This window comes from Gigantopelta aegis, chromosome 14, assembly GCF_016097555.1.
Source record: "Gigantopelta aegis isolate Gae_Host chromosome 14, Gae_host_genome, whole genome shotgun sequence".
Classification (NCBI taxonomy): Eukaryota; Metazoa; Mollusca; class Gastropoda; order Neomphalida; family Peltospiridae; genus Gigantopelta; species Gigantopelta aegis.
Genome location: NC_054712.1, coordinates 720637 through 848052, shown reverse-complemented (window position 1 = coordinate 848052; position 127416 = coordinate 720637). Strand labels below are relative to the sequence as shown.

At 42.2% G+C, this 127416-nt stretch overlaps 3 protein-coding genes and 2 long non-coding RNA genes across 7 annotated transcripts; 3 read left to right on the top strand and 2 right to left on the bottom strand.

Moving 5' to 3' along the window:
• The first annotated feature begins 26917 nt into the window (after positions 1-26917).
• On the top strand, positions 26918-29242 carry LOC121388349. Its single transcript, XM_041519646.1, has 3 exons — positions 26918-26938; positions 27975-28015; positions 28567-29242. Exons 1-3 carry the CDS (start codon positions 26918-26920, stop codon positions 29240-29242), a joined length of 738 nt encoding a protein of 245 aa, XP_041375580.1.
• Positions 29243-31450: 2208 nt separating this feature from the next.
• On the top strand, positions 31451-33640 carry LOC121388871. 2 transcript variants are annotated; one of them, XR_005960017.1, is made up of 3 exons: positions 31451-31602; positions 31916-33195; positions 33336-33640. It is a non-coding gene; the product is annotated as an uncharacterized LOC121388871 (long non-coding RNA). The 2 variants fall into 2 exon arrangements; XR_005960016.1 differs by having other exon boundaries at positions 31451-31762; positions 32156-33195.
• Positions 33641-51591: 17951 nt separating this feature from the next.
• Positions 51592-67447, top strand: LOC121388870 (probable glycosyltransferase STELLO1). 2 transcript variants are annotated; one of them, XM_041520395.1, is made up of 3 exons: positions 51593-51843; positions 64463-64615; positions 65181-67447. In XM_041520395.1, the coding sequence occupies exons 1-3, from the start codon at positions 51710-51712 to the stop codon at positions 67132-67134; spliced, it is 2241 nt and encodes a 746-aa protein (XP_041376329.1). In that variant the 5' UTR covers positions 51593-51709; the 3' UTR covers positions 67135-67447. The 2 variants fall into 2 exon arrangements, with proteins under 2 accessions (XP_041376330.1, XP_041376329.1); XM_041520396.1 differs by lacking the exon at positions 64463-64615 and having other exon boundaries at positions 51592-51843.
• Positions 67448-69239: 1792 nt separating this feature from the next.
• Positions 69240-72465, bottom strand: LOC121388348 (tigger transposable element-derived protein 6-like). Its single transcript, XM_041519644.1, has one exon. It carries the CDS (start codon positions 71415-71417, stop codon positions 69240-69242), a length of 2178 nt encoding a protein of 725 aa, XP_041375578.1. The 5' UTR covers positions 71418-72465.
• A 26712-nt stretch (positions 72466-99177) lies between these two features.
• LOC121388000 lies at positions 99178-113796 on the bottom strand. Its single transcript, XR_005959916.1, has 2 exons — positions 113717-113796; positions 99178-103995 (listed from the first exon to the last, which is right to left on the bottom strand). It is a non-coding gene; the product is annotated as an uncharacterized LOC121388000 (long non-coding RNA).
• Positions 113797-127416: the final 13620 nt, after the last annotated feature.

The window sequence follows — 127416 nt, the reverse complement described above, 5'->3', positions numbered from 1 at the left end:
AGAGTAAAACTGTGTATGTGGCCCTACTACTCACCATTTGGGGTTGTACACAAGACATGCTTGGAGAGTAAAACTGTGTATGTGGCCCTACTACTCACCATTTGGGGTTGTACACAAGACATGCTTGGAGAGTAAAACTGTGTATGTGGCCCTACTACTCACCATTTGGGGTTGTACACAAGACATGCTTGGAGAGTAAAACTGTGTATGTGGCCCTACTACTCACCATTTGGGGTTGTACACAAGACATGCTTGGAGAGTAAAACTGTGTATGTGGCCCTACTACTCACCATTTGGGGTTGTACACAAGACATGCTTGGAGAGTAAAACTGTGTATGTGGCCCTACTACTCACCATTTGGGGTTGTACACAAGACATGCTTGGAGAGTAAAACTGTGTATGTGGCCCTACTACTCACCATTTGGGGTTGTACACAAGACATGCTTGGAGAGTAAAACTGTGTTGTGGCCCTACTACTCACCATTTGGGGTTGTACACAAGACATGCTTGGAGAGTAAAACTGTGTATGTGGCCCTACTACTCACCATTTGGGGTTGTACACAAGACATGCTTGGAGAGTAAAACTGTGTATGTGGCCCTACTACTCACCATTTGGGGTTGTACACAAGACATGCTTGGAGAGTAAAACTGTGTATGTGGCCCTACTACTCACCATTTGGGGTTGTACACAAGACATGCTTGGAGAGTAAAACTGTGTATGTGGCCCTACTACTCACCATTTGGGGTTGTACACAAGACATGCTTGGAGAGTAAAACTGTGTATGTGGCCCTACTACTCACCATTTGGGGTTGTACACAAGACATGCTTGGAGAGTAAAACTGTGTATGTGGCCCTACTACTCACCATTTGGGGTTGTACACAAGACATGCTTGGAGAGTAAAACTGTGTATGTGGCCCTACTACTCACCATTTGGGGTTGTACACAAGACATGCTTGGAGAGTAAAACCATTTGGGGTTGTACACAAGACATGCTTGGAGAGTAAAACTGTGTATGTGGCCCTACTACTCACCATTTGGGGTTGTACACAAGACATGCTTGGAGAGTAAAACTGTGTATGTGGCCCTACTACTCACCATTTGGGGTTGTACACAAGACATGCTTGGAGAGTAAAAACTGTGTATGTGGCCCTACTACTCACCATTTGGGGTTGTACACAAGACATGCTTGGAGAGTAAAACTGTGTATGTGGCCCTACTACTCACCATTTGGGGTTGTACACAAGACATGCTTGGAGAGTAAAACTGTGTATGTGGCCCTACTACTCACCATTTGGGGTTGTACACAAGACATGCTTGGAGAGTAAAACTGTGTATGTGGCCCTACTACTCACCATTTGGGGTTGTACACAAGACATGCTTGGAGAGTAAAACTGTGTATGTGGCCCTACTACTCACCATTTGGGGTTGTACACAAGACATGCTTGGAGAGTAAAACTGTGTATGTGGCCCTACTACTCACCATTTGGGGTTGTACACATTTGGGGTTGTACACGAGACATGCTTGCTTGGAGAGTACACAAGACATGCTTGGAGAGTAAAACTGTGTATGTGGCCCTACTACTCACCATTTGGGGTTGTACACAAGACATGCTTGGAGAGTAAAACTGTGTATGTGGCCCTACTACTCACCATTTGGGGTTGTACACAAGACATGCTTGGAGAGTAAAACTGTGTATGTGGCCCTACTACTCACCATTTGGGGTTGTACACAAGACATGCTTGGAGAGTAAAACTGTGTATGTGGCCCTACTACTCACCATTTGGGGTTGTACACAAGACATGCTTGGAGAGTAAAACTGTGTATGTGGCCCTACTACTCACCATTTGGGGTTGTACACAAGACATGCTTGGAGAGTAAAACTGTGTATGTGGCCCTACTACTCACCATTTGGGGTTGTACACAAGACATGCTTGGAGAGTAAAACTGTGTATGTGGCCCTACTACTCACCATTTGGGGTTGTACACAAGACATGCTTGGAGAGTAAAACTGTGTATGTGGCCCTACTACTCACCATTTGGGGTTGTACACAAGACATGCTTGGAGAGTAAAACTGTGTATGTGGCCCTACTACTCACCATTTGGGGTTGTACACAAGACATGCTTGGAGAGTAAAACTGTGTATGTGGCCCTACTACTCACCATTTGGGGTTGTACACAAGACATGCTTGGAGAGTAAAACTGTGTATGTGGCCCTACTACTCACCATTTGGGGTTGTACACAAGACATGCTTGGAGAGTAAAACTGTGTATGTGGCCCTACTACTCACCATTTGGGGTTGTACACAAGACATGCTTGGAGAGTAAAACTGTGTATGTGGCCCTACTACTCACCATTTGGGGTTGTACACAAGACATGCTTGGAGAGTAAAACTGTGTATGTGGCCCTACTACTCACCATTTGGGGTTGTACACAAGACATGCTTGGAGAGTAAAACTGTGTATGTGGCCCTACTACTCACCATTTGGGGTTGTACACAAGACATGCTTGGAGAGTAAAACTGTGTATGTGGCCCTACTACTCACCATTTGGGGTTGTACACAAGACATGCTTGGAGAGTAAAACTGTGTATGTGGCCCTACTACTCACCATTTGGGGTTGTACACAAGACATGCTTGGAGAGTAAAACTGTGTATGTGGCCCTACTACTCACCATTTGGGGTTGTACACAAGACATGCTTGGAGAGTAAAACTGTGTATGTGGCCCTACTACTCACCATTTGGGGTTGTACACAAGTACACAAGACATGCTTGGAGAGTAAAACTGTGTATGTGGCCCTACTACTCACCATTTGGGGTTGTACACAAGACATGCTTGGAGAGTAAAACTGTGTATGTGGCCCTACTACTCACCATTTGGGGTTGTACACAAGACATGCTTGGAGAGTAAAACTGTGTATGTGGCCCTACTACTCACCATTTGGGGTTGTACACAAGACATGCTTGGAGAGTAAAACTGTGTATGTGGCCCTACTACTCACCATTTGGGGTTGTACACAAGACATGCTTGGAGAGTAAAACTGTGTATGTGGCCCTACTACTCACCATTTGGGGTTGTACACAAGACATGCTTGGAGAGTAAAACTGTGTATGTGGCCCTACTACTCACCATTTGGGGTTGTACACAAGACATGCTTGGAGAGTAAAACTGTGTATGTGGCCCTACTACTCACCATTTGGGGTTGTACACAAGACATGCTTGGAGAGTAAAACTGTGTATGTGGCCCTACTACTCACCATTTGGGGTTGTACACAAGACATGCTTGGAGAGTAAAACACAAGACATGTGTATGTGGCCCTACTACTCACCATTTGGGGTTGTACACAAGACATGCTTGGAGAGTAAAACTGTGTATGTGGCCCTACTACTCACCATTTGGGGTTGTACACAAGACATGCTTGGAGAGTAAAACTGTGTATGTGGCCCTACTACTCACCATTTGGGGTTGTACACAAGACATGCTTGGAGAGTAAAACTGTGTATGTGGCCCTACTACTCACCATTTGGGGTTGTACACAAGACATGCTTGGAGAGTAAAACTGTGTATGTGGCCCTACTACTCACCATTTGGGGTTGTACACAAGACATGCTTGGAGAGTAAAACTGTGTATGTGGCCCTACTACTCACCATTTGGGGTTGTACACAAGACATGCTTGGAGAGTAAAACTGTGTATGTGGCCCTACTACTCACCATTTGGGGTTGTACACAAGACATGCTTGGAGAGTAAAACTGTGTATGTGGCCCTACTACTCACCATTTGGGGTTGTACACAAGACATGCTTGGAGAGTAAAACTGTGTATGTGGCCCTACTACTCACCATTTGGGGTTGTACACAAGACATGCTTGGAGAGTAAAACTGTGTATGTGGCCCTACTACTCACCATTTGGGGTTGTACACAAGACATGCTTGGAGAGTAAAACTGTGTATGTGGCCCTACTACTCACCATTTGGGGTTGTACACAAGACATGCTTGGAGAGTAAAACTGTGTATGTGGCCCTACTACTCACCATTTGGGGTTGTACACAAGACATGCTTGGAGAGTAAAACTGTGTATGTGGCCCTACTACTCACCATTTGGGGTTGTACACAAGACATGCTTGGAGAGTAAAACTGTGTATGTGGCCCTACTACTCACCATTTGGGGTTGTACACAAGACATGCTTGGAGAGTAAAACTGTGTATGTGGCCCTACTACTCACCATTTGGGGTTGTACACAAGACATGCTTGGAGAGTAAAACTGTGTATGTGGCCCTACTACTCACCATTTGGGGTTGTACACAAGACATGCTTGGAGAGTAAAACTGTGTATGTGGCCCTACTACTCACCATTTGGGGTTGTACACAAGACATGCTTGGAGAGTAAAACTGTGTATGTGGCCCTACTACTCACCATTTGGGGTTGTACACAAGACATGCTTGGAGAGTAAAACTGTGTATGTGGCCCTACTACTCACCATTTGGGGTTGTACACAAGACATGCTTGGAGAGTAAAACTGTGTATGTGGCCCTACTACTCACCATTTGGGGTTGTACACAAGACATGCTTGGAGAGTAAAACTGTGTATGTGGCCCTACTACTCACCATTTGGGGTTGTACACAAGACATGCTTGGAGAGTAAAACTGTGTATGTGGCCCTACTACTCACCATTTGGGGTTGTACACAAGACATGCTTGGAGAGTAAAACTGTGTATGTGGCCCTACTACTCACCATTTGGGGTTGTACACAAGACATGCTTGGAGAGTAAAACTGTGTATGTGGCCCTACTACTACTACTCACCATTTGGGGTTGTACACAAGACATGCTTGGAGAGTAAAACTGTGTATGTGGCCCTACTACTCACCATTTGGGGTTGTACACAAGACATGCTTGGAGAGTAAAACTGTGTATGTGGCCCTACTACTCACCATTTGGGGTTGTACACAAGACATGCTTGGAGAGTAAAACTGTGTATGTGGCCCTACTACTCACCATTTGGGGTTGTACACAAGACATGCTTGGAGAGTAAAACTGTGTATGTGGCCCTACTACTCACCATTTGGGGTTGTACACAAGACATGCTTGGAGAGTAAAACTGTGTATGTGGCCCTACTACTCACCATTTGGGGTTGTACACAAGACATGCTTGGAGAGTAAAACTGTGTATGTGGCCCTACTACTCACCATTTGGGGTTGTACACAAGACATGCTTGGAGAGTAAAACTGTGTATGTGGCCCTACTACTCACCATTTGGGGTTGTACACAAGACATGCTTGGAGAGTAAAACTGTGTATGTGGCCCTACTACTCACCATTTGGGGTTGTACACAAGACATGCTTGGAGAGTAAAACTGTGTATGTGGCCCTACTACTCACCATTTGGGGTTGTACACAAGACATGCTTGGAGAGTAAAACTGTGTATGTGGCCCTACTACTCACCATTTGGGGTTGTACACAAGACATGCTTGGAGAGTAAAACTGTGTATGTGGCCCTACTACTCACCATTTGGGGTTGTACACAAGACATGCTTGGAGAGTAAAACTGTGTATGTGGCCCTACTACTCACCATTTGGGGTTGTACACAAGACATGCTTGGAGAGTAAAACTGTGTATGTGGCCCTACTACTCACCATTTGGGGTTGTACACAAGACATGCTTGGAGAGTAAAACTGTGTATGTGGCCCTACTACTCACCATTTGGGGTTGTACACAAGACATGCTTGGAGAGTAAAACTGTGTATGTGGCCCTACTACTCACCATTTGGGGTTGTACACAAGACATGCTTGGAGAGTAAAACTGTGTATGTGGCCCTACTACTCACCATTTGGGTATGTGGCCCTACTACTCACCATTTGGGGTTGTACACAAGACATGCTTGGAGAGTAAAACTGTGTATGTGGCCCTACTACTCACCATTTGGGGTTGTACACAAGACATGCTTGGAGAGTAAAACTGTGTGTATGTGGCCCTACTACTCACCATTTGGGGTTGTACACAAGACATGCTTGGAGAGTAAAACTGTGTATGTGGCCCTACTACTCACCATTTGGGGTTGTACACAAGACATGCTTGGAGAGTAAAACTGTGTATGTGGCCCTACTACTCACCATTTGGGGTTGTACACAAGACATGCTTGGAGAGTAAAACTGTGTATGTGGCCCTACTACTCACCATTTGGGGTTGTACACAAGACATGCTTGGAGAGTAAAACTGTGTATGTGGCCCTACTACTCACCATTTGGGGTTGTACACAAGACATGCTTGGAGAGTAAAACTGTGTATGTGGCCCTACTACTCACCATTTGGGGTTGTACACAAGACATGCTTGGAGAGTAAAACTGTGTATGTGGCCCTACTACTCACCATTTGGGGTTGTACACAAGACATGCTTGGAGAGTAAAACTGTGTATGTGGCCCTACTACTCACCATTTGGGGTTGTACACAAGACATGCTTGGAGAGTAAAACTGTGTATGTGGCCCTACTACTCACCATTTGGGGTTGTACACAAGACATGCTTGGAGAGTAAAACTGTGTATGTGGCCCTACTACTCACCATTTGGGGTTGTACACAAGACATGCTTGGAGAGTAAAACTGTGTATGTGGCCCTACTACTCACCATTTGGGGTTGTACACAAGACATGCTTGGAGAGTAAAACTGTGTATGTGGCCCTACTACTCACCATTTGGGGTTGTACACAAGACATGCTTGGAGAGTAAAACTGTGTATGTGGCCCTACTACTCACCATTTGGGGTTGTACACAAGACATGCTTGGAGAGTAAAACTGTGTATGTGGCCCTACTACTCACCATTTGGGGTTGTACACAAGACATGCTTGGAGAGTAAAACTGTGTATGTGGCCCTACTACTCACCATTTGGGGTTGTACACAAGACATGCTTGGAGAGTAAAAAACTGTGTATGTGGCCCTACTACTCACCATTTGGGGTTGCCCACACTCACCATTTGGACATGCTTGGAGAGTAAAACTGTGTATGTGGCCCTACTACTCACCATTTGGGGTTGTACACAAGACATGCTTGGAGAGTAAAACTGTGTATGTGGCCCTACTACTCACCATTTGGGGTTGTACACAAGACATGCTTGGAGAGTAAAACTGTGTATGTGGCCCTACTACTCACCATTTGGGGTTGTACACAAGACATGCTTGGAGAGTAAAACTGTGTATGTGGCCCTACTACTCACCATTTGGGGTTGTACACAAGACATGCTTGGAGAGTAAAACTGTGTATGTGGCCCTACTACTCACCATTTGGGGTTGTACACAAGACATGCTTGGAGAGTAAAACTGTGTATGTGGCCCTACTACTCACCATTTGGGGTTGTACACAAGACATGCTTGGAGAGTAAAACTGTGTATGTGGCCCTACTACTCACCATTTGGGGTTGTACACAAGACATGCTTGGAGAGTAAAACTGTGTATGTGGCCCTACTACTCACCATTTGGGGTTGTACACAAGACATGCTTGGAGAGTAAAACTGTGTATGTGGCCCTACTACTCACCATTTGGGGTTGTACACAAGACATGCTTGGAGAGTAAAACTGTGTATGTGGCCCTACTACTCACCATTTGGGGTTGTACACAAGACATGCTTGGAGAGTAAAACTGTGTATGTGGCCCTACTACTCACCATTTGGGGTTGTACACAAGACATGCTTGGAGAGTAAAACTGTGTATGTGGCCCTACTACTCACCATTTGGGGTTGTACACAAGACATGCTTGGAGAGTAAAACTGTGTATGTGGCCCTACTACTCACCATTTGGGGTTGTACACAAGACATGCTTGGAGAGTAAAACTGTGTATGTGGCCCTACTACTCACCATTTGGGGTTGTACACAAGACATGCTTGGAGAGTAAAACTGTGTATGTGGCCCTACTACTCACCATTTGGGGTTGTACACAAGACATGCTTGGAGAGTAAAACTGTGTATGTGGCCCTACTACTCACCATTTGGGGTTGTACACAAGACATGCTTGGAGAGTAAAACTGTGTATGTGGCCCTACTACTCACCATTTGGGGTTGTACACAAGACATGCTTGGAGAGTAAAACTGTGTATGTGGCCCTACTACTCACCATTTGGGGTTGTACACAAGACATGCTTGGAGAGTAAAACTGTGTATGTGGCCCTACTACTCACCATTTGGGGTTGTACACAAGACATGCTTGGAGAGTAAAACTGTGTATGTGGCCCTACTACTCACCATTTGGGGTTGTACACAAGACATGCTTGGAGAGTAAAACTGTGTATGTGGCCCTACTACTCACCATTTGGGGTTGTACACAAGACATGCTTGGAGAGTAAAACTGTGTATGTGGCCCTACTACTCACCATTTGGGGTTGTACACAAGACATGCTTGGAGAGTAAAACTGTGTATGTGGCCCTACTACTCACCATTTGGGGTTGTACACAAGACATGCTTGGAGAGTAAAACTGTGTATGTGGCCCTACTACTCACCATTTGGGGTTGTACACAAGACATGCTTGGAGAGTAAAACTGTGTATGTGGCCCTACTACTCACCATTTGGGGTTGTACACAAGACATGCTTGGAGAGTAAAACTGTGTATGTGGCCCTACTACTCACCATTTGGGGTTGTACACAAGACATGCTTGGAGAGTAAAACTGTGTATGTGGCCCTACTACTCACCATTTGGGGTTGTACACAAGACATGCTTGGAGAGTAAAACTGTGTATGTGGCCCTACTACTCACCATTTGGGGTTGTACACAAGACATGCTTGGAGAGTAAAACTGTGTATGTGGCCCTACTACTCACCATTTGGGGTTGTACACAAGACATGCTTGGAGAGTAAAACTGTGTATGTGGCCCTACTACTCACCATTTGGGGTATGTGGCCCTACTACTCACCATTTGGGGTTTGTACACAAGACATGCTTGGAGAGTAAAACTGTGTATGTGGCCCTACTACTCACCATTTGGGGTTGTACACAAGACATGCTTGGAGAGTAAAACTGTGTATGTGGCCCTACTACTCACCATTTGGGGTTGTACACAAGACATGCTTGGAGAGTAAAACTGTGTATGTGGCCCTACTACTCACCATTTGGGGTTGTACACAAGACATGCTTGGAGAGTAAAACTGTGTATGTGGCCCTACTACTCACCATTTGGGGTTGTACACAAGACATGCTTGGAGAGTAAAACTGTGTATGTGGCCCTACTACTCACCATTTGGGGTTGTACACAAGACATGCTTGGAGAGTAAAACTGTGTATGTGGCCCTACTACTCACCATTTGGGGTTGTACACAAGACATGCTTGGAGAGTAAAACTGTGTATGTGGCCCTACTACTCACCATTTGGGGTTGTACACAAGACATGCTTGGAGAGTAAAACTGTGTATGTGGCCCTACTACTCACTGTGTATGTGGCCCTACTACTCACACATTTGGGGTTGTACACAAGACATGCTTGGAGAGTAAAACTGTGTATGTGGCCCTACTACTCACCATTTGGGGTTGTACACAAGACATGCTTGGAGAGTAAAACTGTGTATGTGGCCCTACTACTCACCATTTGGGGTTGTACACAAGACATGCTTGGAGAGTAAAACTGTGTATGTGGCCCTACTACTCACCATTTGGGGTTGTACACAAGACATGCTTGGAGAGTAAAACTGTGTATGTGGCCCTACTACTCACCATTTGGGGTTGTACACAAGACATGCTTGGAGAGTAAAACTGTGTATGTGGCCCTACTACTCACCATTTGGGGTTGTACACAAGACATGCTTGGAGAGTAAAACTGTGTATGTGGCCCTACTACTCACCATTTGGGGTTGTACACAAGACATGCTTGGAGAGTAAAACTGTGTATGTGGCCCTACTACTCACCATTTGGGGTTGTACACAAGACATGCTTGGAGAGTAAAACTGTGTGTATGTGGCCTACTACTCACCATTTGGGGTTGTACACAAGACATGCTTGGAGAGTAAAACTGTGTATGTGGCCCTACTACTCACCATTTGGGGTTGTACACAAGACATGCTTGGAGAGTAAAACTGTGTATGTGGCCCTACTACTCACCATTTGGGGTTGTACACAAGACATGCTTGGAGAGTAAAACTGTGTATGTGGCCCTACTACTCACCATTTGGGGTTGTACACAAGACATGCTTGGAGAGTAAAACTGTGTATGTGGCCCTACTACTCACCATTTGGGGTTGTACACAAGACATGCTTGGAGAGTAAAACTGTGTATGTGGCCCTACTACTCACCATTTGGGGTTGTACACAAGACATGCTTGGAGAGTAAAACTGTGTATGTGGCCCTACTACTCACCATTTGGGGTTGTACACAAGACATGCTTGGAGAGTAAAACTGTGTATGTGGCCCTACTACTCACCATTTGGGGTTGTACACAAGACATGCTTGGAGAGTAAAACTGTGTATGTGGTACACAAGACATGCTTGGAGAGTAAAACTGTGTATGTGGCCCTACTACTCACCATTTGGGGTTGTACACAAGACATGCTTGGAGAGTAAAACTGTGTGTATGTGGCCCTACTACTCACCATTTGGGGTTGTACACAAGACATGCTTGGAGAGTAAAACTGTGTATGTGGCCCTACTACTCACCATTTGGGGTTGTACACAAGACATGCTTGGAGAGTAAAACTGTGTATGTGGCCCTACTACTCACCATTTGGGGTTGTACACAAGACATGCTTGGAGAGTAAAACTGTGTATGTGGCCCTACTACTCACCATTTGGGGTTGTACACAAGACATGCTTGGAGAGTAAAACTGTGTATGTGGCCCTACTACTCACCATTTGGGGTTGTACACAAGACATGCTTGGAGAGTAAAACTGTGTATGTGGCCCTACTACTCACCATTTGGGGTTGTACACAAGACATGCTTGGAGAGTAAAACTGTGTATGTGGCCCTACTACTCACCATTTGGGGTTGTACACAAGACATGCTTGGAGAGTAAAACTGTGTATGTGGCCCTACTACTCACCATTTGGGGTTGTACACAAGACATGCTTGGAGAGTAAAACTGTGTATGTGGCCCTACTACTCACCATTTGGGGTTGTACACAAGACATGCTTGGAGAGTAAAACTGTGTATGTGGCCCTACTACTCACCATTTGGGGTTGTACACAAGACATGCTTGGAGAGTAAAACTGTGTATGTGGCCCTACTACTCACCATTTGGGGTTGTACACAAGACATGCTTGGAGAGTAAAACTGTGTATGTGGCCCTACTACTCACCATTTGGGGTTGTACACAAGACATGCTTGGAGAGTAAAACTGTGTATGTGGCCCTACTACTCACCATTTGGGGTTGTACACAAGACATGCTTGGAGAGTAAAACTGTGTATGTATGTGGCCCTACTACTCACCATTTGGGGTTGTACACAAGACATGCTTGGAGAGTAAAACTGTGTATGTGGCCCTACTACTCACCATTTGGGGTTGTACACAAGACATGCTTGGAGAGTAAAACTGTGTATGTATGTGGCCCTACTACTCACCATTTGGGGTTGTACACAAGACATGCTTGGAGAGTAAAACTGTGTATGTGGCCCTACTACTCACCATTTGGGGTTGTACACAAGACATGCTTGGAGAGTAAAACTGTGTGTATGTGGCCCTACTACTCACCATTTGGGGTTGTACACAAGACATGCTTGGAGAGTAAAACTGTGTATGTGGCCCTACTACTCACCATTTGGGGTTGTACACAAGACATGCTTGGAGAGTAAAACTGTGTGTATGTGGCCCTACTACTCACCATTTGGGGTTGTACACAAGACATGCTTGGAGAGTAAAACTGTGTGTATGTGGCCCTACTACTCACCATTTGGGGTTGTACACAAGACATGCTTGGAGAGTAAAACTGTGTATGTGGCCCTACTACTCACCATTTGGGGTTGTACACAAGACATGCTTGGAGAGTAAAACTGTGTGTATGTGGTAAAACTGTGTATGTGGCCCTACTACTCACCATTTGGGGTTGTACACACACACAAGACATGCTTGGAGAGTAAAACTGTGTATGTGGCCCTACTACTCACCATTTGGGGTTGTACACAAGACATGCTTGGAGAGTAAAACTGTGTGTATGTGGCCCTACTACTCACCATTTGGGGTTGTACACAAGACATGCTTGGAGAGTAAAACTGTGTATGTGGTCCTACTACTCACCATTTGGGGTTGTACACAATGACATGCTTGGAGAGTAAAACTGTGTGTATGTGGTCCTACTACTCACCATTTGGGGTTGTACACAAGACATGCTTGGAGAGTAAAACTGTGTGTATGTGGCCCTACTACTCACCATTTGGGGTTGTACACAAGACATGCTTGGAGAGTAAAACTGTGTATGTGGTCCTACTACTCACCATTTGGGGTTGTACACAAGACATGCTTGGAGAGTAAAACTGTGTGTATGTGGCCCTACTACTCACCATTTGGGGTTGTACACAAGACATGCTTGGAGAGTAAAACTGTGTATGTATGTGGTCCTACTACTCACCATTTGGGGTTGTACACAAGACATGCTTGGAGAGTAAAACTGTGTATGTATGTGGCCCTACTACTGACCATTTGGGGTTGTACACAAGACATGCTTGGAGAGTAAAACTGTGTATGTATGTGGACCCTACTACTCACCATTTGGGGTTGTACACAAGACATGCTTGGAGAGTAAAACTGTGTGTATGTGGTCCTACTACTCACCATTTGGGGTTGTACACAAGACATGCTTGGAGAGTAAAACTGTGTATGTATGTGGCCCTACTACTCACCATTTGGGGTTGTACACAAGACATGCTTGGAGAGTAAAACTGTGTATGTATGTGGCCCTACTACTCACCATTTGGGGTTGTACACAAGACATGCTTGGAGAGTAAAACTGTGTATGTATGGCCCTACTACTCACCATTTGGGGTTGTACACAAGACATGCTTGGAGAGTAAAACTGTGTGTATGTGGCCCTACTACTCGCCATTTGGGGTTGTACACAAGACATGCTTGGAGAGTAAAACTGTGTATGTATGTGGTCCTACTACTCACCATATGGGGATGTACACATGACATGCTTGGAGAGTAAAACTGTGTATGTGGCCCTACTACTCACCATTTGGGGATGTACACATGACATGCTTGGAGAGTAAAACTGTGTATGTGGTCCTACTACTCCCCATTTGGGGTTGTACACAAGACATGCTTGGAGAGTAAAACTGTGTATGTGGTCCTACTACTGACCATTTGGGGTTGTACACAAGACATGCTTGGAGAGTAAAACTGTGTGTGTGGCCCTACTACTCACCATTTGGGGTTGTACACAAGACATGCTTGGAGAGTAAAACTGTGTATGTGGCCCTACTACTCACCATTTGGGGTTGTACACAAGACATGCTTGGAGAGTAAAACTGTGTGTGTGGCCCTACTACTCACCATTTGGGGTTGTACACAAGACATGCTTGGAGAGTAAAACTGTGTATGTGGCCCTACTACTCACCATTTGGGGTTGTACACAAGACATGCTTGGAGAAGGGGAAACTCGGTGTATGTGGCCCTGCACCTTCCCACTGAGTCTAGCAGAGCACTCCCTCTTGGCTGTAGCCCGTACTGGATTGAAAATATCACCATACCTCATGTGCGACACATATTCAGTACCTACTATCCTCAAGTCTGATAATTGAACCATAATGCTTCATGTATACATGTAGTTCAAAGAACGTGTAAGTAAAATGAATAAAGATATGGCTTCAATGGCAGTGAAATGCTGGCATGGAGCCATACCCACATTTTTTGCTAGATTTTTTTTTTTTTCAGTTGACCTTTTGACAAAATTAATTACTCGTATTACTGTATGATTTTTTACTCTTCTTTTCTCATTCGAAACACGTTGACAGATTACGAATTGCCCGGTATGATTCGTGGTGCTGTTCGTTATGTACATTCTCCTAACCATTACAGCCTGGAAAGTGGATTAAGACCTACCTAACCATTACAGCCAGGCAAGTGGATCAATATTTACCTAACCATTACAGCCAGTCGACTTCATCAAGATCTACCTAACCATTACAGCCACACGACTGCATCAAGATCGACTAACCATTACAGCCACACGACTGCATCAAGATCTACCTAACCATTACAGCCACACGACTGCATCAAGATCTACCTAACCATTACAACCAGCCGACTGCATCAAGATCTACCTAACCATTACATCCACGCGAGTGCATCAAGATCTACCTAACCAGTAAAGCCACGCGAGAGCATCAAGATCTACCTAACTATTACAGCCACGCGAGAACATCAAGATCTACCTAACCATTACAGCCAGGCGAGTGGATTAAGATCTACCTAACTATTACAGCCACGCGAGAACATCAAGATCTATCAAACTATTACAGCCACACGAGAACATCTAGATCTACCTAACCATTACAGCCAGGCGAGTGGATTAAGATCTACCTAACCATTACAGCCAAGCGAGAGCATCTAGATCTACCTAACCAATAAAGCCAGGCGAGTGCACCAAGGTCGACTTCGACCTGGAGCCAAGCTAGTACAATGAAAATCTACCCGACTACAGCGAAGTGACTACAACACAATCTACCTGACTTTACAGCGAAGCGACTACAACACAATCTACCTGACTTTACAGCGAAGCGACTACAACACAATCTACCCGATTACAGCGAAGCGACTACAACACAATCTACCTGACTTTACAGCGAAGCGACTACAACACAATCTACCCGACTACAACGAAGCAACTACAACACAATCTACCTGACTTTACAGCGAAGCGACTACAACACAATCTACCTGACTTTACAGCGAAGTGACTACAACATAATCTACCTGACTTTACAGCGAAGCGACTACAACACAATCTACCTGCCTTTACAGCGAAGCGACTACAACACAATCTACCCGACTACAACGAAGCGACTACAACACAATCTACCTGACTTTACAGCGAAGCGACTACAACACAATCTACCTGACTTTACAGCGAAGCGACTACAACATAATCTACCTGACTTTACATCGAAGCGACTACAACACAATCTACCTGACTTTACAGCGAAGCGACTACAACACAATCTACCTGACTTTACAGCGAAGCGACTACAACACAATCTACCCGACTACAACGAAGCGACTACAACACAATCTACCTGACTTTACAGCGAAGCGACTACAACACAATCTACCTGACTACAGCGAAGCGACTACAACACAATCTGCCTGACTTTACAGCGAAGCGACTACAGCACAATCTACCCGACTACAGCGAAGTGACTATAACACAATCTACCTGACTTTACAGCGAAGCAACTACAACACAATCTACCCGACTACAACGAAGCGACTACAACACAATCTACCCGACTACAGCGAAGCGACTACAACACAATCTACCCGACTACAGCGAAGCGACTACACCACAATCTACCTGACTTTACCTCGAAGCCACTACAACACAATCTGCCCGACTACAGCGAAGGGACTACAACACAATCTACCTGACTTGACATCGAAGCGACTACAACACAGTCTACCTGATTCTACATCGAAGCGACTACAACACAATCTACCCGACTACAGTGAAGCGACTACAACACAATCTACCCGACTACAGCGAAGCGACTACAACCCAATCTACCTGAATTTACGGCGAAGCGACTACAACACAATCTACCTGACTTTACAACGATGCGACTACAACACAATCTATCCGACTACAGCGAAGTGACTACAACACAATCTACCGGATTACAGTGAAGCGACTACAACACAATCTACCTGAATTTACAGCGAAGCATTCTCCCCGCGGTAGACAAGATAGTAACAGGTTGGTTCGCCGTTGTACGCACATAAAACATACGTAGAGTACCCGGCGTCTTCACACCTGCATTGAGTACACAGATCTGGATACGGGCCGTCGTCTCCAATCATGTAGATTACCCCGTCACGCTCACAGTGTGGGGGAAGCGGTGGAGTGGTGTTCGGGGGAAGCGGTTGACTGGTGTTCGAGGGAATCGGTGGAGTGGTGGGCACCCCCGAGCCACAGGCCCAGGTGAGAGCGAACAGTAGATACGATAACATGGCTGTTAGTGAGACAACTGAACTTCACGAGTGCAGACCGTTAGTCTCACTGTCACAATAAATAGATCGACGTCTCATCGATTTCATCCCAACAGGTGGCGCCCTGTATTGTCTCGTTTTACAATTGCAGCCAACCGGCACACCGCTATTGCAGCCAACCGGCACACCGCTATTGCAGCCAACCGGCACACCGCTATTGCGGCCCACCTGCACACCGCTATTGCAGCCCACCGGCACACCGCTATTACAGCCGACCGACACACAGTTATTGCAGCCAACCGGCACACCGCTATTGCAGCCAACCGGCACACAGCTATTGCAGCCAACCGACACACCGCTATTACATCCAACTGACACACCGCTATTACATCCAACTGACACAGCGCTATTACAGCCAACCGACACACCGCTATTACAGCCAACTGACACACCGCTATTACATCCATCTGACACACCACTATTACAGTCAACCGACACACCACTATTACAGCCAACTGACACACCCCTATTACAGGCAACCGGCACACCGCTATTACAGCCAACCGACACACCGCTATTACAGCCAACCGGCACACCGCTATTACAGCCAACCGGCACACCGCTATTACAGTCAACCGGCTATTACAGCCAACCAACACACCGCTATTACAGTCAACCGGCACACCGCTATTACAGCCAACCGACACACCGCTATTACAGGCAACCGGCACACCGCTATTACAGCCAACCGGCACACCGCTATTACAGCCAACCAACACACCGCTATTACAGTCAACCGGCACACCGCTATTACAGCCAACCGGCACACCGCTATTACTGCCAACCGGCACACCGCTATTATAGCCAATCGGCACACAGCTATAGCAGCCAACCGGCACACCACTATTACAGCCAACCGGCACACCGCTATTACAGCCAATAGGCACACCGCTATTACAGCCAATCGGCACACCACTATTACATCCAATCGGCACACCGCTATTACAGCCAACTGACACACCGTTATTACAGACAACTGGCACACCGCTATTACAGCCAATCGGCACACCGCTATTACAGCCAACTGACACACCGCTATTACATCCATCTGACACACCACTATTACAGTCAACCGACACACCACTATTACAGCCAACTGACCACTATTACAGCCAACTACAGCCAACCGACACACCACACCACCGCTATTACAGTCAACCGACACACCGCTATTACAGCCAACCGCTATTACAGCCAACACACCGCTATTACAGCCAACCGACACACCGCTATTACAGGCAACCGGCACACCGCTATTACAGCCAACCGGCACACCGCTATTACAGCCAACCGGCACACCGCTATTACAGCCAACCGGCACACCGCTATTACAGCCAACCGGCACACCGCTATTACAGCCAACCGGCACACCGCTATTGCAGCCAACCGGCACACAGCTATTGCAGCCAACCGACACACCGCTATTACATCCAACTGACACAGCGCTATTACAGCCAACCGACACACCGCTATTACAGCCAACCGACACACCGCTATTACATCCATCTGACACACCACTATTACAGTCAACCGACACACCACTATTACAGCCAACTGACACCACGCTATTACAGTCAACCGGCACACCGCTATTACAGCCAACCGACACACCACTATTACAGGCAACCGGTACACCGCTATTACAGCCAACCGACACACCGCTATTACAGCCAACCAACACACCGCTATTACAGTCAACCGGCACACCGCTATTACAGCCAACCGGCACACCGCTATTACTGCCAACCGGCACACCGCTATTATAGCCAATCGGCACACAGCTATAGCAGCCAACCGGCACACCACTATTACAGCCAACCGGCACACCGCTATTACAGCCAATAGGCACACCGCTATTACAGCCAATCGACACACCACTATTACATCCAATCGGCACACCGCTATTACAGCCAACTGACACACCGTTATTACAGACAACTGACACGCCGCTATTACAGCCAATCGGCACACCGCTATTACAGCCAATCGGTGCACAGCTATAGCAGCCAATAAGCGGCATGTAATCCTACTGAAAATGGTTACCCTTTGCTCAGTTTTGTTGGAATCAGACGGTTAGGTTATGTAATGTTAAAATACTGGTGGGGGAAATTCCCATAATTCTGGTGTAAAAACAGGGTTGATTCCTCCATCTAGAATTGAATGTCACTGTCTACTTAACATCATTGAGAGTTGCGTCCCTTTTGAAATTCCATCAAATTAGATGGCGAACTTGTAATATATTTTGTTTTTATTACATACCTATTCAATCTTACTATAGTCATACAAGCCTTTTGAAACCGTGTAATAAATTTGTCCTGACCGGAAGTTTTAAATGGGGAATTCCTTTTTTTTCTTTTTACTGCAGTTAGTGCCTCTTCTTTACTTACGTCATATATGATTTACAAATGACGTCATATTGTATTTGAAACATTACACAAGGCTGCTGCAGAGTATGCTCCTTTATTACCCTCCTGGTGTGAAGATATAGCGGTGTCGTACAAATTTCGTACGCACCACCAGGTGCGTATTACAAACTGTATTTTGATTTGTCAACAGGGAACAGAGTTAATTTCGATTGGTTGGACAGCGACCTTATTAGCATAACGGGACTATTTTTTTCATTCATAATTAATGTCAAGGTCAGTAACATCCACAACTTTTACTACAAATGTCATTCATTAAAAGTTGATGTAAACTGGACCGCGCGAGAAATATTTTTAAATAAAAAATAAAAATAAAAGAATGAATAGAACAATAATTAAACATATTCATTTTATTTATTATGTGGATTTTTGGTCTACAAATTGTTATTGTCAGTTGTGATTTGTGAATTCATCATTATTAAGGTCTACGACAGTCATTTTTTGGACCCTTGTTTTGGCTTCGTACACAATAAATGAAACATATCCAACGTTAATTTTTTTTCATATGATATGGTAGATTTTTATTTTTTTAAACTTAATATTTTTTGTAGAATTATGAAAAAGTAAAATATACCGACCTGTAAACAGCGTTGTTTGCTTGTTGTAGAAATTTAACAGGGGTCAAGGTTAGTAGACCAGTTTTTATTTTAATGTGGCGATGCATTGTAATAATATAGCTAATTTTGAATTTGAATGACGTCAGAATTCCAATGACGTCACTTTGCACCTCCTTACAATAACCACAAACTGGGTACATGACGTTTCCGTTTTAAGAATGCTGGAAAAAATCCAATGCAAAAGTCCTATTGATTTTTTTTTTTCGAACATTACTGAAGCACCTGAATGTTTTTGAAGAAAATTCTGTGATTGAAAATTTTTACATTTTACGAAATATGGATTTCAAGTGAAATTACGGTAAGATATGCTATATTTATTGTGTACAAAGAAAGCCAAAACAAGGGAGCGAAAAGTGACTGTCGTCGACCTTAAAGTTATAATTTTAGTTTTCCCGTGAACTCAGCTGCTTTTGCAAGCTACATGTTTTTAACTGCAAAAAGACTTGTTATTCTCTTATTGGTTGGATTTTTGGTCAACAAATTGTTATTGCCAGTTGTGATTTGTGAATTCATCATTATTAGCATAACCAGTGCCAGTGGGGTAACAGGAACATTTGTTTCTTGGGGGCGTTTTGTTAAAATATGGAATTATGCATTAGTTTTACCCATTTTTCACCCAATATGAAAATAAACATATATTGATGCATGTACCTTACAGCTTTCTTTAAATTAAAAAATGAAACCCGATGGAAATTTATGGGGAAGTACGTCTACACCACTCCCCTGAAAACATCACTGAGAAGTAGCGAAAGTACAACGAACTATTTCGCAATGCGGCGGTACGTAGTCGTGCACCGGCTAGTTATGCAAATCAACATCCGGTCTTGAAATAGGCTACAAAATTGATTGATTGATTGATTTATTTTTCATAATTTGCGTGATTTAAAGGAGGGTAATAAATAAAATAGCACACTCGTTTTCGCTAGATATCATTTTTACGAAACTCGTGAACTTCCCAAACGTATCTGACCTCACTTTCGTTCGGTCAGATACGTTTGAGAAGTTCACTCGTTTCGTAAAAATGATATCTAGCGAAAACTCGTATAGTATTCTATATTAACGTTAAAAAGAAAGAAAGAAAGAAATGTTTTATTTAACGATTCATTCAACACATTTTATTTACGGTTATATGGCGTCAGACATATGGTTAAGGACCACACAGATTTTGAGAGGAAACCCGCTGTCGCCACTACATGAGCTACTCTTTCCGATTAGCAGCAAGGGATCTTTTATTTGCGCTTTCCACAGGCAGGGTAGCACAAACCATGGCCTTTTTTTAACCAGTTATGGATCACTGGTTGGTGCACGTGATTTACACCTACCCATTGAGCCTTGCGGAGCACTCACTCAGGGTTTGGAGTCGGCATCTGGATTAAAAATCCCATGCCTCGACTGGGATCCGAACCCAGTACCTACCAGCCTGGCCTAACCACGACGCCACCGAGTCCCGTTCCTTAACGTTAAATGAATCCATGAAAGGAGTTTTGATCATAGATTTAACAAAGTGTTGTTACGACGTTAAATTAAAAACCGTTTTTGTAAAACATAACAGAAGGTACGCGGTCTCGTGGTATATATTCTTGCGCAAAATAAACTCGTGCAATAAATAGGAAGCGAAAACATCGTATGTGAAGTTCTGTATATTTATCATATATTATATTATCATATATCAGGAATACAAGTTGTATTCGTGGTGCACTGGCTGGAACGAGAAATAGCCCAATGGGCCCACCGACGGGGATCGATCCCAGACGGACCGCGCGTCGAGCGAGCGCGTTACCACTGGACATAAAAGAAGCAAACAATGTAAGTAACGCGTGTCATATAGAGTGAAGATCTAGAAACACCAATTCAAAGTGAGAAACACCAAGTCAAAGTGAGAAACACCAAGTCAAGTCAAAGTGAGAAACATGAAGTCAAAGTGAGAAACACCAAGTCAAAGTAACACCAAGTCAAAGTGAGAAACACCAAGTCACCTGCAATAACCTTTTAACCGCAGTGGCAACGTTTACAAGTTGCCTGCAGCCTTTCGATCATACATCCTAATGGTGGTGTTTTAGTTTTTCACCAGTAAACATATACCAAACACGGTTTAAAGTCGCAAACCCCAGTCTGAACCCACTGAAAATGAACATTAAGTTTGGTCAATCTACACACTTGAACACTATTGTATTAATTTGCAATAGAGTGAAACAAGAGTCTGTCATATTGGAAGGGGAAAATATACTCACAAAAGTAGATTAGAGATTCTCTCCACAATTGTTACTTCTTAGAGGAGCGTGCGTTTTGGGTTTTTTTTTTAAAATATGATAAAATGCATTCTGTAGTATTAGAAACACCAGGATGACCAGACACACTTCGGTTCTACGGATATGAATAATCAAAACAATCAAATCTAAGTAACGTCACATTTCAATGATCAATGCCTGAACTTCTTTTCGATATATGCACGTTAAAAAAGTAACAGTAATTATAAAAATGGGTCGAATGGTGAAAATGACGCCGTAGTGTTTTAAAACAAGAGTATGTTGCTTTAAAGGAGATGTTACCATCGTTACAATGTCGCCGACTAACAGAGACGTTGTACACTGATTAAAATTACATATTAAATGCATGCCCCTGCATAAAACATCAGTGGCTGTATACTAAATGTGTTTCTCGTCATTCTAGTGTATGTAATTAATTAACCTTCACTTTATTTCCTAATGGAATCGAAGATGAATTCCATTTTATACTGCAATGTCAACGATTTAATGATCCAAGACCAAACACCACTAAAGCGTATTATTACAGACGACCTAGTGGTTTAAGCTAATCCAATTACTAACTACTGGAAATATTAAAGAGATCAATAACCTTGGAAACTATTTAATTCAAACAAATAATTTAAGAAATAACTTGATTTAATCTAGTTTTATATTGTATAGTTATATTTGTGTTGTGTTTTTGTTATTTACCATAAAAATCACAGTACATATTGTATATATATATATTTATCCTATAATTTACCCATGATATCCATGTCATAAACCCATGTGATAATTTAGTGTAATTAACCCAGTTAATAATGGTATGCTAATATGCAAGGTCTCTAGGTAATGTGTTGCTATGAATGGGTCATTTGCTTACAAACCAACAAGACCTGTGTACCTGAGCGTAACGTTTTCAAATAGTTAGTTACAATTCGTGATGTCAAACTAAATTGTGCTAATTGTGATAACGTCATATTACCGATGGCATCGACTTTAGTACTGTGATTTACTAAACATTTAATTAAATTGTTGTTCTATAAGACTAGTGTTATAGGATAAATAGAATTCGCTACTCGTGTTGTTTAATATGTAAATTATCAACATCGTCAAGTTAATCGGTATTTGTCGACTCAGTTGATATTTTCCATATTAAAAAAACCTACTCGTGACGAATCCTCTGTGTATTTGTCACGTATGCTTATGACTTGTCACGTATGCTTATGCAATGAATAAACTTGCAACTTGACCAAATCCTGTTTGGGTTACTAACAAAATTAGAACGACAACAACTTGGACAATCACATTGAATGTACAGACACTGTAATCTAAACATTAAACTTTGTTCAGTATCATTTCAGTGGCTAAACAAATGTGTTTCGTTTAACGACACCACCAGAGCACATTGATTTATTAACCATCGGCTTTTACATGATAAACATTTCGTAATTTTGACACATAATCTTAGAGAGAAAACCCGCTACATTTGTTTCAGTAGTAGCAAGAGATCCTTTTTTGCAGCATCCCGCAGGCAGGACAGCACATAAAACGGCCTTTGATTATCGAATGAGAAATGGCCCAATGGGCCCACCGACGAGGATCGGTGTTCAGTAGTGCACATCCAACCGATATATAACAGAGGGTGGTTCAAGGGCAAAAAAAAAAAAGGAGAAAGAAATGTTTTATTTAATGATGCACTCAACACATTTTATTTACGGTTATATGGCGTCAGACATAATTATGGTTAAGGACCACACAAATTTTGAGAGGAAACCCGCTGTCGCCACTACATGGGCTACTCTTTCCGATTAGCAGCAAGGGATCTTTTATTTGCGCTTCCCACAGGCAGAATAGCACAAACCATGGCCTTTGTTGAACCAGTTATGGATCACTGGTCGGTGCAAGTGGTTTACACCTACCTATTGAGCCTTAAGGAGCACTCACTCAGGGTTTGGAGTTGGTATCTGAATTAAAAATCCCATGCCTCGACTGGGATCCAAACCCAGTACCTACCAGCCTGTAGACTGATAGCCTAACCACGACGCCACCGAGGCCGGTCGTTCAAGGGCAAGTTCCAACGTAACGTCCTGTCAATATATATGGTACACAGTTTAACTAAACCACACCCGTTTACAGGCACATAATTCTGGAACTACCTATAAAAGGTGTGTGGAATTCTACAGATGACAGATCCATCACCTAATGTATGTTCAATGGAAATGTCAAGAACCTACGTTGGCTCGAGACTATACGCATGTGTTAACGTCACACCCCGTGAAATGTCGAAATTCTCAGTTCAGCTCAATTTTGAGATTGGACCCACAATTGTGAAACTAAACATAATATAGGGGAACCCTGCAGTACATATTGTAGACTAAAGTTGATTGAATAAAAAGGCATACGCGTACGATACAGGGGGAGGAGGGGGGATACTATAGCAAAACTTCACATTCGAGCCAAAAACATGGACATTCGGGCAAACTGTGTTAACCTGAGACCTTTTTTACCAGGTATTTATATCGTTCTACCCTCAAAATTAGTTTTAATACATGTATGTAAACATTCTTAGTGATTCGTTAGCAGCCCTATATAGCTGTTTGGTAGTAATACTAATATAAATATATGTTGTTATCCGGAATCGGGCAATTTTGTTTAATTCGGGCAAAAAACAGCATGCTTACCCCCACCCCCACCCCCCACCCCCACCCCCGTAGGAAATGGTTTATTTAACAACGCACTCAACACATTTTATTTACGGTTATATGGCGGACATATGGTTAGTGACTATACATATGGAGAGAGGAAACCCGCTGTCGCCACTTTATGGGCTACTCTTTTCGATTAGCAGCAAGGGATCTTTTATATGCACAATCCCATAGACAAGATAGCACATACCACGGCCTTTGATGTACCAGTCGTGGTGCACTGGCTGGAGCGAGAAATAGCATAATGGGCCCACTGATTAGAAACACGAGAGCCCGTACGCCTATGAATAAAAGTGTATTTATTTATTGGCAATGGATAACCGTATTAAAAAATAAAAAAAACGAAAAAAACAAAGATAACCGTATTTGAAGCAATACTAACTGTTATATAGTACGACTAGCTGCATTTACTCCGTACTCTCTGCTTTGGTACGACTGAACCTATATAGGTAGCACTAAACTAAATAACTTCCGGCTGAGTCAAAGTTCGAGGCGCACCGAAATTTTGATAGAGAATTGAACACCACAAGTCCTGTGATTGGTGATAAATATGAGTGTGTTGGTTATAAAAAAAAACCAGTTTCATGTGGGCAAAAACGAGCTACTCTCGATTCACTAATATCAAAACCTATATTAATTCGGCCATTTACCTTTCGACCGACCGTTCAAAATTGCGCCAAATTCCTTCGATCAAAATTGCGCACCCTTTTCTCTTTAGCATTTAACTGCTCCATTCAAATTCCATAGCACCACCACCACCCCCACCCGCCTGCTACCGATTTGATTGGGTTGCTGGTGCTCCCTTGCACCTGCTAGTGCAGGCGGTCCCTCCTCCCCCCCCCCCCCCCTCCCCACCCCCCACACCTTTCCTGTCATGGACAAGCGTGCGCTACAACAGCTTGTTCTGAATGTGCACGTAAAACCCTATGACATGACATGACATGACATGACATGTGGGCAAAAAAAAAAAGTCAAGTAGCCTTGTGCTTGAAACATGTACTGGATACCTGTAAACAAACAAGTACTCGAATTTTGCGTGGAACTAGAGTAGTTATATACGCTACCCGTTATCTCAGAAATGAGCAGTTTGACCCCCAATTTTTCTGATTCACTTTAAGGGTGAGGGGTGGTAGTAATTATATCCGTGGCGTTTATGTCGATTGATACCATGCAGGTAGGAGTTTTACCCACATATGTTACTATTGTCGTCTATGGGATTTGATTTGGTAGTATACACCCTATAAATATGCACCGTCTGATGTATTATTTATTATAATGATGCCATTCATTGTCAGAGCATTTACAATAGTATTGTCAACGTAGTGTCATTCGCCAATTTGCCATATCCATTATTTACCAAATTAACTTCGACATTAAAAGGCTGAACAATCGTACATTATTTTTATTTCACGTATAATGTTCAGTGTGAAAGTAGGGCAGGGCGCCCATTTAGTCAATATTTTTCTTAATTGACAGGGCGAGTTGTTTTCCTCTAGATAGCAAATTTAAAATGGCAGGCAGATTGTTTATGTTGTTGGAAGATTTGTTGTGTCAATAATGATGCAAGTACTTCCACCGGGATTTAGTGAGTATGGTAGGTTATACATTTTTTATTTGTATGTCCATGTGTTGCACTATTTCGGTTGAGAAACTGTTGAAAAATGGTGCCACTAGTTCTGAATACCAGCTATACATAGGGTATGTAACAATATCCGGACGTATTTGTATGTCCATGTGTTGCACTATTTCGGTTGAGAAATTATTGAAACATGGTGCCACTAGTTCTGAATACCAGCTATACATAGGGTATGTAACAATATCCGGACGTAGAAAGAAAGAACCACACTTTCTACGACTCTTCGGACTATGTGCAAAGCAATTGACACTAGCACCAGAGAAATTCGCCGAAATGAACGCTCACTTGATTAAATGTTAATGTTAAAGTTAATATTTGTTTTAGTTAACGACACCACTAGAGCACATTGATTTATTAATCATCGGCTATTGGATGTTAAACATTTGGTAATTTTGACAGTTTTAGAGAGGAAACTGGCTACATTTCTTTTCATCAGTAGCAAGAGATTATTTTATGCTCCATCCCACAGACAGGGTAGCATATACCACGGCCTTTGATATACCAGCCGTGATGCACTGAGTGAAACGTAGAAATAACCCAATGGGCACATGGAGATCGCATCAAGCGAGTGCCTTACCACTGCACTACGTCCCGCCCTGATTAAATGTATGCATATATATGCGTATAGATTAAAAAAATATATATAACCCCTGATTAAATGTATGCATATATATGCGTATAGATTTTTTACTCTTAACTTAATGTGGTTTGGCATATATACCCCTAGGTTCGTCACATTGTCATAGAAAATACACTGGATTATTGATCTCTAGAATGTCATAAACATGTCTCTTTTGTTCCATAACTGTGCATCTGTGCCTTATTTGAGGACCACCCCATATTATCTTATAGTGTTAAGCCACCCTAGATTCACCATATTACCATAGGACATACGCTTTAGTTTCAATTGTTGATTTTTTTTTTAAATGTTGCATATTTCTGAACAATATGCTAAAATGAATGTTGAATGAGGCGGGTTTCTTCTCTAAGATCATATGTCAGAATTATCAAATGTTTGATATTCAATAGCCAATGATTAATAAATCAATGTGCTCTAGTGGTGTCGTCAAACAAAGGAAACTAAAAGAAAAGAGAAGAGATGTCGATTCTGCCGTTACACGTGAGTACTTTACAAAATATGCCGAGTGACAGACATTCATTATGTTCAATAATATTTGTGTGTGATACTATAGGCTGCACTGTACCAAATAAAATTCCATAGTTGACCAAGTTAACTTTTGTGTTTAAAAATACTATATGAAATATATCAGCCAAACTATGACCCATAAATATTAGTACTACAACCCCTACCTCAAAGTATTAACTGAAAACAGTCGAACCTTTCATGGCTCAGTTTCGATATAACCTATACTTGACACAGTGGTAATAGATTAATTAAAATTACATACATACTTTACCCAGAATTTTTTTTGTTTTGTTTTACAACAAACACTCTCAAATTTATCACCAATGTCAGGACTTGTGGTATTAACTGCTCTATTAAACGTTCGGTGCACCTCGAACTTTGACCCAGCCAGATGTTATTTGCTTTAATACTAACTATAGTCTGTCTCACAGGGAACATCTTTTTTCACACTATGGAATTTACTACAAATTATGTGTTTCTCAACTGTCTGTTTTCTAAATTGCGCACACAAAATAGTTGTGTTGTTTTTGTGGGGTTTTATGTTCTTTGTTGTGTTGTTGTTGTTTTTTGTTGTTTTTTCTTATTTTAAAAACACTTTGACTTTTCTTTCTATGTCAGGGACGGGACATAGCTCAGTGGTAAAGCGTTCGATTGATCCCCGTCGGTGGACCCATTGGGCTATTTCTCGTTCCAGCCAGTGCTCCACAACTGGTGTAACAAAGGCCGTGGTATGTACTATTCTGTCTGTGGGATGGTGCATATAAAAGATCCCTTGCTGCTAATCGAAAAAGAGTAGCCCAGGAAGTGGCGACAGCGGGTTTCCTCTCACTATGTATGTGTGGACCGTAACCATATGGCTGACGCCATATAAACGTAAATAAAATGTGTTGAGTGCGTCGTTAAATAAAACATTTCCTTCCTTCCTTTTTATGTCAAACCAAACTGCAACTATTCACAATAAAACTTTTGGTGTTTTTTGTTTTTCTAATTTTGTTGTTGTTTTTTGTAGGATGATGGGACGGATTATAAATGTAACTCGTGCTTATCACAGTAAAGTTTACATGGGCGATGGGCCCATTGGGCTATTTCTCGTTCTAGCTAGCGCACCACGACTGGAATATCAAAAGCATTTTACTAATAGACAAAATGTAACGGGTTTCCTCTCTAAGACTATATGTAAAAATTACTATATTATTGACATCCAATAGCCGATGATTAATAAATCAATGTACTCTAGTGGTGTCATTAAAACAAAACATGCTACATTGGGCTTTCCACCCAAGATAGCCAGCCCCCATTAGCCGAGGCTATACACGCGGCCGCCGAGTACATAGCCACTTCTGTGTTAAGTAACAAAGATAGCCAGCCCCCATTAGCCGAGGCTATACACGCGGCCGCCGAGTACATAGCCACTTCTGTGTTAAGTAACAAAGATAGCCAGCCCCCATTAGCCGAGGCTATACACGCGGCCGCCGAGTACATAGCCACTTCTGTGTTAAGTAACAAAGATAGCCAGCCCCCATTAGCCGAGGCTATATACGCGGCCGCCGAGTACATAGCCACTTCTGTGTTAAGTAACAAAGATAGCCAGCCCCCATTAGCCGAGGATATAGCCACGCGGCCGCCGAGTACATAGCCACTTCTGTGTTAAGTAACAAAGATAGCCAGCCCCCATTAGCCGAGGCTATACACGCGGCCGCCGAGTACATAGCCACTTCTGTGTTAAGTAACAAAGATAGCCAGCCCCCATTAGCCGAGGCTATACACGCGGCCGCCGAGTACATAGCCACTTCTGTGTTAAGTAACAAAGATAGCCAGCCCCCATTAGCCGAGGCTATACACGCGGCCGCCGAGTACATAGCCACTTCTGTGTTAAGTAGCAAAGATAGCCAGCCCCCATTAGCCGAGGCTATACACGCGGCCGCCGAGTACATAGCCACTTCTGTGTTAAGTAACAAAGATAGCCAGCCCCCATTAGCCGAGGCTATACACGCGGCCGCCGAGTACATAGCCACTTCTGTGTTAAGTAACAAAGATAGCCAGCCCCCATTAGCCGAGGATATGTACGCGGCCGCCGAGTACATAGCCACTTCTGTGTTAAGTAACAAAGATAGCCAGCCCCCATTAGCCGAGGCTATATACGCGGCCGCCGAGTACATAGCCACTTCTGTGTTAAGTAACAAAGATAGCCAGCCCCCATTAGCCGAGGCTATACACGCGGCCGCCGAGTACTATACACGCGGCCGCCGAGTACATAGCCACTTCTGTTTTAAGTAACAACGATAGCCAGCCCCCATTAGACGAGGATATGTACGCGGCCGCCGAGTATATAGCCACTTCTGTGTTTCATAACAAAGATGGCGGCTTCCATTACAGTTGTATTAATGGAATTCATCTGTGTACGCAATATGCAGCTCAATCTGTGTACGAGAGTCGACTGGACCTGAGCGCAGAAATAACCTTGACAAATGCTGCATCGTGTAAGTAGAAAGACTGTCGGAATCGTTCAGAACGATCGGCAACTGTTATAATGGCCTTGCGTGCTATATCACAGATCTGACTCGTTCAGAACGATCGGCAACTGTTATAATGGCCTGGCGTGCTATATCACAGATCTGACTCATTTACAATAGATCATTCGTAGTATTTTTCTACTCGTGACACGCCATCCTTCGATACTCTGTAGATACACCCGTTAATCAAAGTAACTTTAAATGTATGAACTCCTCTCGAGCGGCAAAAAGGTGGCTTACGTTCTCTACCAATATCTATACCTACTATAGTAACAATATATTATAAACACCTGACACCTTGTCAAGGTAGTTGACCGTACAAGCACCGTTTTGGGGTGCGGTGTTTGGAGTTGTTGCTGTTATTTGTTTTGTTTGTTGTTGTTGAGGGGTTTTTTCGGCGGGGGGGGGGGGGGGGGGGGGTGAGATTTTCTTTTTTGGGGGGGGTGAGATTGGGGTATCGATGGGGGGGGTATTTTGTTTGTTTTTTTGGTATTTGTTTGTGTTTTTGGGGGGTTTTTTTTGGGGGGGGGATTTGCCTAACAATAAATCCACTGAGTTTGTGTTGTGTACTTCAGCAGTGACGGGACAAGCGACTGGGGATTGCAGATGTAATCCCTTATCAAGCTACTGCAAGTTATGTGTGTTGTGTACCCAGCAGTGACGGGTCCAGCGACTGGAGGTTGCAGATGTAATCCGTTATCAAGCTACTGCATGTTATGTGAGTTGTGTACTTCAGCAGTGACGGGTCCAGCGACTGGAGGTTGCAGATGTAATCCCTTCCCAAGCTACTGCAAGTTATGTGAGTTGTGTACCCAGCAGTGACGGGTCCAGCGACTGGAGGTTGCACATGTAATCCCTTCCCAAGCTACTGCAAGTTATGTGAGTTGTGTACCCAGCAGTGACGGGTCCAGCGACTGGAGGTTGCACATGTAATCCCTTCCCAAGCTACTGCAAGTTATGTGAGTTGTGTACCCAGCAGTGACGTGTCCAGCGACTGGAGGTTGCACATGTAATCCCTTCCCAAGCTACTGCAAGTTATGTGAGTTGTGTACCCAGCAGTGACGGGTCCAGCGGCTGGGGGTTGCAGATGTAATCCCTTATCAAGCTACTGCAAGTTATGTGTGTTGTGTACCCAGCAGTGACGGGTCCAGCGACTGGAGATTGCAGATGTAATCCCTTATCAAGCTACTGCATGTTATGTGAGTTGTGTACTTCAGCAGTGACGGGTCCAGCGACTGGAGGTTGCAGATGTAATCCCTTCCCAAGCTACTGCAAGTTATGTGAGTTGTGTACCCAGCAGTGACGGGTCCAGCGACTGGAGGTTGCACATGTAATCCATGTGAGTTGTGTCCCAAGCTACTGCAAGTTATGTGAGTTGTGTACCCAGCAGTGACGGGTCCAACGACTGGAGGTTGCAGATGTAATCCCTTCCCAAGCTACTGCAAGTTATGTGAGTTGTGTACCCAGCAGTGACGGGTCCAGCGACTGGAGGTTGCACATGTAATCCCTTCCCAAGCTACTGCAAGTTATGTGAGTTGTGTACCCAGCAGTGACGGTCCAGCGACTGGAGGTTGCAGATGTAATCCCTTCCCAAGCTACTGCAAGTTATGTGAGTTGTTACCCAGCAGTGACGGGTCCAACGACTGGAGGTTGCAGATGTAATCCCTTCCCAAGTGCAAGTTATGTGAGTTGTGTACCCAGCAGTGACGGGTCCAGCGACTGGAGGTTGCAGATGTAATCCCTTCCCAAGCTACTGCAAGTTATGTGAGTTGTGTACCCAGCAGTGACGGGTCCAGCGACTGGAGGTTGCAGATGTAATCCCTTCCCAAGCTACTGCAAGTTATGTGAGTTGTGTACCCAGCAGTGACGGGTCCAGCGACTGGAGGTTGCAGATGTAATCCCTTCCCAAGCTACTGCAAGTTATGTGAGTTGTGTACCCAGCAGTGACGGGTCCAGCGACTGGGGTTGCAGATGTAATCCCTTCCCAAGCTACTGCAAGTTATGTGAGTTGTGTACCCAGCAGTGACGGGTCCAGCGACTGGGGGTTGCAGATGTAATCCCTTCCCAAGCTACTGCAAGTTATGTGAGTTGTGTACCCAGCAGTGACGGGTCCAGCGACTGGAGGTTGCAGATGTAATCCCTTCCCAAGCTACTGCAAGTTATGTGAGTTGTGTACCCAGCAGTGACGGGTCCAGCGACTGGAGGTTGCAGATGTAATCCCTTCCCAAGCTACTGCAAGTTATGTGAGTTGTGTACCCAGCAGTGACGGGTCCAGCGACTGGAGGTTGCAGATGTAATCCCTTCCCAAGCTACTGCAAGTTATGTGAGTTGTGTACCCAGCAGTGACGGGCCAGCGACTGGAGGTTATGTAATCCCTTCCCAAGCTACTGCAAGTTATGTGTTGTGTACCCAGCAGTGACGGGTCCAGCGACTGGAGGTTGCAGATGTAATCCCTTCCCAAGCTACTGCAAGTTATGTGAGTTGTGTACCCAGCAGTGACGGGTCCAGCGACTGGAGGTTGCAGATGTAATCCCTTCCCAAGCTACTGCAAGTTATGTGAGTTGTGTACCCAGCAGTGACGGGTCCAGCGACTGGAGGTTGCAGATGTAATCCCTTCCCAAGCTACTGCAAGTTATGTGAGTTGTGTACCCAGCAGTGACGGGTCCAGCGACTGGAGGTTGCAGATGTAATCCCTTATCAAGCTACTGCAAGTTATGTGAGTTGTGTACCCAGCAGTGACGGGTCCAGCGACTGGAGGTTGCAGATGTAATCCCTTCCCAAGCTACTGCAAGTTATGTGAGTTGTGTACCCAGCAGTGACGGGTCCAGCGACTGGAGGTTGCAGATGTAATCCCTTCCCAAGCTACTGCAAGTTATGTGAGTTGTGTACCCAGCAGTGACGGGTCCAGCGACTGGAGGTTGCAGATGTAATCCCTTCCCAAGCTACTGCAAGTTATGTGAGTTGTGTACCCAGCAGTGACGGGTCCAGCGACTGGAGGTTGCAGATGTAATCCCTTCCCAAGCTACTGCAAGTTATGTGAGTTGTGTACCCAGCAGTGACGGGTCCAGCGACTGGAGGTTGCAGATGTAATCCCTTCCCAAGCTACTGCAAGTTATGTGAGTTGTGTACCCAGCAGTGACGGGTCCAGCGACTGGAGGTTGCAGATGTAATCCCTTCCCAAGCTACTGCAAGTTATGTGAGTTGTGTACCCAGCAGTGACGGGTCCAGCGACTGGAGGTTGCAGATGTAATCCCTTCCCAAGCTACTGCAAGTTATGTGAGTTGTGTACCCAGCAGTGACGGGTCCAGCGACTGGAGGTTGCAGATGTAATCCCTTCCCAAGCTACTGCAAGTTATGTGAGTTGTGTACCCAGCAGTGACGGGTCCAGCGACTGGAGGTTGCAGATGTAATCCCTTCCCAAGCTACTGCAAGTTATGTGAGTTGTGTACCCAGCAGTGACGGGTCCAGCGACTGGAGGTTGCAGATGTAATCCCTTCCCAAGCTACTGCAAGTTATGTGAGTTGTGTACCCAGCAGTGACGGGTCCAGCGACTGGAGGTTGCAGATGTAATCCCTTCCCAAGCTACTGCAAGTTATGTGAGTTGTGTACCCAGCAGTGACGGGTCCAGCGACTGGAGGTTGCAGATGTAATCCCTTCCCAAGCTACTGCAAGTTATGTGAGTTGTGTACCCAGCAGTGACGGGTCCAGCGACTGGAGGTTGCAGATGTAATCCCTTCCCAAGCTACTGCAAGTTATGTGAGTTGTGTACCCAGCAACGGGTCCAGCGACTGGAGGTTGCTAGCTACTGCAAGTTATGTGAGTTGTGTACCCAGCAGTGACGGGTCCAGCGACTGGAGGTTGCAGATGTAATCCCTTCCCAAGCTACTGCAAGTTATGTGAGTTGTGTACCCAGCAGTGACGGGTCCAGCGACTGGAGGTTGCAGATGTAATCCCTTCCCAAGCTACTGCAAGTTATGTGAGTTGTGTACCCAGCAGTGACGGGTCCAGCGACTGGAGGTTGCAGATGTAATCCCTTCCCAAGCTACTGCAAGTTATGTGAGTTGTGTACCCAGCAGTGACGGGTCCAGCGACTGGAGGTTGCAGATGTAATCCCTTCCCAAGCTACTGCAAGTTATGTGAGTTGTGTACCCAGCAGTGACGGGTCCAGCGACTGCAGATGTAATCCCTTCCCAAGGAGTTATGTGGTTGTGCAGATGTAATGCCCTAATCCCCCAAGCTACTGCAAGTTATGTGAGTTGTGTACCCAGCAGTGACGGGTCCAGCGACTGGAGGTTGCAGATGTAATCCCTTCCCAAGCTACTGCAAGTTATGTGAGTTGTGTACCCAGCAGTGACGGGTCCAGCGACTGGAGGTTGCAGATGTAATCCCTTCCCAAGCTACTGCAAGTTATGTGAGTTGTGTACCCAGCAGTGACGGGTCCAGCGACTGGAGGTTGCAGATGTAATCCCTTCCCAAGCTACTGCAAGTTATGTGAGTTGTGTACCCAGCAGTGACGGGTCCAGCGACTGGAGGTTGCAGATGTAATCCCTTCCCAAGCTACTGCAAGTTATGTGAGTTGTGTACCCAGCAGTGACGGGTCCAGCGACTGGAGGTTGCAGATGTAATCCCTTCCCAAGCTACTGCAAGTTATGTGAGTTGTGTACCCAGCAGTGACGGGTCCAGCGACTGGAGGTTGCAGATGTAATCCCTTCCCAAGCTACTGCAAGTTATGTGAGTTGTGTACCCAGCAGTGACGGGTCCAGCGACTGGAGGTTGCAGATGTAATCCCTTCCCAAGCTACTGCAAGTTATGTGAGTTGTGTACCCAGCAGTGACGGGTCCAGCGACTGGAGGTTGCAGATGTAATCCCTTCCCAAGCTACTGCAAGTTATGTGAGTTGTGTACCCAGCAGTGACGGGTCCAGCGACTGGAGGTTGCAGATGTAATCCCTTCCCAAGCTACTGCAAGTTATGTGAGTTGTGTACCCAGCAGTGACGGGTCCAGCGACTGGAGGTTGCAGATGTAATCCCTTCCCAAGCTACTGCAAGTTATGTGAGTTGTGTACCCAGCAGTGACGGGTCCAGCGACTGGAGGTTGCAGATGTAATCCCTTCCCAAGCTACTGCAAGTTATGTGAGTTGTGTACCCAGCAGTGACGGGTCCAGCGACTGGAGGTTGCAGATGTAATCCCTTCCCAAGCTACTGCAAGTTATGTGAGTTGTGTACCCAGCAGTGACGGGTCCAGCGACTGGAGGTTGCAGATGTAATCCCTTCCCAAGCTACTGCAAGTTATGTGAGTTGTGTACCCAGCAGTGACGGGTCCAGCGACTGGAGGTTGCAGATGTAATCCCTTCCCAAGCTACTGCAAGTTATGTGAGTTGTGTACCCAGCAGTGACGGGTCCAGCGACTGGAGGTTGCAGATGTAATCCCTTCCCAAGCTACTGCAAGTTATGTGAGTTGTGTACCCAGCAGTGACGGGTCCAGCGACTGGAGGTTGCAGATGTAATCCCTTCCCAAGCTACTGCAAGTTATGTGAGTTGTGTACCCAGCAGTGACGGGTCCAGCGACTGGAGGTTGCAGATGTAATCCCTTCCCAAGCTACTGCAAGTTATGTGAGTTGTGTACCCAGCAGTGACGGGTCCAGCGACTGGAGGTTGCAGATGTAATCCCTTCCCAAGCTACTGCAAGTTATGTGAGTTGTGTACCCAGCAGTGACGGGTCCAGCGACTGGAGGTTGCAGATGTAATCCCTTCCCAAGCTACTGCAAGTTATGTGAGTTGTGTACCCAGCAGTGACGGGTCCAGCGACTGGAGGTTGCAGATGTAATCCCTTCCCAAGCTACTGCAAGTTATGTGAGTTGTGTACCCAGCAGTGACGGGTCCAGCGACTGGAGGTTGCAGATGTAATCCCTTCCCAAGCTACTGCAAGTTATGTGAGTTGTGTACCCAGCAGTGACGGGTCCAGCGACTGGAGGTTGCAGATGTAATCCCTTCCCAAGCTACTGCAAGTTATGTGAGTTGTGTACCCAGCAGTGACGGGTCCAGCGACTGGAGGTTGCAGATGTAATCCCTTCCCAAGCTACTGCAAGTTATGTGAGTTGTGTACCCAGCAGTGACGGGTCCAGCGACTGGAGGTTGCAGATGTAATCCCTTCCCAAGCTACTGCAAGTTATGTGAGTTGTGTACCCAGCAGTGACGGGTCCAGCGACTGGAGGTTGCAGATGTAATCCCTTCCCAAGCTACTGCAAGTTATGTGAGTTGTGTACCCAGCAGTGACGGGTCCAGCGACTGGAGGTTGCAGATGTAATCCCTTCCCAAGCTACTGCAAGTTATGTGAGTTGTGTACCCAGCAGTGACGGGTCCAGCGACTGGAGGTTGCAGATGTAATCCCTTCCCAAGCTACTGCAAGTTATGTGAGTTGTGTACCCAGCAGTGACGGGTCCAGCGACTGGAGGTTGCAGATGTAATCCCTTCCCAAGCTACTGCAAGTTATGTGAGTTGTGTACCCAGCAGTGACGGGTCCAGCGACTGGAGGTTGCAGATGTAATCCCTTCCCAAGCTACTGCAAGTTATGTGAGTTGTGTACCCAGCAGTGACGGGTCCAGCGACTGGAGGTTGCAGATGTAATCCCTTCCCAAGCTACTGCAAGTTATGTGAGTTGTGTACCCAGCAGTGACGGGTCCAGCGACTGGAGGTTGCAGATGTAATCCCTTCCCAAGCTACTGCAAGTTATGTGAGTTGTGTACCCAGCAGTGACGGGTCCAGCGACTGGAGGTTGCAGATGTAATCCCTTCCCAAGCTACTGCAAGTTATGTGAGTTGTGTACCCAGCAGTGACGGGTCCAGCGACTGGAGGTTGCAGATGTAATCCCTTCCCAAGCTACTGCAAGTTATGTGAGTTGTGTACCCAGCAGTGACGGGTCCAGCGACTGGAGGTTGCAGATGTAATCCCTTCCCAAGCTACTGCAAGTTATGTGAGTTGTGTACCCAGCAGTGACGGGTCCAGCGACTGGAGGTTGCAGATGTAATCCCTTCCCAAGCTACTGCAAGTTATGTGAGTTGTGTACCCAGCAGTGACGGGTCCAGCGACTGGAGGTTGCAGATGTAATCCCTTCCCAAGCTACTGCAAGTTATGTGAGTTGTGTACCCAGCAGTGACGGGTCCAGCGACTGGAGGTTGCAGATGTAATCCCTTCCCAAGCTACTGCAAGTTATGTGAGTTGTGTACCCAGCAGTGACGGGTCCAGCGACTGGAGGTTGCAGATGTAATCCCTTCCCAAGCTACTGCAAGTTATGTGAGTTGTGTACCCAGCAGTGACGGGTCCAGCGACTGGAGGTTGCAGATGTAATCCCTTCCCAAGCTACTGCAAGTTATGTGAGTTGTGTACCCAGCAGTGACGGGTCCAGCGACTGGAGGTTGCAGATGTAATCCCTTCCCAAGCTACTGCAAGTTATGTGAGTTGTGTACCCAGCAGTGACGGGTCCAGCGACTGGAGGTTGCAGATGTAATCCCTTCCCAAGCTACTGCAAGTTATGTGAGTTGTGTACCCAGCAGTGACGGGTCCAGCGACTGGAGGTTGCAGATGTAATCCCTTCCCAAGCTACTGCAAGTTATGTGAGTTGTGTACCCAGCAGTGACGGGTCCAGCGACTGGAGGTTGCAGATGTAATCCCTTCCCAAGCTACTGCAAGTTATGTGAGTTGTGTACCCAGCAGTGACGGGTCCAGCGACTGGAGGTTGCAGATGTAATCCCTTCCCAAGCTACTGCAAGTTATGTGAGTTGTGTACCCAGCAGTGACGGGTCCAGCGACTGGAGGTTGCAGATGTAATCCCTTCCCAAGCTACTGCAAGTTATGTGAGTTGTGTACCCAGCAGTGACGGGTCCAGCGACTGGAGGTTGCAGATGTAATCCCTTCCCAAGCTACTGCAAGTTATGTGAGTTGTGTACCCAGCAGTGACGGGTCCAGCGACTGGAGGTTGCAGATGTAATCCCTTCCCAAGCTACTGCAAGTTATGTGAGTTGTGTACCCAGCAGTGACGGGTCCAGCGACTGGAGGTTGCAGATGTAATCCCTTCCCAAGCTACTGCAAGTTATGTGAGTTGTGTACCCAGCAGTGACGGGTCCAGCGACTGGAGGTTGCAGATGTAATCCCTTCCCAAGCTACTGCAAGTTATGTGAGTTGTGTACCCAGCAGTGACGGGTCCAGCGACTGGAGGTTGCAGATGTAATCCCTTCCCAAGCTACTGCAAGTTATGTGAGTTGTGTACCCAGCAGTGACGGGTCCAGCGACTGGAGGTTGCAGATGTAATCCCTTCCCAAGCTACTGCAAGTTATGTGAGTTGTGTACCCAGCAGTGACGGGTCCAGCGACTGGAGGTTGCAGATGTAATCCCTTCCCAAGCTACTGCAAGTTATGTGAGTTGTGTACCCAGCAGTGACGGGTCCAGCGACTGGAGGTTGCAGATGTAATCCCTTCCCAAGCTACTGCAAGTTATGTGAGTTGTGTACCCAGCAGTGACGGGTCCAGCGACTGGAGGTTGCAGATGTAATCCCTTCCCAAGCTACTGCAAGTTATGTGAGTTGTGTACCCAGCAGTGACGGGTCCAGCGACTGGAGGTTGCAGATGTAATCCCTTCCCAAGCTACTGCAAGTTATGTGAGTTGTGTACCCAGCAGTGACGGGTCCAGCGACTGGAGGTTGCAGATGTAATCCCTTCCCAAGCTACTGCAAGTTATGTGAGTTGTGTACCCAGCAGTGACGGGTCCAGCGACTGGAGGTTGCAGATGTAATCCCTTCCCAAGCTACTGCAAGTTATGTGAGTTGTGTACCCAGCAGTGACGGGTCCAGCGACTGGAGGTTGCAGATGTAATCCCTTCCCAAGCTACTGCAAGTTATGTGAGTTGTGTACCCAGCAGTGACGGGTCCAGCGACTGGAGGTTGCAGATGTAATCCCTTCCCAAGCTACTGCAAGTTATGTGAGTTGTGTACCCAGCAGTGACGGGTCCAGCGACTGGAGGTTGCAGATGTAATCCCTTCCCAAGCTACTGCAAGTTATGTGAGTTGTGTACCCAGCAGTGACGGGTCCAGCGACTGGAGGTTGCAGATGTAATCCCTTCCCAAGCTACTGCAAGTTATGTGAGTTGTGTACCCAGCAGTGACGGGTCCAGCGACTGGAGGTTGCAGATGTAATCCCTTCCCAAGCTACTGCAAGTTATGTGAGTTGTGTACCCAGCAGTGACGGGTCCAGCGACTGGAGGTTGCAGATGTAATCCCTTCCCAAGCTACTGCAAGTTATGTGAGTTGTGTACCCAGCAGTGACGGGTCCAGCGACTGGAGGTTGCAGATGTAATCCCTTCCCAAGCTACTGCAAGTTATGTGAGTTGTGTACCCAGCAGTGACGGGTCCAGCGACTGGGGGTTGCAGATGTAATCCCTTCCCAAGCTACTGCAAGTTATGTGAGTTGTGTACCCAGCAGTGACGGGTCCAGCGACTGGAGGTTGCAGATGTAATCCCTTCCCAAGCTACTGCAAGTTATGTGAGTTGTGTACCCAGCAGTGACGGGTCCAGCGACTGGGGGTTGCAGATGTAATCCCTTCCCAAGCTACTGCAAGTTATGTGAGTTGTGTACCCAGCAGTGACGGGTCCAGCGACTGGAGGTTGCAGATGTAATCCCTTCCCAAGCTACTGCAAGTTATGTGAGTTGTGTACCCAGCAGTGACGGGTCCAGCGACTGGAGGTTGCAGATGTAATCCCTTCCCAAGCTACTGCAAGTTATGTGAGTTGTGTACCCAGCAGTGACGGGTCCAGCGACTGGGGGTTGCAGATGTAATCCCTTCCCAAGCTACTGCAAGTTATGTGAGTTGTGTACCCAGCAGTGACGGGTCCAGCGACTGGGGGTTGCAGATGTAATCCCTTCCCAAGCTACTGCAAGTTATGTGAGTTGTGTACCCAGCAGTGACGGGTCCAGCGACTGGGGTTGCAGATGTAATCCCTTCCCAAGCTACTGCAAGTTATGTGAGTTGTGTACCCAGCAGTGACGGGTCCAGCGACTGGAGGTTGCAGATGTAATCCCTTCCCAAGCTACTGCAAGTTATGTGAGTTGTGTACCCAGCAGTGACGGGTCCAGCGACTGGGGGTTGCAGATGTAATCCCTTCCCAAGCTACTGCAAGTTATGTGAGTTGTGTACCCAGCAGTGACGGGTCCAGCGACTGGAGGTTGCAGATGTAATCCCTTCCCAAGCTACTGCAAGTTATGTGAGTTGTGTACCCAGCAGTGACGGGTCCAGCGACTGGGGGTGCAGATGTAATCCCCAAGCTACTGCAAGTTATGTGAGTTGTGTACCCAGCAGTGACGGGTCCAGCGACTGGAGGTTGCAGATGTAATCCCTTCCCAAGCTACTGCAAGTTATGTGAGTTGTGTACCCAGCAGTGACGGGTCCAGCGACTGGGGGTTGCAGATGTAATCCCTTCCCAAGCTACTGCAAGTTATGTGAGTTGTGTACCCAGCAGTGACGGGTCCAGCGACTGGAGGTTGCAGATGTAATCCCTTCCCAAGCTACTGCAAGTTATGTGAGTTGTGTACCCAGCAGTTGTGACAGTGGGTCCAGCGACTGGGGGTTGCAGATGTAATCCCTTCCCAAGCTACTGCAAGTTATGTGAGTTGTGTACCCAGCAGTGACGGATGTAATCCCTTCCAGCGACTGTGGGGTTGCAGATGTAATCCCTTCCCAAGCTACTGCAAGTTATGTGAGTTGTGTACCCAGCAGTGACGGGTCCAGCGACTGGAGGTTGCAGATGTAATCCCTTCCCAAGCTACTGCAAGTTATGTGAGTTGTGTACCCAGCAGTGACGGGTCCAGCGACTGGGGGTTGCAGATGTAATCCCTTCCCAAGCTACTGCAAGTTATGTGAGTTGTGTACCCAGCAGTGACGGGTCCAGCGACTGGAGGTTGCAGATGTAATCCCTTCCCAAGCTACTGCAAGTTATGTGAGTTGTGTACCCAGCAGTGACGGGTCCAGCGACTGGAGGTTGCAGATGTAATCCCTTCCCAAGCTACTGCAAGTTATGTGAGTTGTGTACCCAGCAGTGACGGGTCCAGCGACTGGGGGTTGCAGATGTAATCCCTTATCAAGCTACTGCAAGTTATGTGAGTTGTGTACCCAGCAGTGACGGGTCCAGCGACTGGGGGTTGCAGATGTAATCCCTTCCCAAGCTACTGCAAGTTATGTGAGTTGTGTACCCAGCAGTGACGGGTCCAGCGACTGGGGGTTGCAGATGTAATCCCTTCCCAAGCTACTGCAAGTTATGTGAGTTGTGTACCCAGCAGTGACGGGTCCAGCGACTGGGGGTTGCAGATGTAATCCCTTCCCAAGCTACTGCAAGTTATGTGAGTTGTGTACCCAGCAGTGACGGGTCCAGCGACTGGGGGTTGCAGATGTAATCCCTTCCCAAGCTACTGCAAGTTATGTGAGTTGTGTACCCAGCAGTGACGGGTCCAGCGACTGGAGGTTGCAGATGTAATCCCTTCCCAAGCTACTGCAAGTTATGTGAGTTGTGTACCCAGCAGTGACGGGTCCAGCGACTGGGGGTGTGCAGATGTAATCCCTTCCCAAGCTACTGCAAGTTATGTGAGTTGTGTACCCAGCAGTGACGGGTCCAGCGACTGGAGGTTGCAGATGTAATCCCTTATCAAGCTACTGCAAGTTATGTGAGTTGTGTACCCAGCAGTGACGGGTCAAGCGACTGGAGGTTGCAGATGTAATCCCTTCCCAAGCTACTGCAAGTTATGTGAGTTGTGTACCCAGCAGTGACGGGTCCAGCGACTGGGGGTTGCAGATGTAATCCCTTCCCAAGCTACTGCAAGTTATGTGAGTTGTGTACCCAGCAGTGACGGATCCATCGACTGGGGAGAGGGGTGTGCAGATGTAATCCCTTCTCAAGCTACTGCAAGTTATGTGAGTTGTGTACCCAGCAGTGACGGATCCAGCGACTGGGGATTGCTGATGTAATCCCTTCCCAAGCTACTGCAAGTTATGTGAGTTGTGTACCCAGCAGTGACGGATCCAGCGCCTGGGGGGAGGGGTGTGCAGATGTAATCCCTTCCCAAGCTACTGCAAGTTATGTGAGTTGTGTACCCAGCAGTGACGGATCCAGCGACTGGGGGGAGGGGTGTGCAGATGTAATCCCTTCCCAGGCTACTGCAAGTTATGCGAGTTTTGTACCCAGCAGTGACGGATCCAGCGACTGGGGGGAGGGGTGTGCAGATGTAATCCTTCCCAAGCTACTGCAAGTTATGTGAGTTGTGTACCCAGCAGTGACGGATCCAGCGACTGTGGATTGCAGATGTAATCCCTTCCCAAGCTACTGCAAGTTATGTGAGTTGTGTACCCAGCAGTGACGGGTCCAGCGACTGGGGGTTGCAGATGTAATCCCTTCCCAAGCTACTGCAAGTTATGTGAGTTGTGTACCCAGCAGTGAAGGCCCCCGGGGGGGGGGGGGGGGGTGGGGGGAGGGGTCTGGGGGTGTTCCTGAACTGGAAGGGCCTTAATCATCCTGGTAAACATATTCCAAAAATTGCAGCCCGGATTTCAGGAACCCTAGTTTAAGTTGCACCCGCCACCCACACACCGCAAGAAACATCTTCGATCCGACAAGACAGACAGACATACAGAGAAACAAATGTTTTATTAAAATTTCACCTCGGTTAAAATCTAAAACATCACTAAACACCATAAAATCTAAAATAGCACTGAGCCACTCTCATATGGAGCTATGAGAGACTATAGAATATTAATAATCGACACATAACATATATAAATATTACATTAAAACACATTTAAAACATTTAACATGGAATAAAACATATAAAAGATATATCTAACTAAACCTCAAAATGCACTTAATAATACAGTATCCGTATCTGTTAAGGAATGCGTGCTTGAACCTAAGTTGGTTATAAGCATGAAAATAAATAAAGTTAACTGGCTGACTGTTTTCTATACATATGGAGCACAATGTAACATTACCTGTTTCACACTAGGGCGATATAATCATAGTACTAGGGAACTAGTCTGATATGGTTTTTGCTCTGGCTGAAATATCGTTTTTGTTTTGATATTATGTATCGGATATATTAATAGAAACTTATTAGAAAGAAAACAACAGATCAAGTTTGTAAGCATTGTTGTGTTCAGTGAATGTGGTTAGTACTGGTAGTAATGATTTTACAGACAATTACCAATATCTGCCTCTTAGACTGACGTCACTCTTCTTTATTAATAATCTATTAATATATTTCACGTCATCTTGTTTCACAGTAGTGAACACCCGTGAACAGAAACACAGAAATACAATAAACAATATGTCAGTCAGTTTTGTTGAAAACAATCGAAACAAAAAATAATTGAAAAAAGGGACTGACTCCTTTGTTTTGCTTTTCTTTCTTTCTTTTTGTCTGTCTTTCTTTTCTTTCTTTCTTTCTTTCTTTCTTTCTTCTTTCTTTCTTTCTTTCTTTTTTTCTGCCTTTATTAATTTTTTTTTTTTTTTTGTTTTGTTTTTACGGGGGTTTGTTTGTTGTTTGTTGTTGTTATTGGGGTTTTTTAGGGGAGCGTGGTCTGTTTTTTCGTTTTCTGAATTATTTTTAGGTTTGATCGTTTTTCCCGGAAACTCACACACAGGCAACTAGTAAATGATTTCCGTACAATAATAGGGGCCTACTTATTATATATATGCAAACACACTTCACTGTATTTGAAGAGCAGTACTAGAAGTTTACGACTAACACAAACGAAGACTTTCCTCCATCGATTTGTTATAGCCGATTGGAAATGGACACGTCATCACCTCCACGCGCCACCATTGACCTGCTAAACACCACGTGGTGTTGTTTACATGCCCCATGCAACGTGCGATATAAATAGATTAAAGGTAACGTATTTTCTGTAGCGTATATTTCGACACGCTGGAATACAAAAAAATATATATATTTATTAGTGAACTTGTAAATTATTGTATCATTAATAATACTGAAACCTTGCGGAACAGGCGAAGCAACGCAAAAAATATAAAATAGAGAAAAGGAAGGGATTTAAAAAAAAAAATTGTATTTAACTTCTAGTCCTGAGTATTGTTATAGTTTTCGAAATGGGGTTGGTGTTAACGAGAATTGCTGAGTTATTTTCTGGATTTGCAAAAGACCCTGTACGAATCCTAATGGTCGGCTTGGACAATGCAGGTAGGAGTTATTGTTTGTTGTTGTAGCAACCGTTGTTTTATTTTAGTTCATTTCATTTTATTTTATTTTATTTGGGAGGTGTGGCTTTTGCGGGGGTTGGTGGATAGGTTTTTGGTGATTTACCGTTTAATATTTTTTAATTATTCATTTATTTTAATTTATTCGTTTCTTTCTTTCTTTTGTTTGTTTTGTTTGTTTATTTCATTATCCATTCATTCATTCATGTATATAACATTATTTATTCTGCAATCACTATGGTAACTAGATCAATTTATATATTTTCGGTCATGTTATGATTAGCAAAGGAACGTTGTAATGTTCAAAGTTACTTGTTCTTTGATTTCCATTTGATTGTTTTGATTCGGAAAAAGAAATTCTAAGACAATTTTCAATTTTAAAATGAGAAAGAAATTGTTGATATTTAAGAACTATTTTATGTTGGTGTATAGATACTGTAGGCGATACGGCTTTTAACACGTGTGGATATAGTGCTCTGGTAACCGGCAAGGTGGTAAGATACAACAGTTCATTTCATTAAGTGTTTGTCTTGTGTAGACTGCAGAATCATTAATACAACTGTTTACTGTATTGAAGGGAGATAACCTAGTTTCAACCCGTGAAAATTAACACGAACTTTAGTTAATCTACAAACCTGTAACACATTTAGATAAAGTTACAGTTGAGTGAAACATGAGTCTGTGAAAATAAAATCTAAGTAAAGTATGATTTCAGTTATCCAAAACGGCTCTAATAGTAAAAAAGATGCCTTAGTGTTTAAAAACTAGGGTATGCCTCTTTAAGATATCGGATTTATCCTGAGAAGGTTAGAAAGGCAGTAACCAGTTATTCTCTACACATGGTATGTTTTATCGCTTCATGGTCATAAAACAATTATACAGAAAAGTGTAGCCTCTGTGGTGGTGAGTGCTTCTCTCGATGCCGTTTTAAATAGTGCGTGTGTGATACATGTTGTGGGTTTGTTAAAGCGTCGATGTAAACACTTGCTGTGTTTGTTTACTCGTCTGCAGGCAAGACGACGATCCTGTACAAGGTGAAGCTGAACGAACAGGTGACCACGATCCCCACGATCGGCTTCAACGTCGAGACCGTCACACCATGCTTCGTCTACTTCACCATGTGGGACGTCGGGGGGGGGGGGGGGGCAGGACAAAATCAGACCGCTGTGGAGACACTACTTCCAAAACTCAGCAGGTAACTCACTCACTCACTCTCTCTCTCTCTCTCTCTCTCTCTCTCTCTCTCTCTCTCTCTCTCTCTCTCTCTCTCTCACGTCTTTGTAACAGTATTTGTACTTATTATATAGCCGATTATTAATAAATCAGTCTGCTCTAGTAGTGTCGTTAAACAACACCAACTTTATCTATGTTTGTGTAGGCGTGGTCTACGTGGTTGACAGCAACGACCCCGGTCGGCTGGACGAGTCGCGGAGAGAACTCCTGCAGGTGATTGACAGCGATGAAATGAGGGGCGTGCCTGTGGTTGTCATGGCAAACAAGCAAGACATGCCTGGTAAGCAATGCCAATGACTTTATCCTCATAAACTACGATTACAGTGTAGAGAAGAATGAACTAATTTATATCCTAGTGGAAATGTAACTTGGAGGACATGCTCTCTTACACATAGGTCTTATTAACATGCCATATATAAGAAAATTAATAATTTATTTCCATAACACCCGCATATGGGCAGAGCAAAAACAACAACATAATATACATTTATCTGCAGTAACAATAACATGAATATACATTCATTACATGAACAAACATCTGCATCAACAAATACATATGTAATTTAAGCCTTATAACCTTATAAACCTGATACTAGTGATAGTAATATATTCAAGCGGAACACAGCGAAGATTGTCGGAAACTATATATTTATGTATTTATTTATTTATTTATTTGTTGCTACAATGCCACAATTCAGTTATATGCCAAAATATCTATTTGACAAATTAGACCGCATACTGGCTGGGGTACTTTACTAGTGGAACTCTTGTTCAGTAGTGTGTGTGTGTGTGTGTGTGTGTGTGTGTGTGTGTGTGTTTGTGTGTGTGTGTGTGTGCGTGTGTGTGTGTGTACCTGTGTGTGTGTGTGTCTGCGAGGCTAGGGTAGATGGGTGGATAGTTCAGTAGTGTGTGTGTGTGCCTGTGTGTGTGTGTGTGCCTGTGTGTGTGCGTGTGTGTGTGTGTGTGTGTGTGTGTGTGTGCGGGGCTAGGGTAGGTGGGTGGATAGTTCAGTAGTGTGTGTGTGTGTGTGTGTGCCTGTGTGTGTGTGTGTTTGTGTGTGTGTGTGTGTGCGGGGCTGGGGGGCTAGGGCAGGTGGGTGGATAGTTCAGTAGTGGAGTCGTAAGATGACTGGCTCTAGTTTCATCCAGTGTTCCACTTCTGTTACATCAAAGCTCGCTTCATGTTTTCTCGAATCTCCTAATAGGTTCATATAAACACCCCTTGCTGCTATTCGTAACAAGTAGCCATTGTATTAGCAGCTGGTTTCCTCTCTGTAGACCTAGAGTCAAGATAACCTCGAGTTAAGCTCTATCCTAACCGGCCGCGAGCGACATGAGTGATGCGAGCGATTATTTTAGAAATCATTGATTTCCATTGCCGCATCCTAACTGCACGCCTGTGACGCGACAGATTTATATGTCGCGTCGAACGCGTGCGGTTAAGATATAGCAATTGAAATTAATGATTGAAATTAATGAGCAATTGAAATAATCGCTTGCATCACTGGCACCGCTCGCGTGGGTCGTGGCCAGTTAAGATAGAGTTTTAGTAGTCTTGATAACCGTAATGTAAACTGTGTTCAGATGTCGTAAAGTAACCTTCCTGTCCTCTAACTCGATTGTGTGTTTTGCGCAGGCGCTGTTTCTGCATCAGAAATCATGGAAGCTCTTCAACTGCGGAAGTTGGCTGGCCGGAAGTGGCACGTACAAGGGACATGCGCCGTAACTGGAGAGGGACTTTATGAGGCATTGCACGAAATGTCGAGATTAATCAAAGAACGAAGGCAACAACGGCAGTGAAACAGACAGTCTGGGTGTGTTATATAAAAAACAAGGTTGTACATAGCCTGTTAATTCAGCGGCGGCGGGGGGGGGGGGGGGGGGGGGGGGGGGGGGAGGAGACCGTACAAACAATCGGTACATAACCATATAGGGCATTTACCCATCGAACCAGCCACCCACCCAGCCATTTAATTATATACGTGGCAACAATTATGTTAAACTTCGGGATATTTGGGGAGAGAGAGAGAGAGAGAGAGAGAGAGAGAGAGAGAGAGAGAGAGAGAGAGAGAGAGAGAGAGAGAGAGAGAGAGAGAGAAAACACTCGCCGCCGTAACAGGCACAAGAGACTACTACGGAACAAGTAGCTAGATAACGTTTGTATGCACTTTCCCTTCCCTATACCATAGCCCAGGTCGCCAGTGTGATACCGGTACCATCCAATGATAAAAATCACGATCGAAATCGATCACACTTTGACGTATAGGTTAACCTGAAATTGATTTGTTTTAGTTTTAGTTGGAAAAAAAGTTTAAAGTTATTTTAAACCTGTTGTTGAGAATATTAGTATGTAAGAAATAGAATATTACATTCCTGTCCGTTAGATACTATTTATCTTACAACTCTTTGTTTAAAAAAAAGTATCCAACTCATTTTTGTTCATTAGATAAGTTTTTAAACAACTCGTTGTAAGACAACTGGTATCTAACGACCGCTCATATAGTATTCTCTATATAACAACTCGTTGTACGATAACTGGTATCTATCAACCGCTCGTGTAGTATTCTCTATATTACAACTCGTTGTAAGATAACTGGTCTCTAACGACCGCTCTTGTAGTATTCTCTATATAACAACCCGTTGTAAGATAACTGGTCTCTAACGACCGCTCGTGTAGTATTCTCTATATAACAACTCGTTGTAAGATAACTGGTATCTAACGACCGCTCTTGTAGTATTCTCTATTTATCCATATACTAAGCACTGGCGTATCGAGTGTCTTCTGTATGACATTAACTCCACGTTGTAATATTTAGTATTACCTCGATAAGAAGTGCGACACTGAAAGGAATTCTCCCGCTCAAGCTTAGCTATATATTATTGATATCCCACCTTATAACACGCTTCATTCTCCATGTGTTGTCGCTGTTTGTGTTGTTCTTTGTGTTTTGTCCTTTCTAAAAAGCAGTTGTTTTTGTAGTTTTTAATTTGTATGTGTGTATTTGTGTTTTTGATATACGTATATTTATATATACAGTGATGTAAATAAAAACTAAAATCAATTATTGTTGTACTTTGTAAGAGGTCTTGAAGTGGGTTGTTAAACATGTACGAAAAGCTATACTTTACATTGCGTGTGTTTATGGGTTGTATTGATATCAATATCGAGTACATCTTTAATACTCCAAAACACAGAATCTATAATCCTCTCTCTCTCTCTCTCTTGTTTCTGTTTGTTCGCATTCATACATTATATACAAATGACGTCTTCAACTATCAGTGACCGCTAAAAATCGATCTCGGAAATTAAAATAGTTTAGGTAATTCTGACATGTACTATTTAAAGGAAACCCGCTACATTTGGGTGTTTTTTATTAGCCGAAAGGTAGTTTTAATACGCACTTTTCCACAGACAAGACAGCACCTACCACGGTCTTGGATATACTAGTCGTAGGGCACTGGTTGGGGAGACAAAACCGCAATGGGTCTGTCCACGATGTTCGATCGTACGATCCGTGCACCTCAAGCGACCGCTCTACCCACTGAGTTGTTTTCCCTATTATGAGCAGGATACAGCCGATATCTGAAGACAATCTGTATTATTTATCCACATCCACATAATACCCCATAATTAACATAATTAAATGAATGGTTTTATTTCACAACGTTTCCGTTTGTCAGAGTAGTATGTACACACATATTGAGTGTCTTCGCACCTACAATATCTATGCATCAAAACAAAATAGTTCGCAAATAAAAACAATTTATTTCTTATTTAAAAAAAAATAAAAAAATGGGTAACTTTGAACAAAACAGCATTCATTTGCTGATCATAACTATCATACAAGTAGTTGGTCCCTAAAAACTATATCTTTTGCCACTGACGTTTGTCTAGTCCTCACATCTTTATAATACATAATGCAGGATATATATATATATATATATATATATATATATATATATATATATATATATATATAATGTGCGTTAATGTTCCCACTCAAAGAGCATAAAATTACGCACTGATTGTTTTTGATCGCGAAGCACGTGGCGTGACGTTGCACATGCGAAGGGTATGATTTGAAATTGAACACCTTGTTTGTGTGTACGTTGTGTGCACTCTGTGGCAATATTCTTTCTTGTTTGTTACTGGAACACTAAATCATAACCTTGCTGTCACATTCTTTACAGCATTGTGTAACTTTACAACAATGCGACGTCTCCAACGTCAGAAACGTCTCATGGCTGTAGGCATGCTCCAAAGCACCACCCAGCGAATTGTGGCCCATACACTTAATGTGTCACAATCAGTCATTAGTCGATTGTGGGCCCGATATTGACAAACTAGAAATGTGGATGATCGTCCCCGTTCAGGACGGCCAAAAAAAAGGGCCGCAACTCCGGTTCAGGACCGCTTCACAAGGACTTACACGCTGAGGAATCGAGGTCAGTCAGCCAATCAAATCGCAAGAGAACTTTGTGTTACAACTGGCGATGCAGTGCCTGGTCAGACTATTCGTAACAGACTGCATAGAAGTACTTCGGGCCCAGGACAGATTTCTGGCTATCCAGAGACCGGTCCCGTGACAGATATGCTAGAAGCATTAGTGGTATGTGAGCATGTTAAAACATTACCTGACCTGCATAGATGTAACATCCAGGCATGTCGACCCTACTTTACCCCACATTTGACTGCGAGACACATCGCTGCCAAACGTCAATGGTGTACACATCGTAGACATTGGGCTAACTGGTGTTGGGCTCGGGTAATGTTTTTAGACGAGTCCAGATTCAGACTGGACTTCCATGATCGACGACAGCGTGTCTGGCGACGTCCCAATGAACGCTACGTCAACGTCAACGTTCGTCCTCACGACCGATTTGGAGGAGGGTCCGTTATGGTGTGAGGTGGCATCACCATGACAGCCAGAACCCAGCTACATATTGTTCATGGGAGGGTCACTGGGCAGTAGTACCGTGACAACATCCTTGCATCGATCGTCGTGTCCTTCGCACGTTAGGATCGACGCCATTTTGTTTTTCACGACAACGCCCGTGCTCACCCGAGTCTACTGGTCACTGCATACCTGCAGCAACCGAACATCACCACACTTTCATGGCAGCCGTAAGCCGAGACCTTTCACCCACTGAGCACATGTGGGACATCATAGGACGACATCTCAGAGAACCTCAACGTCAGTCAACCAACTTGGTTGAATTAGGCACCGCTGTCGAAGATAATCTTTAAAATGCCAATCATTTGTCACATGAGTGCTTGTGTTTTACCATTAATTAATATTGCAATAAAAATTAACACCTGTCTGTTATATTGTGTTTTATTTGAATATTCCTAGGCTTATTTTGAACATTACACATATTATCTGAATAGACCAGGCGAGCGATCTACCACTTTTGACAAATACGCTATTCGTAAAGAAAGAAATGTTTTATTTAATGACGCACTCAACACATTTTATTTAGTGCCATATCCAAACATTTCTTTCTGGAGGGTACTCCCCATATTCCCTGTTGACTGCAGTTGTATTCATGTCTCTAGTGCCATACCCAAACATTTCTTTATGAAGGGTGCTCCCCATATTCCCTGTTCTTTGCAGTTGTATTCATGTCTCTAGTGCCATACCCAAACATTTCTTTCTGGAGGGTACTCGCCATATTCACTGTTGACTGCAATTGTATTCCTTTCTGTAGTGCCATACCCAAACATTTCTTTCTGGAGGGTACTCCCCATATTCCCTGTTGACTGCAGTTGTATTCATGTCTCTAGTGCCATACCCAAACATTTCTTTATGAAGGGTGCTCCCCATATTCCCTGTTCTTTGCAGTTGTATTCATGTCTCTAGTGCCATACCCAAACATTTCTTTCTGGAGGGTACTCGCCATATTCACTGTTGACTGCAATTGTATTCCTTTCTGTAGTGCCATACCCAAACATTTCTTTCTGGAGGGTGCTCCCCATATTCCCTGTTGACTGCAGTTGTATTCATGTCTCTAGTACCATACCCAAACATTTCTTTATGAAGGGTGCTCCCCATATTCCCTGTTCTTTGCAGTTGTATTCATGTCTCTAGTGCCATACCCAAACATTTCTTTCTGGAGGGTACTCGCCATATTCACTGTTGACTGCAATTGTATTCCTTTCTGTAGTGCCATACCCAAACATTTCTTTCTGGAGGGTGCTCCCCATATTCCCTGTTGACTGCAGTTGTATTCATGTCTCTAGTACCATACCGAAACATTTCTTTCTGGAGTGTACTCCCCATATTCTCTGTCGACTGCGGTTGTATTCCTTTCTGTAGTGCCATACCGAAACATTTCGTTCTGGAGTGTGCTCCCCATATTCCCTGTTGACTGCAATTGTTTTCATGTCTCTAGTGCCATACCCAAACATTTCGCTCTCTCTCTCTCTCTCTCACACGTGCAAGTGCAAGTGCATCAACTGTGTAGCTAAGTCGATAGAGGGCTTGCCTGAAATGTCTGAGTCGCAGGATATAGGCTAATATCTGGTAATTATCGATCGATTGTATACCTGCCCGCACACCAAGCGAGCGTTTTACCATTGGACTACGTCGTTCCCTTTTTCTTTAGTATGCGAGCAGCTTTAAAAAACAATATACTCGTTCTTAAATACCCTTCCGTGTGGGAATTAAGCTTTGTTCTCAACGTTGCATTACAAGGAGGTTTAGTGTCGCGTGGTTTTACAACGGGTGCTGTTGCCACCGCAGTAGACGTGCAATGGCAAAGTTTCCCGTGGTCTACATTTGCGTTGTCGTCGGCGCGGTGTTATCGTTTGCATACGTCAATCTGATGTCCAATATGAACAACGCCAGTAAATGGCATTCATTCTTCGAGAAGAAACCTGCTATACGGTAGAGTGCATTTATTATTGAAATATTGTCAAAACATACACTTAGTCTTCGAGAAGAAACCTGCTATAAGGTAGAGCGCACTTATTATTGAAATATTGTCAAAACATACACTTGGTCTTCGACAAGAAACCTGTTATAAGCTTAGATGTATTTATTGTTGAAATATTGTTAAAACATACACTTAGTCTTCGAGAAGAAACCTGTTATAAGCTAAGATGTATTTATTATTGAAATATTGTCAAAACATACACTTGGTCTTCGACAAGAAACCTGTTATAAGCTAAGATGTATTTATTATTGAAATATTGTTAAAACATACACTTAGTCTTCGAGAAGAAACCTGTTATAAGCTAAGATGTATTTATTATTGAAATATTGTTGAAACATACACTTAGTCTTCGAGAAGATATCTGTTATAAAGTAAGATGTATTTATTATTGAAATATTGTTAAAACATACACTTAGTCTTCGAGAAGAAACCTGTTATAACCTAAGATGTATTTATTATTGAAATATTGTTAAAACATACACTTAGTCTTCGAGAAGAAACCTGCTATAAGGTAGAGTGCATTTATTATTAAAATACTGCCAAAACATAAACGGTGTCTTCGAGAAGAAATACACTATAAGGTAGAGGTGTAAAACCATAAATTTAATATTCTATATTTCTTCTAGAAAATCCAATTAAGGGGATAACCTTTCTGTGCTATATCGTGCTTTTACTGTCGCAAAATATTAGTTTCATGGACGGAGTCGGAACGTATATCGGTTGTTTTACTGGACGACATCGCAAATTTAGTGTTGATGGCCACGCGTTAACAGTGGCAGTCATCATGGACGGAGTCGGAACGTATATCGGTTGTTTTACTGGACGACATCGCACATTTAGTTTTAATGGCCACGCGTTAACAGTGACAGTCATCATGACGGAGTCGGAACGTATATCGGTTGTTTTACTGGACGACATCGCACATTTAGTTTTGATGGCCACGCGTTAACAGTGGCAGTCATCATGGACGGAGTCGGAACGTATATCGGTTGTTTTACTGGACGACATCGCACATTTAGTTTTAATAGCCACGCGTTAACAGTGACAGTCATCATGACGGAGTCGGAACGTATATCGGTTGTTTTGCTGGACGACATCGCACATTTAGTGTTAATGGCCACGCGTTAACAGTGGCAGTCATCATGGACGGAGTCGGAACGTATATCTGTTGTTTTACTGGACGACATCGCACATTTAGTTTTAATGGCCACGCGTTAACAGTGACAGTCATCATGGACGGAGTCGGAACGTATATCGGTTGTTTTACTGGACAACATCGCACATTTAGTTTTAATGGCCACGCGTTAACAGTGACAGTCATCATGGACGGAGTCGGAACGTATATCGGTTGTTTTGCTGGACGACATCGCACATTTAGTGTTAATGGCCACGCGTTAACAGTGGCAGTCATCATGGACGGAGTCGGAACGTATATCGGTTGTTTTACTGGACGACATCGCACATTTAGTTTTAATAGCCACGCGTTAACAGTGACAGTCATCATGACGGAGTCGGAACGTATATCGGTTGTTTTGCTGGACGACATCGCACATTTAGTGTTAATGGCCACGCGTTAACAGTGGCAGTCATCATGGACGGAGTCGGAACGTATATCTGTTGTTTTACTGGACGACATCGCACATTTAGTTTTAATGGCCACGCGTTAACAGTGACAGTCATCATGGACGGAGTCGGAACGTATATCGGTTGTTTTACTGGACGACATCGCACATTTAGTTTTAATGGTCACGCGTTAACAGTGACAGTCATCATGGACGGAGTCGGAACGTATATCTGTTGTTTTACTGGACGACATCGCACATTTAGTTTTAATGGCCACGCGTTAACAGTGACAGTCATCATGGACGGAGTCGGAACGTATATCGGTTGTTTTGCTGGACGACATCGCACATTTAGTGTTAATGGCCACGCGTTAACAGTGGCAGTCATCATGACGGAGTCGGAACGTATATCGGTTGTTTTGCTGGACGACATCGCACATTTAGTGTTAATGGCCACGCGTTAACAGTGGCAGTCATCATGGACGGAGTCGGAACGTATATCTGTTGTTTTACTGGACGACATCGCACATTTAGTTTTAATGGCCACGCGTTAACAGTGACAGTCATCATGGACGGAGTCGGAACGTATATCGGTTGTTTTACTGGACGACATCGCACATTTAGTTTTAATGGTCACGCGTTAACAGTGACAGTCATCATGGACGGAGTCGGAACGTATATCTGTTGTTTTACTGGACGACATCGCACATTTAGTTTTAATGGCCACGCGTTAACAGTGACAGTCATCATGGACGGAGTCGGAACGTATATCGGTTGTTTTGCTGGACGACATCGCACATTTAGTGTTAATGGCCACGCGTTAACAGTGGCAGTCATCATGGACGGAGTCGGAACGTATATGGGTTGTTTTACTGGACGACATCGCACATTTAGGTTTAATGGCCACGCGTTAACAGTGGCAGTCATCATGACGGAGTCGGAACGTATATCGGTTGTTTTGCTGGACGACATCGCAAATTTGGGGAGGGACGTAGCAAGAACAAACAAACTTATAAAAAGTGCATTCTAGTCCACTGAGTAAATTTGCTGTCAGGTTGTTTGTTTGTTTATATTATTTTATGACCAAATAACAGCGAATATACTGAAATAAAATAATAAATAGCAGGCGCATGTGCAGGGTTCTAGGTTGAGGCGAGCAAAGTTTACAGGGGGAGGGGGTCGAGACATAATAATAATAATAATAATAATAATAATAATAATAATGTTATTATTATTATTTGATTATTGCAGAGGCAGTATTCATATACGGTTGTTGTCTATGAAAAACGTACACAAAAGGGTCCGCTATATTCATATTTACCCTCCCCCACCTCCCCTGTAAAGACGACGCAATGTCTGTACATAGTATGTATTCCTTCTGTTTCATGTGGTTCGGTAATATGGATCAATCAAATACTTATTTACCGCCTATATACATTTTTGCTGTGTATATAGCCATCCCTCGTTAGTGGGGGCTATATACACGGCCGTCGTATATATAGCCACTTCGTATATAAACACTGTCTAGTTCACAGTATTCTTTAAAAATGTAACAAGTCCTATCCTAAGCCGGCTATAATTCCCCATGGGGTTATGGCATATTTTGCAAAAAAATTGTCCGCGTACAACTAACGATAAATTTACCTGTACATGCAAAGGTCTAACTGTTCGGGTTTGTCGGCGTTTAAAATGCTTCTGTTGCTAAAATATCAACAATAAGTGGTTTGTGGTAGTTATGTAGACGGTTAAATAAAGTACTTTTAGCGACAAATCAAATGTATATATTTTCATATAATACTTTGTTAGGTCATTAATTAGGTCAACCATCTGTAGCTGAGTGAGTGCCTTTAAGTCTCTATACACGGCGGTCGTGTATATAAAATTCAAGGGTACAATACACGGCTGTCGTATATATAGCCTCATCACTACTCGGTTCTGTCGTACGTTTTAAACTCCTTATAAAAGATTTCCAATTTTTTTTTTAATCAAGCTGCTCACTGGTTGGCATGGGATTCTCTCAATCATGGTTCAATTAAACTATTTTGCTTGATACAACAGAGAGGTTTGGTATTCCAAATGAATGTAATTCCATTTATAATCCATATTTAGAGAAATAAGGCCCAATAAATCTGTGACCGAGTGCCTTTAAGAAGCGATCTTAGCGCTATGATCACCTTAAGTGCATAACTACTGTCTGCCCGTATGGCGATTTAGCACTAAAATCCAGGCTCTACCCCCCCCCCCCCCCCCCCCCGCAATATTTCCGAATTAAAAATATTATTGATAGTAAATCTTAAGGCAGAGATGGATAATGCAGGGAATTGCATTCCAGGACATCTAGTTTTCAAAATTGTACAGGGGAGCGAATCTATAGCCTAAATGACAAAAAAACGAGGACAGCCACTCTCAAAGAGATCCTTTACTGGGCAATTCTAAATACATCCTTCCTGCACCAATCAAACGAGGTCTACCTCTCCCAGACTAGTTTTACTAAATCAAAACTAACATAGGACATAGCTCATTGGAATAAATATAGTTATGATGTCATGCATTTGTGAATCACTGTCGTACCAGTGATGATATCAGGTGGTCGCGAAAGGTTAGCATATCCTTCCCCACCGGTGGCACGCGTCATGAGTACTGCTGCCACCACAGGTGCCAAGTATGTCACTTTATTTAAGTCATCTTAAGGTTCTCCTATACCAAATAAAACCCCTATGCGACCTTGTTAACGTTTGTGGGGTGTTTTTATTAAAAAACCCATTATATGCAATATATCAATTCTACAACCCCTACCTCAAAGAATTAACTAAAACAAATGGAACCTTATTTTCAATATAACCAGATGTTTTTACAACACCCCTGGATTCGCATGACATTTTATTACTTTGTTTTTACAAATTCACACCACATGTTTCAAGCACAATGCTCATTAACACAGTGGTATTAGATGAAATAGAATTTCATACGTCAAATTTCTTTTTGGCTCCACCCAGTTCAATTTTAAGCCGAATTTCTTTTTGTCTCCAACCCATTCAATTTTTAATGGAATGTCTTTTGGTCTCCACCTCGTTCAATTTGTATTGGAATTTCTTTTGGTCTCCACCCCGTTCTCGGTTAATCTAGACTGCAGTCTGTCCCACAGAGAACACCTTTTTTCATGCCATGTAATTTACTACAATTTATTTATATATGAGCCAATTGATTTGTAAATTGCACACAAAGATAGTACTTTTATGTTATTTTCAAAACACGTTTACTTTTCGTCTTACGTCAAACCTAACTGAAATTATTTACCAAAAAATCATTTTCATAGAATGATGGGACGGACTATAGATGATCGAAATTAGATGAGGGGTGGAACGTAGCCCAGTGGTAAAGCACTCGCTTGATGTGCGGTCGGTTTGGGGTCGATCCCCGTCGATGGCCCCATTTGGCTATTTCTCATTCCAGCCAGTGCACCACGACAGGTATATCAAAAGCCGTGGTATGTGTTATCCTGTCTGTGGGATGGTGCGTATAAAAGATTCTCTGCTGCATTAGAAGACATGTAGAAGGTTTCCTCTGATGACTACGTGCCGATGATTAATGAATCAAGGTGCTCCAGTGGTGTCGTTAAACAAAACAAATTTCTAAACGAGACGACACCAAGGCTGAACATTGTTGTACACAGCGGAGAGCTTTGATTAAATTTGCACAGCACAGCGTCGTTTACTTCATTATGCGAACAGCTGTCACAGAAATAGAATCGTCGTAAAACATTCCTTAATGTCCTTTTGAGTCAGTCTTACCAAGGTGTTGTTGTCGGGTCACCACACTGAGCGATTAGTTTGACAATATGGTGTCACCGCAGTCGTTGTACACTGACAAAGATTCGCAAAGTCGTCGCTGTTGTTCCCTCAATTGTGTACGTCAGTTAGACGTCCAATATATACAACGCCAGTAAAAGGCGTCCACTTCTCAAGAAGAAACCTGCAATAAGGTAGAGTTGGATCGCCAAAACATGAATTGTGTGTTCGGGGACCAATCTGCTATAATATAGAGTATTATTTATTGTTAAGATATTGTCAAAACATATTCAACAATTGTATTTATGGTTAAATATTAGTCGGGCAATGAATCAAGTGAATGTTAAAATGGGATATAACAAGCTACTGGTTTTATTTCATAGATTTATATTAAAATATATATCATCACATTATTTTGCACTTACCATAGTTTGACACCTAATATCCGATATATTTACCATAGTTTGACACCCAATAGTCGATATATTTACCATAGTTTGACACCCAATTGCCGATGTATTTACCATAGTTTGACACCCAATAGCCGATATATTTACCATAGTTTCACACCCAATAGCCGATGTATTTACCATAATTTAACACCCAATAGCCGATGTATTTAACATAGTTTGACACCCAATAGCCGATATATTTACCATAGTTTGACAGCCAATAGCCAATGTATTTACCTTAGTTTGACAGCCAATAGCCGATGTATTTACCTTAGGTTTTTGTCCACCCAATAGCCGATGTATTTACCATAGTTTGACACCCAATAGCCGATGTATTTACCACAGTTTGACACCCAATAGCCGATATATTTTTCGTGCTGAGGTGTCGCTAAACAATTATTCATTCATATTATATTAAATAATGAACATTGCTCAATATATATATATTTTAATAGGACTTATTGCAAAACCACAAGGGGTTGTTAGACAACACATACGCGTGAAATGTTCTTATCTGGTTAGTTTGACATGGCCAGGTGAAAGACAAACTGATGCCAAGGCTACAGAAGGTGAATATCGTGTTTTGTCTTCAGGGGTTAGTAACAGGTGAACCCCAGCGAGTCGCCAAACGTGCACGGACCAGGCGAGGCATTGTCCTTACCAAGATTGTCGGAAATCCTGGCCCAGTCTGCTTAGAGCGCAACACCCAACTCTGTCAACGTGGTCAGCTGGCGTTCACGTTGTCCGAGACGTCGCCCCATGATGTTCTAATTCTTGTTCCAGCCAGTGCACCACGACTAGTATATCAAAGGCCGTGGTATGTGCTATCTTGTCTGTGGGATTTAGCGTGTTTCCTCTCATGAATACATGTATATGTAAAAATTACCAAATGTTTGACATCCAATAACCGATGATTAATACATAAATATGCGCTAGTGGTGTCGTTATACAAAATAAACTTTTAACGTGCATTTGTATATTAATCGTGTATGTTAATGAGAAACCAGCCGTGACCGGTTTTTCAAGTCCCACGATTAGTGATCGTCAGCTTTGTACATTTTGATGAGTACACGTCACGTGTTTTGAGACAGGCGATTGGTAGCCACACTTATAATCGGGCTGGCGATTCGGGGTCTACCTCTTATGGCTGTATACCGGCCTCGGTGGCGTCGTGGTTAAGCCATCGGTCTACAGGCTGGTAGGTACTGGGTTCGGATCCCAATCCAGGCATGGGATTTTTAATCCTGATACCGACTCCAAATCCTGAGTGAGTGCTACGCAAGGCTCAATGGGTAGGTGTAAACCACTTGCACCGACCAGTGGTCCATAACTGCCTGTGGGAAGCGCAAATAAAAGATCCCTTGCTGCCTGTCGTAAAAGAGTAGCCTATGTGGCGACAGCGGGTTTCCTCTAAAAAACAGTGTCAGAATGACTATATGTTTGACGTCCAATAGCCGATGATAAAAAAATAAAATAAATGTGCTCTAGTGGCGTCGTTAAATAAAACAAACTTTCATTTTTTTTACTTATCGCTGTCTCAAATGGCTTAAATGTGAACTGGCCTTTAGTGGCATATACATGTGTATCTAGTGTATTGTTTTATGGTTGTCAGATATGGGGATTTCTGAAAGCAGAAGTAGTTGAGAAGATACATCTTGGTACATCAATATTATGTACTTTAGGTAGAATGTATAATTGTGCTTTAAACATTTAAATACCTCCTCGGTAATTTCGTGATCATTGCGCATTTGATGTATCATTTTGCAATGATTTTTTTGTTACACGAGCCTCGGTTAAGTCCGTTTCTGGTTTTGTTTTTGTAAAAACGTTTGTTTGTTGATTCCTACGATGTAATTTTCTTTGTTCATAATTACAATGGTGGAACTTTTGTCAGCTTTTCTTATAACTATTGATCTATTATTAATTTTACTTAGATCCTTTTGGAGATGCAACGATTCACTCAAGTATTCGGTGAACCGAATACAAGCTATCCGCGAGACGTATTCGTTATTCGGTACCCAAAGAACCGAATATATTCGGCTTTTTTTCTCTCTTTTTTTGTTGAGGTTTTTAAAATCTGTATCATTATTATTTCTATTATTATTATTATTATTATTATTATTATTATATACATTTAGAAAGATCACATTTTGCAACACAGAAGTACATAAGCTCCCATTTTTGTAGGGGGCAGGCTGATTTTTGCCCGAATTAAACAAAAGTGCCCGAATCTGGATTGCAAAGTTTATTCATATTAGCATTACTGCCAAACTGCTATATAGGGTTGGACAAGAATCGCAATGCATTTTTACATGGGTTATAAGCAATATTGGGGTAGAATAATGAAATTACATGATGAAAAGTGGTCAGCTCATTTTGTCCGAATTACTCTATTGCTTTTGCCCGAATTTAAGGATTTTCTCCAGGACTGGCGTAGGGGTTTGGGGGTGGCAGTTCTTCAACAACAGTAACAGCCGGCATTATTGTAGGGCTGAATAACGACATCCAAAATCTATTTTGGCAAAACCGTCTGCGATGCCCAATGAAATAAGAGTTAATTGTCTAACGCGACCTTTAAAGGCACTCAGTCACAGATGATTGACCTAATTAATGACCTAAAAAGTATTATCTGAAAATGTGATTTGTTGCTAAAAAGTACTTTATTTGTCCATCTACATAACTACCACAACCCACTTATTGTTGATATTTTGTCAACATAATTGAATTATGTCGACGGTCCATAATTCAGGGAAAAAAAATAACGGCTGTTTGGGGCGAAGAGGTGTGACGTATTATGTTTTAATCACGTGGCGGGCATCCCCCAAATAACAGCAGTGTCAAAAAGACATGCCAAGCTTTTGTAACGAGAACGCTTTACCATTCTCTGCGAAGTAGGGTAAATCGAAACAAACACAATGGAAATAAGTTATTAAAAATAACAAAAACATGTACTGAATGATAATAAGGTTATATATTAATTTATTTTAGCAACAGATCCAAACAAAACAAAAATATATAATTATTATTACGATGACATAATGTATATCTAGATTATATCTATATTTATATGAATACCAACCTGTGGTATGTATGTAACGATGTTCTTAGATATGTACATGCATCTAATGTATTTATAATTTTTGTTATACATCTTGTTCTTATATAATTTCATTTATTGATCTTTGTATATGTCTATTATTAACCGTCTTGTCGCGTGAATGTTATAAGTTGTATATGTATTACTATTTATTCCCATATTTATATTTATTCACTTTCGTTCGGTCAGATACGTTTGGGAAGTCCACTCGTTTCGTAAAAATGATATCTAGCAAAAACTCGTATAGTATTCTATATATTCGCATTAGTACCAAGACGCTATATAGGATTCCAAACAAATCAGTCTGCATTTTTACATTTCAGACCAGCTCATTTTGCCCTAAAGAATGAATGAATGTTTAACGACACCCCTGCACGAAAAATACATCGGCTATTGGGTGTCAAACTATGGTAATCAATATAAAAAGATTTAAACAAAAACACAGTGTAAAGAACTGTGCAAAAATACAAACATCACAGATAGATACTGACATTTACCCAACATCTTAATTGTATCCCGAAGAAAACAAGGGGATTTGTGCTGTATTGGCCATTCTCAAAGAGAATGTTACACCCCTGCACCATATATATATATATATATATATATATATATATATATATATATATATATATATATATATATATATATATATATATATGTGTGTGTGTGTGTGTGTGTGTGTGTGTGTGTGTGTGATAAGCTAAATATCGAAAATAAATTCCAGAAGACTAGGAATACTAGGATTAAAAGTCCTGTGGACTAGGAGTACCAGGAATAAAAGTCCCACGGACTTACATTCCTCGGAATGCACGTCCCACAGACTTAAATTCCTAGGAATACAAGTCCCACAGACTAGGATTCCGAGGAATGGAAGTCTGATCCGACAAAGATTAAAAAAATCACAAATAATCAGATTGTGACTTACCGTCAAAATCTAAAGTTATAAAACATATTATTAAAAATTATGTTGGTGTATACAGAAATTGTCTTTTGCTGTTCGCCAAATATTAAGTTTTTTGGAGTTACCATTTTTCATATATATATATTTTTAAAACAATTTTGGGCTACATATAATTTTTTTTAATTTCTTAGTGTTGAACACATGAACACATAGCCTACTTTATATCTGTAGTTGCATTAAATACTTTGGAAAAAGCAAGATATTCGTCGTACTTCAATATGCTAACAAAAATGTAAGACGATTACAAAAATTCATTCGCGTATCTGATCCACAAATCTATGACGTAGAGATTTGAACCCACAATAACATTAAGAGATTCGCACACGTATCCATCACACTATGAGGGAAGGCTGCCAAAACCTCACTTTTTGTCGTGTATTTCTGGCAGCTCGTGCAAATTGCAGAATATAACAAACGGATATCTAATTTGTCGGACTAGTATTTCTGTCACTGCTGTAGAAGGAATTCAAGTCCGGTAGGAATACAAGTTATAGGATAAAAACAACTTAAAAATAAACCAGGTATGAAAGTCCGCGTAGGACTATGGTTCCTAAGCTATGGATGTCCGATAGGACTACTGTTCCTAGGAACACCGGCGGCTTAACCGCCAGGGGCAGTCCCACCTGCTTCCATTAAGACTCAGGGAGGGAGGGATGGGGGGGGGGGGGTTGCAAAACCGGCGATCCAACTGCCGGGGGCGGTCCCTTCTGCTTCGACACCCCCACTACTCGACAACAGACCACGCCAGGGGTGGGGGGGGGGGGGGAATCAAAGTTGTCAGCACCGCGGCAGATGGAAATATACCGGTGTAAAAGGAACGCAGGTCCGTAGGAACAGAAGTCCTATCGGACCTCCATAGCTTAGGAACCATAGTCCTACTCGGACTTTCATACCCAGTGCTGGGGCGCCAATGGACACTTTCGGGCAAAATGAGCTGGCCTGAAATCTTCACTATGTATTTCCATCATTCTACTCACAATATTAGTTGTAATCCATGTACAAATGCAGACTGATTTGTTTGGAATCCTATTTAGCGTCTTGGTAGTATAATATAAATATACGTTGTGTTCCAGATTCGGACATTTTCGTTTCATTCGGGCAATAAAAATCAGCCTGCCCCCACCCCATCCCTACTCCCAAAAAGGGAGCCTGAATGCCTATTGTGGCCAAAACTGTCAGGTGTAAAAGTGTCATGAATAGTTAGTCTGTTTAAAAATATCTTTGTAAATTGTGTGTGCATATTATTGATAGTATGATAATTGTTCAGGGGTTACTGTTTTGTCTTAGTCGGTGTAGTGGCCCATTGAGCTGCTAAAACCCACTCTTAGTCATTAATATTTCTGTTAATTGATAAACCTTAATGAAAACCATTTAACATAATTTGTTATCGATGGTATTGTTGGTTGGGACTAAGATATCATATAGCCCAGAGTCTGATATGTCATATGTTAGACCAAATTCATTTTTGAAAATGAGCAAAATTGACAAAGCAGGCACATGTTCAGTAAGTTATGCAGGGGAGAGGTCTAGACTGTGGCAAGTAGAAATTTGTTTTGAAGAGGGGTGTTTAGACCACGCCACCCCACCTCACACCCAACGTACACGCGCCTGCAACATTATTGACAAAAAGGCACAAACTTAAAAATTATATAAGATAATTTATATAACGCAAATATCACATTTTTTATAGTTGAATTATTATTATGATTATTATTATTATTATTATTAAGTTATTATTATTATTATTATTATTATTATCATCATCAAATACCAGTATATAATGTCTAACAGATAATTGTGTTGGTATATCAGATGGGCAAGTTATTCTTATCTGCGAGTACTAATACATGCTTCGAATTATGGAAACTCTTTTCGAGTTACTTTTAAATGTTTAAACATTTATTAGTTGGAACAACACGCAATGAATAAAGACCTTAGTTTTGCTCGTGTAATAAGGTCAACAAAATGTGTACATACTCTTGCAAATTAGATAAATGGAAAATATTGGAATAAATAGAACATATTTAAATAAGGAGTGGCGCCAGTATCCCAAGTCAATTAAATAAACCAGAAAGGAAACTGCTTTTCATTTTGTTTACATTTATAATTTATTTTGTATATGTACCACCGGACTTAAATTTTGATTGTCCAGGAATGCAAGCCCGGACTTAATATCCTGGCAGTCAGACCAGTATTCCTAAGAAACGTAAGGCCTAGGACTTGCATTCCTAGGTATATTAGACCTAGGACCTGCATTCCTAGGAGACTAAGTCCGGCAGACAACTATTCCTACGGACTTGCATTCCGTTTACACCGGCCATCTGCGTCTCTGCCTGTTGTTGTTGCGGAGCCGGCAGCTGACGCGCATGGGGAACTCAAGAAGATAAAGGTTTCAGATAAGACCCTGTTGAAACCAACAGTCTCCACTTGGGCGATCGTGTGCGACAAGCTGCCTTGCCAGTACCGCGATCATGGGGAATTTCACGAATCTCTCCCAGATCTCCATCCCCATCAGTGAGACTTCTTGGCGTCCTCTACCTTCGGGCACAGGAAATTACCAGATAATGGGAAGCAACGTCAGATGAAACGTCTTCGTGACAAGCTCGCTCCCAGGAGACGCTATATGGAAATAACAGTACATCAAACAGCCTCGCTTTCAAATATGTTGAGAAGTTTATTAAACAAGCATTCCCTTTTCTTTTCTTTGTAGACAATTCAATAGTTCAAGCTTGGGATCTGCGTTTGACAAGTGGATCGTGGTAACGACCATCTTCTCTCCCACTGATGACGTCAAGTTTCTAGCTAAAATACCCGGATGGAAAGTCGTCGTCGTCGCAGACAGAAAAACACCCCGACACTGGAGGTTTGCCAAAGTGTTCATACTAAAACGTTTAATGATTTCCTTGGAGTGCGTTTCCCCGAGGATCGATCGCCCTCAATGGATTCGGTTTTGTCTCGTCCCAACCAGTGCTCCACGACTGATATATCAACTTGGAATTGGGTCGAGTTTGACCCTAAAGTACTCGAGTCCAATATTTTCGACTAGTGGAGGCCCTACCTCTGAGTGAAACTTGTTCTACAATTTATCTGATGTTGTGTCTGTCTGTGTATCTGCTAGAATAATTCATCTCTCTTTTTCTGGACCATTTCTCTGTGTCTGGCTCTGTCTGTCTGTCTGTCTGTCTGTCTGTCTCTCTGTCTCTCTCTCTCTCTCTCTCTCTCTCTCTCTCTCTCTCTCTCTCTCTCTCTCTCTCTCTCTCTCTCTCTCTCTCTCTCTCTCTCTCAATCCATCTATCTACCTATATCTGTCTGACCATATCTGTGCAATGTGTGATATAAATGAATTGATAATTGAAGTAGTAAATTCATTGATGTTCTTGTATGGACATGTTTAGCCTTAATGCTGGTTTCTTTTCTTCTTTTTCCAGCAGTCCTAACTGTATTTTCCTAGACCTTGAAACACAACAGCAGCTTGGCTTTGAGAGTGTCGCACTTCTTCCTACCGGAAGCTACGCCCGGAAGACAATTGGATACCTGTACGCCATTGCTAGAGGTGCCAAGGTCATTTACGAAACCGATGACGACAATCGACCTCTTGACCTTCTAAGAAACTTTATTCTACAGCCGCAGACATCGGGTATTATGTTTGATGGGGAGCATCTGTTCAATCCGTACCGCCATTTCGGCCAGCCAACGTTGTGGCCGAGAGGTTATCCTTTGAACGCCATCGGAGACAACGTCTCTTACAACTACATCCTGCAGACATGGAAATCTCCTTCCATCCAACAGGGACTAGTGAACGGCGACCCGGATATGGATGCTATTTTCAGACTGACTCGGAAGAAGACGCTGACGATGTTGAATGTAACCTTTGACATGCGGGCTCCCCCTGGTGTTGTACCAGCAGGCGTCTTTTCGCCTTTCAACTCCCAGAACACGCTGTTTCTCTACGACGCACTGTGGGCCTTGCTTATTCCCACAACTACAACGTTCAGAGTGTGTGATATCTGGAGGGGCTACTGGGCGCAGCGTCTTCTCTGGGAAATGGGAGGAACTCTGGGATTCCTTCCACCAAATGCTTTCCAGAAACGAAATTCGCATTCATACCTTGACGATGCTGTTCAGGAAAAAGATCTGTACTTTGAAACAACGAGACTTTTGTTGTTCTTGAAACAATGGAACTGCCATCCAAAAGCAACCTTCTTTACCTGCGTGCTAACCCTCAGTCAAGATATGGCTAATAATAATTTTTGGAAGCAAGCTGATGTCCTGTTAACTGAAACCTGGCTCAGAGATCTGAAAATGGTTGGGTATCGCGAACCGGAGCGAGTCCAGGCAAAGTATCAAAATGGCAGCTTCTGTCCTCCAAAGGGATATAGCGATAGACAAACTGTTGTAGAGTTCTGGCCCGTTGAGCAGAAGCTGCCTATAGCGCACACGACGAAGGACACATATGACTCCAAATGGAACCATGTTCGGTCCATTTCCAGTTTTTGTTCAGAAACATCTCTAAAGCTACCCAAATACGCATTACATCAAACTTCGTCTACTTATTCCAACATTCTTCTCATAATAGTGTTTAACTTTGCACATTACGAAAATGTTAAGTTGTTGGAAATTATTTACAGCATGCATTTCCCACAAAGACTGTATTGCGGTCCTGGGTTAAGTAACTTCAGAGACGTCACACGACCTCTTAAAACACATGTCACCTTTATAGAAGTGGATATTGGAAAAGGGTACTTTGGATACGCGTGTATGATGAAGGCCATGAGCATGAACTACCATGTGGATGGATACCTGCATGTCGCAGACGACACATTAATGAATGTCTGGAATCTAAACTCACTTCCGGTTGATCGAATATGGGTCTCGTCTTTACTTGAGTTGCTGAGGACATCCGGGAAGTCAACTAATTGGGTCTGGAGGAATTCAGAGTTTGGCAAGAAAGCTTATTTGTCGTCAATGAGCGAGTTTAAGCAGGTAGACAAATCTCGGTACAACGCCTTCAAACAGACGTTAAATGCCAACACAAAATTGTCGGACGGGTTTTATCACCAACCATCTGACATTGTTTACATCCCAACCCGTTTGAAAGAGCACTTCATTTTCATCAATCGGATATTTGTAAGACACAGACTTTTTTTGGAGATGGCTTTTCCAACTTTCATCGCTGGTGTTGAATACATTAATAAACTTGTATTCTTGAAGGGAAAATATCTTTGGTACGATGGTTCCAGAAAGTATGCAGAGAAACGTTTTAACAAGGATGTGCATTTCTTGCATCCCGTGAAAATAAAACAGGTGTTAAATGCGACTAATGGTGTTAAATTCTTCTGTGAAATATATCTGCCTCTAACATTACCTGGAGTGAAAATATAAACATGTTTATTACCCCAGTGGTCACTCAAAATTGGGAAAGTATTTTATATATTTTCTGCGTGAGAAATATTCTGCATTGGTGTAACGTACACTACCACTGGACGATTTGACGCCTACAAATCAATGACGTAGCCAGTACTAAATATGACGTCATCAAGATTTGGCAAACTCATACAATGGTGTCACTTATTTTAAAGAGTTTGCGTTTACGGATGTCTGTTTTCAGTGTTAACTGGTAATACATTGTTAAATGAATGCAATTCATTACAGATATTGTTGACAGAATATATAGAACTTTGCTTTTTGAAAATTATCAATGACTTGTCTTGTAACTTTTATCATGTTCCTATACCACTAAGGTTTCGAGCATGCCTATCCCAAGTCCCGTCTCTGGAAGCCATAGACCCGACTTGGGGCAGAACACTTTAAGGGCAATTTTGAAATTTAAGCCAAATCAGAAAAAAAAATAATGAGGTCAATTATAATTTACATAAAAAAAGATGTTTAAGCGCGTTCCTAAACATTATTTATATATATATATTTATTCATCAAAAACTCTAATTTATATTTTAAAATTTTGTCGCAATTTGATCGGGCTATCTAATCTAAAAAAAAAAAAAAAAAATTAATTACTATTTAAAATACTTTAATCGTCCCTAGACTCGGGGGGAGGGAAGGGGATGTTGGCATTGGGGGTAGGGCCTTGCGCACAGGAAGGTTTCATAAACAATTTATTTTTAATTTTAAATTAAATCAATAAGAGGGTCATCAATCGTATTGGTAACCTTGGCGTGGGGGGGGGGGGGCGGCCAGAAAATGTCGGGGGGGGGGGGGGGGGGAGGCCGCCCCCGGACAATCCTAACACTCCCTACGGCCTAAACCGCCTACGCTTTGGCGCCAAATCCCCTAAATTTCGGTGTCAGCCCTATCCCCCCCCCCCACACAAAACACCCGACCTTCCCCCCCCCAGCCTCAGTGCCCTCCAGCCTCGATTTCCCTCACACTATTTTAAAAGTTTTGCCGCCACATCTCCAAAGATTAATAGATTGTCTCCTCCCAAAAGAGCAGGAAAACATTCAGTCTCCCCCGTCGGCATAGGAGCAGCGCACCGCCCTATTTAATTAAAATTTCTTTTTATTTCAATATTAAAAATATATAAAAATAAATAGAGGTTATTACCAGAGTGTTTTTCGGTATCGTCAATATCATATATTAGGAATAAAAATTGTATTATGCGAGCCTCTTTATCATATAATCTCAAGCTTAATATGTTTTTGTAAACTGTACACGCAACTTTAATTCCAGTCCGCCATTACTAGATATTCAAATGACGTAAGAATATGTGGCGCGGTGTATTTTTGAATGGAAATGACGTCATTTTGGATGTCCTTACATCAAAATAAAGTTATGCCTAACGTTTTTTTGTTTTGTGAACTCTGGACAGCTTTCAGTGTCAAATTACCATTGAAATGTTTTTATTTGATAACTGAATGCATGCGTCAATCATGGAGTCTCACCCAAGTAGGGGAGAGTGGGGCATAACGCGATACTTAACGTTTGTTGTGCTCTCATTGGCCATGGATATGCGTTACAAGGGCAAATGTAATACATTGTGCTTCATTAGGTTATAAACTATCCATATACCAGACAACAGCTGGCAATTGTAGAGCATAACCAAATATTATGAAAATTTCAAAAGGGTCTGAAATTTCCCATATTGCCCCATTTACGGGGTAAATTGGGATTTGGTAAAGGGGCAAATTGAAATGGATGGGGCATAATGGGATGACATTCTCCCTCCACAGATCACAGAAAAATAAACAACTCTGATAAACTATCAAAGCTGCAAAACATTTATTTTAACTGAATAAAAGCACCACATGAACATCTGTTCACAATAGATTATAACTAAAACCTCCAAACAAACTTATAAACTGAATTCTAGGGAAAGTTAATCACTTTACGGAAGTAATCAGTAAATAAGTAAAAACCTTGTATAACACAACAGTTTACTCTTAACTCACAGAGTAGGCCAAACAAGAAAAAACGGTTCAACTATCATAACTATTCAACTTCTGAACCTCAACTGTCAGATTTAAGGTGATTTAGTCAGAACAGATATCACAAATAAAGTCATCCTCTTCAACCCCTGCACAGTCCTGGTGAGACCACCCTTTGCAGGTGGTACACTGAACCCAAACTTCATCTTCAGCCGAATTAGAGTATACATCATTGCAATATAAGCACTGTGCATCTTCATCATCAATGCTGTTTCCAGCAGGCCCCTCCGTTACAACTGTAGATATTTTGCTGGCCTTGCCACGCCTACTACCACATTTCGCTCCTTTCCCTTTTGTTTTAGGCCTAATCACTTTATTCACAGTATTTGCTTTCTGCTGTTCCAGGAGTTGCTGCTTGTATGGGCTACTTGTTAATACAACCGTTGATCCACGTTTTATGCCTTTACGTGTCACAGAAACCTTTTCTTTGAGCTTCGGGATTGGAGAAATAACAGACGGTAAAACAAAGGACATCGGTTTTGCCCTAGGAGAGGCCACTCCAGAAGTGGAAGGAACAGCAGGAGGAACCTGAAACCCATCCTTGAGTGCTGGTGCTGTGCGGGTGGGTGTTTGTGGGTTAATAGTACCGGTGGTGGGTGGAATGACAAGACTTGGCGACGCATCCTTAGACACTGGTGGTGTTGGTGTAGGTGTTTTTGGCTGAGTAGCATCAGTTTGACAAGACTCTGAGGTAGTAGGCACTGGTGGTGTAGAGGTGGTTGTTTTTGGCTGGGTAGCATCAGTAATGGATGGAACGACAAGACTCTGAGAGGTAGCCTTAGGCACTAGTGGTGTAGAGGTGGGTGTTTGTGGTTGGGTAGCATCAGTAGTGGATGGAACGACAAGACTCTGAGAGGTAGCCTTAGGCAATGGTGCTGGAGGAGTGGGCGCCTTTGGCTTGATAGGACCAATTGTAGAGTGTTCGTCTGGCCGGTTATCAGTATGAATGACTGGGGAGGCAGCGTCAATAATGTCATCTGCAGCATGCATAGGTACATCTGTCGTGTCGGCAGGTGAAAAGTCATGTTCCTGGAAGATATCCCTATTCACTGGGAAAATGCCTGTCTTCCTAAACCCGTTGACAGCAGTGAGAGAAGTGGCAGCTCTGATGTATGCCTGTCCAAATAATTCAGCTGCCTGATAAGTTGTAACCACTTTTCCTGGATTATGACGGAGCCATTTCTCAACCTCCTGTGTGTAGAAGGTGCTCAGAGGTTTCATGAACGAAACATCAAGTGGTTGTAATCTATGGCTGCAGTGGGGAGGAAGGCACCATATTACCACACCATTATCTCTTTCCAAGTCGACCACTTCCAGGTTCTTAGTATGAGTTGCGTGGCCATCCAGGACAAGTAGGACTGGGTCTTCCTTACATGGCTTACAATGTTTCATGAAGTGCTGAAACCATGTTACGAACGGCTCCGTCTGCATCCAGCCAGACTTGTGGACCACACAAAGTGATCCTGGAGGTGCACCCATCTTCAAATGCTCTTTCATTCTCACCCTAGGAAAAATTATCATTGGTGGGATATAATTGCCAAGTGCGTTCATACAAATAGTAGCAGTGCTCAGTGTGCCACGCTCTGCAGATGTTAGAGTGCCGACTTGCTTCTTGCCTCTGAGAGCAATGACATTAGATGGGACTCCCTGCACTGTGGTTATTCCTGTCTCATCCACGTTATAAATCCTACCTGGTTCAAAATGGTACTTGTCTTGCAGTGATTCTAACAAAATAAAAAATGTCATGACACTCTGACGATTAAAACCTCTAGCTCTGGCTGCAGAGGTGGCTTCAGGACATCTGATTGACAAATTAGAGTATCTGCGAAGAAAATTTGCCAGCCAATCTTTGCCAGCTCTCTCAGTTTCACTGTGGAACTTATGTGGAAGTCCATTTCTCTCCGCCAGTTGGAAGGCCAGCAATCTCACATCAACAGTGGTCAGTCCATGAAATATCTCTTCCATCCTTAATATGTAGTTCACCAGTTCTTCCTCCAATGGTTTTGGGAATACTGTTTCAAAATTACCAAGTCCTTTGTTTGAATCAGTTGCTCGTTTGTTCTTGTCTTTCACCCTACGCTCTAGTGTGGACTTCGGAACATCATATTCCTTGCTGGCAGTAAGGTATCCAAGTCGACCAGATCTCACTTCATTGATTGCTCGTTCCATGGAAGTTTCAGACCACGATTGGCGGTTGGTTTTTCTTTTATATGTACGCACCATTTTATATGCTACTGTCTAGAAAGACCTGCAATTATAAAGGCACCATTAAAAAAAATATATATTTTACCTTTTCCAAGGTGAGAATTGGCTGTAGCCTAGGCATAAGCTATTTATTGCATGTCTTGACAAACTTAGGACCATCACTTCAACAAAAGATCGACCAAATGTTTTGATATGTTTAAACGATTTACTATGGGGCAAAATGGGAATGCCTATGGGGCAAAATGGGAATGTTATCCCGTTATGCCCCAGCCATGGGTCTTGTACTTGACCGCCACTAAGCAAACACCATCAAATGTATCAAAACTAAACTCTGTTAATTTAACGTGTATGTGATCTATGACCAACCAAACCTAATATAGAATGGATCCATGTTATATATTTGTAACGAACGCAACTTTAAATAATCAATATCTTACAAGAAATTGACGGAAAATCGTGTTTTTTTAAATCACAGTTTCTTCTTACCCGATAAAAAAGCGCGCTGCCATTTGCAGGTCACGTGATTTACAGGGAATATTCGGGGCATACTCCGACAATTGCCGACAAATTACAGACAACAAAAATCCATTTTCTCGTTATGCCCCACTATCCCATTATGCCCCACTCTCCCCTACGTTTGCTTAAATGTCAATAAACCTAGAGCCGAGACCTCGACTAATTTACATCTAATTTGCAAAGTTATCAAATTCTTAAAGTATGTGATCTGAAAAACATCACATACTTTGATTGCACTGAAAATGTAAGATATTATATGATAAACAAACATATTAAAAAACGAGCACGTTTGTAACCTAAACTACAACTACAAGGTGGCCGGCCACCCAAAAGAGATTTATTAGTGACCTATCAAAGTTCGGCTTGGCATGAAGCCCAAGGTGACTCAAAATACTTTAATCAGCCAGAAGCGGGCCAGCCAAATTGTCGAGCCAACGACAGTTTATATTACTCTTAATTATTTAGATCAAATGGCGACTTAGAAAAACGGTATACATGGGCGTACATGACCGAACCCCCCCCCCCCCCCCCCCCCCCCCCCCCCCCCCCCCCCCCCCCCCCCCCTGAAATCGCTTTTTTATAATTTAATATATCTGACATTGATATCTGACATTATTATATTTACTCAACATAGAAATATATGCCCAATATCTCTGCAATCTATTTTGGAACCCCCCTTTTCAAAATCCTATGTATTGGAACCCCCCTTTTCAAAATCCTATGTACGCCCATGTATACTGTCTAACCTACCGTTCTTCAGTCGCCAATTGAAATCAAACCAACATCTGGAGGACTGCATTATTTAGCTAACTCCTTGCAGCCCTCCGTAATATAAATCATAATCAAATTTTAATTTTAGTTTCATACACAAAGGCGATTAACAACCTGTCTATTACTTGTTTAAATATTTTAGGAGGATTTAATAAATTATTTGCATTAAATTGAATGTTATTATTTCTAAAGAAATTTTCCAGTCTTTTTATTATTATGTTTGGTGCACTCGAATAAATAATGATTAACATCTTCCACCAAATGGCACTCCAAACAGTTGGGTGTATCAGATTTATTAATGTTAAATGGCATTCCAAACAGTTGGGTGTATCAGATTTAGTCATGTTAAATGGCATTCCAAACAGTTGGGTGTATCAGATTTAGTAATGTTAAATGGCATTCCAAACAGTTGGGTGTATCAGATTTAGTAATTTTAAATGGCATTCCAAACAGTTGGGTGTATCAGATTTAGTAATGTTAAATGGCATTCCAAACAGTTGGGTGTATCAGATTTAGTAATGTTAAATGGCATTCCAAACAGTTGGGTGTATCAGATTTAGTAATGTTAAATGGCATTCCAAAATGTTAGTAATGTTAAATGGCATTCCAAACAGTTGGGTGTATCAGATTTATTAATGTTAAATGGCATTCCAAACAGTTGGGTGTATCAGATTTATTAATGTTAAATGGCACACCAAACAGTTGGGTGTATCAGATTTATTAATGTTAAATTTCATATTATTTACACCTACAGTAACACCCATACGTAGTCTAGCTATAATTTTAGTAGCTTTTACATTAAAAGAAACTGGACCAGGTGTATTCGCCTTTGGTTTGATAGTGGAATGTCACACTATGGTTCTATGATTGCATTCAGTCTGCCATAGACTACCAAAGTGTGGTTCTGCAATAGATTCCACTTCTTTATAATTATAAGGAACAGAAATTCCCACGCCAGGACTAGTAAGACTTTGTTTAGCAAAGGTATCCGCCAACTCACTGCCCCCAATACCCACGTGAGCCGGGACCCACTCGAGACCAACTTTCACCCTATTACAAATTATTTTATAATACATTTTATAAATGTTTTGAATTATTTCTGGTCTGATCGTATTGGAGCCTCCGATAGCCTGCAAGGCACTCAGGCTATCAGAGAAAATGACATAACTATTGGGGCTATAATTTTTATAATATTTTTCAATCCACATCAATGCATAAAGGATGGCCATTAATTCCGAAGTATATACTGATATATTATCCGATAGTCTAGCCCTAATGGCTATCGGTTTAACACTTACATTTTTAATAACAAAGGTCATACCAGTTTTACCAGTGGTGGGGTCCTTGATCCATCCGTGAACACTTGGATCTCTTCTGGATAAAAGTCCCTCACCACTGCTTTAAAAATTACATTTTTAAAAACTGGATTCTCTACTTTAATACTTTCTTTTCTGATGTGGTAATTGACTATTGGTTTGTCAACCAGCCATATCTGTCCAGGATCAATATTGGCCCTTCTGATAGGCAAGCCGACTGTACCAAAGTCATTTGCAAATTTATTTAAATAAGAAACAATGGTTATGTCCTTCTCACTGGTAGACTCTATTTGTATTGGTTTTAATTGGTTGACAGGAGAACCAGGCATTAAACTACGTATTTTATTTAAATATTTAAGGTCCTGCCTGATCCTTCTCGGGGAAAGAGGTAATGACCCCCAACTCAGCCATGACGCTATCATATGGAGTACAGACAGTGCCCCCAACAATAATTTTGAGGGCCCTGCCATATACTGCATCAAGCTTCCTAAGCTGAGTCTGTGAAGCACAGCTGAAAGCCATGGCCCCATACTGAAGCCTGGACACAATGAATGCCTCAAAGATAATGAGCATTGTTTTCCTGTCTGCGCCCATGATGTACCTGACAGTACTCTCATCAAATTTATATAAAAAGTACAATTGCCAGTTACCTCAGCTATGTGGGCCCTAAAATTTAAGGCAGTGTCGAAGATCACTCCCAGGAATTTGACTGACTGTACCTGTTCAATATTAACTTCTTTTAATTTTAATTCTAAATTAACTGGTTTACGCTGCATTTTTCTAAACACTTTAGATTTAGTTTTCGCTTTGGAGATGGTAACACCCCAGACTGAAGACCATTTATCTAAACTATCTAAATCAGACTGGAGATCTTTACTAATATTTTCATATGAATTACCAATTCTCCAGAATGCAGTGTCGTCTGCAAACAGACCAACACTCAATTTAGTAACCATACTTTTATTATTTGTCTCTAGCACCTTAGCCAAATCATTGATAAAAATACTAAAAAGTGCAGGTGCTATCACTGATCCCTGGGGGATGCCATTTTCCAAAGTAAGAATGGGTGGAAAATTACCATATAACTTAACAGAGAACCTCTGAGGCCCCACGACCAAAACTGTAAGTATATTCACCGATACACCTCGTAAAGTGTGGATATAAGTTAGAGGTTTTGTATCTGAAATGCAAAATTAACTGTAATTTAGCTTAATATATTTTACACTTATTTTTTAAATCATCAAATGTGTGTGTGTGTGTGTGTGTGTGTGTGTGTGTGTGTGTGTGTGTGTGTGTGTGTGTTGGGGGTGGGTGGTAATATGTACATGTAAAAAAATTTGTTTTATTTAACGACACCACTAGAGTACATTGGTTTATTAACCATCGGCTACTGGATGTCAACCATTTGGTAATTTTAACACATACTCTCAGAGAGGAAACCTGCTACATTTTTCCATTAGCAGAAAAGGTACCTTTTATATCCAACATCCCTGACAGAATAGCACATACCACGGCCTTTGATATACCAGTTGTGGTGCACTGGCTGGAACGAGAAATAACACCAAGTGAGCGCTTTACCACTGGGCTACATAACGCCACTTATTCACGTATGCACTTATGCATAAGACAAGAATACACAGCAGTGCTAGATAAACCAGTCATTGGGAATGTTTTGGAATGAAATAACAAAAAGGCACTGAGGTATGGGGTAATTAAAATTATAACAGTAATTAAACAAGTATGTGGTATGAATAGCTACCAGAGACAAGCATCTGTAGCGGTTGGAGAGACAAGGACTGGGATGTGGAGATCAGAATTTCCGCCATAGAGTAAAACGAGTATGGCGCCATTCCTAAATGTTTTTGCAGATTTTATTTTGTAAGTTAACCTTTTTTAACAAAATTAATGATTCTTATCATTACTGTATGATTTTTTTAACCCTAATCCTAAACGTAACCCATTTTCTTTCTGGAGGGTGCTCCCCATATTCACTGTTGACTGCAGTTGTATTCATGTCTCTAGTGCCATACCCAAGCATTTCTTTCTGGCAGAAACGCTAAAGATAGACAGCGAAAGAAATTGAAAGGAGCTGGCAGATCGGGACGAAATCAGATGGACGTCAAAGAAGAGAAAGGAAAGGGGGCAGCGGGATCAAGTTTTTTCTTTTAGACATTTATAATAGTTATTTATAATACTAAATTTAATTCCATTATAATGCATTATAATCTTTCATTTCAGTTAAACAGAGGGCAGCTGATTTTAATAAAATATAAACCTATTAAAAATATCACCTGATTTGGAAATAGATTCTGTCTCCTATATTTTCAGAATATTTAATATTCCAGTTGTGTTGTAATGCTCGATATAAGCTGTGGCAGTATTGTCTGTAGGGTTTGCCACATCACCTGGTTCCAAAGTGTTTTCACATCTGTGAATAATCAGACATCAAAATCAATATCTATGTATGTAACAGTCAACCTCGACATACATAGAATATATAGATATACTAGCCAGTGTCAGGCCTTCCCACTAATGGATCGACCGCGTAGATTGTAGGCCCCATGCATGTGGTTGAGTTAAAGAGCATCCTTTTTATGGATGCCTCGATAGCTCAGAGCGCATCGTTGTTAGTCTCGCAATTTGCGGGTGATTCGGTGCTACAGGTTCGTGTCCCAGCAACGGCATGGGACAATTTGTGAGGCCAGAAAGGATTTAATTATCTCCTGCGCCAGCGTGTTAATATCTCTGTGTATAACAGTCAACCTCGACATACATACAATACGTAGATATTCATACATCAATACATACATACATACATACATACATACATATATATATATATACACACACAGACATGTTTGAATGATATCTGAAGTGCGTCTGTGGGGGGTGGGGGGGCATAATTTCTAGTGAGGGGCACAACCTATAGTGGGGGTTTACAAGCCAGATTTTTATATTTAATATTTTATTTTACAAAGAGACAAAGGATAAAAGCCCATACATTTTGGTTCTCAAGTGGGGGGGGGGGGGGGGGGGGGGGGGGCGGGCGGACACGACCCGTGTCTCCACCCTCCGGTTCCTATGGGCCTGCTACTTTGTTATTTTCAAAACACTTTTTGTTATATTTTACATCAAGTCATACTGATTTCACTGACCAAAACCCCCTATTTCATCCTTCCAGCACCGCATGTAGGAGGACTGAAACGTGTTCGCAACCGCACTGTTCCAATGCAAATAAAGGACGAATGAATGAATTATTAAAATGAAAAAACTAAACAACACACACAGACCCCGCACCCCCCCCCCCCCCCCCCAAAAAAAAAACAAAAACAAACAAAACAAGCAACAACAACAAACAAACAAACAAAAAAAACAAAAACAAAAAAACAACAACAAACAAACAAACAAATAAAAACAAAAACAAAAACAAAACAAAAAAACAAAGAAGAGAAAAACCCTAACGTTTATATTGGGGCGGATAATAAAAACTTGGAACTGTAACATTAGATACCCTGGACCCATAGACCGAATATTTCTGTCTCTGACAAGCTTTACTTCATGTTTTATATTTATTTTTTAATGATTTGTCTATTTTATATTAATATCTTATGTTCAATGGCTTTTACAAAGTCATTGAACATACGATATAAATATAAAATAAAAAATAGAAATAAATATAAAACATGAAATAAAGCTTTACAGACACAGACATATTCGGTTTACTACTAACACAGCGTAGTTTTTGTTTGTTTTGTTTTACCGGAATGTAAATGAAGGAAGAGAAGTCAAAAGCTGGTAATGTAGGTTCTTGCATTTTACTTTCGAATATTAAACATGATTAACAAGGTAACAACATGGTGATACAGATAAAATATATATGTCTAAGCTCTTAGGTGAACGATAGAGTTGACACTGCGACTGAGACCTCAAGGGTCTCCCCTTGGGTCCCACCTGCCCAGTCTATCTCTGGGTCTCTATATATCTATATATATGGAAAAACGAATATTTATAAGATAGATATGTTTGTTGACTGGTAATTGCCATGGGTTTGAGTCCTTAACTGATAAGCTGGTGGCAACAATTAATAGCCATGATATTCTTAATTGCTGTAATGTAGTTTCATACTAATTGGACTGATTGCTATCCTCTAATTAAATAATGCCTAAGTTAGAGCGTAAATGCAGGTGACACAATAACCGTTAATTGAATCGTATATATATATATATATACAGCTAACTATATATAATTTTTATTTGAATATACACATGTAGTTGTAAATGTTCCACTATGATACTACAAAGGTACCGGAGTAGAGTGGGGGGGGGGGGGGGGGGGGGGGGGGGGTGTATCTAGGGAGTATTAGTCGTAGGAAGAGTTTGCGTAATAGTTTATCAGCTTAGGTCCAGATTTGAGAATAATGTGGACAATCCTGACAAAAGCAAAAAAAAAAATTCCCCATTTACTATTTATTATCTTAGTTTTTAAATTGTAATATGAATACTTTCTTCTAGATGTCACCTAGGTTTGCAATAATATTTTGGTTTAACCTGGTAGATTTGGGTGCAATGAATGCAGTCATTCAAAATATAATCAGATGGAGTCCGTTGGACGTATATGAACGGAACGACATTCAGGGACAAAATCATGGTCTTTTCTTTTTCTACTTCTGTTCCTATTTTTAGTCTGCTTGTACTGTTCCAACTACGACAGTAAATCAGCAATGTGATTATGTCTATGTACAGAACAGCATCTGGTTTCAGTAGTCAAGTTAGAGGTGCCGTCTTTGAAATGCAAAATTAACTGTAATTTAGCTTAATATATTTTACACTTATTTTTTAAATCATCAAATGGAGGGGGGGGGGGGGGGTAATAATATATATTGTTAAAGGCATATCAGCACATCTTAAATAGTGCGAGTCTTAGCATCTTCTTACTTCAGTATGGCTCTGTTCTAAGACATAACATAAACATAAATGGTGTCATCGAGAAGAAACCTGTTATAAAGTAGAGTTGTATTTATTGCTGAAATATTGTCAAAACATAAATGGTGTCATCGAGAAGAAATACACTACAAAGTAGAGTTGTATTTATTATTGAAATATTGTTAAAACATAAATGGAGTCATCGAGAAGAAACCTGTTATAAGCTAAGATGTATTTATTGCTGAAATATTGTCAAAACATAAATGGTGTCATCGAGAAGAAATACACTATAAAGTAGAGTTGTATTTATTATTGAAATATTGTTAAAACATAAATGGAGTCATCGAGAAGAAACCTGTTATAAGCTAAGATGCATTTATTGTTGAAATATTGTCAAAACATAAATGGTGTCATCGAGAAGAAACCTGTTATAAGCTAAGATGTATTTATTATTGAAATATTGTCAAAACATAAATGGTGTCATCGAGAAGAAACCTGTTATAAGCTAAGATGTATTTATTATTGAAATATTGTCAAAACATAAATGGTGTCATCGAGAAGAAACCTGTTATAAGCTAAGATGTATTTATTGCTGAAATATTGTTAAAACATAAATGGTGCCATCGAGAAGAAATACACTATAAGATAGAGTTGTATTTATTATTGAAATATTGTTAAAACATAAATGGAGTCATCGAGAAGAAACCTGCTATAAGGTAGAGTTGTATTTATTATTGATATATTGTCAAAACATAAATGGTGTCATCGAGAAGAAACCTGCTATAAAGTTGTGTTGTATTTATTATTGATATATTGTCAAAACATAAATGGTGTCATCGAGAAGAAACCTGTTATAAGCTAAGATGTATTTATTGTTGACATATTGTCAAAACATACACTGGGTCTTCGACAAGAAATCAGCTATAAGGTAGAGTTCATTTATTATTAAAATATTGTTAAAACATAAAAGGTGTCTTCGAGAAGAAATACACTATAAGGTAGAGACGTATTTAATGTAAAAACATAAATTGAATATTCTATATTTCTTGTAGAAAATCCAATTAAGAGAATAACCCTTCTGTGCTATATCGGTGCTTTTACTGTCGCAAAATATTAGTTTTATGGACGGAGTTGGAACGTATATCGATTGTTTTACTGGACTACATCGCAAATTTAGTTTTAATGGCCACGCGTTAACAGTGGCAGTCATCATGACAGAATGAATGAATGAATGAATGAATGTTTAACGACACCCCAGCACGAAAAATACATCGGCTATTGGGTGTCAAACTATGGTAAAAGTGAAACAAATTTGATAATCAACATCAATATAAAAATTCAACAGTTAAATTAAAACACAGTGTAAAGAACTGTGCAAAAATACAAATATCACAGATGAATCAAATTAAAATTTACAATAAAAGTCAGTATCTCGAAGAAATTGTAATAAAAGTTCTGGATGGAATCGAAAGGATTCCATCACATTTCTCTGACCAAATATATCCTTTCGAATTTCCTTCAAAAACTGACACTCCACCAAAATGTGACGCACAGTCAGAGTACACTGACAGTGTTCACACTGAGGTGGAGGATCTTTCTTTCAGATAAATGAATGGGTCAAGTGAGTATGACCAATGCGGGCACGACACAAGACTATTTCATCCTTCCTGCACTGTCTATAGGAGGACTGCCACTCTCCCAAGACTGGCTTGATAGCATGAAGCTTGTTCGTAACCTCACCGTCCCAATCACGTTGCCAAATTGAAAAGATAAATTGGTTGATGTTAGGTTTAAAATCAGTATAAGGCACACCAACCCTGGCATGAGGCAAATCCAAAGCAGACTTGGCAGCTGAATCTGCCTTTTCATTACCCCTGATGCCAACATGGCTGGGTACCCAACAAAATACAATGTCTTTATTGGCAATAGATAAAAAGACACACTTTCGTATCACCATCCCAGTTAAGGGATGGTCCAGCTTCATATTACGTAAAGCTTGGAGACACGAAAGTGAGTCTGTAAAAATAATAAATTTGGATACTATTGAATCTTTGATTTCTTCTAAGGCTTTAATGACTGCCCAAACTTCAGCACTAAAGATTGATACTGAGTCAGGCAGTCGCATGGAAAGTATTGTGTCTGATGGAAAAACTGTAGCACAAGCCACAGAATTTCCATCCCGTGATCCATCTGTATACACAGGAATGTAATCACGGTACTTGTCTTGAATTTCCATGAAAAACTGTTTATAAATAACAGCATCTGTGCGATCTTTCTTCAGATGCACCAGATCAAATACAATTTTAGGTGGTGTAAGACACCAAGGTGGTAAAACAAAATATGAAGGAGTTTCCAAAGTGTCATTTAAATCAATGTTGGAAAGCGACAAAAAACGCTTAATGCGAAGACCAAATGTACGAATAGCATTTAGCCTTGCATCAAACAACTTCACATATTTGTTGTCAAACACCGCATCATGTGCTGGATGTTTCGGTAAAGATTTAATCTTGGTAGCATACTGCAGAGAAAGCTTGGCACGTCTAGCACCCAAACAAGGTTCGTGTGCATCAACGTACAAGCTCTCTACAGGAGATGTTCTAAATGCACCAAGACATAGCCTAAGTCCCTGGTTGTGTATAGGATCTAGCATCTGCAAGTAAGACTTGCGTGCCGACCCATACACAATGCATCCATAATCAAGTTTAGACCTGACAAGAGATCTATACAGACGGAGCATAACCTTGCGGTATGCTCCCCATTCTGTATTACCAATAACTTTTAAAATATTGAGAGCTTTCAAGCCCTTCTTTTTAACATATTTGAGATGGGGCACAAAAGATAGTTTCCTGTCAAATATAACCCCCAGAAATTTAGTCTCCTCCACAACTGGAATTGGATTTTTGTCCAGAAACAACTGTGGATCTAAGTGGAGACCTCTTTTCTGGCAGATATGCATACAAACCGTTTTTGCCTTTGAGAATCTAAATCCATTGTCAGTTGCCCATTGATGAAGTTTATTCAAACAAAGCTGCAACTTACGTTCAATGATACTCATATTGGACGATCTGTAACAAATCTGAAAATCATCGACATATAACGAGCAATCCACACCAGGTGTTAAACACTGGGAGATGCTGTTAATTTTCACAGAAAATAAAGTTACAGACAGGATACTACCTTGAGGCACACCCATCTCCTGTGGGTGAATGTCGGACAATGTCGACCCCACCCAAACTTTAAAAGATCTATCTTTTAAAAATTGTGAAATGAAAACAGGAAGTCGACCTCTCAGGCCCATGCCATGGAGGTCGTTTAAAATCCCATACTTCCACGTGGTATCGTAAGCTTTCTCCAAATCAAAAAACACTGAAACCAAGTGCTGATTATGGATGAAAGCTTCCCTACAAAACGTTTCAAATCTAACAAGATGATCAACCGTGCTATGTCTAGATCTGAACCCACATTGCACGTTAGTGAGCAATTTGTGAGATTCAAGATACCAGACAAGTCTACGATTGATCATGCGTTCCATGGTTTTACAAATGCAACTTGTCAAAGCGATAGGGCGATAACTAGTAGGATTGGTTGGATCCTTACCAGGCTTGGGAATAGGAATAATAATAGCTTTCCTCCAATCAGAAGGAAAGTCTCCAGAAATCCAGATGTTATTAAAAATATTCAAAAGAACCATCGAAGATGATTCAGGTAAATGTTCTAATAACTGATAATGAATTTCATCCGGTCCTACTGAAGTATCATGGGCTCTAAGAAGAGCATCCTGCAATTCCTCCATAGAGAAATGCCTGTTGTACACTTCAGCATTTTCGGATGAAAAATTAATGGACTGCTTTTCAGCTTCAGCATCTGTACTGAAAGCAGAAGATGAGTTATGAGAAAAATTGTCTGCCAATGCATTGGCAATGTCACGATGAGACGTGACATCTGTGTCATTAACAGACAAATGATGAACTGTATTACTGGAATCTTTACCTTTGATTTTACGGATCCTATTCCAGACAGATTTTACTGATGTTTGTGAATTCAACTTGGAGACAAAAGTTCTCCAAGATGATTTCTTACTCTGTCTAATCTCTCTTCGAGCCTTAGCCCTAGCAATACGAAATGCATCCAGGTTGTCTGCTGTAGGTTCACGTTTGAACCGCTCAAGCAACCTGTTTCGCTCTTTGAATGCATTTTTGCACGTATCATTAAACCATGGTTTATTGAAATGCTTTGGCACTGCCGAAGTCTTAGGAATAGTTTCATCTGCAATGTCCTTCAAGATGGAAGTGAACAAAGACATGGGATCATCAGCATCAGTAATGGCAAATTGTTGCAGACGAGTGCTGCACAGATGCTGAAACTGACCCCAATTTGCCTTCGCCAACTTCCACCTTTGAACCCTTTCAAGTGATGGTGGTCCATCATTCTCCAAAATAATGGGAAAGTGGTCACTACCACAAAGGTCTGAACCAACTTTCCAGGAGAAATCAAGAAAAAGTGAAGGATTACAAAGGGTTAAATCTATAGAAGTGAAAGAGCCACTTGCAGAATGAAAATATGTATGACTTTTATCATTGAAGAAAAGTAAGTCATTTTTGAGAATTAAGTCTTCGAATTGTTTACCTCTAATATTTACATCCTCACATCCCCACAAAGTGTGGTGACCATTAAAATCTCCCATAATAATAAAGGGATTAGGGAGCTGATCAATAAGACATTGAAAGTCCCTAGGATGAAAACTAAAATGGTTTCGAGGTGGCAAGTAAACCGAACACAGAGTTATAGTTTTATGAGCCGTGACCTTTACAGCCACAGCTTGTAAATTTGTAATTAATGCTACTATACTCTGAGGAGTGTTTTCATTAACAAGAATGGAAACAGATGCTCTAGTTTCAGTTTCTTGAAATTTATGATAGAGGTTAAATCCTCTCATAGTAATATGATCAGTGTCCTTCAAGAACGTTTCCTGAAGACACACTGCAAGAGGATTATGTTTTTGAATTAAAAGACTTAATTCATCATAATTGGGCCTAAGCCCACGGCAGTTCCATTGGATGACTTTATTTTCCATCGGGAGGAAGTATGGGCTTTATCTTTGGCTTTGCTGGTGGTCTTTGTGATCGGCAATGATCTGGAGATGAAACCTCCATATCATCATCACCAATATCAGCCAAAGTTTTGTACATATTGTTGATCGGGACCGAACGCAGTTCGATCTTTTTCAGCCGACCTGAAAGTACTTCTTTTGTTTTCTTTGTGTCATTACCTGTCTTAGGGAGACTAGTGCTCGACCTATTTGGTGGATTTGTAACATCCAATTTCTTTGTGCTGGGGAGTAACTTAGTTTTTTTGTGATGCTTTGTGCACCTGTTTTTGAGCCTTCTCAATGTCAGACAGTTTTTTGTATTTGGCATCATCACAATGCCAGGTTAATTCTGTGTTAACTCCAACACTTTTAGTGGCGACTTTGGCAGCAACTGCAGCTGCATATGACTTGCCAACCACTGTTGGTGTTGCTGTTTTCACCAACCTCCTGGCATCCATGAAAGATAACTTATTTTGTACCTTTACCTGCTGAACCCGTTTTTCCAGTTTCCACCGTGGACACTCTCGCGAGTATGCACAGTGGTTGCCCTTGCAGTTAAGACAAAGTATATCGTTTGTACACGTCTTGCTATCATGGTCAAAAAGACCACATCGGCCACATGTAAGTTTCCCACGACACGTGTTCTGACCATGGCTAAACCTCTGGCATTTGAAGCAACGCAAGGGGTTTGGAATAAAGGGTTTAACAGGAATACTAAGGTAACCAGCCTTGACAGATTGGGGAAGGGTAGGGATGTTAAATGTTACGATAAAAGTATTCGTCGGTAACAATTCATTGCTCCGACGAACCTTTATCCTCCTCACAGCAGTAACACCCTGCGAACATAGATTTTGGCATATCTCATCCTCACTAACTCCTTCCAGATCCCTGCATCTGATCACTCCCTTAGACGAGTTAAGGGAGGTATGCGGAGTGACCTTAATGGATAAGGTACAAAAAACTGTAGACTTGAGAAGACAATTTGAGTGTTTTTCGGTTGAACATTCAACCAATAGTCCATTCTTTATTTTTTTTACTGATTTAGGCTCACCAGCCAAGCCAACAATTGCCTTTTGAATGGCAAACGGGGATAATTTGTTCAAGGGCCCATCATCAGTAGAACTGATGACAAGAAACCTTGGCCAATTTTGTGAAGAAATCACTTTGGATTTCTTCACATTTGTTCTTGATGCCATGGACTCCTCGTCCGAAGACAAGAAGTCCGAAACTTCGGTGTGGACCCTTTTCAGGGTCCCATCAGAATTTGGAATTAAATTTCGGATGATATCCATATTAATAATTCAAATGTTCATCAACCGTGCCCCCCACCCACCACCGAGTCCAACAAAGGGGACATGGTGCTGCGGATAACCAGCAGACAGCCATGCCAGGGATACATGATTGATATACTTGGGCAATATACAAACAATAAATCACCCAATTGACCCTAGCCACCGCCCCAAGAGCAAAAAATACACATGGTAAATTAAGCAATGCTTGCTCTTGGCTAGATGAAAGAAACAAAGGTTGTTTGCTCTTGAGCTTGACATGACCAGCCGATTGATCAGGTCGGGCCTCCCTGACCACCCGTCTGGCTGAACTCCAGGCCAAAGTGGTGTGTTGCCAGAAAACATACCCGCAGATATGCACCCAACTCAACCACCAGGATCCCATCATCCAGCATTATGGGATGCACCTCACGTCATCATGACAGAGTCGGCACGTATATCGGTTATTTTACTGGACGACATCGCACATTTAGTGTTAATGGCCACGCGTTAACAGTGGCAGTCATCATGGACGGAGTCGGCACGTATATCGGTTGTTTTACTGGACGACATCGCACATTTAGTGTTACTGTTGCTATATTACAAGAATGTAAGGAAACAACTTAAAGTTCCCTGCATCATCTATGCTGATTTCGAATGTTTGCAGGTACCCATTTCAAGATGTGAAAAAAGCCCAGAGTCGTCCTTCACTGGATGATCATCTTGTTTATTGTCAAACACATGGTCCTCAAAAGGTTGACATGCCCAAAGACGAAGATAAATGGCTATATTACAAGAATGTAAGGAAACAACTCAAAGTTCCCTGCATCGTCTATGCTGATTTCGAATGTTTGCAGGTACCCATTTCAAGATGTGAAAAAAGCCCAGAGTCGTCCTTCACTGGATGATCATCTTGTTTATTGTCAAACACATGGTCCTCAAAAGGTTGACATGCCCAAAGACGAAGATAAATGGCTATATTACAAGAATGTAAGGAAACAACTCAAAGTTCCCTGCATCGTCTATGCTGATTTCGAATGTTTGCAGGTACCCATTTCAAGATGTGAAAAAAGCCCAGAGTCGTCCTCCACTGAGAAAATGACAAAACACATACCTTCTGGGTTTGCCTATAAAGTGGTTGGCTTGTCACCTGAACATTCAGACCACATGTCACCTATAGAGGCCTAGGCACCACTGACAAATTTGTCGAGTGCATGGTCAAAGAACAAGAGGAGATAGAAGAGAAATTTAAACAGTGTGAGCTAATGGTGATGACGGGACGAGATTGGCAATCATTCAAGACGGCCACGCAGTGTCACATATGTAAGGCGCCACTCGGTCCTAATCCAGTCAGGGACCACTGTCACATTACTGGAGAGTTTAGGGGTGCAGCCCACAGTGAATGTAACCTCAACTACAAGTTTACTGGGCGCATTCTCGTTGTTTTCCATAACTTGAGAGGCTATGACAGTCATCTCATCATGCAGGCCATAGGAAAGGTCCAGAGTAAACCCATCAGTTACATTCCCAACAATATGGAAAAGTACATGTCCTTCAGTCTAGGGTGTATGGATTTCATTGACTCCTTTCAGTTTATGAACTTTTCCTTGGAGAAACTCGTAAGCAATCTGGCCAAGGAAGGACCTTCTAAGTTTGTCCACATGACCCAACATTTCGGCGCAGATCAACTGCCCCTTTTGTTGAGAAAGCAGGTCAACCCCTACGAATACTTTGATTCTGAAGCTCGGTTCTTAGAGACCCAACTCCCACCCAAAGAAGCCTTTCGAAGCTCCTTAACTGATGAAGACAAGTGACGAGGACTATGCTCATGCCCAAGGAGTATGGGAGGAATTTCACATTCATGACCTTGGTCAGTACCACGATCTGTACGTTTCAACAGATGTTTTGGCTCTAGCAGACGTTTTTGAAAATTTCCGGGCTATCTATTTGAACTATCCTGGACTCGACCCAGCTCATTTCTACATGTCTCCAGGTCTGGCATGGCAGGCAGCCCTAAAGATGACTGGTGTGAAACTCGAACTTCTTACAGACATTGACATGCACCTCTTCATCGAAAAGGGACTTAGGGGTGGAATATCCATGATATTCCATCGTCATGCCAAAGCTAACAACAACCAGGTCCCAAACCACGACCCTAATCTTCCCAATACCTATAATGCTTATCTGAATGCCAACAACCTGTATGGCTGGGCCATGTCACAAACCCTTCCAGTGTCTGGGTTCCAGTGGCTGGATGATCCCCATATAGATGTGACCGAGGTACCCGATGATGCATCTGTAGGCTACATCTTAGAAGTCGACCTGGACTATCCTCAAGAACTGCACGACCTCCATAACGAGTATCCTCTTGCTCCAGAGAAAATGACGGTGACAGAAGACATGCTATCTCCCTATGCTTCCCAGCTTCTGAAACAGCTAGACATGAGTGGCATTTCAACAGAGAAACTGATCCCAAACTTGGGACAGAAGGAGAGATATGTAGTGCACTACCGAAATTTGAAATTGTATATCTCACTGGGCATGAAACTGACCAAGATCCATCGAGTTTTGGCCTTTGAACAAAGCCCATGGTTGAAGGCCTACATCGAGTTCAATACAGACAGACGCAAATGTGCCCAAAACGAGTTTGAAAAAGAGTTCTTCAAACTGATGAACAACTCTGTCTTTGGCAAGACGATGGAGAACCTGAGGAAGCATGTGGACGTGAAATTGGTTAACAATTCAAAACGCGCTCGCAAGTTCATTGCCAAAACCACTTTGCATGCTTTTCGCATTTTCAACAAAGATCTGGTGGCCATCCACATGCAGAAGCAACGGCTGATTTTGAACAGACCGATCTGTGTGGGTTTCGCCATTCTGGACATTTGAAAATCTGAATGTATGATTTTCACTATAACTACATCAAGACCAAGTATGCATCCAAAGCTCAACTCCTGTTCACAGACACCGATTCGTTGTGTTACTACATCCAGACAGATGACATCTACCAAGACATGTTACAGGACTCCGATCTGTTTGACACTTCAGAGTACCCCACTGACCATGTTCTGTATAGTACCGTGAACAAAAAAGTATTGGGTAAAATGAAGGATGAGACTCATGGAATCCCTATCCAGGAGTTTGTGGGTTTGAAATCCAAAATGTATTCCCTCATTTTTGAGGAGAAAGGTGAGCTGGTGGAAAAGAAAACGGCCAAAGGGATCAAGAAGAGTGTCATCAAAAGCCACACAAAGCATGAACATTACAAACAGTGTCTCTTTGAAAGAGGCATACACATGTCAAACATGACTCAGATCAGGAGCTATGGCCACCAACTGTACAACATCAAAATGAATAAGTTAGGACTATCTCCCTTTGATGACAAAAGGTATCTATTGTCTGATGGCATAAGCAGTCTTGCCTATGGCCACCATCACATCTCAGCATAAAACATTGGGACCATCAGATAGTTTAGACTTAAAATGCCACCACCGTCATCTATATAAAGGGGCGACATTCACGTCAACCTCATTTCGAGTCTGACCGTCGAGGTGTGAAGATGTATCAGAACACTTGTCCAGAATGTGGGAAGAACCTTTCCAGGAGAGACGTCATGTTGAGACACTTTCAGCATAAACATACTAATGGCCTGCCACCACCGCCGCCGCCACCACCGCCGCCGCCGCCGCCGCCGCCGCCGCCGCAGCTGCAGTCACTGTCACCAACTACCTTGCTTCATCCTTTCACCATGATCGTGTCGGGACCCACCTCGTGTTGTAAGACCTTTTTGGTGTTCAAACTGCTGAGAGATGGACGATTTCACCCACCTCCCCAACGCATCATCTGGCTCTACAAACGATGGCAGCCTCTCTATGATACGATCAAATTGGTTGCTCGAGTGGAATTCGTTCAAGGCATACCTGGGGATCTTGAAAAAGATCATTATTTAGAGTCAGAAATATCATCGTGTTGGATGACCCGATGTCTACTGCTGGAAAAGACTCTCGTATCACCGACCTGTTCACAGAAGGAAGTCACCACTGAAACCTCTCCGTGATTGTCATCAACCAGAACCTCTATCACAGCAAGGACCCGACACAAAGAAGAAATTGTCATTACCTGGCACTTTTCAACAACCCCATCGACAAGCAACAAGTGATGACCTTGGCACGCCAGATGTACCCAGGAAATACCCAAACGTTCATGCATCCATATGAAGATGCCGTGAAAGAGCCATACGGTTATCTCTTTATCGATCTGAAGCCGTTGACACCCTCTACAGAAAGATTACGACCTAATGCTCTGGATCAAAAGGACGACACCCCTGGAGAAGAGCTGACAAAGTCTATAAAAGGAGAGTACAGTCGAGAAGCATGTCATTCTTATTCAGACCTTCAGAGTGAGCTGACGGGTGAAGAAGAGCTCCCAGAAATGTATTCTTGTGACGATTGTAGAGTGATGTTTCAAGACATGCACGATTTGCAGCGACACGTGAAAACATGGTGTCCCGAAAACAGAGGGGAACCTCCTGCAAATAGAGCTAGATACGAGGTGGAAGAAAGGCATGATGACACCTATGATGAGTGGGAACTGGCTGGACTGGATTATCTGTGGCAGCTCGTGGCGTCGTGGCAGGCCATCGGTCTACAGGCTGGTAGGTACTGGGTTCGGATCCCAGTCGAGGCATGGGATTTTTAATCCAGATACCGACTCCAAACCCTGAGTGAGTGCTCCGCAAGGCTCAATGGGTAGGTGTAAACCACTTGCACCGACCAGTGATCCATAACTGGTTCAACAAAGGCCATGGTTTGTGCTATCCTGCCTGTGGGAAGCGCAAATAAAAGATCCCTTGCTGCCTGTCGTAAAGAAGAGTAGCCTATGTGGCGACAGCGGGTTTCCTCTAAAAACAGTGTCAGAATGACCATATGTTTGATGTCCAATAGCCGATGATAAGATTAAAAATCAATGTGCTCTAGTGGCGTCGTTAAATAAAACAAACTTTACTTTACTGTGGCAGCTCGTCTACAACGGTCACAAAGAGGATATGCGTGAAGACCGACAAAACTACTTGTATAAGGGAACGTCTGAAGAATGGGTGGATCGAAAGATAGCCAAGGAATGAGAGAAGACGTATTTCAATACATTGGCAAATGCATTGCTATTCACTCGTTGCTTCTCTCGACCTTCTTTGATGAAACCGATTCTAGACAGAATCCAGAAAGCACTGCCGAGTACACGACCCTCAAAGACAAAATCAAACCACTCCTGAAGAGGGTGGCTGAAAAAGTTATTTCTCACATGGAAATACCCGATGAGGAATCAGACAGCGATGAATCTGAAAGTGAGAAAGAGGAATCAGACACCGAATACTAGACTGTATATAAGGCGTCTCCTTTGCCAATAACTGTCATTGATGCTGAAACTACTGAAGAGTGAGAATCATGTGGGAAGGTTACTTGAAAGACATTTATTATGATCCATCCAACCCGGTCAGTTTTTCTGGTCCAGACAAACTGTACAGATAAGTCCGAAAAGCTGGGAAATACATCATCAGCAAGAACAATATCAGAAAGTGGTTGCAAAAACAGGAGTCTTACAGTTTACATCGTCCAGTCAGAAGAACGTTTTCCAGGAACAGAATCGTGGTCACGGTAATTGATGATCAGTGTTCGGCCGATCTCATGGACATGGTAAAGTTTGCACACTATAATCGTGGTTAAACCTTTGACAAAAAAGGACTGACAGTGGCAAAAGCCTTAGAAGATGTATTCCAAGAAGGTAGACAACCCAATCGAATTCGCACAGATAGGGGTATGGAGTTTAGAGCAAAAGACTTTCAAAGACATCTTAAACAACAAAACATTCGGCATCTGCTCACCAACAACGAAACCAAGGCTGCAGTGGCAGAAAGAGTCTTAAAAACCATCAAGACCCGATTGTACAGATACTTCACATACAAACAGGACTACGAGTACGCCGATCATCTGCAGACATTTGCCAACAGCTGTAATTCCACCTATCACAAAACCATTGGTATGGCTTCAGCCAAAGTGAGCCCAGGCAAGGAAACCAACATTTGGTGGAAAATGTATTGGCCCGAGAAAGATGTGAAAACAAAGAAGAAAAGTCTTCAATTCAAGGTTGGAGATAAAGTGAGACTCTCTCATCTGAGAAATGTATTCACTCGGGAATATGACGAGAAGTGGACGGGAGAAATCTTCACCATCAGCCAAACCCTATTACGTTGCTGACTACCTCTGTATCGAGTGAAGGACTATAATGGCGAAGAAATCCATGGCACTTTCTACCAGTCGGAGCTACAGAAAGTAGACGTCAAAGATGACGACCTGTGGAAAGTGGAGAAAATCCTAAACATGAGAGGTCGAGGGGTCAACAAACAGCACTATGTCAAGTGGTTGCACTGGCCCAAGAAGTTCAATTCCTGGATACGAGCCTCCGACGTTCAAGCTATTGAATACATCAATCATTGTACATTGTAGATAGTTTTTGCCCTTCAGGCCTATCGATGTAACCCTATGTGTGTCCATTTTATATATATGTGTAGTAGTCTCTAGAGAGACCAGAGATTGTAATTAGAAATAAATTAAAACCCAAACCAAACTTTTGCTAGCCCACACAAGTCCCGCTCGAATCGATGGACGGTTGGGAGGTATGGCACTGCGTTTTGTTATTACTGCATGGGGTTCTGGAATAGGGCATTGGTCATTCTGAGGACACCTTAACACGTGGATGGGGCCTCATCTCAAAGAATGAAGGGAGTGGGTATCGAAGACATTCCCGTCAACAGGGGATCTCAACACCAGCCAGTAGAGCTCTATTTATAGCTCACGGGAAACCCCCACCAGTTTATTATGAGCCTCTCGCAGGCGTACAGACCCGTCGCTATGTCTAGCACAGTTTAACTATCCCATGCAACAAGAGTCATTTAGAACACGTGGTTTGGGATGGGGTGTGGGTAAGGGCGTATTTGTGGCTTCTAGTGAGGTCACAGGGAGTGTTACCTCGTTCTATTTTAGCTCGATTGGGAAACCCCATCTATATTTAGTGTCTCTCGTGAGAGAGGCTCGCGTGAGGCTCGGTGGGAGAGGCTCGGTTTTTCCCATGCTAATCCAATGGGGGAAAGTGTCCCAGAAACGGTAGTTTCCTACTACTACATGCAAAGGCCTAACTAGTCGGGATTGTCGGCGTTTAAAATGTTTCTGTTGCTAAAGTATCAACAATAAGTGGGTTGTATATATTTTTAGATAATACTTTGTTAGGTCATTAATCAGGTCAACGATCTGTGCCTGAGTGAGTGCCTTTAAGTATCTATACACGGCGGTCGTGTATATAAAATTCAAGGGTACAATACACGGCTGTCGTATATATAGCCTCATCACTACTCGGTTTTGTCGTACGTTTTAGACTCCTCATAAAAGAGTTCGATTTAAAAAAAAAATGAAGTTGCTCACTGGTTCAATTGAACTGTGTTTTGCTTGATACAACCGTGAGGTTTGGTATTCAAAATGAATCTAATTCCATTTATAATCCATATTTAGAGAAATAAGGTCCAATAAATATGTGACCGAGTGCCTTTAAGAAGCGATCTTAGCGTTAAGATCACCAACTACTGTCTGCCCTTAGCACTAAAATTCAGGCATGGCGGAACAGTGGGACTGTTTTAAATAAAAAATATTATTGATAGTAAATCTTAAGGCAGAGATGGATAATGCAGGGAATTGCATTTCAGGACATCTAGTACAGGAGAGCATACCCCCCCCCCCCCCCCCCCCCCCCCCGAACCTTTGCATTGTGTCCTCCATCTCAGTCAGCTTCCTGAAATCGGTTCGTAAACAGGGCCTTGGGCCCACATATTCCAAGCTATCTTAGCGTTTCTATATCGTAAAACTATGACGTATGTCATAATGATGCAATTTCGTACGGCGGTTTTACGATATCGTAGCGCTAAGATGGCTTTTCGAATCTATAGCTTAAATGACAACGTTATCCGCGATCAAGACCGTATCTCTACACAATACAGTTAGTTTGTTTTGTTTAACGGCAACACTAGAGCACATTCATATATTAGTCATCGGCTATTGGATGTCAAACTGCACAATGCAGAGTCAAGTGTGCTTTTGGCAAACTAGTGGTTGATTCCACGAATCTCTGTCTAGTGGCTCGTCTAAAGGAAGACAGCCACTCTCAAGGAGATCCTTTACTGGGCAATTCTAAATACATCCTTCCTGCACCGATCAAATGTGCGCGGTCGGTTTTGGGGCCGATCCATTGGGCTATTTCTTGTTCCAGTCAGTGCACCACGACTGGTATGTCAAAAACCGTGGTATATGTTATTCTGTCTGTAAGATGGTGTGTATAAATGATCCTTTGCTGCATTAGAAAACATGTAGCAGGTTTCCTCTGATGACTACGTGTCGATGATTAATTAATCAATGTGCTCCAGTGGTGTCGTTAAACAAAACAAACGTCTAGACGAGACGACACCAAGGCTGAACATTGTTGTACACAGCGGAGAGCTTTGATTAAATTTTCACAGCACGGCGTCGTTTACGTCATTATGCGAACAGCTTTTAAATCAATAAAGAAATATAATCGTTGTAAAACATTCCTTAATGTCCTTTTGAATCAGTCTTACTAAGGTGTCACCACATTAAGCGATTAGTTTGACAATATGGTGTCACCGCAGTAGTTGTACAGTGAAAAAAAAATCGTCAAGTCGTCGCTGTTGTTCTCTATTTTGTCAGTTAGATGTCCAATATATACAACGCCAGTAAAAGGCGTCCACTTCTCAAGAAGAAACCTGCTATAAGGTAGAGTTTGGATCGCCAAAACATGAATTGTGTGTTCGGGGACCAATCTGCTATAATATAGAGTATTATTTATTGTCAAGATATTGTCGAAACATATTCAATAATTGTATTTATGGTTAAATATTAGTCGGGCAATGAATCAAGCGACCGTTACAATGGGATATAACAAGCTACTGGTTTTATTTCATAGATTTATATTAAAATATATATCATCACATTATTTTGCACTTACATAGTTTGACACCCACTAGCCGATGTATTTACCATAGTTTGACACCCACTAGCCGATGTATTTACCATAGTTTGACACCCAATAGCCGATGTATTTACCTTAGTTTGACACCCAATAGCCGATGTATTTACCATAGTTTTACACCCAATAGCCGATATATTTACCATAGTTTGACACCCAATAGCCGATGTATTTACCTTAGTTTGACAGTCAATAGCCGATATATTTATATTAGTTTGACACCCAATAGCCGATGTATTTACCATTGTTTGACACCCAATAGCCGATGTATTTACCATTGTTTGACACCCAATAGCCGATGTATTTACCATTGTTTGACACCCAATAGCCGATATATTTACCATTGTTTGACACCCAATAGCCGATGTATTTACCATTGTTTGACACCCAATAGCCGATGTATTTACCATTGTTTGACACCCAATAGCCAATGTATTTACCATAGTTTGACACCCAATAGCCGATATATTTTTCGTGCTGAGGTGTCATTAAACATTCATTCATTCATATTATATTATATTAAAATATAATGTTCAAAACAACTAGGTGATATTCAAAAGTAGCATTAAATAATGAACATTGTTCAATATCTATTTTAATAGGACTTGCTGCAAAACCACAAGGGTTTTTTAGACAACACATAAACGTGAAATGTTCTTATCTGGTTAGTTTGACATGGCCAGGTGAAAGACAAACTGATGCCAAGGGTACAGAAGGTGAATATCGTGTTTTGTCTTCAGGGGTTAGTAACAGGTGAACCCCAGCGAGTCGCCAAACGTGCACAGACCAGGCGAGGCATTGTCCTCACCAAGATTGTCGGAAATCCTGGCCCAGTCTGCTTAGAGCGCAACACCCAACTCTGTCAACGTGGTCAGCTGGCGTTCACGTTGTCAGAGACGTCGCCCCATGATGTTCTCATTCTCGTTCCTGCCAGTGCACCACGACTGGTATATCAAAGGCCGTGGTATGTGCTATCTTGTCTGTGGGATTCAGTGTGTTTCCTCTGTTAGAATACATGCATATGTAAAAATTACCAAATGTTTGACATCCAATAGCCGATGATTAATACATAAATGTGCGCTAGTAGTGTCGTTATACAAAATAAACTTTTAACGTTCATTTGTATATTAATCGTGTATGTTAATGAGAAACCAGCCGTGACCGGTTTTTCAAGTCCCACGATTAGTGATCATCAGCTTTGTACATTTTGATGAGTACACGTCACGTGTTTTGAGACAGGCGATTGGTAGCACACTTATAATCGGGCTGGCGATTCGGGGTCTACATCTTATCGCTGTATACCGTCCTCGGTGGCGTCGTGGTTAAGCCATCGGTCTACAGGCTGGTAGTTACTGGGTTCGGATCCCAATCCAGGCATGGGATTTTTAATCCTGATACCAAACCCTGAGTGAGTGCTACGCAAGGCTCAATGGGTAGGTGTAAACCACTTGCACCGACCAGTGATCCATAACTGGTTCAACAAAGGCCATGGTTTGTGCTATCCTGCCTGTGGGAAGCGCAAATAAAAGAAGATAATTGAAGTGGTAAATTTATTGTTGTTCATGTTTGGACATGTTTAACCTTAATGCTGGTTTCTTTTCTTCTTTTTCTAGCAGTCCTAACTGTATTTTCCTAGACCTCGAAACACAACAACAGCTTGGTTTTGAGAGTGTCACACTTCTTCCTACCGGAAGCTACGCCCGGAAGACAATGGGATACCTTTACGTCATTGCTAGAGGTGCCAAGGTCATTTACGAAACTGATGACGACAATCGACCTCTTGACCTTTTAAGAAACTTTATTCTAGGCCGCAGACATCGGGTATTATGTTTCATGGGGAACATCTGTTCAATCCATACCACCATTTCGGCCAGCCGACGTTGTGGCCGACAGGTTATCCTCTGAACGCCATCGGAGACAACGTCTCTTACAACTACATCCTGCAGACGTGGAAAACTCCTTCCAACCAACAGGGACTAGTGAACGGCGACCCGGATATGGATGCTATTTTCAGACTGACTCGGAAGAAGACGCTGACGATGTTGAATGTAACCTTTGACATGCGGGCTCCCCCTGGTGTTGTACCAGCAGGCGTCTTTTCGCCTTTCAACTCCCAGAACACGCTGTTTCTCTACGACGCACTGTGGGCCTTGCTTATTCCCACAACTACAACGTTCAGAGTGTGTGATATCTGGAGGGGCTACTGGGCGCAGCGTCTTCTCTGGGAAATGGGAGGAACTCTGGGATTCCTTCCACCAAATGCTTTCCAGAAACGAAATTCGCATTCATACCTTGACGATGCTGTTCAGGATAAAGATCTGTACTTTGAAACAACTAGACCTTTGTTGTTCTTGAAACAATGTAACTGCCACCCAAAAGCAACCTTCTTTACCTGCGTGTAACCCTCAGTCAAGATATGGCTAATAATAATTTGTGGAAGCAAGATGATGTCCTGTTAACTGAAACCTGGCTCAGAGATCTGCATATGGTCAGGTATCGAGAACCGTAGCGAGTACAGGCAAAGTATCAAAATGTCAGCTTCTGTCCTCCAAAGGGATATAGCGATAGACAAACTGTTGTAGAGTTCTGACCCGTTGAGCAGACATCGCCCATAGCGCACACGACGAAGGACACATATGACTCCAAATGGAACCATGTTTGCTCCATTTCCAGTTTTTGTTCAGAAACATCTCTAAAGCTACCCAAATACGCATTACAAGAAGCTTCATCTACTTATTCCAACATTCTTCTCATAATGGTTTTTAACTTTGCACATTACGAAAATGTTAAGTTGTTGGAAATTATTTACAGCATGCATTTCCCACAAAGACTGTATAACGGTCCTGGGTTAAGTAACTTCAGAGACGTCACACGACCTCTTAAAATGCACGTCACCTTTATAGAAGTGGATATTGGAAATGGGTATTTTGGACAAGCGTGTATGATGAAGGCCATGAGCATGGACTACCGAGTGGATGGATACCTACATGTCGCAGACAACACATTAATGAATGTATGGAATCTAAACTCACTTCCGGTTGATCGAATATGGGTCTCGTCTTTACTTGAGTTGCAGAGGACATCCGGGAAGTCAACTAATTGGTTCTGGAGGAATTCAGAGTTTGGCAAGAAAGCTTATTTGTCGTCAATGAGCGAGTTTAAGCAGCTGGACAAAGCTCGGTACAACGCCTTCAAACAGACGTTAAGTGCCAACACAAAATTGTCGGACGCGTTTTACCACCAACCATCTGACATTGTTTGCATCCCAACCTGTTTGAAAGAGCACTTCATTTTCATCAATCGGATATTTGTAAGACGCAGACTTTTTTTGGAGATCGCTTTTCCAACTTTCATCACTGGTGTTGAATACATTAATAAAATTGTATTCTTGAAGGGAAAATATCTTTGGTACAATGGTTCCAGAAAGTATGCAGAGAAACATTTTAACAAGGATGTGCATTTCTTGCATCCCGTGAAAATAAAACAGGTGTTAAATGCGACTAATGGTGTTAAATTCTTCTGTGAAATACATTACCTGGAGTGAAAATATAAACATGTTTATTACCCCAGTGGTCACTCAAAATTGGGAAAGTATTTTATATATTTTCTGCGTGAGAAATATTCTGCATTGGTGTAACGTACACTACCACTGGACGATTTGACGCCTACAAATCAATGACGTAGCCAGTACTAAATATGACGTCATCAAGATTTGGCAAACTCATACAACGGTGTCACTTAGTTTAAAGAGTTTGCGTTTACGGATTTCTGTTTTCATTGTTAACCAGTAATAAATTGTTAGTTTAATGCAATTCATTACAGATATTGTTGACAGAATATATAGAACTTTGCGTTTTGAAAATTATCAATGAACATGATTAAAATATAAATGATTACGAGGTGGCAAGTAAACTGAACAGAGCGTAACAGGTTTGTGAGCTGTAACCTTTACAGCAAGAGCTTGTAAATTAGTAGTTAATGTTACGATACTCTGGGGAATGTTTTCATTAAAAAGAATGGAAACAACCCCAGATGCTCTAGTTTCAGTTTCTTGAAATGCATGATAGAGGTTAAATCCTCACGTGGTGATATCATCAGTGTCCTTCAAGAAAGTTTCTTGAAGACACACTGGAAGAGGATTATGTGTTTTAAAAAGGTCATCAAAATTGGGACTAAGCCCACGGCAGTTCCACTGTAGGATTGTATTTAACATTGGGTGGAAGTAAGGGCATTATCTTAGCCTTTGATGGTGGTCTTTTGGTTTGTGGATGATCAAACGAATTGCCAGTTAAAACTGATCGCTATTCATGTTTCTTTATTCTACCTGACAAATTATCTTTGTGTTTTGTTTTTGGTGTCCTTTTTGGTCACAGGTTTGCTAGAACCTGGCTGTCTAGCTGGTGAAACCGTTGGTGGATTCTTAGCATCAGAGGATACATGGGACAGGGTAATTTGCTTCTGAACAGCCTTTGCTGTCTGTTTTTGAGCCTTCTCAATATCCAATATTTTCTGATAGCGATCAACACCAATAGGTCAGGTTAAATCCGTCTGAACTGAAGTACTTCTGGTACAGACTTTTAACTGCTGCAGCATAGGATTTCCCAACTGCAACAGTTGACTTGGTCTATACCAACTTTCTGGCTTCAGGAAACGACAGACGGCTTTCAACTCTAACCTGTTGTATCCGTTTCTCCTGTTGCCATCTTGGGCACTTCCGAGAGTACGCAAAATGGTTTCCCTTGCTTTTAGTAATGAAATATCAGTATGACATGTCTTGGTGTTATGACCATGTCCAAATGTTTGGCATTTCAATTCAATTCAATTCTTTATTCCGTTTTTAGGCCATAGCCCATTTACAGACAAGAAAATGTGACATTTGAAGGACCCGTTGTTCAACAATTCATATAGCACACTAAATATTATTTAACTGCAATCAGTGTGTATACATATATTTTATACAATTATTTTTGGTGTACATTATTTCATATAGGTCTACAAATTAACTTATATCCCACTATTATAGTTTTGATTCATATAATTTATTCTCATATTTATTATTTTCCTTTATTACCATACCCCACCCTCACCCACATACACACTCTTTATCAAAGTGTAGTCAGCTTATGATTGTTAAACAACTGGACCTTTGTGCAGGTGACATTATTCCAAAGTACCACTATATGAACATCATAGTTATAATCTTCTATACATTTACCTTACACACCAGATCTGTAACTTACACAACTTCTTTCCTTTCTTAACTGTAATGCTTTAGCTAAATAAATACCTAAATATTTTAGTGTATTTTCATTTCTTGTAGACATGAATTCATTAAAAGTATACAAGGATCTATTTGTCAAAAACTTTCTAGGTATATACATTTCTCTTAAAGTTTCATATAATGGACAATTTATAATAAAATGGAATTCGTTTTCTACTTCTCTTTTATTACATAATTTACAAATCCTATCCCTTTTATTTAAACCTATATGTATACCTTCATCCACCGCTAGACCCACTCCTCCCATTCTAATCAGTGCTATATCCTTTTTATACGTCAAGTGCAGAAGATGTAAGATATAATTCAGGTTCTAGATTTAATTTATATTTACAATATATATCATACCTACTACTAGACTTAATTTTCGAAATCCAATGTTGTGTTTGAATATCTTTTACTCTTTGTTTTAAAATAATGACTTATCCCCAACATCTTGAGATATCCACACATATCCAAAACCTAAAGAAAACATAATTTTCTTGATAGCAGTAACCCACGTATATCTTCCTGCATTATCTAAAGAATATAACATGTTGTAAGCTTTATGAGGATACCTGAAAATTGGCATTTGCAGCAATTTTATCCAATACTGTATACACCTAATGAGACTGTTATGGTATATCAAATATCTTCCACATTCCCCTAGTGCCATGACATTTGGTTCATATTTACTTACATTTAAAAATCGTTTACAAGCCATATATTGTACTCTTTCTATACTTTCGAACTGTTGAAAATCCCATAGTTCAGACCCATACAATAAAATAGGTAATACCTGTGTATCAAATATTTTAAAATAAGTATGAAATGGGAATATTTTGTAGTTTGACATTGTTCTAAAAATTTCTATTAATGCCCTTTTACCTTTGACTGCTAAATGACTAGTTACTTGTGCTAAACTTGTTTGACTATTGAAACATATCCCAAGATAGATATATTGTGGAACACATTTAGTATTTCCTTTCCATAATACCATTTTTCATAAAAGCAAAGTTTTCCCCTTCTTCGAAATACTACTACTTTTGTTTTCTGTAAATTTACCATCAGCTTCCATTTTTGACAATAATTATACAGTATATCTAGTTGCTTTTGTAGCCCCCCTCGTGTATCTGAAAGTAAAACAATATCATCTGCAAATAACAACATCATAATTTCTGTAAGATCTGGTGTCATCTGGATACCTCTTTCACAATACTTGACCATCTCACCACTAAGTTCAGTTATATACAAAGAAAACAGTATCGGGCTTAAAACCCCCCCCCCCCCCCCCCCCCGCCTAAGGCTGACAGGGCACTAAAAAAAAAACCTGTTAGTCCATCATTTGTTCTGATACATAACATAAACGTTTTATAAATAGATTTAATACTGTCTATCAGTTTACCACACAGCCCAATGTCCTGTAGGAGAAACAATAACTTTTTTCTATCTATGCCATCAAATGCTTTTTTAAAATTAACAAATGCAACATACAACCTCCCCTTCCTTTTGGAGAGATATTTCTGTACACATGCATATAGAGTAAACACATTATCTATTGTAGAATAGCCAGCCCTAAAGCCTGCTTGAGCTTCGGTTATTTTATTATGATCATTGGCCCAGTCTGTTATCCTTTCACTGATAATAGAGATATATATTTTACTAAGTACAGGTAATAAAGTAATTCCACGGTAATTACCTGGATTATCTTTTGATCCATTCTTAAAAATTGGCACTATTATTCATTTTGTCCACATATCTGGGAATACACCACTATCAAAAATTGTATTAAATAATTTTTACATATATTCATAAAAATAATCTTTACCAAAAATAAACATTTCCCTAATCAGATTATCAAACCCTGCTGCTTTACCCATTTTCAGTGAATTAATAGAAGATTCAATCTCGCATCTTGTTATTGAGGCAGTATAACCTGTCATAATGTCATCTAAATTTTGTCCTCTACTATTAATAGAATGAACTTTATCATCATTATAAACCATGTGATTATCATCATGAATTTCTTTGAATAATGTTGTAAAGTGTGTAAACCATTTATCTTGTCATATTGGAATGTTTATATCTTGTTTCGATCGCATGCGTCTTAAATGGGACCAGAATGCTTTATTATTTTGTTTACCAGCAGCTGTTGCAATTTATAGATTTCATCATTTACATAAATATCTTTCTTTACCTTTATAAGTGCTTTATATCTATTCATTGCTGTTCTGTATTGACCATAAGTATACCTTGTTCTAAATTTTCTATATTTTCTAAGTGCATATCTTGCCTGTCTTTTGTATTGGCGACATTCACAATCAAACCATTTATTATGATTCTTCCGATATGTGCCCTTTCTATATAATAAACACTGTCCAGCGATAATCAGCATGTCGTTAAACATCTATACCGATACATGTATATCGACATCTATCATTGATATAGCATTTATTAACAAACTAGAATTTGTAGTGTTAGCAATATTTGCAATATACTCATTCTTCTTATCATCATCCCAAATAAATGTTTATATATATGTACTACTACTATCAGAAATTTGTACATCTCCTGTATGTATAGTTAGACTTATTGGTAAATGTTTTGATTCAGTTCTATTTTCTACTACAAAATCCTTCACAGTTTGAAATAACATAGGTGATGCAACACAATAATCAACAACACTTGCTCCCTTGTCACATATGTATGTAAAGTCTCCAATAGTATCCTGGCCACACCTGCCATTCAAAATGTTTATATTTAAAGATGAACACATATCGATAAGCGAACTACCAAACACATTAATTACGTTGTCTTTTGAATGTCTAGGACCCACCTGGATTAAATCATTCAACGCCCAATGATCGTTCTCACTAATCTCAATCTCATCATAAAGATTTCCTGTACGGGCATTGAAATCCCCTGCCAGAATTATATAGCAATCTGTACCAATACTTGTTATTAAATCTAAGATAATACTTTCTAACACACTAATACCATTATTTCCATCAGAGTTTTGAAAATATACAGAATACTGAGGAGGATTATATATACACCCAAATAAAATGTCCTTATCTTGTTTAAAAACTTGTTTATCAAATTCAATGTTTGATAGAATTCCTAATAAAAAATATATATACCTCCTGACAGCCTTCCTTTATTGTTAAATTTTCCCCCTAGCTGCATAAATAAGGAGTAGTTTTCAAACACTGGAGAAAAAAGATCAGTATTCATCCATGTTTCAGAAAATGAAATAAAATCATATTTTTCTACATAAGTCACAAAATCTGGGTCATTTAAAAGACGACGAAGTCCTTCTATGTTCCAAAACAGAAAATGATGTGACGTATCTCTTGGGCTGTGGCCGCATTGCTATTCGTTGTGAGCGTTATCGGTATCACGTGACGAAATGAAGTCAACTTCACTGGTGTGTTGCACAGAGGTCTCCATGTCTGTAGCCAGAGTTGCACGTGACGTCTTGTGCCGAAACCTGTATCTACGCGTGTCACTTGCATTATCTACAACCAATTCACCACACTTCAAATAACCTTTCTTTCCTTGTGCTTTTAGTTCATTTAATATATTGCGCTGTCGCCTAGTTAAGTCATTATATACAGATATTCCTAAATCTTTCAGCTGTGCCCGGTTCTCGAAAATACACTGTTTATCATCTGAATGACACAAATTAACAATGATTGGCCTGCTTCTATCCGTCTGTCGTCTCCCCAGTCTGTGAGTTGTATGTATGGCTCTCAATTGAATATTTACTCCCGGAATATTGTTCACTATGTCAAGCACCTTACCCGACATTTCTGACTCGTTTCACCATCAGCTTCTTCCACTCCATAAAATATAAGATTATTTCTCCTGCCCCTTGCTTCAAGTTCATTTATCTCGTTGTCCATTCGGTCTATTATTTCTTTTTGTTCATTAATAATCACCTCCATATTTTCTAACTTTTCATTTACAGCATCAACGTCTAATCGTATGCAACACGCGTGCACACTCTATCTTTGTTTCACTTGTATTTCGTTTTATTTGACTAATATCTTCACTAAGATCACTCCGTAAATCTCTAATTTCTTTCATAATTTTCTCGAGTGTTGCTAACCCCTCTGTTCTGAGTATTTAAAACACCGCAAGGGATTTGGAATGAAAGGTACAACAGGTATGTTTAGATGCCCAGCCTTGAAGGATTTAGTAAGGAGAGGTTTATTAAAAGTGCTGATAAATGTGTTCGTTGAACCAATTCATTATTCCGACGAACCAGGAACCTTGGACAAATATCGGAAGAGATCACTTTTGATTTCTTCGCGGTTAATGTGATGAGGAATCCGAAACCTCGGTGTGAACTCTTTCAGAGTCGCATCAGACTGTGGAGATTTAAGAATATCCATATTAATATGGTGTGTTAATTCTTCAACCATGCCCCCACCCACCACCGAGTCCAACCAGTGGACATGGTGCTGCGGATAACCAGCAGGCACCCATGCCAGGGATACATGGTTGATACACCTGGGTAATAAACAAACAATAAATCACCCAATTGACCCTAACCACCGCCCCAAGAGCAACAAATACAAAAGGTACATCCAGTAATGTTTGTTCTTGATTATATAAACAAACCAAATAGTGTTTGCTCTAGAGCTTGGCGTGACCAACCGATTGATCAGGTCGGGCCTCCCTGACCACCCGTCTGGCTGAACTCCAAGCTAAAGTGGTGTGTCGCCAGAAAAAATACCTGTAGATATGCTGCCAACTTAACCACCAGCATCTCATCATCCATCTTCCTAACCCCTCTTCTTTTTAATACATTTGAAACACATTATAATTAGTATATTTGTGTCATATTGCTTGTAAATTATTAACATCGTAAATGTTGGCGGGGGGGGGGGGGGGGGGGGGGGGGGGCGTGGGTTTGGTGTTGGGGGAAAATTTGGCAGGGGCTTAAATATAGGCTAATATATGTTGGGTAATCACCAGACTTACTCTCTCTCTCTCTCTCTCTCTCTCTCTCTCTCTCTCTCTCTCTCTCTCTCTCTCTCTCTCTCTCTCTCTCTCTCCGTCTCTCTGTCTCTCTTTCTGTGTGTACACATGTGCAAGTGCATCAACGGTGTAGCTCAGTCGGTAGAGGGCTTGCCTGAAATGTCTGAGTCGCAGGATATAGGCTAATATCTGTTGGGTAATCACCAGAATTTCTCTCTCTTTCTCAAGCTAGCACTTTATAACTGGGCTACGTCCCGCCCTTTTTGTAAGTATGCGAGCAGCTGTCAAAGTAATATCACGTTACATTACTAGGAGGTTTAGTGTCGCTGTATATGTCCTTTGTTTCACAAGGTGTTGTGCGTGGTTGCCACCGCAGTAAACGTGCAATGGCAAAGCTTCGCGATTTCTACATTTGCGTTAGAGTCGGCGTAGTGTTATTGTTTGTATACGTCAATCTGATGTCCAATATGAACAACACGAGTAAAGGGCATTCATTCTTCGCGAAAAAATCTGCTATAAGGTAGAGTTATATTTATTGTTAAGATATTCTGAAAACATCAATGGAGTCTTCGAAAAAACCCTGTTATAAGGTAGAGTTGTATTCATTGTTGAAATATTCTCAAAACATAATGGAGTCTTCGAAAAAACCCTGTTATAAGGTAGAGTTGTATTCATTGTTGAAATATTCTCAAAACACAATGGAGTCTTCGAAAAAACCCTGCTATAAGGTAGAGTTGTATTTATTGTTGAAATATTGTAAAAACATAAACGGTGTCTTCGAGAAGAAATACACTATAAGGTAGAGATGTATTTAATGTAACAACATAAATTGAGTATTCTATCTTTCTTTAGAACAGCCAATTAAGGGGGTGAACCGTCTGTGTTTTTCGAGTTTCCCAGATATATCGGTGCTTTTACTGTCGTAAAATATTAGTTTTATGGACGGAGTTGGAACGTATATCGGTTCTTTTATTGGACGACATCGCAAATTTAGCTTTAATGGCCACGCGTTAAAGGCATACTGTCATAGATTTAAGGACCTTATTTCTCTAAAAATCGATAATAAATAGAAATTACATTAATTGTTGGAAACCAAATCTAGCTATTGCATCACCTTAACTGAACCATGATGGAGTGAAATCCATGTCAACCCTCCCGACAATTTTAGTTTTTGAATTATGGACCATTGCCATAATTCAATTATTTTTACAAAATATCATTAATAAATGGAGTATGGTGGTTATAAAGATGGTTGAATAAAGTACATTTACGGACAAATCAAATTATTTTTGCTCAGGTAATACTTTGTTAGACCATTAAATAGGTCAGTGGTCTGTGACAATATACCTTTAATAGTCATCATGGACGGAATCGGAACGTATATCGGTTGTTTTGCTGGACGACATCGCAAATTTGGGGAGAGACGTAGCAAGAACAAACAAATTTATAAAAAGTGCATTCTAGGCAAGAGAAACAAGTCGACGAACTAAGCAGATTTGCTATGAAATCCACTGAGTAAAGTTGCTAAGTTAGGTTGTTTTTGTTTAAGGACACTACTAGAGCACGTTGATTGATTATTAATCATCGGCTATTGAGTGTGAAACATTTGGTAATGTTGACATATGATCTTAGAGAGGAAACCCTACAGACAGGATACCGCATACCACGTCCTTTGATATACCAGTCGTGGTGGACCGACTGGAACGAGAAATAGCCCAATGGGCTCACAGTTTTATTTGGAACTTCAATTAGATCAAGACTGGCCTCGGTGGCGTCGTGGTTAGGTCATCGGTCGACAGGCTGGTAGGTACTGGGTTCGGATCCCAGTCGAGGCATGGAATTTTTAATCCAGATACCGACTCCAAACCCTGAGTGAGTGTTCCGCAAGGCTCAATGGGTAGGTGTAAACCACTTGCACCGACCAGTGATCCATAACTGGTTCAACAAAGGCCATGGTTTGTGCTATCCTGCCTGTGGGAAGCGCAAATAGAAGATCCCTTGCTGCTAATCGGAAAGAGTGGCCCATGACGTGGCGACAGCGGATTTCCTCTCAAAATCTGTGTGGTCCTTAACCATATGTCTGACGCCATATAACCGTAAATAAAGTGTGTTAAGTGCGTCATTAAATAAAACATTTCTTTTTCTTTTTTTCCAATTAGATCAACTCGTGGTGTTGGCACATAAGAACATAACGAGCAGAATGTATAGCTTAGAAAACAATGCAAATATTTGTCTGCGAGTATCCGAACTGGTACACGAAAGGAAACATTACACATAAAGTACAGTAAAGTCTGTTTAACGAAACGTCCTTGGCACATTGATACTTAATCATCGGCTATTGTATGTCAAAAAATTATCATTACAGTTTAATTTTCAGTTTTTAACATTATTTAAGAATTATAATGTCGGTCTGTATAACAATTTGAAAAATGGCGAACGCATGCTCTTGTGAAACCATTTCACACTACAGTTTTACTGTTCAGTCGCGTTGTGAACTATTTTAACGACATTAAATTACGGGTGGTGGTGGTGGTGGTTGGTGGGGGTTGTTGTTGTTGGTGGTGGTGTAGTAGTAGTAGTAGGTAGTGGTAGTGTAGTACGTGGTGTAGTAGTAGTAGTAGTAGTAGGTGGTGGAGGTGTAGTAGGTGGTGGTGTAGTAGGTGGTGTAGTAGGTGGTGTAGTAGTAGGTAGTGGTGGTGTAGTGCCTGGTGGTGTAGTAGTAGTAGTAGTAGGAGGAGGAGGAGGTGGTGGTGGTGTAGTAGGTGGTGTAGTAGTAGTAGGTAGTGGTGGTGTAGTACGTGGTGGTGGTGTAGTAGTAGTAGTAGTAGGTGGTGGTGGTGTAGTACGTGGTGGTGGTGTAGTAGTAGGTGGTGGTGGTGGTGTAGGTGGTGTAGTAGGTGGTGTAGTAGTAGTAGGTGGTGGTGGTGTAGTAGGTGTACTAGTAGTAGTAGGTAGTGGTGGTGTAGTATGTGGTGTAGTAGTAGTAGTAGTAGTAGTAGGTGGTGGAGGTGTAGTAGGTGGTGGTGTAGTAGGTGGTGTAGTAGGTGGTGTAGTAGTAGGTAGTGGTGGTATAGTGCCTGGTGTAGTAGTAGTAGTAGTAGTAGTAGGTGGTGGTGTAGTAGTAGTAGGTGGTGGTGGTGTAGTAGTAGTGGTGGTGTAGTAGTAGTAGGTGGTGGTGGTGTAGTAGTAGTAGTAGGTGGTGGTGGTGTAGTACGTGGTGTAGTAGTAGTAGTAGTAGTAGGTGGTGGTGGTGTAGTAGTAGTAGGTAGTGGTGGTGCAGTACGTGGTGGTGTAGTAGTAGTAGTATTACGTGGTGGTGGTGTAGTAGGTGGTGTAGTAGTAGTAGGTAGTGGTGGTGTAGTACGTGGTGGTGGTGTAGTAGTAGTAGTAGTAGGTGGTGGTGGTGGTGGTGTAGGTGGTGTATTAGGTAGTGCAGTAGGTGGTGTAGTTGTAGTAGGTAGTGGTGGTGTAGTACGTGGTGGTGGTGTAGTAGTAGTAGTAGTAGGTGGTGGTGGTGTAGTAGGTGATGTAGTAGTAGTAGGTGGTGGTGGTGGTGATGTAGGTGGTGTAGTAGGTGGTGTAGTAGTAGTAGGTAGGGGTGGTGTAGTACGTGGTGGTGGTGTAGTAGTAGTAGTAGGTGGTGGTGGTGGTGGTGTAGGTGGTGTAGTAGTAGTAGGTAGGGGTGGTGTAGTACGTGGTGGTGGTGTAGTAGTAGTAGTAGGAGGTGGTGGTGGTGGTGGTGTAGGTGGTGTAGTAGGTGGTGTAGTAGTAGTAGGTAGGGGTGGTGTAGTACGTGGTGGTGGTGTAGTAGTAGTAGTAGGTGGTGGTGGTGGTGGGTAGGGTAGGTGTAGTAGGTGGTGTAGTAGGTGTGTAGTGTAGTAGTAGTAGGTGGTGGTGTAGTAGTAGTGGTGGTGTAGTAGTAGTAGTAGGTGGTGGTGTAGTAGGTGGTGTAGTAGGTGGTGTAGTTGTAGTAGGTAGTGGTGGTGTAGTACGTGGTGGTGCAGTAGTAGTAGTAGTAGTAGGTGGTGGTGTAGTAGGTGGTGTAGTAGTAGTAGTAGGTAGTGGTGGTGTAGTACGTGGTGGTGGTGGTGTAGTACGTGGTGTAGTAGTAGTAGTAGTAGTAGTAGTAGTAGTAGTAGGTGGTGGTGGTGTAGTAGGTGGTGTAGTAGGTGGTAGTAGTAGTAGTAGTAGTAGTAGGTAGTGGTGGTGGTTTAGTACGTGGTGGTGGTGTAGTAGTAGTAGGTGGTGGTGGTGTAGTAGGTGGTGGTGTAGTACGTGGTGGTGTAGTAGTAGTAGTAGGTGGTGGTGGTGGTGTAGTAGTAGTAGGTGGTGGTGGTGTAGTAGGTGCACTAGTAGTAGTAGGTAGTGGTGGTGTAGTACGTGGTGTAGTAGTAGTAGTAGTAGTAGGTGGTGGAGGTGTAGTAGGTGGTGGTGTAGTAGGTGGTGTAATAGGTGGTGTAGTAGTAGGTAGTGGTGGTATAGTGCCTGGTGTAGTAGTAGTAGTAGGTGGTGGTGGTGTAGTAGGTGGTGTAGTAGTAGTAGTAGCAGTAGTAGTAGGTGGTGGTGTAGTAGTAGTAGGTGGTGGTGGTGTAGTATTAGTATTAGTAGGTGGTGGTGGTGTAGTAGTAGTAGGTGGTGGTGGTGTAGTACTTGGTGGTGTAGTAGTAGTAGTAGTAGGTGGTGGTGGTGTAGTAGTAGTAGGTAGTGGTGGTGTAGTACGTGGTGGTGTAGTAGTAGTAGTAGTAGGTGGTGGTGGTGTAGTAGGTGGTGTAGTAGTAGTAGGTGGTGGTGGTGGTGTAGGTGGTGTAGTAGGTGATGTAGTAGTAGTAGGTAGTGGTGGTGTAGTACGTGGTGGTGGTGTAGTAGTAGTAGTAGTAGGTGGTGGTGGTGTAGTAGGTGATGTAGTAGTAGTAGGTGGTGGTGGTGGTGGTGTAGGTGGTGTAGTAGGTGGTGTAGTAGTAGTAGGTAGTGGTGGTGTAGTACGTGGTGGTGGTGTAGTAGTAGTAGTAGTAGTAGTAGGTGGTGGTGGTGGTGGTGGTGTAGGTGGTGTAGTAGGTACTGCAGTAGGTGGTGTAGTTGTAGTAGGTAGTGGTGGTGTAGTACGTGGTGGTGTAGTAGTAGTAGTAGTAGTAGGTGGTGGTGTAGTAGGTGGTGCAGTAGTAGTAGGTAGTGGTGGTGTAGTACGTGGTGGTGGTGGTGTAGTACGTGGTGTAGTAGTAGTAGTAGTAGTAGTAGGTGGTGGTGGTGGTAGTAGTGGTGGTAGTAGTGGTGGTGGTGGTAGTAGTAGTAGTAGTAGTAGTAGTAGGTAGTGGTGGTGGTTTAGTACGTGGTGGTGGTGTAGTAGTAGTAGGTGGTGGTGGTGTAGTAGGTGGTGGTGTAGTAGGTGGTGGTGTAGTAGTAGGTAGTGGCGGTGTAGTAGTGGTGGTGGTGGTGTAGGTAGTAGGTGGTGGTGGTGTAGTAGGTGGTGGTGTAGTAGGTGGTGGTGGTGTAGTACGTGGTGGTGGTGTAGTAGTAGTAGTGGTGGGTAGGTGGTGGTGGTGTAGTAGTAGTAGGTGGTGTGGTGTAGTAGGTGGTGGTAGTATTAGGGGGTGGTGTAGTAGGTGGTGGTGTAGTAGTAGTTGTAGTAGTAGGTGGTGGTGGTGTAGTAGGTGGTGGTATAGTAGGTGGTGTAGTAGGTGGTGGTGTTGTACGTGGTGGTGTAGTAGTAGTAGTAGTAGTAGTAGGTAGGTGGTGGTGGTGGTGTAGGTGGTGGTGTAGTAGGTGGTGGGTAGGTAGTAGTAGGTGGTGGTGGTAGTAGTAGTAGTAGTAGTAGTAGGTGGTGGTGGTGTAGTAGGTGGTGGTGGTGTAGTAGTAGTAGTAGTAGTAGTGGTAGGTAGTAGGTGGTGGTGTAGTACGTGGGTGTGTAGTAGTAGTAGTAGTAGTAGTAGTAGTAGTAGGTGGTGGTGGTGGTGTAGTACGTGTAGTAGTAGTAGTAGTAGTAGTAGTAGGTGGTGGTGGTGTAGTACGTGGTGGTGTAGTTAGTAGTAGTAGTAGGTGGTGGTGGTGTAGTAGTGGTGGTGGTAGTAGTAGTAGTAGTAGTAGGTAGGTGGTGGTGGTGGTGTAGTAGTAGGTAGGTAGTAGTGGGGGTGGTGTAGTAGGTGGTAGTAGTAGTAGTAGGTAGTGGTAGTAGGTGGTGGTAGTGTAGTAGTAGTAGTAGTAGTAGTAGTGGTGTAGTAGTAGTAGTAGTGGTGGTGGTGGTGTAGGTAGTAGTGGTAGGTACTGTAGTAGGTGGTGTAGTAGTAGTAGGTAGTGGTGGTGTAGTAGGTGGTGTAGGTAGTAGTAGTAGTAGTAGTAGTAGTTGGTGGTGTGGTAGTAGTAGTAGGTGGTAGTAGTAGTAGGTGGTGGTGTAGTAGTAGTAGTGGTGGTGTAGTACGTGGTGGTGTAGTGGTGGTAGTAGTAGTAGTAGTAGTAGTAGTAGGTGGTGGTGGTGTAGTAGGTGGTGTAGTAGGTGGTGGTGGTGTAGTAGTAGTAGTAGTAGTAATAGTAGTAGTAGGTGGTGTTGGTGGTGGTGTAGGTGGTGTATTAGGTACTGCAGTAGGTGGTGTAGTTGTAGTAGGTAGTGGTGGTGTAGTACGTGGTGGTGTAGTAGTAGTAGTAGTAGGTGGTGGTGGTGGTGTAGTAGGTGGTGCAGTAGTAGTAGGTAGTGGTGGTGTAGTACGTGGTGGTGGTGGTGTAGTACGTGGTGTAGTAGTAGTAGTAGTAGTAGTAGGTGGTGGTGGTGTAGTAGGTGGTGTAGTAGGTGGTGGTGGTGGTAGTAGTAGTAGTAGTAGTAGTAGGTAGTGGTGGTGGTAGTAGTAGTAGTAGTAGGTGGTGGTGTAGGTAGTAGTAGTAGTAGGTGGTGGTGGTAGTAGGTGGTGGTGTAGTAGGTGGTGGTGTAGTAGTAGTAGTAGGCGGTGTAGTAGTAGGTGGTGGTGGGTAGTAGTAGGTGTAGTGGTGGTGTAGTAGGTGGGTGGTGGTGTAGGTGGTGGTGGTGGTGGTGTAGTGGTGGTGGTGGTAGTAGTAGGTAGTAGTAGTAGGTGGTGGTGTAGTAGTAGTAGGTGGTGTTGGTGTAGTAGTGGTGTGGTGGTAGTAGTAGGGGGTGGTGTAGTAGTAGGTGGTGGTGGTAGGTGGTGGTGTAGTAGTAGTTGTAGTAGTAGGTGGTGGTGGTGTAGTAGGTGGTGGTGGTAGTAGTAGGAGGTGGTGTAGTAGGTGGTGGTGGTGTGTACGTGTGGTGTAGTAGTAGTAGTAGTAGTAGTAGTAGTAGGTGGTGGTGGTGGTGTAGGTGGTGGTAGTAGGGGGTGGTGTAGTAGGTGGTGGTGTAGTAGTAGTAGTAGTAGTAGTAGGTGGTGGTGGTAGTAGGTGGTGGTGGTGGTGTAGTAGTAGTAGTAGTAGTAGTAGGTGGTGGTGGTGTAGTAGTAGTGGTGGTGTAGTAGTAGTAGTAGTAGTAGTAGTAGGTGGTGGTGGTGGTGTAGTACGTGGTGGTGTAGTAGTAGTAGTAGTAGTAGTAGGTGGTGGTGGTGTAGTACGTGGTGGTGTAGTAGTAGTAGTGGTGGTGGTGGTGGTGGTGGTGTAGTACCTGCTGGTGTAGTAGTAGTAGTAGTAGTAGGTGGTGGTGGTGGTGGTGTAGTAGGTGGTGGTATATTAAGGGGTGGTGTAGTAGATGGTGTAGTAGTAGTAGTAGTAGGTGGTGGTGGTGTAGTAGGTGTAGTAGTAGTAGTAGTAGTAATAGTAGTAGTAGGTGGTGTTGGTGGTGGTGTAGGTGGTGTATTAGGTACTGCAGTAGGTGGTGTAGTTGTAGTAGGTAGTGGTGGTGTAGTACGTGGTGGTGTAGTAGTAGTAGTAGTAGTAGGTGGTGGTGTAGTAGGTGGTGCAGTAGTAGTAGGTAGTGGTGGTGTAGTACGTGGTGGTGGTGGTGTAGTACGTGGTGTAGTAGTAGTAGTAGTAGTAGTAGGTGGTGGTGGTGTAGTAGGTGGTGTAGTAGGTGGTGGTGGTAGTAGTAGTAGTAGTAGTAGTAGGTAGTGGTGGTGGTTTAGTACGTGGTGGTGGTGTAGTAGTAGTAGGTGGTGGTGGTGTAGTAGGTGGTGGTGTAGTAGGTGGTGGTGTAGTAGTAGGTAGTGGCGGTGTAGTACCTGGTGGTGGTGGTGTAGGAGTAGGTGGTGGTGGTGTAGTTGGTGGTGTAGTAGGTGGTGGTGGTGGTGTAGTACGTGGTGGTGTAGTAGTAGTAGTAGTAGGTGGTGGTGTAGTAGTAGTAGGTGGTGTTGGTGTAGTAGGTGGTGGTATATTAGGGGGTGGTGTAGTAGGTGCTGGTGTAGTAGTAGTTGTAGTAGTAGGTGGTGGTGGTGTAGTAGGTGGTGTTATATAAAGAGGTGGTGTAGTAGGTGGTGGTGTAGTACGTGCTGGTGTAGTAGTAGTAGTAGTAGTAGTAGGTGGTGGTGGTGGTGGTGGTGTAGGTGGTGGTATATTAAGGGGTGGTGTAGTAGGTGGTGGTGTAGTAGTAGTAGTAGTAGGTGGTGGTGGTGTAGTACGTGGTGGTGGTGTAGTAGTAGTAGTAGTAGTAGTAGGTGGTGGTGGTGTAGTACGTGGTGGTGTAGTAGTAGTAGTAGTAGTAGGTGGTGGTGGTGGTGTAGTACGTGGTGTAGTAGTAGTAGTAGTAGTAGTAGTAGGTGGTGGTGGTGTAGTACGTGGTGGTGTAGTAGTAGTAGGTGGTGGTGGTGTAGTACCTGCTGGTGTAGTAGTAGTAGTAGTAGTAGGTGGTGGTGGTGGTGGTGTAGTAGGTGGTGGTATATTAAGGGGTGGTGTAGTAGATGGTGTAGTAGTAGTAGTAGTAGGTGGTGGTGGTGTAGTAGGTGTAGTAGTAGTAGTAGTAGTAATAGTAGTAGTAGGTGGTGGTGATGTAGTAGGTGGTGTAGTGGTAGTAGTAGTAGTAGTAGTAGGTGGTGGTGGTGTAGTACGTGGTGGTGGTGGGGTAGTAGTAGTAGTAGTATGTGGTGGTGGTGTAGTAGGTGGTGGTGTTGTTGTAGGGGGTGGTGTAGTTGAAGGTGGTGGTGTAGTAGTAGTAGGTGGGGTTGAATCGATTTCCATTCTACATACAGCCTCTCCATTTTCTGGTTTCCATGGGCCAAATTCAAATCGCGGTTCAGGACATTGGCAACCGAGGCTCTCAGTAAAATACACCCGTCTTGAGCCACTGATGACGTAACCGCTTGGGGTTATACAGTTCCTTTCTGAAATAATAATAATAGTAATAATCATAATACTTTTAATACGTCTTTGAAAGCATCAATACATTCCCTTTAAAACAAAGTATTAAATGCTTTTAATGGGATGTGTCTTCTTCTGTTTTTTTAATTTGGGGGGCGTGGGGTATCACAGTCGGTTGACTGCTCGCTTGAGGCGCTTGTGTCGCGTTGGTCTTTTCTCGTTCCAACCACTGCACCACGAATGTTTAAAGGTCGTGGTATGTGGTTTCCTGATTGTGGGAAAGTGCATACAAAACATCCCTTGCTGCATTAGGAAACATGAAGTGAGTTTCCTCTGTTGAGCACCAGCCAGAATTACCAAATGTTTGACATTCAGTGGTCGATGATTAATTAACCAAGGTGCTCTATTGGGTTTGTGAAACAAAACAAACTTTAACTTTATTTTCTCTGGAAAATCATTGCCAAACAAAAGTTGGATCAACACTTTCTACTTTTTAATTATGTGAAAATATTATTTTGATACAATGTAGCTTTAACAGAGTTAGATCATCAGTCTTGCCAAATCCTGCCTCTTTATCGATTTCTTTTAATCCTAGCTGTTTTCTAGTTGGGTGAAATCTCCAATAAACCCATCTGGCATGCCGAGTAAATGAATCACTTTAGGTACGAGGACGACGTTGTTAAAAGTCTACGTATCCATTCCTTTAGTTGTGTAACGTATAACAGGTTGGTCATTTTGCCAGTATCTAAACTGAAATAATCCCAATTGCTTTAACAAGAATTCATTTTGTTTTAATTTAGGGAGTGATTTGTTTTGTTTTTATAAATTTTTTGTTGTGGAGATTTTTGGTGTGTGTTTTTATTTCGTTTTGTTCTTTTTTGTTCTTTTTTTCGCATTTTTATTGTTTTGTTTTGGGGATGATTTGTTGTTGTTGTTGTTATTGGTTGGGTTTCCGTTTTCTGTTTTGTTTAGAGGTGTTTTTTTCCAGTGGTATTGTTCTTATTATTACCCATAAATAAACTGACAGTGTCAAGGTTGCGGAATATTGGATTACTGCCTGACAATGCTAATACATATTGTATGGATGTATCATGCTTAAAGTTCGTTTTCCTTTTTATAAAAATAAATAGTTTCATTAGCGATCTGCTATGAAGAAAAGTAAAAGTTTTAATTTTCTTCAGATTATTGTCGTAGTGAAAAACATGTTCCATTATCTAATCAATCAAATTAAAAATATATCTTTCTTTCTTTTTTATTTTTGTTTCTTTTTAATTTTTTTAAATTTTTGTGTGTGTGTGTACATGTCTTCATTTCCAGGTTCGTCTTTACAATAACTGTAAGTCCAGTAAAGGTGAAAGGTGTACTCTAACCAAGTGCTGATTCCTATAGTATCTGTATTATCACGTTTTTAACAAGGTTTCATGCTGGAAAGGAAAATACAACCTACAGCCAACTTGTAACTTCTGTTATTCATTTAACAATCCGCTTAAAGAACACAAGGAAAACTTACTCTGTATTAATTGGTGGAGATCCGATATGGAAATCTACCTTAGCCTACAGCCAAACGAGTACACCAAGATCTACACCGGAATACGTTCTCTGTATTAATTGGTGGAGATCCGATATGGAAATCTACCTTAGCCTACAGCCAAACGAGTACACCAAGATCTACACCGGAACACTTACTCTGTATTAATTGGTGGAGATCCGATATGAAAATCTACCTTAGCCTACAGCCAAACGAGTACACCAAGATCTACACCGGTAAACGTACTCTGTATTAATTGGTGGAGATCCGATATGAAAATCTACCTTAGCCTACAGCCAAACGAGTACACCAAGATCTACACCGGAAAACTTACTCTGTATTAATTGGTGGAGATCCGATATGAAAATCTACCTTAGCCTACAGCCAAACGAGTACACCAAGATCTAAACCGGAAAACTTACTCTGTATTAAATGGTGGAGATCGGATATCAAAATCTACCTTAGCCTACAGCCAAACGAGTACACCAAGGTAGATGGGAGAGTTGAGACTGTGATAGCCACAAAATAGTTCAGTTAGGTATTACCTAATGTATTCATTTCACTGGTTTGGTTCTGTCACAGTGTTTAAATTGGGAAGGTTGTTAGTTTGGCTACAACAAGATACACCTAACCATTACAGCCAAAGCGAGTGTACCAAGATCTAAATCGACCTGCAGCTAAGCTAGTACATCAAGATCTACGTCGACCTGCAACCAAGCTAGTACACCAAGATTTACGTCGACCTGCAGCCAAGCTAGTACACCAAGATCTACGTCGACCTACAGTCAAGCTAGTACACCAATATTTACGTCGACCTGCAGCCAAGCTAGTACATCAAGATTTACGTCGACCTGCAGCCAAGCTAGTACACCAAGATCTACGTCGACCTGCAGCCAAGCTAGTACACCAAGATCTACATAGACCTGCAGCCAAGCTAGTACACCAAGATATACACCGACCTGCAGCCAAGCTAGTACACCAAGATCTACGTCGACCTGTAGCCTAGCTAGTACACCAAGATCTACGTCGACCTGCAGCCAAGCTAATACACCAAGATCTACGACCTCGACCGACCTGCAGCGAAGCTAGTACACCAAGATCTATGTCGACCTGCAGCCAAGCTAGTACATCAAGACCTGCAGCCAAGCTAGTACACCAAGATCTACGTCGACCTGCAGCCAAGCTAGCTCTACGTCGACCTACTAGTACACCAAGATCTACGTCGACCTGCAGCCAAGCTAGTACACCAAGATCTACGTCGACCTGCAGCCAAGCTAGTACACCAAGATCTACGTCGACCTGCAGCCAAGCTAGTACACCAAGATCTACGTCGACCTGCAGCCAAGCTAGTACACCAAGATCTACGTCGACCTGCAGCCAAGCTAGTACACCAAGATTTACGTCGACCTGCAGCCAAGCTAGTACACCAAGATCTACGTCGACCTGCAGCCAAGCTAGTACACCAAGATCTACGTCGACCTGCAGCCAAGCTAGTACACCAAGATCTACGTCGACCTGCAGCCAAGCTAGTACACCAAGATCTACGTCGACCTGCAGCCAAGCTAGTACACCAAGATCTACGTCGACCTGCAGCCAAGCTAGTACACCAAGATCTACGTCGACCTGCAGCCAAGCTAGTACACCAAGATCTACGTCGACCTGCAGCCAAGCTAGTACACCAAGATCTACGTCGACCTGCAGCCAAGCTAGTACACCAAGATCTACGTCGACCTGCAGCCAAGCTAGTACATCAAGATCTATGTCGACCTGCAGCCAAGCTAGTACATCAAGATCTACGTCGACCTGCAGCCAAGCTAGTACACCAAGATTTACGTCGACCTGCAGCCAAGCTAGTACATCAAGATCTATGTCGACCTGCAGCCAAGCTAGTACATCAAGATCTACGTCGACCTGCAGCCAAGCTAGTACACCAAGATCTACGTAAGCTAGACCTGTCAGCCAAGCTAGTACACCAAGATCTACGTCGACCTGCAACCAAGCTAGTACACCAAGATCTACATCGACCTGCAACCAAGCTAGTACATCAAGATCTACGTCGACCTGCAGCCAAGCTAGTACACCAAGATCTATGTCGACCTGTAGCCTAGCTAGTACACCAAGATCTACGTCGACCTGCAGCCAAGCTAATACACCAAGATCTACGTCGACCTGCAGCCAAGCTAGTACATCAAGATCTACGTTGACCTGCAGTTAAGCTAGTACATCAAGATCTACATCGACCTGCAGCCAAGCTAGTACATCAAGATCTACGTCGACCTGCAGCCAAGCTAGTATATCAAGATCTACGTCGACCTGCAGCCAAGCTAGTACATCAAGATCTACGTCGACCTGCAGCCAAGCTAGTACACCAAGATCTACGTCGACCTGCAGCCAAGCTAGTACATCAAGATCTACGTCGACCTGGAGCCAAGCTAGTACACCAAGATCTACGTCGACCTGCAGCCAAGCTAGTACACCAAGATCTACATCGACCTGTAGCCAAGCTAGTATATCAAGATCTACATCGACCTGCAGCCAAGCTAGTACACCAAGATCTACATCGACCTGTAGCCAAGCTAGTATATCAAGATCTACATCGACCTGCAGCCAAGCTAGTATATCAAGATCTACATCGACCTGCAGCCAAGCTAGTACATCAAGATCTACATCGACCTGCAGCCAAGCTAGTACCATGAAAATCTACCCGACTACAGCGAAGCGGCTACAACATAATCTACCTGACTTTACAGCGAAGTACAACTTAACCAACTATAATTGAGACGAAACTTGCGAAAAAGAACTTTTTCCAATCACGATTTGTCTACTTACAGTTGGACCAACAGAAATGCATCAGTACTCAAAAATCCCGAGGATTAGCTTACCACGGAATTCTACAAACCGGAACTTCCCAAGCGACAAGGTCTGTCTTAACGGTAAGTTGTTATTTGGCAAAAAATCAAATTGTGAATGTCATGTAAATCTATGTCCAATACAAATGCTCTGTACTCAAATCTACATGTACTTATTTCATTACCTATCAATTTTGATTATTAATGATCAATAATAAGTTAATTAAAAAAGAAAATCTAAGCTGGACATTCATGTAGCCAAAACCATGTGTACGTTTAAACAGACAACCACACCATCACCAACTCAATGGATTCGAACAGAAGACCCCCATCTACAATTGCCTCTGACAGCATCAACGCTAACCAACTGACTCAACGAAATTACAGTACAAGCAAATCCCCTATGTGATACTTGAAACGGTATATTTGTACTAAATGTAGGACATGGGACAACTATTTCAAGCACTGCATAGGAACTTTGTCTTAACAAAGTTCGCCTCGTGTCTTGTCTTAACAAAGTTCGCCTCGTGTCTTGTCTTAACAAAGTTCGCCTCGTGTCTTGTCTTAACAAAGTTCTGCTCTAGACACGAGGACGCTCGTGTACGTTCAATGAATTGTTACTGTGTCACCTGCCATTTATGTAACGTCTTAGAGCTATTATCCTGTTCAATTATTTAGACCCAAAGTTTTTTGCAAATGTTACGTTTATTTCCTATTCGATATTTGTTTTCTTTGCATTTGCATGAAAACAAACCCAAACCCCGACAGGTGTTATATACAAATCATCATATAAAATGCACGAAGTTGACTTAATTCCACTTTTTAAAAATCTCTGTGTCGTTTGAATGCACGTTATTTCTCCTATAAATAACTACGGTCATTTGCATATCAAAAGCATCATTCAAACTAATGTTCGGTTCTATCGTCCTATCCGCACAAATCGTAGTATGACCTATATTTAAGAAAATATCTGTAAACATGAAGCAGGCGCGGATTCAGGTGGGGAGTTCAAGTGACAAAACCTCAGTTTGAAAAACAAATATGTATCAAATATTATAATTATATCGTGGAATACACAAGCGCGCGCGCTGAAGGGAGAAACAGACAGACTGAGATAGACAGAGAGAGAGAGAGAGAGAGAGAGAGAGAGAGAGAGAGAGAGAGAGAGAGAGAGAGAGAGAGACGCCATTTATGTAACGACGCACTCAACATATTTTAATCTATGGTTATATGGTTATAGGGAGAGAGAGAGAAGAATATGGTATACATGCGATTGGTGGAGGTGTGACCCTCTGCACAACCCCAACCCCACTTAAGGCTTCTTTTGTATATATACTACTCAAAAGAATTTAAGGGTCAGACGATATTTTCGACATTATTTTCTGAATGTCAATTATATTAGCTAGACCATAATGTCACGCATGGTATTGTTCCATTTTGACGAAAGTGGGTCTAAGCAACCCATAAATGAATTAAAATCCACTGTCATTGACACTGTCGACTAGTTCTAATGGCGAAAACATGCTTACATTTGCACGTAAATTAGGGCGAAAGCGAAAGGTCTGCTAAGTGCCCATAACTTGCTTTTTCACGTCACAGAACGGCCAGACGTCACTGGTGCACGCTTCATCTGCGGTGGCAACGTGTTCAGTGGGGTCGAGTGATGTTCACTGATGAGTCCAGGTTTAGTATCCAGTTCAACGACGGTCGGGTTCGTGTCTACAGACGTCCTGGGGAGCGCTTCGCTGACGTTAACGTTTGTGTAGTTTACATCATCAATCTAATACTCTCTGAAACTTATTTGGTTATTAATTTTTGACCCTTAATTTTTTTTGAGTAGTATATATGGAGCGGGACGTAGCTCGGAGGTAAAGCGTTAGCTCATGGTAGGTCGACTGATCGATCCCTCATGGTGGACCCACTGGGTTGTGTCTAGTTCCAGCCTGTGCACCACAACTGATGTATAAAGGCTGTGGTATGTGCTATCCTGTCTATGGGATGGTGCATATAAAACGTCCCTTATTGCTTATCAAAATTGCTTATCGGAAACAGTGGCCCATGTGGCGGTAGCGAGTTTCTTTCTCACTGTCATAATGCTCCTTAACCGTTTTGTCTGACGCCACATAATCGTATATCAAATGCGTTGAGTGTGTCGTTAAATAAACATTTCTCTCGTATGTATGTGTAGTCTATATGCATTTCTAGTCGATTAGTTTATAGGTTGTTAGGTTGTTTGATAGTGAATGATATGGAAATAAATTGTTTTTGGTGTTAAAGAGTGCATGCATACATTAAAGTAATACTCCTGATGGGTATGGAGAAATAACTTAATCAGTCGACGAACTCATTTCTTCATCACTATCTTCGTTAAGGGGGACTATCACAGGGGGTATTTTATTTCTTATAAAACTATTTTGTTTTCTAAAATCTTCTTCGATCTTTATTACATGTTTAACTGCGTCAGAGAAGTGTGTAGGTGTGACAGAGTTCAATGCATGTGCAAGTTCTCTCCGCACCGTGGTCATTTTACCATCATTATGACGAGTTATGTGCCCTTTGACTCGACTCCAGATCAGTTCTATCGGATTGAGTTCAGAATGTCTTGGCGGCAGTCTTAGACACAAGTGCCCATGGCGTTCAGCAATACCATCAGTAACAAATTGCTTTGCACATTTGTTACTTTTCACAAGTTCATAAAGAACTGGCTTTGTCATGTTAGTCTCAAAAGGTATATTTTTGTTTCGTAGCCACGACTGAATTTCTTCCTTTTTAGTGTTTAGTGCAGGACATCGTGTAATCTCAGTTAATTTGTTGTGGTAGCTTGCGTTATCCATGATGATAACAGAAGGTTCTGGTAGAGAAGGCATAAGTTGTTCTTCAAACCATTTGATGAAATTGTCATGATTCATCTCACCATGATAGTCTCCGTCTGTTTTTTTAGCCTCAAAGATCAATTCACAGCCATCTATCAATCCATATTTATCACAGCCAGCATGACAAATAATAAGTCTTTTTCCCTTCCCAGTCACCGAACAAAGTTTAGGAACTCGATCAGCAGCGTCTGATTTCGGCAGGTGATTGGCAGTACTTGTGCCCGGGTGGATATCTGTCTAGTGGTGGGATGTTGTGTGGTTGACATTCACCCAGGTCTCATCTTGATACACTATTAAATACCCCTGTTCTCGTAAACTGGATATTTCATGGAGATAGGACAGTCTCCTGTGTGATATATTGGCGTCCTCAAAAATCACTTTTCCGGTTGTAGACATATGTTGGTATTTAAAATCGAGGTCATGGAGTGTTCTTCGTAAAGTTGATATGGATATGTTGATTCCACATTCCTCCCTTAAAGCCACGTTAATCTTATGTAATGTACGTAATTCGTCCTCTCTATAAAATCTGTATACTCGTCGTCTAATAACATCTTTATCAAATAAATCGATGAGTTTTCGGTCGCGTTTTTTAACAGTGATTTCTGTGCTTGGATTCGTAAGCTTAGATTTTTCACAGTTCTTTTTACTGTTGAAACCGACACTTTAAGTGCAGCGGCAACTCGATCGACAATTCGATAAGAAGCATACCTAGGTCTACCGCGCTGTTATTCATCTTCAAAATAATCGAAAACGTTCTTAATACACAATTTTACATCAACTGAAGTGTTTTTCGATTTACCCATATTTTTCCTCAAATACAATAACAAGAATGTCGACTACTTCATTTTCAATGAATTTATATACCCTACCTAACTTGTATTTTACGTGGTTTACACATTGCTACAATAGCACGTGCAGTCATAGATCGAAATAATGATGTTATTGACCAAGCAATGCTATCGTATTTTGAACATTCAGGGGTGTTTGCGGGATGAAAAAGTGGTTGAACCCATACGAGTCCGAACAATAGCCCTTTGGTTTTTCGCATTACAAATGTAACACCCCACCCCAAACCCCCCCCCTAGCACCACCCTAAATACTATATATATATATATATATATATATATATATATATATATATATATATATATATATATATATATATATATATACGTATGAGTTCCCAATTTAGAGGCAAATTAAATAACATTTTTATTATTATTTGATGTTGGTGGCCTTTGACATTTTATCCCCCCCCCCCCCTCCGGTCTTCTGGGTCCGGCCCTGCATTAAATTTATTTATAAATTTGGAAAGCACATTCCTGCGGTGTGTGAGGTGATTTGTGTTTATTGCTGTGCTACACCTCAGTTGTGTTTACATTAGCTAAATTTATTAAATATAATGCACCTACAAGAAAGGGTTACATGTTCTGTTTGTTTACATCTATGTTTAACGGAAAGATTAGACAATGCTGTTACACACTGCAAAACAATAATAACCTTGATTTAGTGAAACAAGCTATAATGGCCTTCACGTAGCCTCAGATCCCAATGTTTTGATATGCAAATGACCGTAGTTATTTATAGGAGAAATAACGTGCATTCAAACGACACAGAGATTTTTAAAAAGTGGAATTAAGTCAACATCGTGCATTTTATATGATGATTTGTATATAAAACCTGTCGGGGTTTGGGTTTGTTTTCATGTAAATGCAAAGAAAACAAATATCGAATAGGAAATAAAAGTAACATTTGCAAAAAACTTTGGGTCTAAATAATTGAACAGGATAATAGTTCTAATGTAAACAGCCACAAACTTGTGACAAAACGCTATGCTGTCCTTCCTACAGAAAGATAACATCTTTATTCATACTGAGTTGAATTACGCAAATACACACACACACGCACATTATAGATATATACACACACACACACACACACACACACACACACACATACAGATACATACATACATATATACATACATATATATACATACACGGAAGAGGGTGACAAGAAATACACCTGGGAGATTTACCCAATGAAAATAAAGATGAGTCAAAATTCTATCCAATTAATGACAGGGCCGTAGCATGCACTGAAAGACGGAGGGGGGGGGGGGGGGTGGATCACAAAGTCATTTCGCAACACGTGATCACCAAAACATATTTAATTTCATAGATAATCCTTATTTGTTTGCTTTTTGGGGGAAAACGGGGGTCACAGCACCCCCCCCCCCCCCCCCACACACACACACACACCCGGCCCCTATATTCCAATACCAGTACAGCTCTAACTCACACTAATAAAACTGCCTCAAACTGCATTTGCACGTGCGACACGAACAACTGAAATAGACGGTTTCACAACTACAGAACAAAATGTGAGGCCCACGACGTCTGGTCCACGTTATTTTCGTTTCATTATAATTTACTACTTTTGCCATAGAAATAATATAATAATTAACGACGAAACCTGTAGGGATATTCACCGATACACCTCATAAAGTATGGGCGTAACTATTACTTATATATCTGCACACACACGTGTGTGTATGTGTGTATCTATGTATGTATGTATGTGTGTATGTGTGTATCTATGTATGTATGTATGTATGAATTGGGTACAGTAAACAAATATTTATTCAACCTGGGTAAAATTAGCCACAGGGTAAAACTAGCCCCTGGGTAAAACTAGCCCCTGGGTAAAACTAGCCCCTGGGTAAAACTAAACCTAGCCCCTGGGTAAAAAAAGCCCCTGGGTAAAATTAGCCCTTGGGGTAAAACTAGCCCTTGGGGTAAAACTAGCCTCTGGGGTAAAACTAACCCCTGGGTAAAACTAGCCCCAAGGTAAAACTAGGCCCTGGAGTAAAACTAGCCCCTGAGTAAAATTAGTCCCTGGGGTAAAACAAGAGCGTGGGTCAAATTAGCCCTGGGGTAAAATTAGCCCCTGGGGTAAAACTAGCCCATGTGTAAAACTAGTCCCATGGTAAAACTAGCCCATGGTAAAACTAGCCCCTGGGTTAATTTAGCCCCTGGGTAAAACTAGCTCCTGGGTAAAACTAGTCGCATGGTAAAACTAGCCCCATGGTAAAACTAGCCCCTGGGTAAAACTAGCCCATGGGTTAAAACTAGCCACTGGGGTAAAACTAGCCCCTGGGGTAAAACTAGCCACTGGATAAAACTAGTCCCTGGGGTGAAACTAGCCCCTGGGTAAAACTAGCCCCAAGGTAAAACTAGGCCCTGGAGTAAAACTAGCCCCTGAGTAAAATTAGTCCCTGGAGTAAAACAAGAGCGTGGGTAAAATTAGCCCTGGGGTAAAATTAGCCGTGTAAAACTAGCCCCTTTGTAAAACTAGCCCCTGGGTAAAACTAGTCCCATGGTAAAACTAGCCTCATGGTAAAACTAGCCCCTGGGTTAATTTAGCCCCTGGGTAAAACTAGCTCCTGGGTAAAACTAGTCGCATGGTAAAACTAGCCCCATGGTAAAACTAGCCCCTGGGTAAAACTAGCCCTTGCGTTAAACCTAGCCCGTAAAACTAGCCCCTGAGGTAAAACTAGCCCCTGGGGTAAAACTAGCCCCTGGGTAAAACTAGCCACTGGGTAAAACTAGTCCCTGGGGTGAAACTAGCCCCTGGGTAAAACTAAACCTAGCCCCTGGGTAAAACTAGCCCTTGGGGTAAAACTAGTCCCTGGAGTGAAACTAGCCCCTGGGTAAAACTAAACCTAGCCCCTGGGTAAAAAAGCCCCTGGGTAAAACTAGCCCTTAGGGTAAAACTAGCCCCTGGGGTAAAACTAGCCCCTGGGTAAAACTAGCCCCTGGGTAAACCTAGCCCCTGGGTAAAACTAGCCCCTGGGGTAAAACTAGCCCCTGGGGTAAAACTAAACCTAGCCCCTGGGTAAAAAAAGCCCCTGGGTAAAATTAGACCTTGGGGTAAAACTAGCCCTTGGGGTAAAACTAGCCTCTTGGGTAAAACTAACCCCTGCGTAAAACTAGCCCCAAGGTAAAACTAGGCCCTGGGGTAAAACAAGAGCGTGGGTCAAATTAGCCCTGGGGTAAAATTAGCCCTGGGGTAAAATTAGCCCCTGGGGTAAAACTAGCCCATGTGTAAAACTAGCCCCTTTGTAAAACTAGCCCCTGGGTAAAACTAGTCCCATGGTAAAACTAGCCTCATGGTAAAACTAGCCCCTGGATTAATTTAGCCCCTGGGTAAAACTAGCTCCTGGGTAAAACTACTTTCTGAGGAAAACAAGCCCCTGGGTAAAACTAGCCCCTAGGTAAAAGTAGCCCCTGGGTAAAACAAGCCCCTGGGTAAAACTAGCACCTAGGTAAAAACAGCCCCTGGATAAAACTAGCCCCATGGTAAAATTAGCCCCTGGGTAAATTTAGCCCCGGGTAAAACTAGCCCCTGGGTAAAACAGGCCCCTGGGTAAAACAAGCCATGGGTAAATCTAGCCCCTGGGTAAAACTAACCCCTGGAGTAAAACAAGCCCCTGGGTAAAACAAGCCCCTGGGTAAATCTAGCTCCTGGGTAAAACTAGCTCCTGGGTAAAACAAGCCCGTGGGTAAAACTAGCACCTAGGTAAAAACAGCCCCTGGATAAAACTAGCCCCTGGGTAAAATTAGCCCCTGGGTAAATTTAGCCCCGGGTAAAACTAGCCCCTGGGTAAAACAGGCCCCTGGGTAAAACAAGCCATGGGTAAATCTAGCCCCTGGGTAAAACTAACCCCTGGAGTAAAACAAGCCCCTGGGTAAATCTAGCTCCTGGGTAAATCTAGCTCCTGGGTAAAACTAGCCCGTGGGTAAAACTAGCCCCTGGGTAAAACTAGCCCCTGGGTGAAAGTAGCTCCTGGGGAAAATTAGCCACTGGTGCTAAAGTTGCTTGTGATAATGCCCTTTTTTTGGTTATGAGACGAATTCAGTCAAAACTATATACACGGTTTTTATACATTTATCATACATGTTTTATATATATATATATATATTGTTATGTGTGCACGATTTATATATCATACATTGTTAAATATGGTTTATATATCATATATGGTTCATCTACCATACATGCATAATCCATTGTTTTGACTTTGACTTAGCTAAATTCTAAGATCACTCTTATTTTATGACAGACAGTAATATTTTAAAAATTTACCACTATCTGAACATACAGAACAAATCAAAACAAAAAAGGTTTCGTCGTTACATTTATATGGGAAAAACAAAACAAAGAAATGAAAACATTATATCACAGTGTGTGAGTGTGTGCCACATTTTAGGCGGCAACCCTGTTTTTATTGATTCAGTTAACTGTAGGCCTAACCGTAATTAATTGACCCAGTATCTCTAATAATATAAAATACACCTCTCGTTCCCTCCGCTTTCAAAATAGACCAGGGTTACTGCCAGAGTGTAAAATGGGTATGGCTCCATACCCAAATTTTTATCTTTTTAAGTTAACATTTTGATAAAATTAATGACTCTTATCATTACTGTATAATTTTCTTAACCCTAACCGTAACACATTTTCTTTCCGGGGGACCCCCCCCCCCCCCCCCCCCCCCCCATGTTGACTGTGGTTCCATTCAATTCCATTGCGCCATACCCAAAGATTTCTTTCTAGCAGAAACACTGTATACTGACTGGTACTGCATAGCGAAGCACTTGATGACAATTAAAATTGTGGCTGAATTGGTGCAAAATGACCAATTGAGAATTATTATTATGATCACTGAATCGATTTACAGATGTCTGAATGTACTATTGGTGATATTTTTGTAAGTAGCAGGGCAGTTACAATTAACGAAAATTACAGATTCACCATTTTTAAATGTTCCGACAGTTATTACTCTGTATGCCTCCGATTTATTTATTTTTAGCTACCCCTCTCCCTACGTTTTAAAGATAAGGTTAGGCCATGTGAAAATTAATTTCTGTTACAGTAAACTATTTTTATTACTACTACTACCACTACTGCTATAAATGATATTAAGCACAAAACATTTTTTTAAAAATGTATACTGATATATTAATGATGGTCCCTATAAGCCCAAAATATTACTGAGTTGATTTTTAATCGTTAATATTTCTCATTTCAGTCCACAATGCTTTGTAGTGATCTGAATGAACTTGTCGTAGGACACCATGGTCCTAAGTCAGCAACCACCTTTACTGAACAGGGTTTAATTAATGACAGTTTTTCACTTTTAAAAAAAATGTATCAACGTACAACAGTCACACATAGCATGAATTTTGAGCAGTTATACATTGCTAACTTCTGAAAAATGACGGATTTTTTTTTCTTTAATTATAAACAAAATAACAAAAATAATAGTTCAAAACACAT

What these genes read in the sequence shown, in the direction of transcription:
- LOC121388349 (XM_041519646.1), top strand. Translation starts at nt 26,918, where the DNA reads ATGTCGATTCTGCCGTTACAC. An exon ending in TGTCGATTCTGCCGTTACAC is followed by an intron (nt 26,939 to 27,974) that starts GTGAGTACTTTA and finishes TGTTTTTTGTAG; the next exon opens with GATGATGGGACGGATTATAA. An exon ending in TGTAACTCGTGCTTATCACA is followed by an intron (nt 28,016 to 28,566) that starts GTAAAGTTTACA and finishes AGCCCCCATTAG; the next exon opens with CCGAGGATATAGCCACGCGG.
- LOC121388870 (XM_041520395.1), top strand. Translation starts at nt 51,710, where the DNA reads ATGGCAAAGTTTCCCGTGGTCTACATTTGCGTTGTCGTCGGCGCGGTG. An exon ending in GAGAAGAAACCTGCTATACG is followed by an intron (nt 51,844 to 64,462) that starts GTAGAGTGCATT and finishes TTTTCTTTGTAG; the next exon opens with ACAATTCAATAGTTCAAGCT. An exon ending in AAAACACCCCGACACTGGAG is followed by an intron (nt 64,616 to 65,180) that starts GTTTGCCAAAGT and finishes TTCTTTTTCCAG; the next exon opens with CAGTCCTAACTGTATTTTCC.
- LOC121388348 (XM_041519644.1), bottom strand. Translation starts at nt 71,417, where the DNA reads ATGGTGCGTACATATAAAAGAAAAACCAACCGCCAATCGTGGTCTGAA.